The sequence below is a fragment of the Astyanax mexicanus genome, chromosome 12 (assembly GCF_023375975.1).
Source record: "Astyanax mexicanus isolate ESR-SI-001 chromosome 12, AstMex3_surface, whole genome shotgun sequence".
NCBI classification, from domain to species: Eukaryota; Metazoa; Chordata; class Actinopteri; order Characiformes; family Acestrorhamphidae; genus Astyanax; species Astyanax mexicanus.
The window spans coordinates 9,853,413-9,976,377 of record NC_064419.1 but is presented as its reverse complement, the minus strand read 5'-3'; the positions used below and the strand labels follow the sequence as shown (position 1 = coordinate 9,976,377).

Sequence of the window (122,965 nt, the reverse complement as noted above, 5' to 3'; positions counted from 1 at the left end):
CCCTTTCTGAGGCGCAGCCAAGAATGACTCAAAACAGAGCTATTTTTGTTTCTTCTTTAGTTAGGAAAAAAATGAAATTAATGTAGAAACAAGCCAGGTTTTGCATTTGGATACCCCTCCCCCGTCCCCTTTAACCTTAAAGCTAAAACTGAAATAAAACAGCAAGGAAATTCCCCGTCCCCCCGCCCCCCTCCCCCGGAACAGGATTGCAGTTGCAGTAACGCACAGTAACATGAAGTGCACAAATGGGTGACGTTTCCTTGATTCTATTAAAGCTGAAAAATCAAAGTTTTGTTTTTACATCCATATTTGTTCTAATTAGTTCTCTCTTTTGGGGGGATATGGATGCAAAACAAGTTGTAACATGAGAGGAGCGTCAGCATGGGGAGAGAGCGAGAGAGACAGAGTGAGAGACAGAGAGATAGAGAGAGGCTCATGGTGGTCAACTGATTCCCCATGAGAAGGGTGGCTAAGACCAGTGTTCCCACTGCAGGTACAAGTGGCCAAAATCCAATATTTTTTTTTTTTTCCATGATGTGTGAAAGATTTGCTGTGTGTTTGTTGCAGTGCGAACAGAATCTGATGTTTGGAATTCCAATGTGGTACTGAAACCAGAAATCACAAATGATATGTGAAGATCAGATTTCACGCAACTATTACTGTATTACTGTAATCTAAATGCAGATTTCTAGGCCTGGGATTAGAATCTTTTGTTAATAAAGGACAAACACGGGTAGTGTAAATAAACAAACACTAGCGCAAGGAGAAATCAAACAGGTATGAGATGATAAATACTTTTTCCAAAAAACCAAGGCAAAAACTTGAACAGGGCAACATTTCGAAAATCTGCTAGAAACCTTCTTCAAATGGACTGACTTTTACATTTAAAACAAGCAAAGAAATTCACCTTTTTATTGACTCTTTTCTGTAAAGTTGTTAAGTGTCAGTTGCTTATGCACCAAGTTTAAACTAGAGAGGGAGAAAGCGGTATGCTCTGATACACACTGATTTTAACATGAAATAATGTGTCTATTAATCTGTGTTGGCGCTGAATGAGTGAACTGGGCAAGGCATTGTTCTTGTTTTCATGCAGGTCAGTTAAAGAGCATGATCTGTTCACACGAATGTCAGATCCAGGCCAGATGACTAAAGACAAAACATTTTTTAATTAAAAATCAAATTTGGACCACTTTTACCTGCAGTCTGAACACAGACCAAGAGGCCAAGCGATACGATACAGCGCAGAGACATACCTTACGCCTTTAGCTCTTTTTTTGTTCTTTTTTTCCCTTTTTTTACACGCAGTGTTGTGATCAAGGCACAGGGATCTTCTACAAGTTTTTTCTTCAATAAAGTACAAAATAATACATTTTACAGTCTGTACAAGAATAATAGTCCAGCAGTAAAATAGAGGGGGGAGAGGGAGAGAAGGAAAGAGAGAGAAAGCAGGAGAGTGAGAGAAAGAGAGAGAGAGAAACAGCCAGAGAGAGAAGAGGGGCGAGGGACAGATAGAGAGAAAGAGAGTGAGACAGAAAAAGGAAGAGAGAAGGACTGGAGGAAAGGAAAAGGAGGGCTGGGAGGATGACAAGAGACCCAAAAGAAATATGGCAGAAGGGAGCAGTGTTCCATTGGCAAGAGTCTTCTTTCCCTCTTTTACTAGAATTATTTTTTTCCAGAGGCGAGAGTGCTGTCAATCAAATTATTTGCATTAAATTAGATGATCAAAGAAGGGAGTGGGAGGGGGGCACGGAGTGGAGAGCTGTGATCATTCTGACATTTTTTAAGTTCATCTTTCCAAAAGCACCTAAACAAGTCACGTGACAAGGTCATGTCTCAATTGTCCCTCGTTCACTGCAGTCTATCCTGCTCTCTCACAACTCGGTGAGAAACCATCAGTCTCTGTAAGAGAGGAGGTGAACAGATCAGCCAATCAGAGGCAACCAAAGCAGATCCAGCCATTCAGAAACAGCCAGGCACAGTCATGTGATACAGGACCAGGGTCATCACAAATCAGCCGTCAACAGTACTGCCGGGGGTTTAGCTGTGTGTATGTATATCTCTGTGTGTGTTTGTGTTGGTGTGTGTGTGTGTGTATGCAATTTGGCACACACCCTGATCAAAGGGCGAGCTAATACGAGAAGTAAAAATGAGAGAAATGTGAGCTATGTTTTTGCAGATGTATCATTTTATGATGTCAGGTTGAGCTATTGTGGCTATGTCTGTCTGTGCGTGTTGCATCTACTTGTGCACACGATCGTATGAATTAACTTAGTCTCAAGGTCCGTTCGCGTGCAGTCTTAAAACGGGGCTGCTGCGTCAAATGGATGCTGCATCATTTATTTTTTATTTATATTTTTGTTTGTTTTTGGTCCCCTGACAGCATGGTTCTCCTGGGCAACAGTGTACATGTGTGTGTGTGTGTGTGTGTGTGTTTATGTTTGTCTGTATAAGGGGCCCAGCATAAGAGCAGGTCAGCAGGTAATGAGTGAGTCACATCCTCTCCTTTCAGACCATCAGCTCTTAGGCAATCCATCACTCGCAACCTCCTTCAATCACAAGAGCTTCTAAAGTCTGTCGCTCAGGATCCTCCAATTACAAAAGCTCATACTGGCGGAGGTGCATCCTCTGGATGATGTCTCGACAGTCGTTGAAGACGCGGCGGATATTCTCTGTGTCTACTGCACAGGTGAAGTGTGGGTAACAGTAGTGCCGGCCGTCTCCGCTCGCTGTGCTGATCCTCTGTTACAACAAATCACATAAAACACAGCAGAGACATGAGGGGAAAAAGTCGGTTTCATTAAATTTAAATTTCAGGCTGCAAACTGCTACAACACAGCACAGATCACCAGCTCATTTAACCTCATCCCAGTGTTCACTTTAAAAAGAATGGCTAGGCTAAAAAAATAAATAAAAATAAAATCAAGTTAATATAACTTCTCTAATATGACCTCCAGATGCATTCGATCAGCCAAGACATGTCATATCTAGAGTTGTAAGGTATGAGATTTTCATGGTATGAGATAAATATCACTGCATCACGTAAGCACCCTAACGCATTAATAGAATTAAAATGTAATGAAACAATATCATACATAATTAAACCAAACAAACAAAAAAACACTAATATCGCACTGTACATGCACCCTGTTTGAAGTAAAGAAACTGCATTAAAATGTTTAGTATATAGTTATGTAAGTCTCATCATGGAAAAAGTACTTAAAAAGTGCTTAAAGCGCTCAATAAAAGACCTCTGTAGAATAGATTACATTATTATTAGGATTGTAGGTGTAATTTTTAGTGCTGTAGTTGGGTTGTGGTAAAGCTCTTTTGTTTGCTGCTAACTTACTAAATGATCCTTAATTTACATCTAGGAGCTCTTGTGAGCTGTGAGTAGAGTTGCAACCCATCCCATAAAATATGTAATTGTTCTTTATTTGGTTGTGTCCTGTTTTAAACCAATTTGTTTTGTATTTCAATAAATGCATAATCGATTTCCTATTACTAAAATACCTAGTTTAAAAATGTTTGCAGAGCTTTGTGTATTTTCTGCCAAAATGTTTGTTTCTATATAAAAAGAGATCAATTTATATTTTGACGCCACAGGAGGCCTGAGGTGGTCCTTGCCCAGAGGAGTTGTGGTGGGCGTCCCTTACTTTAATTTCTAAAAGATGGCAACCCTACCTGCGAGATACACGCCCAACTAGGCCTGGACAATAATTCGATATCGGTATTTATCGCGATAAGAAATGTTTCAGTAACGGTGATATCATTTTTGTGGTATATCGATATGTATTATTTACAGATCTGTCACGGACATGCGATTTACTGGCGTCAGCTCGCCGCACAGCTGAACACAATCAGCTTCCGTAGCTGGACTATCTCTGTGCGTGATGACGTAATCACATAGGCACGTAGCCAGATAGGCTAGGCTAGGCTAGGCTCGGGTCCGCTACGCATCTAAAATGCCTCGCGCTGGAGCCAAACGGAGCCGGCACGAGCGGATCCAAGGTTAAGGTAGGCTCGGTTTGCATCTGAAATGTTCCGCGCTGGAGTGGAACGGAAAGGAACCGAGCCTAGCCTAGCCTCGGGTCCGCCTACGTGTTCGCTCGGTCCGCCTACGGGTCCGCTCGGTCCGCCTCTGGTTCGCTCGGTCCGCCCACGGGTCCGCTCGGTCAGCGGCCAGTTGCGGGTCCTCTTTGTCAGCCGCGGGTCCTCTTGCCTCCCAGCGCGGGACATTTTTGATGCAAAATGAATGCCCCTGCCGCTTCCACAAGTGATTAATTGAAGGAGGGAGGTCTAATTCAGTGGTGAGGATTTGGTTCGACTCTCGAAGGTCTGCTAAACTTCAGTTTGCTGCAAATTGTGCCGGAGAGTGGAGCCGACCAGCAGCGGTAACGTTAAAACATCTAATCTGTTCCACCACCTCAATCAGTTCCACTACATACAATCTTTTCCTTATACTGGCTGAAGCACTTTTATAGCTTATGTTGTAAGTTATTTAAGTTATTTAAAGTTTATGAATCCTTTAGGTTTGTTTATTTGACGGGGATATCATGTTCCTTTTATGTTCATAAAGAGTTGTATTTTGGCTGAAGCACTTTTGTAGCTTATATTGTAACTAAGTTATTTATAGTTGATAAAGCCTATAGGTTTGTTTATTTGACGGGGAAATTTTGTTGCTTTTATGTGTATAAAGGCTTCTTGTGTTCTTTATCCTAGTTGGAACACTTTTGTTTTGATCTGTTTTTTTACAAAAGAAATTTGTTTACAAAAGACTAAGAAGCTCTGCTTCTATCCTAATTTTAAGTTATTTTTTATTGGTAATAGTTATATTGGCTTATGTTTGATAGGGATGTCATGTTTTTATTTTGCTATATGCAAATAAAATTGAGCATTGATTTATCTTGACTATTGTTTATTTCTTAAGTATTATAATGTTTTCGTGAAAGGAGGTTTCAAAGACTTAAATTAAGTAGACAGTAGTAGGTACTAGGGGTGTGCCATATCATATATCACGATATTATACTCTGAAATATCGTGCCACATCACTCATCCCTAATTATCACATCAGGGTACTAATTTTTTTGCTGTTTTAAGCAAAAGAAAAACTCACACATTTCTAATTTCCTATTAAATATTTACTAGAGACAGATTATATCTGTAAAGTGTCATTTATTTTACTTTAATACTGGATATATGGAGATATTTGGAGTGCATTATTATTATTAGTATCATGTAATTCTCAATTATTGACTTCTGTTATAAATCTGCTAAAATTATTGTTTTTTTTTTAATATCTTAAAGGTGTGCAATATCATATCGTATACAATAATAAAAAAGTTTTTTGTTTTTTTGTCATATCGCCAAGAGTATCGTTATCGCGATAATACCATGAAATATTGTGATATTATTTTAGGGCCATATCGCCCACCCCTAGTAGGTACGTATTTCCATTGCAGGGATTCTTAGCAGTTTTCTGAGGCCTTCTAAGTATTTATATCGATATCGGAATTATATCGTATCGACCGAAATTAAGGAATATATCGTGATATGAATTTTGGCCATATCGTCCAGCACTACGCCCAACATTTAAATACCAAACATGTCTTGGCTGATCAATCAAACACTTGTAGGTTAACATTCTCACGTATGCCTTGATTGCCTCTTTTTATGTATTGTTTAATACATAAAGCAGAAAAGAATTCTAAAATTCCAGTCATGTGAGCTGATATTTTTAAGCCATTTATTTTAGACATTAAGACAAATTAAAAAAAATGAGATTGTTTTCAGATACAAAACATAAAAAATATGAATAATATATTTTTGATTCAGTATACAAACACCGTACTAACAAAAGCACATTGAAGTAATTGAACAGTAAAACAGTACATAGACTTCTAAAGGGTTAATATCCGCTCACCAAGAATTCATCCCGGATAAAGTACTTTGCCCTTGTGACTCGTGGATCCTCTCCTGCCTCAGGGGATGCTGCAGAAAGAGGTAAGAGTTGTTATAAAGAACATTCGACAATTTGCGGCCTGGGAAGGAATACCACAGTTTATATATCTATATAAATGTTTTTATATATGATATTTTTTTTTATTAAGTCTGAGCTAATAAAAATTCTTTGCAAAATGTGTGAGTGTGATTGATTTATTTATTTTGGCTTAAAAAATATGAGTAATATGAATAATATTAGACTTCAATAATTACTTCCAACCTCTTGCTTGCATTTTTTTTTTATGAAAACCTATTTACTTAAGTCCTGCACTGTTACTAGCATACAGCTCTGCTTATACAGTATCTATGCAGGCTCAGCCACAGGGTGGAGCCATTTCTCCCCTTCTGCACTATTAATGCCCATCACCGTCAAGTCCTCAGACATTTCCATTTACTGAGAAATAGTAAATAAATGATGCTCCTGATGCTGGGATGTTTTTATTATTATTAGAATATTTTCAAAGAGTGCTAAGAGGGGCTCTCGCCTGTTATATGTTGTGTACTGCACTTGATTTATAGTAATTAAAAAAAAATAATAATTCTTTATTAAAAGGGAGGTTGAACTAAACAAACAGTCAAGAAAAGTCTTGTCCATTCAAATCAAATACAGATTTACACTTGGAAGTGAGAGTTTCCCTCTATTGGACATGCTTGTATACGCAAGTGTGGGCAAGCCCTTGTCTTCCCGATATTTATTAATTGTGACTTCTTTAAAAGAGCTCTCTTCAACAATTAATAGCAAACTAAAGATTTTCAGTTGAAATAAATAATTCAGGTTCTTACAAAATCCTTTGTAAAGATGATCAAATTATTTACAGATGAAATGGTGCTTATAATATTAGACATCTTTCCCAGACTCATTTACATTCTGAAGGGCTCATGAAAGCCCTTTGGATCCACTGATTTTGATCAACTCACTTCAACAATCTAGAACAAACCAAACTAAATGTATTAAGGCTCATTTTAGATATTTTGGGAAGCAATAAATGAACAATTCATGTGTACATATTACAATAGTGTGGGTATAGAATAGTATGATATTGTGCTAATGTGCCTCACCGTCATCTGGTGTGGTGTAGCGAGCAAACTCCGGAAAATATTCCTCAATTTTCGACTTTCCTGCCAAGACCTTCTCAGCTAAGAGGTCTTGCTTATTCAGGAAGAGAATTACAGAGATAGTTCGCAACCATCTGAGGAGAAAGAGTAGAGAGAAGAAACAAACACAGTAAGTTAACCTAAAGATCAATAACCAAAGAAAAATTATCTACAGCCACTGTGTGTAAAGCTTAACACATTTGCATTTTTACCTGTTGTTCCAGATGTTTTTGAAGAGATTAAGTGCTTCTTGTAAGCGGTTGGTTTGATTGTCTTCTCGAATGACCATGTTATAGCTACTGCTGGCCACCACAAAGATGATGGCAGTTACATCTGAAAGCATACACAAACAGAAAGCATATGAAAAATTGAAGGAGAAAGAACAAGAACTAGCTATAAAAGGTTATAATATTGTTTTTGGTTGTTTGGATTTTATAGTTCTTACTGAAGTCCAATTTATACTTCTGAGTCAAACCTACGCCATACCCTACGTACATACTACCACGTAGCCTGATGCTCTCCTCCCCATTAATCTAACTACGCATTGTGTGATGCGGACAGCAGCAGCAGTGATTGGTCCACTGGGCTGTTTATACTTGGATTTTTGTGTTTGTGGGAATGTGTAAACACGGACAGCTGCATAGGGCGCTCGCTAGAGCTACGCAAAATGTCATTATGAGGCTGATTTAAACCAGACATTTTTTTTTATAAGTAGTGTTTACACTAAGCTTTATTAAAACTTTTTCAGGCTGTTTAAATGAGCGAAATTTGCTCAAAATAATGTTAATTAACAACGCAACACAGAAGAAGCATAGACCTGATATTTAAGAAAAATGTTTATTATGAACAGCTACACGCAGAGCTGCAAGTCAAATGCGGATTAGTAAAGGAGTTCACGTTTGAGCCCCAGAGCTGCGTGATTATAACATTGTAACTTTTATTTAAAACACAGTTTGATTTGTTCCTTTGTTATATTATGATTATCACAGCATAGCTTTATATAAAAAAAATATAGCATTAAAAAGCCCGACCCGGCCCGGGGAATGTGGTGGGAAGTCTCGGCAGCAGAGAATCTAAGCTCTAGCGCTTGTACAGACAGATTTTGTGTGTGAATCAGTAGTGTGTGCAATGTATTATTTACCATTAAAACACTGGATCCACTTCCTCCGCTCATCTCTCTGGCCACCCACATCAAACATGCTAAGGGCAGAAACAGGCATTTTACACATGGTATTACACAGAGTTTTTTAATTTTTTTATTACACAGCATTTATAATTTAAACATTACTAATCAACTTACAAAGAGGATCTATTTTTAAAGTACTGAACGATAATAAAACATTGGGGGCATGTTGGCAATCCATAACAATTTGAAAAATGCAGCACAACCTGTTTAGGATCTATAGGTTGCCATTCCACAAGTTTCTAGCCTACACCTGTTGACAACCAAAAATGTGCTTTTTTTCCCCCCTTGCACAGACTTTATTCCTTTAGACACCTTCACTACAAACTACAACACTGCATTTAGGCCTCTGAGTAAAAGTAGCATCAGCACTGCTAACATGTAGCCACCACAAAAATCGGTCATAGCTATGTGATGCTTGTTTTTTGAAAAATAAAAATAAAAAGATTACAGTACACAAATGTAGAAAGAGCAAAAAAATATAGCTCAAGCTAATATTTCAATTAAATACAGTGACTAAACATATATGTTAACTTCATTTTACGGTCAGGACGGTATCACACAGTTACTCATTTTTATTATCCTCCCTTTCTTTAAACTATACCGCTAACAGCGCTAATGATGTACACTGCTACCGACATGAGATAAATTAGCCTGACTACAGCAGTCAACTGTGATAAATAACAGTAGCAATCAGATAACTTTGATTGCTGATAACCTGATAAAACTTTACATCCTTATAGTTAATGTTAAACCAATAGGCTACAGTAGGTGTTCTGGTGTTATCATTAATTTATCCAATTCCCACACAGAACTTCATTATAATCCTCCACCACATGATCTTAATGACATCTACTTTGTGTTCGTTTTTAATTTATTTATATTAAGTCACATGACTTCTTATCACTCCTCTACTAAAGACACTCACCAATCAACAGCCTCTCTTACAATTTCTCTTTATACATGCGATCTAATTCCATCATTACTACAGCTTGTGATCAGTATAGTCTCAGCAACGATGGATGAACATCTACACTCTGCTCTGCCTCTGTTAGAAGTCAGATATGATCACTTCACTACTTACTGGAAATTCACTTTGTCCACTTGGAATCGTGTTTCAAATATACCAGAGGTGAGAACTCTGCATCTGAGAAGGTCCTACAGAAAAGAAACATAAATAATTAGAAAACAAGCATCTGCTGGCTACACTAAAATATTACAGTTTCTGTATTAGCCACAGACGTAAAAAGCTTGAATATAAGCGATCAACCCACCTGGTCAGATGGTGTGTAATCACTCTGCTGAACCATGTCTATTTTGTCTAAAAAGCTAGAAAACAGAAAAATCAGATAGAAATTAGATATGCAAATCATTTTAATGTATAATGATAATAAATCATATATAAATAATAGTGTAAATAATAAAATCAACAGCAAAAAAAAAAACCAAAAAAAAAAAACCAGATAAATAGGTTCCTTTTAAACAGCAAAATAACAGTAAGGAAAAATTGTACATGCCTGTGCGATAATAACTGGTTGTTCAGTAAATTAACAGAAATTACATATTTAAGGCATTTCCTTTATTTATTTGAAACAAAAATATTAAAATCACCAGTGCAAATGTCAAACAGTGCACGTATGTTTAAACCATTTGTCCTAGCAGATTTGTAAGTAAAAAAAATAAATGTATAAATAAAATAGGGGTGTCAATGTTAAAACGTGCGCTGTTAATTTGTAATCAGTAGCGCATTACTATTTTTTTAATGCAAGTTAATTAAGGCACCAAGTTTGACTCCTACTTCTGCCATAATCTGCCCCGCCTCCGCCCAAAGTACTGATCTATTTTCTGTCTGAACGACTGAACGACGTGCTCATACGGTGTCCAGCAGTAACACTCCGGTTCAGACTTCCAGCTCCGACCCGGTTAGAGTTCTCTCTCTCTCTTACTCATACACGCACGCGCACCCACGCGCACACACCCCCACCCATGCGTGAGCGCATACACACACACACCAGCACCACACACCCGCACAGCACTGCTCCTCATCTCGGATATTTTTTAAACATTCAAATTAAATTCGCATTCAGAAATCCTCACAACCAATTTTACACTTTAATTTATCATGCATTCTTTATTCCAGCACCCTATGTTGATTTTATCTCCCCTCAAACATACAAGTATATTCTATTATTTTAATTGTCACCACTAATATACATATAATTGCATTTTACATTTCTTACATTCATTCTTTTATTTACATTTAAACATCCACTGTAATAATTTACGTCTGAAGAAAAACAAGTGCGATTAATCGCAGTTAATCACAGAATTTTGTTGTGATTAATCGGATTCAATTTTTTAATCGATTGACACCACTAGTAAAAAAAGAAAAAGAAAAATTTAATTATATTCATATTAGTGTTATCAATCACAAAATTATTAAATTATTATTTTTTCTAAATTATGGTATGTTCCTGTATGTTTGGGAGGGGGACAGTAATAATAGTGTAGTGAGGTTTAGTTCTGGCAGACTACAGCCTTTTCACTAATATTGTAATATTTCTGGTTAAATAGAGAGAAAGAGAGAGAGCAATCCTTCAGCACAGCAACCATGAGCTGCAGTTTGGAGGAAAATAAAGTGTGGATGAAAGTAGCGGATGGCGACAACATAGTGAAATGCGAGATCCAACAAGGAGGTCAAGCAGCATACATGTTGGCAGGTTAGAACCTAAAAAGCACCTCTAGTAACTTTAGCCCAAATAACACAAAAATAAAATACAAAAATAAAATCTAGCTACATGTACATATTTATATCCAAAGTCCCAAGTCCTAGGTGGACATTAAGATAATACCCATGTTGGTATGTGAAGTAACAAATGAAAACAACGACAATGTGTTCACAGACGAGGTACTCACTACTGTGCGCAGTCGATCAGCTGATACTCATTGGAGCGCTCATAACAGGCCTTCACTCCTTCGTCTTGCCACAGAGTCTTTGCATGCTCATAAAACTCCTGGGGGGGAGAGAGAAAGACAAAGAGAGAGAATAAATGAATAGAAAGAAAGTGAGAGAGATATTGTCCATTAAGAATCTCTTCTGTGATTAAAGCTTAGTCGATTCTGTTTGTGTGTCTGTGATTAAGGACAAATTCATGCTCAATATTTAGCTACAGCATGATGGACATCAGCCCCAAGTGCAAGAACAAAATCGCATCCATCTTGGGACACACACAGCCCCAAGTGCAAGAACACACACACACACACACACACACACACACACACACACACACACACACACACACACACACACACACACACACACAAACACACAAACACACAAACACACACACACACACACACAAAGTACTAAACTTTGTTAAATCAAGATAGCAAATCAAAATACACTTAGTCACGCACATATACACACAAAACAAATTCATATTATCTGGGCCAGGATAACGCCCTCTCTCCCTGATAAAGCAGGCCTGGGCCCCTGATCATGTGTCTAGGAGACAGAGGACTCCTTTATGGGCGGTCACATGCCATCTCTACACTAGCCCCATGCTGCACTGATTCCAGCTTGTTGTACCACTCTTTACACAGGGCACTGCCCGTCGGCACCTGCATCAATGACACACACAGTCTCCTTGTTTCTTTTTCTCCCACTGATCCAACAGAACTTTTATATAAAAGTTTATTTTCTGACTGCTACCAAAAAAAGACGACAGTTCTCCAACACACTGTGTGAAAAACAGATCAAGACTGTATCAGTCATTGTCACACAAACGGATTTTCATACACTAAATCGTGTAATTAAAAAAATAAAGCTTACAGATTTACAAATTAACTTTTTATTGATTCTAAAAGTCACTTACAATGTACTTACAAGTCTAAAATGAGGTTAATTATGAAGTTCAGGTCACACATATCACAACCAGGAGCTTGAGTGGAAGATCCACAATGCACTAATTTCTGCTTTGAATTGAACTCAATAAACCTGACTGCAATTCTAAAATAAATGCATATAGCATACATCTAAACAAAGCTGAAACTCTCAATACTGTATCACATCCAGCTGTGTGTTAATGTGTTATAATTTAAATAGTATAAAAACTACTTATATAGAGAAAATTAAAAATTTCCATTTCCTCACTGTAACACAAAGAACTTACATCTTTAAAATAGAACCTAACATGACAAAGACAACTGGAAAAACATTAACTTTTAAATGCAAGTCAATGTTATTTATTGCAATGTAAGTACTTTAGTCATTTTTTTATAAATTCTTAAAATACTAAAAAAAATTACAGTGAAAAAAGACTTTCACTTAAATATAAGGTTCATTACTTCTCCTGTAGATGTCAGTTTTGCATTACATGTCATTTATTTAAAAATGTCGTGGTTTGAAAAGAGTTAGTTTTAGTTAGTATTAACAAGCAGGTAAAAAAGTCTATAATCAACTTAAAACTTAAATGTTTTAAGATCGTAAAATCAAATTATATAATATCTATTATATGTAATTCAATAAACCTGATCTAAATATACTATTGTGCACATTGTTGCTCATTGATACATACTCAGAGCTAAGCCTAGTAAACACAGACATGTTAAGCAACATGCTAGTTCATTGTGTACATGTGCAATTCTGTTGGGGACTGCACACTAACAACTCTGTGACCCAGAGGACTACAGCAGCCTTGAGTATTGCAATGCCTATGAACCCCCCTGTGGCTGTTAATGAGCAGAGGCAAAGGGACCAACTTTTCATTATCCTTTTCACTTTAAATCCCTTAACAGCTCAATTCACACATATGGTTTATCCCAAAGGTGATGGGTAATAACAGCAGAGCTGCGCTGGGTATTGTAGGTCTAAACCGATCCTGTACGACAAGAGTATAGATCAGCAGCTATTAACCACTACTGCAGATTAAATGCACAACAAATATAAAATCAGTTGGGCTGCACTAACCAAGCTATGCATTAACAATGCTTAAATTACAGTAGTAATGAAGAGCAATGATGTCTCTTTTCAAGTAAGAACAAAACCTACATTACTATTTTTATTTTTAGAGATTTATTACAGATACATCAATGGTCTAGACCCACACTTCATACTAGCCAACGAACAACACAAGCACAGAGTCTAATTTCTAAATTGTACACCACCCTTTTTTCATACTTACAGATGTGAATTCAAAGTCCTTCTGATTGATAAAGTTGAGAATGTACTCAATTCGTCGTTGGTTTTCTGGACAGGCAAGTTGGACAGGCGGACTCAGATTACTCATGGCTGTCACTATGGTCTAAAAACAAAAAGAAGAAGAAGAAGAAAAAAAAGAATCATCATCAATAGTTAATGATCACCACTAAACCCATGAAATATTAAATGAACATTAAAGAAATTAAGTAAATTATAGTTAAAATCACACAGAAAAAAGGGACTCCAGCCTTCCAAAACTGCACATTTACAAAGTTACTTGCATTCTATTAAGCATTACTTTATAACATTATCACAAATGACACAGCCAATACAGCTCAACAATTTATACAATTTAAATTCTAGCAAAACATTGAATTCAATGACTGATTGGCTACTGCCCTTACATAAAATATTTGATTTATTCATGTACTAAATGACCATAGCCCTGTTGTCCTGTTGTTTACACATCAAAACACAAAATCCATGCTTCACAATTTACTGACCTCTATGGCCTCTTTTATATTGTTCTTGATGTCTTGAATCTTCTGTTTTTTCTCTCTGTAAAAAAGATTGACATGACTTAATCTTTGTTTAAAAAAAAAAACACACAAATCATGTAGACCAACACCAAAACTCAGGATCCTCCAAAATTCGACTGTCACCGTGAGGAAAGAGCTACATGCACATTTTTAACATGACCTTTATTAAAAGGTCACAGGGTTTGCACACATTTGTGCATGTGGGACAACGGAGGAGCTGAAAATAGAAAGTTTTCACAGGAATCTGACTGACAATTTAAGCAAAATCATGATGTGTCATTTATATTATATATTATGAAATTACAAGTTCACACCATATTTGACTCTGTTTCTGTCTTTTTCAGTGGTCAATGATAAAAGATTAAACAGAAGTCTCTTACTATAGAAGAAAAACATAAGTATTTCAAAAGACATTAAAACAGGTTTGTAGAAAACAAAAGGTAGGAAGGTATCCTAAATGATTATTCTTACTAGTCAGAAGAAGCATCAGATTTATGGAGCACTAAGCCACATTCACACACCCACAGTTTTTAATGTTTCCATGTGTTTTTTTGTGACCATTCTGTTTTGCTTGGGTGTATTATACAATCTACAAGCTTAGAACAGAACTATTTACCTAGCTAAAACAGTAGTGCCCATTCCATCATTAGAGAAATTACACATAAAACATACAAATCAGCTTATAATTAAAACGGCTGGTTGCGTGTGCATTTCATTAGCTTAGCTATCAAGCTAACAAGATTCCACAAGAACATTCCACCAGTAGAGTGGAAAATATCAAATATCAATCGCTTTTTATTAAAATGGCAAGCCATACAGCTATTATTTTGCTGTAGTTTGTGTTTACCACTGGATGCTTATTTACAAGTTAAGCAGAGCTAACTGTAAAACACACATCCCCAAAACACAACGGTATTTGGAATCAAATGCTGTAACCTAGCTGAAAGCTGTAATTTGATATGGATTTATGCTTAAGTTTAATACTGATGGAACGGGTGCTAATATGTTATATAGGTAGCTAAGCTACACTTAGCTAACTGATGGTGGAGAGCACCCTGCAAAACACACATTACCCTCCCCAAGAATGGGGTTGAAATTGCCTATAATTTGTTAGACAGGTGAATAAGGTATGCTAAGCTAATCATCTAGACAGGATTTTAGCATTAACTGTCTTAGGCTCTGATCCCTGGGTTTGGGGGAGATAATCAGCGGAATTCCCCTTGTAGTCTAATGTAGAAATTTAAGCATTTCTTTTGGTAACTGAACATTTGAGAAGGACAGGTGGTGGTTTAGACACAAATGCTTGCATGCATAAACAATGGTCTTGTAAGAGAGGGTACATGGTTAGTAGTTTGTTATCCGACCAGGCAAGGCAAGAAAAAGAAATCAATTTTGGAATGATTTTGCAAATACAACATCTACGCATTGTGTTTATTGAACTAAATAGATATTTTTGAACATAAAAAAGAATAAATAAATACATTAATTGTAAAATATCACATCCTTCAGGCACTGTTATTCTCCATAACATAATATACATACACAAAATAGCCAATATTTTGAAAAATATTTGATTTTTTTTTACGTCTGCAGCTGATCATAAGCGACTGCTCTTAAGTGAGATGCTGCTTCAGACAAAACCAGACTAGCCAAAAAGAAGGCAAACATATGCCATTTGCCACGGACTTCTACACTATAAGCTATACTTTCAGAGCTTTGGTTTAAAATGCATTAAATTTTTGGGCTTCCCTGAACATCTAAACGCAGCTAAGTGAGCAGCTTCCACATCAAGAGTTTGTGTGCACACAAACACACATAACTCTATGCTAACTGCTTTAGCTCTGTGCTAGCTATACGCACACAAAAAGCTTTATAGCTGGTATAAAGCAAATTACTATTGTTGATGTATACATATCCAGTTCTGTGCTAGCTCCCTTAGCTTTGTGCTACCTATACACAAATCCAGTTGTGTGCTAGTTCCTTTCGCTCTGTGCTAGCTATACACACACATCAACTACAAATGCTACACACACTGTGCTAGCAATACACACAATCAGCTCCCCACTACATGCTTTAGCTTTATGCTAACTTTTTTTTTTTAGCTCTGTGCCAAGTGCTTTAGCTCTTTGCTAGTCATACACACAACCAGCTGTGTAGTATACGCTGTAGCTCACAAACACACCTGTGTGATTGCTGCTGTAGCTCTGTGCTAGCTGCTTAGGATGACAATATATTAGGTGAATTTAGGTAATAACTCCACTAAAAAGTGTCGTGGCCAATGAATGTGTAAAATTTCATGACGCATCTTAACGTCGCATCAGGCTACTGTGTAGTAGACTTCAGCTCTTTTTTATTTTTTTAATAGCCCTTAAATAATTATGCCAAATTTAATGATGGTAAAGTTATATCCATAACTGTTATTGAGCTATTTAGAATAAATACATAGGTATGATTTATATATTTTTTATCTATATTGTACAATTGTAAAAACATCAAAAAATACATTTAAAAAAAATCATTAAAAAGTACAAAACAATATTCTGCTCCTGTGAGACGCTGTGGCGATATAAACCACTAAAACAAAAGCAGAGCTTTTTATTTTTTTACGCTGCTACATCAATACTCACTCAGCGTTGAAGCCGTTAACGTGCAGAATCCGCATCTGCTTTACAATAGTGCTCTTCCCAGACTCTCCTGCACCTAGAGAGAGAGAGAGAGAGAGAGAAAGAGAGAGAGAATGAGACTGATGCTTCTCAGAATAAAGCATCATTTTTAAGTACATCACCTTTCATGCACATTCTAATCAAATTCATACCAATGATTTGGATAATCTGAAAACAGTAAAACCTTTATAACAGCTTTGCATAAAGCCACAGTACCACTAAACATCTCCAGTTCTAAATAGGAATGACCACAGCTAGAAGCATAGCCTTGGAAAAAAACCCTCCATTTTGGTGCCATTAGCTAGCTAAAATTAGACAACTCACCACAAATAAAACAATGTAAACAATAATATCAGACAAATTTAGAAAGGCAACAGTGCCGTACACCCAGTCCCAGCATTATAAAGTGTAGGTAACTCTGGCATGGCTGGTGGCAGCGGCGAGCAGTGAGGTGTGGTGTGTGGATCTGCGCTTAGCTGAGGAGCAAACATAGAGCAAAGAGCAGGCTGTCGAACATGCTCACCATAAACAGTAAAACCACAAAGCTAATTATACAGGATGGTTCTATACTGAGTCGTAGAGTAAGTGCAGATATCTGGTGGGGCTGGCGGCAGTGCGGTGATAAGTTAGCAGTGGTGCTAACTTGCGCGAGATAGCCAGCTCGTTTATTGCTACCATAAACAGTAAAATCACAAAAGTAAATCATAATACAATCTCTGTGTATGCAGTCTCTCTTTTATGTGTTTATTTATAGCCAGGGAAGAAATGGTCATGCTTAGACACTGCTAAAATTAGCATTTCCTCCATTTTGGGTACTCGGAGCAGGGCCGCCCATTCAGAGGTCAGCGCAGCCAAAGTGGAAGAGTTACTGGTTGTGGACGTGCATTCGTGAATTCAGATGAAGTTTCACATGTGAAATTTAGCTTTCTGAAGGTTGCTGATGAACAATTGCTCACTTCAGAAAATCAAACTGACATGAAGGCAATTTCACACAAAATAAAAAAGGTAAATACGATTAAAAGCAATCCTTAAGTAGTCATATATCCTTAAATATCATTATATACTAGGGCTGTGTATCGGCCTGATAAGATACATATCACAATAGAAGGATAGCGATTCAATTTTTAAAATCTGTTCAAATGTATTGGTGTTTCAATACAAAGACACATTGATAATGTCTGAACAAAAAAATAACGTATACTTTTCATGTAATCAAAATAGCAAGATCTCATGACAGAGTAGGTAATTGCTATCTAGTGGGCGGGGTTCAAACAACACAAAATAAACCACTGTGGCATAAAATTTACATTAAAAATTGAAGCCTTTTTACAAAGACTTTGTCAGTAGTAAAGCAGTACTGGAACAGATGGTGTTACTGGATTCTCTACTGCAGCATTTAAACACAGAAACACAGTACATTCACACTTTCATCATAATATCTAGAAAAAGACACAAACACAGAGAACCTGTAACTAATAAAAGTACAAGTCTTTTCTTTAGAGAAATTAAAGATGAAGCTGGAGAGTAGTGAGTGCTGTTTCCTACACCTTAAAAAGAGTCTGGAGAAAACGGGTACAGGAAGACGTCTGGCTGACCCACATGGCAACAGTGCCTTTATCTCAGCAGCTGAACATTGGACTAAGCTTCAGTTAGAGCGGTAAAGAAAAGAATTAGAGGTCTCACAGGTGAAGTGCAGTAAAAAACATCATTAATAAGATAAAAAAGGAGCATGTCTGGGCCATACAGTACTGGTAGTACTGCTCAAACAGCTAAAACTTTTCATCGGTAGTGTACAATATTTAGAATTTGTAGTCAGCACAGTATCCCTATACATTATTATACACAAACCCTTAGCTATACATCCCTAAATTCTATTTTCACAAACACTAGGCATGCAATGTCAATGTAAACTGAAAGCACATTGCTTAATTGCAGAAGATACACTGAAGACAAAGCAATGCTATTTTTTAACCAAAAAAAAAAAAAAAAAAAAAAAAAAATTATATATATATATATATATATATATATATATATATATACACACACACACACACACACACACACACACACACACACACACACACACACACACACACACAAACACACACACACACATTAACATTTACATATTAATCATTTTGTTTGTTTTCAGTACAGGTACAAGCTCTTCAAACTTCATCCACATTTGTCATATTGCTTGGAACTAAATTACTTATCAATGTTTTACTATTTTATGGGTCAAAATTATAATGTCCTAACTTTTGGGTGTCGCTGTGGTCTATGATTAGCAGCTCTGCTAGGAGGCTAAATTGTCTGTTGTTTTGAGACAAGCATTTACGCTGTCAGTTTACAGGTTCTTAAGTCCATCACCCAAAGATGTAAATATTGCTTTTAAATGTGAAGTGGCAAATATGAGTACACTGTTCACATTAAGCAGCCATTTTCATACAACTACTCCTGCAACGCAGCACATTCACAGTTTTCCTTTCTGTTGATGTAGATAGTAATGTTGGCTAAGGAATTATTCACTCTAGAGTGTGAGCAATCAGCTGTTCCAGAGCATTGTGACTAAATACTAAGGAATACCTTGTTTTTGCTAAAAGACAAGATTCTTTACTTTGTTATTTGTTCTTATGCTTTGTATTTCATGGAGAGTTTCTGCTACATACCGATTAAATAAAAATATTTATTTACAAAATAATAAAAATCGTCCAAATTTAATGAAACGCCATAAACACACAAACACAATAATTGACAAAACATGATATGGGACATCACAATGCCCAACTCAGTCTTCATATCTTAACACACCCGATAAGAGCAAATGAGTAATATAAAAAAAAAAAAAAAAAAAAAACAACAACATGAACAAACATTAATTTTATGTTTTACAAGAACCTTTGCGATGTAATATCCAACAAGACTGTCAGACTGCATGCCTCACTGTGAAACAATTAGGAACCATTGTTTAACAGAGGCAAATAAATTGACAGTACTACATTAAATTTAAGCCAGGAATGCATCGATACCACCGTTTCCCCATCCGATACAGATACCAGAATTCCAACCATCTGCCGAAATGATACTATACAGATACTTATTTATGTATTTCTCGCACTATAATGTGCACTTAAAATACTTAAATTTTCCAAAAAATGCCAGGTTGTAAGGAGCAGTAAAGCCGCTCTGCTAAAGTACAGCGTTATAAATGAGTTTCAGTGAGGTTTCTCCAGCACCGAGGCTGGAGCAGTATTAGCATTAGCCACAGCCCTAGCTCTTTCACCGTTTAAAGGTCAGTGTTTTGGACTGTAGTCTGTGTGTTTACCGTGTAAAAACAAGCTACGTGGGACAAACCGCTAGCTGATAGCGCCCTGTCTTACCGGAACACTCTGGGTTCCTCAAGTGGAGTGCTGTCGGACAGCATTTATTAGTGCTAAGCGCTGCTGCTTTCCACGGCTAGCACTGCTGCTATTCGTGCTGTTGAAAATATTGAAAATCTAAGCTTACTGTAAATAAACTAAAGCGACTTACCAAAATACGCAGTTTTCAGGAGAGAAGTCTGTGCAGATTACTGTACGACACCCTTTTTCCTTACTATTGTCCCTTAAAATGCGCCTTATAATCCAGTGCACTTTACAGTCAGTAAAATACAGTACTTAAGTGCTTATCCTGATATAAACAGCGTTAATTTTTTATATATTTTTTTAAAAGATAAAGACAGTATTCTCTATTCCAAATACGATATAAGATTAATGGTTGAGTAACTGCACATTTGAAAAGTTAAAGAAAATTAAATATATACTAATTAATCGCATTATGCAGTAACATACAAGTAAGCATAATACCACCACAACACTTACATGCTACTTCATTCAAAAATCATGCGCATCAGTAACTGCTTCAGGGTATCAGTGTTCTCTATTGCCGATAACGATACTGTACTATACTGTACTAGTGCAACAACATCTAAAGCCATATCGCCACCACAGAAAGCCACTGAAGATCATATGACCTGAAATCTAAAAAGAGAAAGGCAGACTTTATTTAGATAAACAAATGCTAAGGTCTAGTTGCCTTAGCTAAAGCTACTACAGGCTCTACGAATGGTATGTCTGTGGAACGTTCCCTTTAGTTGTTATATAAGTGTATGGAAATACACATTGTTCAACAAGTATAGTTCACATTACATCGGAAATCGTAGACTAATCTGGCTGCTCTCCCAAAACACATTTTGTCATGAGAACCTGCAAAAACTAGCAATGCCATGCCATAAAATTTACTTTACGAGCCTTAAGCTATATACCATATTTGCACTACTGTTATACGTGTTGTATTTATACTGTCATTCCATTCACCATCAATATTTAACTATTGTCTTCCGTCTTACATATGTCTATTGTGTTCTTGTTGTATTGTACATATAGTGTCTCCCACTCTTTTATGTTATATATCTTATTTCTTTTTATTTATATTTATATATCTTATTTCACCCCACCACTACTGCACCTTGTTTCTGTCTCATGTATGTTATTCTCTGTATGTCCTGTACATATGCAGTATTGACAATAAAACTACTTGACTTGAGAGAACCTCTAGAGAGGAGAATACTCACTTGAGTCCAAAATGAAAGGATTCATAGGGAGCAACTGAGCAAAATCAGAGTTATAAATATACAAAAAATTCTGATTATTTTCACAAAGTATGTACTCATTTCCTTAACACAGAACAATATCAAATGTTGCAGTACCAAAGACACTTTTTACCATGCTCTGCCTGTAACTCCAGCATCAGCTTAGCCAAACAGCAATGCTAGCATCTGCCTAAAACCGGTTTGCTGTACAAAAATGAAAACATACAGAATTTTTGCAGCCTTTTTAGATAAATACTTTAATCAACTTTCTAATATTAAATGAAAATCCTGGACACATACTTAGATATAATTCACCCATTCACCCAATTCATACAGGACCCCCTTGCAGGTTTCTTCTAGCAGTTTGCAGTCATTTTCAGATATAACGGGGGAAACAGGAAGAGTGAAGCTCTCCATAAATCGGCTCCGCCCAGCAAGAAAAAAACATAGTTTGGACATGTGGTTCTCTTTCCATGTGATCCGATTGGCTGTAGGTAGAATTTCAGTCGTCGACTGATCTAAATATTAAACCTGCTAGATATTTGCCTGTGGCTGTGACACCCACATTCTCTAATAGCTGCTTGGCCACAAGTTTAGCTGACGCCTTTGATGGATATGTCTTTTCATGTCTTTTTTCTAAAATGTAAATCTCTAGTACTTGGTTTTCATCCTACAGATAAGGCACGGATATCTTATACTTATACTGCTATTAATAGAACTGTAAAATCTGTATAATTAGATATTCCTTCACGTCTTTGTCATTTAAAATGCCAAACAAAATAATATTTATAAATAACATTTTAATTATGATTAATTTACTTTTATTACTAAATGTTCTTGTGTTATTATTCTAAAAATAAATAAATCAATTTTAATAAAAATAAACATCACATAAGCCACTCTGGAAATACATTCCTGAATCCAGCTTCATATTTACATTATACAAATTCCGCATTACACTGAAACCAGTTCCAGACCTTACATTGTCAACCAGCTTATGAAACCCTAAGTTAACCCATCAGTCTACGGGAACCTGGAAAAAGGAATGCATACAGTCTATTCTAGCCCTGTACAGCTTGTATTCTACAATTTGAAAACAGACGGGGTACGGGGTAGTACATTTAGAAAAACTGATTGCAAGAGTGATGAGTGTTGCTGAACACTTTATTTCTAATAGTTCAGAGACAATGAACAAAAAAATTGGGGAAAAAAACAAAACAAAACCAAAACACTTTAAGGCTGGACCAAAACAAGATTGAAATTTAAAACAGCTGAAGTAGCTCAGCAGCAACAAGCAAGAACCACACTAAACCAAGGCTTGAAAAACTAACAGAACAAACTAAATTAATCAAATATGGAAATAAATTAACTGAACAAGAGAACAAAAGAAGCTCAAGTACTAATAGTTGAAACCAATAGTGGAAAAGCCAATCCAGAACACAGGAGGCATACAGCATACAGATGCTGAACATACTGGAGCAACAGGGAAAGAAAGCCCTTCCAGATAACGAAAAAAAAAAGTCTAGAGTGTCTAAAGGCTCTGAAGGAAATATCAGCATGGTAAGTTTCTTGGAGGAATTAACTAATTCCCATTTGGATACTCCCCAGTGAATTCCACAAAGAGAGGGCACACCAAAAGCTAACCCCAAGACCAACAGATGAATAAAAACCAAGTTGAGAAAAGACAATTATGGCCAAGTTCCTGAGCAGTTCCTGAGCAGATAAAGGTGGCTCTCATTTGGAAAAAAAAAAAAAAAAGAAATGGCTTCATAGGGCAGGGTCATAAATTCAATAGAGACCATGATTATACACCTGAAATCCTAATGGAGCACAGAAGCAAAGAAAGAATTGAGCAAAAAACATTCAGGCAGTTTCACAAACAGAGATTTTGCCTAGTCTTGGACTACACAGCATTTTGTACGGTGGTTTTCCATTGAAAGGAATGTGTATTCTAGAACAAGGCTTGGAATGAAAGCGCACAACTCAGTGAAGGAAGCAACAAGGAACATGGCTGCAAAAGACCTGTCAAACCACCAAAATGTTTAATGAAACAAACTGGATGCAATGAACGCAGCAGTAAACTGTAGAACAGAAACTGATATGTGGAGAAAACTGTAAGGACACAAGGATACAACAAAGGGCCTCAACCCTTCAAATTAACCCCTTTGAAATATGGTTAATGAAAAGGATCACCAGCCAAGATGGGCTTTAAAATTTGTTTTTGAGAATTATTACTACTAAAAGAGTAGCCTTAAAGACTTTTTGTTGTCTTTAAAGGGAATCTCTGTGATGGACAACTGTCAAAACAGAAATGGTTGGGACATGAAACATGGTAAAAAAAAAAATTCTGGAGATCACAAAAGTTGAGGGCTCTCTCCATTAAAGAGAAAAAGAGGCTTTCCTTTCAGAGCTCTGCAAATATCTGAGCTCCAAGGACTACTATGAATGGACCACAGTGGAAGTCAGCAAGCGCTTGATTGCAAGTGGTTGCTGCAGTTCCTTGTGGTTAAAATTAGACTGTTTTCTGTGGTCCCTTTGTTTAGTTTACTTCACAGTTAATGAATATAAAAAGAGAGCTAGCAGTTTTAAGTTCAGTTATGAAAGACTGTTTCGAAATAGTAGGAGATATAATGGAGGGAAGTAGGTCAGATCAAATTAAAATATCATCCATGTCTTCAATCCAGTAAAACATGCTACAATTCTCACAAATTTGAAAAGAATCGAGTTCATATAGCTTTTCTACATAGGGCATGTATTAAAAAATAAACAATAATAATAAAAAAAACCAAAGGTTTAGTTTTAAATATGACGCTCACATCGTACAGTCCAGGCCACAAACAATCACAAAGTAAGCAACAATCATTGTCCATTAAAAAGTTAAATATGACCACATCTAAGTAATTCTAATATATTGTAAGTCGCTTTGGACAAAAAGCGTCTGCCAAATGTAATGTAATGTATTGTAAACTAATATGAGAACACTTGCCTGCCGGGAGGGGGTTTAAAATAATAAACACAACACAAAAAAAATGAACAGTTTCAAATACCCAAAGACTTTTTTGCCATTAACATAAACTAAAATAAAAGCCTGCATTTCTATGACCATGTGACAGCGTGATAAAGTCCATTATTAATCTGAGCCCATTCTGCAACACATGTAGACAGGATGATGTCTTGTGGATTGGTAATTTAAATTTGATAGTAGGGATGTCCCCAATCCTACCAGATGATCGGAAATCGGGCCCGATCACAATTTTTAAAGGATCGGAATCGTGTGAAAAATCTGGATTGCTGATTTATCATGTGTATGAGTGGGTGTATCGTTCAGACAGTGCAAGTGTTAGTGAGCTGGTGTGTGTGTTGTATATACTGGATGTAGCGGCATTTATTTTCTCTATTAAAAGCTCTCTTAGCAACTTAGCAACTCATCACATTACATTTAAAAAGCATCAAAGCCAGGCCTAAACCACACTACACTATTATTAATGTCTCTTCGCATCAACACAGGTAACTACCAGCCTTTAAAATATGACATGAATCATAATTTTAATATTGTGGTGGTACAATACATTTTTATACGACTGGCACCATTAATATAAAAAGAATGAAAATGTGCCAATCTAACCTTTTATGTTATTTAAATTTAAATAGCCATTATTAAAAGCTTAAAATCTGGTAGGCCACTTGGTTTACATATGTGCGCACTGTTTATATAATGTTTTTTTTTTTTTTTTTTTTTTTACTTGAAAAAATATTTCTTTTTTCTGTATTGCCATCCCTTGCCTTAAGTGTGCAGAGCAGGGGGTGGCAGTATCAGGATATGAAGACAGAGGTTAGTGCAAAAACTCTTCAATTGGGTACAGCGTGTTGTAGTGCCTTGCTATATGACGATAAATATCGTGGGATGATAGAAAAGTGTCTATCGTGGTATTTACCTTCTATCGTCCCTATCGTTTCTACAGTAATTTCATCAATTATTAATGCAAATATATGAAGTAGGCCATGATGAAATGTATCAGCATGGTCACTTTGCAAAAACTATATTTATATAAGTGATAATAAAATAATCTTCGCAAAAAAAGCTTAATAATGTGGTTTTGTGACAAAAGGCTGCTTTACGTTATTTGAAGGACACGCACGGACATCGGTTTTCGACATGCTTTACGTTTACATTATTAAACTCACGAGAGCTGAACAATGGAGACGTATTGTTCTTTTGAAAAAAATAGCTACTGCATCTACCTCATCTGTTTTCATTTGATACATATATATTGCTGCACTAAAAGGTAGTAATTCTCATTTGTGAAAGTTTGGTTTAATGTAACTTTGAAATAAAGTTAAAAAAAAGGGATTGCATTTATATTATTTTGTCATATTTTTCGAAGAATAACTGAAAACATACTTAAATGTGATAAATCATGATTTATATCGTAATCCATATCGTGATATATGATTTTTCCCATATCGCCCAGCACTAGCGTGTTGTGCTCAAGTTTAAAACTTGAGCATGAGCCTGTACATCAGACGCAGCTCTGATTTCACTGCCAGTAGCTTAGTGTGTTGCGTTCTGACAGCAAAATCTTCCTGTGAACCCCATATCAATCAGAGTGTTTCTTAATGATCAACAGTTCACCACATCTCTGAACGGACAGAATTAAGAAACCAGCTCTGACTGAGCTTTACTCTGGAGGAGACAAACTGCCAGTCCTTTGACCCCCATACAGCACACAGACAGAATCATATTTCTACATTAACCTACTCTCTCTCACATGCTGCTGACAGTCTTCACTGATGATAGTCTCAATAAATGATCGATGAATTAACAATGATGTCAGGCTTAATTTAAAGGCAATCTAAAGCATTTTATTTATGAGAATGCACCTGGACTCTAAATACTCCAACGAGCTTTAAAATCATTGGCTTTTCAAAGAGAACAACATACATTTATATAAATTTAGCAGCTTTTTTGTACACCCTTTGGTGAAGGTGCTCTAGAGACAGTTAACTGTAAGATACAAATATACCTTTAACCCTCGGCTTGATTTTTTGCATTTATAGAATACAATATCCCCAAACCAATAAACCTACAGCTAAATGTTAGTAGTTTACGGTTACTGACCGAAGAAGGAGCAAGCTAGTTTGCTGGTAGGGATTTAAATCGATCTTCATTTGAATTAGCCGATATCGATTCACATAAACCCGATCTTTAGAATTAGCCCATTTTACCAAAATATGCATACAGTTTTAACAACTCGCAAGACTACCCTAGCGAGCACCGCCCTCGGGCCGGGGTAAGCTGGAGCACGAGAAATGGTCCGCAGTATTCGGCACTGCCAGGGGTTTCTGCACAAACGTAAGTAATTTTCTTCTGTATTTCCACTCACTCACTACTTAACACTCTTGTGTTTATCAAAGTATTACATTTAATACTGTTTTAAGTTGTTTTCCAGTGTTGTTTCACCTGTACTTTATTTAAAGTAAGACCTGACCGGCTGAATCCAGCATTAGCTTAGCGGGTTAGCCAAATCACCGGTTAAGCTTATCCCCCTTTAGCCAGGTTTACTAGCCTTACACGCGGCCGGCGCCCTAAACTACCCGCCGCCAGTGCGAAGCAGCATCAGGCGGCCGTAAAGTGTAACAGATTTAAAGGTTAGACGGAATAACTGTAAATTTAACCTGTACCTGTGTGATTTAATGTGTTAATAGTGGAATTATGATCGTGTTTATCTATAAAGCGCTGTTACTAATTCAGATTATTTTGTCCCCAGGGAACACAAGCTCTTATAACGGGAGAAGAGCTCCACTCAGTCTGGCTGTTTTTTCCTTTGAATTTTGAAGTTTACATTACTCATTTTGCTTGTTGTGTTTTTATTATCACTGTGCTTGTTATAGTATCACATTTGAACTAGTAGGTATGAGTAAATTTCAAACTTTTATTCGCAAATAAATATAAAGCATGTTATGTTTTTGTTTTATGTACAACGATGGCTTTCGAAGCCTCATTCACGTTCTGGAAGCACAATATGTTTTACCCAAACATAATATTTGAGTAAAGTGGCCATTCCAAACCTGTATAGAGATGTGAAGCATGGTGTCGCAATTAACTAAGCTACACTAAATGACATTGAAAAAAAAGATTGTTTGTGTTAGGTCAATAGCAACAGCTAATGCTCTTAGCTTACTCTGAGACTGAAGCTGTGGGTGTAAGATGTGGAACTGGAATCCAGGTCGGTAGAGTTTCTCATTCTAACATTATAATCGGTTTATGGTCTAGCACAAACTCTGCATGTGATTGTCAATATCAGACTTGATACAAATATTGGATTGGACTCTTATTTTTAAATTATGAGAAACAGGCAAAAGCCTAAGCTCAGAGAATCTGTTAACCCGTTCTGTGGTGTGCTCACTCTTGTGTCTTAAGGTGTCACCCAATCAACAAAAAGGCTGAGGTAAAGCATGTATTTTGTGAATAGGAATGTTTCTATTGCCACATAATTGTCATTATATCGTCACATCGCACAGCATCTACTAATAAGAGATTATTTTAGGGAATGACTAATCCGGCACAACCTTTTCTTGATCAAATTTACTAAACGCCTGATTATCAGTGTTATTGTATTACTTGTATCAGGACAGAAACAGTATAGTGCAATATAGACTTAGATTGTCATCTATTCTTTTGCTGCTAATTAAGGATGTCCAAGGCCTAAAAATGTTCAGCCATTCAGATGCATAACAATAAATAAATAAATACATAAAAACAATTGTGGTTTCAATAAGAATGTACTTAAATGTCACTTCAAAATAAAGGTGTTTAAAATAGTTGACAGATGCAATAGAACAACCACTTTTTGTTCCACACTAAAGCCTTTTAGTAATACAGGTGTGTGACAGTAAAATAACAATTTAAAAAAAACATCAAGTAAAGTGTAAAAAAAAAAAATCTCTTTATAGAACAATTTATAACTTTTCAATAACATATGATTTAAATAGAGTGATAACAGCCTGTCTACACTACTGAGTTCACTATTTGAATTTTTTCTCAACAAAATTGGAGTGAGAAAGAAATTAGTGTTTCATGTTGTCACAAAATATAATAATTGGACTAAAGGTGGGAGACCTGGAAAAAAGGTGTAATCTGGGGATGTGCTATCGTATCATACACAATATAAGAAAAGAAACCAAAAGAAATAACCCCATATTGAGAATATAGCGGCCCAATATTAAACATCAGTACTTAAAATAGACTTCAATTCAGTTCATTCAGCATATGCCAAAACTCTAACCAAAATATGTTACTGCGGGATTGATACTTAAGCACAGGGATTTTTTTCTGTATACAACTAGATAAAAAAAAATTCAAATGTATCTGCATCTATGCTGCTGCATAACATACTAATAAAACTAGGAGCACGACCTACAGCAATTTCTTAACTATTCAAGTTCTCCTACTTGCTTTACAATCATTTACTGCATTTCTGCACCCCTATTGATTAATGTTACATACAATTTAGAAATGCTTGCTGAAAGGCTAAGAACTGGTTTCTATTGCTGCTCTAATAGTACAAGTTACTAGCCATTTTGGCCAAGGCATCAGATTTCAGATTACACACATTTATGGCTTTTTGGGATTATTCATGTTGAGAACCAAAAACTTTGACAGCAGTTATTGCAACAATAAATCAGAACAAGTTCCAATGTTCCAATAATTATTGACGTGATTACTGTGTTCATATAATAATTAGGCCAAGCAATTGTCATGCTTCACAACCTTTATAAATGTATTTTAAAAAAGTGGATAACCCTCTATAGAACTTCCAAAAATATACATAAACTATTTGTTCAAGAAAAATATATAAAACATATAGAACATATTTCTAATAAATTGGTTCATGATGCATGTTTGGCATTTTTTTAATACAGTAAAATAACACATACTTGTAATTAAATTTTGTGAAACAAAACAAATAAATAGTCAAAGCACGCTAAATATGTGTCTATACTAATCAATCTTTAATTAATTAGAAACTAAAAGAATCCCTACGTAACATTTGGCAACAAATTTAGATTTTACATTATGTACACAATAAACTCTAAAACTTAAAATTCACCTTACAGTATGGCAAAATATCATTACGGCTGATTTATTTGGCATCTAAATACAGTCAACATAAATAAAACTAGAAATTGGTAAAACAACTTCAAATTATGCAGTAACGTGATCAGCTGTGATTTAAGGTTAGTACCACTTTACTAAAAGCACCATGTAAGCTTACAGAGCAGCCATAATAACTATCTAACTTCTAACCTATGGATTTACCCTCTGTTTGAGTGATCAGACAGATCATTCTAATCAAATGTATTTCGTAGGTTTATTCAACTCACATACTGAACTACTGTTTCATTTGAATAAGTGAAATTAAATGACTAGTCATTTTAGGTAAACAAGTAATTAAAAAATCTAAACCTTTATATATTAAACTGCATTAGGCTAAAAGCATTAGGCTTTTTTCAGAACAATTGAATGGGTTCAGGTAACTATCTGAAGTGTTAAAGGCCAGAGCACACTTAGGATACCAAACATTCAGCAACAAACTAACATTTGGTGTATCGTACTAGTGTGTTTGTTGTGCAAATCTAGAAAGTTATTTTCATTCACTGTAGTTTACAGATTTATTACGTTTTCTTTTGCAAATGTTCAAAAAAATCTGTAAAATATAAAGTAAAGATTTTGCCACGTGCCAATGTTTGTTTATTGTGGTCTAGCTTACTATTAACTGCTATATGACAGAATCGAAAACAAATAGGCTTCTTTTACCTGTCTTCGAGAAAAAAATACTATACAATGAAACTGAAACAAAGCTATACACTGTGGGAGAGCCATATATTATATCGTACGCAATAATAGCACCAACATTTTTGGATATCGAGATCGATATAAATTATACCCTGAAATATCGTGCCATATCACCCACCCCTAGTTATCACATCAGGGTATCATTTTGCTGTTTTTAGCAAAAGAAAAATTCGCACTGTTCTCATTTCCCATTATATGTCTACTAGAGACAGATTATATCTGTCCAGTATCATTTATTTTACTTTAATCCAGGATATATGGAGATATTTGGAGTGCGTTGTTATTAGTATCATTACATTCTGGATCCTTGACAATCAAAATCTTGCATTCTTTTTGTATTCTTTTTAATATCTCAGTTAGGAGTGTGTAGTATATTCTTGAAATACTTGAATTCAGTGTTTTGTCATATAGCCATTATTACAAAAATACCATGAAATATAGTGATAGTATTTTAGGGCCTATATCTCCTACCCCTATTACACACCCATCCTAGATGTATAAACTCTGTTCATTATTATTATTATTTTTATTATTATCATCATTCACTAAGAGATGTGTTAACCACTGAGCAGTAAAACCAGAGAGGTGAAGAGGAGCTGCAGTGTGAAAAATAAACAGATAAACAGGCTAACATTACTTGCTCCAAATTACAGACATATTTATGTTGAAACCTGTCAAAAAGTTAGCAGCAGCTACGGTAACAACAAATAAGAACAAATTCCAATGATTAAATAATTATTGATGAAATCACTGTTTTCATATAATGTGGCCTAGTCATCTTTATGCATACCAATCCTGATAAAGCAAAAATAAAGAGTTACTAAATAAAGGTTGTTTTTTTATGTGGATAACTACAAACAAAATCAACCAATAAAAAACAACGTCATATCGTATTGTTTGTAATATCGGCAACATTTTTGACAATAAAACAGCTGATATGCAATAACTATATACACAAACTGTACTGTTTTGTGGCATATTTTTGTTCTTTATTATTATTACTCTATTATTTTATACCAATTTACTGTTTTTACAATCGTGTATGTTAGAAATTCTTATCATTATACCAAAAACACTAATATTTATTTTGCTGCGTTAGTATATTCTTGAAATTATTTCTTTAAAAGTCAATATTTTGATTTTGTCATATCGCCCTTTCCTTATCGCAAAAATACTGTCATTTTAGGGCCATATTGCTCACTCTATTGTACTCTGTTAAATTATATGTATGTGTTAGTGAAACATTTTCATAAACATAAACTGGTCAATGCTTGCATTATTTGGAGGTGGTTTAGTACAGCAACAACTTAGACATGTAAGTACATTATGTCAAACCGTAAAAACTAGTCAAAGCAAGCCAAATTTTCACCCATACCAATCAAAACCAGAATTATAAATGTATACGAAATTAAAGGATTTCCTTACTTTAGGATTGGCAACAAAAATGTATTTTACATTATAGCTACACAACAAGTCAGGCAGGAAAGTTGACAAAGCTACACACCCATCCAAGATGAAACTCTCCCCTTAGTATTATTGTTAATATTGCTAATAAATAAGTGTTAACCACTGAGCAGTAGGAACAGAGATGTGAAGAGGAGCTGCAGTGTGAAAAAAAAAAAACACAGATAAACATGCTGAACATTACTATTTTAGTTAGATACGAATATTTGGGGCCACACACACACACACACATTTTTTTAACATGATATTACAGAAACAACCCAGAGGACAGTTTACAACTGCTCATTTTGACACGATCCGTTAGGCTCTGATGCAACTCTCTGCTTTTTGAGGGTTAATTCGCTTCACATCGGTCAGCAGCAAATGGCTATTTTCACGTTATGGCGCCGTGTGTTTGGCTCTGTTTTCGACATCAACACGACTTCCGCTCAAACGGAAATACACTACCGGTAGGCCTCCGCGTACAGCTAGCTTATACAAAACACCACAGATTCGGTAAACGGCCCAGAAATACAGTTTAATAGCGCGACCGGAGCTAGCAGGCCTCACACACTGAATAACTAGCTACAGTTTGAATAGCTGGGTTAACTAACTCACAGACAGGCAGGCCTGAAGGCTGCGGAGGGTTCCAGTTAGTTAGCTAAATGCCCTGAGCGAGATAACTAACTACAGTTCTACAGATCCAGAGCGATACTTCCACATTACCAGTTCAACAAGAACACAAGAAGAACACACCCACATGCCGATACATGTCGCACATGTCGCTGTGGGATCGAGTCCTACACAATTCAACAACCTCTCCAAATCAAACCAACATTACTGGGTTAACTTATTACTATTACTCTGCTGCACAACACCTACAGAGGTAACTAGGTAGGAAATAGGTAGATTCTCTACCTTCTGACGTTTCAACATCAGATTTGTAAACAACTAAGCTAGCCAGCTTGGCTAACCTGGTTCTGTACGATTAAATATATAGCAACCGCTAACTACAGTTTTTAGACACCAAATCTAGATAACAAAGTGTTTCATTTTCATCGCGCAGCCAGTCAGTGTTTGGCCTAAAACAGCAGCAAAAAAACCTAAAACAAGTATCTTAAGTTAGCTAACGTAGCGTTAACAGTCACTGGCCTTAGAAAACCAGCCGTTTCCCATTTTAGAAACTTACCTAAAAGTAGCAGCCTGTGCGTGGCTCTGTAGATCTGCTTGTCTTTCTGAAGTTGCTTCTCGATCTTCTTGTTCGCTTCTCTTTGCGCCTTCTCTTCATTACGCTGATCTTCGGTCTTACTGTTTCCCAAGCAGCCCATCTTCCCGCGAAAGAAAGGTTCAAGGGGGGGCGAGGAGATATCGGAAAATAAATAGATAAAATGAGCTATTCTAGATTCGTTTGATCCACGAAATGGTTGGAACTGTCGGCGACATGTAGGCTATACATTTTCCAAGTCGTCCCGGTGCAGCCTAGCTAACGTTAGTTAGTAACCTACTAGCTACCTCCGCTGTTATTTCAGCGATGACATTGATGTGTAGCTAATAAGTTCATTATACGCGTTTTCATAGCTCTGGGTGAAATGAGGGGGGTACCCTAGCGTTATATATATATTTTATGTACATAAATATATATATATATATTTGTTTTTAATAACAGCGATTCCTCTTAAAGCTCTGTCTGGGTTGGTCTTCGCTTCTTGCGAGCTAAAGTTTGTCCTAGACGAAGATGAAGGTTATTATCCATCCATACATTGATCACTTGAGGCCTCCACCCTCAACTTTCCAATAGCGAGCAGAAGCGAAGGATAATTTCATGTCACGAAGAGAAGGAGGAGGAGGAGGATTCGGCCTAGCTAGCTAGTTAGCTAACGTTAGTTAGCGTTAGCTACGTGCTGCTGGAGCATCCGAATGGAAGAACCGCCCGTTTTTATTTAGCTAGCTAGCTAGCTAGCTGGGTTAGCTAGCTATTATTACCGTCCGTCGCTGGGCGAAACGGAGACGGGCTGCTGTTCGATTCTGAGCAGTTCAACCCCGACAAGGCCGTGTTTTGCTCCTCGTTTCCTAGTCGCAGCCCCGTTCCACGCAGAGGCGGCCCAAGCTTAGCTTAGCTTAGCCTAGCCTAGCTATCTAGGGTTAGTTAGGTAGCTAGTAACGCTAACTAGACAAGCGAAAATGATTTAAACTACACGAACCGAGCGCGTATCCTTCTCTCGCTGTTCATTCCAGCCCCAAACGGCGAGGAATTCCACGAAAAGGTCACCTAATTTGCACTACGGCTCCGTGTACGTCGTTGGGCGTCGGGGAAATAATTCAGTTTTTCCTCCTCTCGTCGTTTCTGTGATGGCTGCTGCTCCGCTGCCGCCGCTGCCTCTGCTGCTCTATGCTGATTTTCCCCCAATCCAGAGGGCCTTCTCGGGCTTCTCCTCTTCAGATTCAGTACATGCACACGTCCTTTCGCGTCGGAAAAAGCCTCTTTGCCCGAGCCGATAATAAATAGCCCGAAAAAGGCGGCTGCTATTCTCTGACTGCGCTAAAACGGCAAAACGACGCCAATCTTGCGGCTTCCCCCCATATTCTCACCGCTTAACCGCCTCGTCCACTGACAGCCTCAGCTTTGTGTTCTTTCAGGGATTCGGAGTGGCCGTCGCGCTCGTGCACGTGCACGAAGACGGGCGAGCAGAAGAGGAGAACGGCGTTCGTCACATTCCTCCACTCCCGCCGCGGAGGTCCCTCGGCGAGCGGGCTGACTGATAGGCGAGCTCGGCGGAACGGCTGTGTATTTTCTACGCTATTCTCCCCGCTCTCTTTTTTCCTCCAGGAGAGCAGGGCAGTGAGGATAGCCAGCGCTGAAGAGGTGGGGTGGGGCAAACAGCTCTCGCTGAACCCTGGGAACGGACCGAATCACATGATTACTTCAGAACGTCAGCGTTCTGAAATTCTGCGGAGAAAGGCGCCCTCCTCGAGGCCAGGCAAGAAACACGGGGGGATGAGTGATGAACAGTGTGTGTGTATGAGAGAGAGAGAGAGTGTGTGTGTGGAGTAATCCCAGTAGACAGTGGTGTTTTTGTGGGGATTGTTAAATCCAACAGCCTTGCTTGACATAGAAAGATTCATTGAGTGGTGTGTGTGTGTGTGTGTGTGTGTGTGTGTGTATGTGTGCAATTTAATTTGCATTTTTGGCAAGGGTAAAGAAATAAATAGCAGGCATTAATTATATTAAAACAGTTTATTTATTTTTTCCTCTTATAATAATAATAATGATAATAATAATAATAATAATAATAATAAGAAGAAGAAGAAGAAGAAGAAGAAGAATACTTTATTATTATTATTATTATTATTATTATTATTATTATTATTATTATTATTATACACTGTTTGAATGTGATGAATAAAATAGGATCATGGAAATTGCTTATCTTTACATATAGAGGTTGCCAGATTTGAAGAACTCTCTTTTTGATTTTTATATTTTACACTTTCCTTGAAAATACAAAAAGAGAAATACAGAGAGTTTATTTTTGCATTGTGTTTAATATAGAAAAAATGTATGTAAGTAAAAGTTGTTATGTAAGAACTACAAATATAAATTGCAATTAAGAATATTCCAAAAGTTGGAGGTTTTTTTTTTGACAATATTGCCCAGCCCTAATACACTCTTATTAATTCTACACTAAGTTAAAGTAAGATATGCTAACATACTGTGACATACTTTTGAGGTATTTCTACAAGCAAAATCAAGCCCTGCAAGAGGGGTACCACTGGAAATTATTTAAGAGCAATTGATTGATAAAACAATTTAATTTAATTTATCTAAACGGTGCAAAAATAACCTCCTTATATATAAGTTAAGGAAAAGTACAAAATATGAAAATTAATACCACATAAAATAGTTCTTTACAGGTTTCTGGCAGAAGCATAAGCATATTGAAATTCTATCTTGCAGGTTAACTCAGCCTCAAGTTATTACTAACTTCCTTCATTACTGTTGCCTGTCCTACATGTCCAACTACATTGCACTTATAAATGTCAGTTTACCTAGATTTTATCTGCTGCTATGAATATAATTATTATTGTTACCATTAATCATTTTTATAATTTTCAATGTTCTTACCACAATTACTATTATCATATCAGTACAATTTAAATCAATAAGAAGTTGTGGGTCTTGGTCTGTCACCCTCAGCTTGCTCACTGAGAGTTTAATGTTTTAATTGTTTTGGCTCTTTGTCTTATATCTGAACATCTGGGGATGAGGTGAGATCATCCAAACAGTATATCCATACATATACAATAAATACAATAAAAATACAAATACATGCATCCAATTATTTTCTCTTGAGTAACAGACTTACAGGTAGATGTGCATGCTAGCACCAGTATCTGAAAACATCAAATATTTTAATGCCTTGTCTGCTGTACAGGTAAAACCACAGAGCAAGCTTTTATCTTTAGTGATTCAAAACACAGTAGTAAAAATCATAATTAACATAATCATAAAGCTGCTGCAAAGGATTCTTTTAGGGATACTATAAAACCCCCTGTATTTAGGGGCGTATTTGGGAAGCCCAGTAAAACCACATGTAAGAACACACTTAAAGCCCATGACCAACTGGAACACAGCTAGCCCAGGTTCAGAATGTGCTTTACTAGTATTACTCAGCGCCATCATGTGTGTCCATGTTTATTCCTAAACACAATACAATGAGCCTCATTCACACATCAAGTGTTCTTGTTAAACCTCTCTAACACAGTTTTATGACATTGACTAATGTTTTCTTTTTTGTTTTCAAATGATCAGATAGCAGAGCTGTGAACAAACCTAGGGTTTAAAAACACACTTTTGGACTTTCGTTACAAATAAATTAAAGAAGATACGTAGGAAGGTTTTGGTGACAGAGGCCCAGTGTTTCGTAATATAAATTTAAAATAAAAAATATTTATTTAAAAATTTGACATTCAATGGTCATTTCCACTGGATTTGAAAAACTGAATGTTCTGTACAGTAAAAGCCAAGTGACCAGTATTAACTAGCAACTGTGTCTTACAGCTGAGAGTAATGTTTGTGTGTAACGGCCTTGTGTTTTTATCTGATGGAGATCATAAATTAAAATTCTGTTGATTCTGTGATTCAAAGAGAGTTGGGCTGGACAATTGATCATTCAGTGCTTATGAAAACAGAACAATCAAGATTATTGTATTTTTCGTACTATAAAGCACACTTAAAATCCTTTACTTTTCCCAAAAATCATCAGTGTGACTTATGTATGAATTTTACTAGTCAGGTTGTAAGGAGCAGTAAAGCCACTCCACTGAAGTGCAGCATTAGTTTTAGATTAGTTCTCCAGCAGTATTAGCATTATGCGCTAAGGACTAGCTCTTCGCCGTTCAGAGGTGAGTATTAACGCCCTGTAGCCTGCTGCTAACCCTGGCTAGCACTGCTGGGGCAGCATTAGCATTACCCGCTAAACACATTAAGCGCTAGCTCTTTCACCGTTCAGAGGTGAGTATTATCTGCCTGTATTCTGCTTGTTTACTGTGCTAAAAACAATCTACGTGGGACGAACTGCTAGCTAATATCACTCTGGTTTACTGGAACTCTCAGGGTTCCTCAAGGTAGTGCCGCCTGACAGCATGGAAGCGTTTTACGCACCCAAAATAAGCAGTTTTCAGGAGAGGAATCTGTGTACATTTACATAAAGCACCTGTTTGACTTATTTTTAATAATTACAGTTTTATTTACTTAGCTTAGATTTACAGCTAAATTAGAAGGAAAACATGGCGACACCCCTGTGCGGTACTAGTGTCACTTAATGCGCTTCATAATCTGGCGCTTCGTATGTATGAAATTAGACCAGAAAATGGATGTTTATTGATAGTTCGCCTTATAATCCAGTGCACCTCATAGTGCGAAAAATACAGAAAACTATTCGTGTGCTGCACTTTATTTCACAATGACATTCTGGTTTCATCTTGTTCCAAATCCAGTGCACTCCCTGTTTTTTTAGTGGTGCATTTATGGCCTCCCAATTATGTATTACTGATTTGATTTGATTTTTATTAATTCTATTTAGTTTAAGAAACTCCATTATTAAATAGGAAAGTTCTTTTTAGAATTTTAATAAATGCATGACATTTTCAAGTCACCCTTAATATTCATAATCTAAACATTTACCAAAATCTTATTTTAGCATAATTAAGTAGCCTTACCAAAGAGCATAACAAGACTTTTAGTGCTACACAGTAAAACACTGACATGAATACACTGAAACATTTAATCAAATCCAGTGTAATATATTTCTACTAGTGTATGCCACTTATTGGCATAAACCTAATATTATTATGCATTGTGACTGTTCAAACTTCAAATCAAATCTCTATCATGATGTGAAAATGCCTTAAAACATCATCCTGCATTCTAAAACTTCAGTAGGTACACAATCATTTACGCAAATATGCCAAGCTAAGCAACTATTATATATAAGTGATGGCAGGGCAGTCTTATAAATTCTGTTACGTGCACAGAATAATTACTGTGCTCAGCCTTAATGAATGCAGACATTGTCCACAGAAGCAATTTTAAAGTAGGCCTAAAATCATGCAAAATGAAAGCCAGTTCTAGTGGCTAGTTTGGCATAAAGAAGGCATGCATTATTACAACTGAAGTATTATAAAAGTATGCCTTGTTGAATATCTGATGTTTATCAAAGTCTTTGCATAAATGAAAATGCAGACAGCTGCAGTGGATGCTACAAAACAAAGCTTTCCACTGTTTTTCATACAGTGTCCAGATAGAGCCCCTGTAGTTCTAGTTGCCTAGTTTAGACTGTGGAGCTCATGTGAAATCTGGTCGATGCCTGTTCTGTTCTGTTCTGTGAAAACTGTGGCTATAGTTCTGTGCTATAAAAATGTATGGAAGAAGAAAGGAAAGCAGGATGCATTTAAATCTGAATTTTATTTGTTGAGTGGTTAACTATTTAAAAAAAATTATGCCAGTAAAATATGTACTAACATGGGGACTGTAAAAAGACACTGTAAGACAATATGTTTAAAAAAGGTTATTTTCTGGAAGTAGGTGTGCTTTATAAATTATAGACAGGTGAGTTTAAATTAAAGGTCAAAAGATAAAATGTTTATATGCATGGTACATACACAGTGTTTTTCAAACCGTGATTAAGCCTTGTTCTGAACTATATAGCATTTTAAATTGATTTTTTTTATTGACTGTAAACATTATTCTACATCTGGGCTTTATCCCAGTATGGAAAACTCAGAGTACTAAAAGTGTTTTGCATAGACATTTACTCAACCACAATAAGTTATAACAGCAAAGACAGTAAAAGCACAGTTCTTGTACCAAGAGTTTAGTTTCCCTTTATGATGGTGATTATGTAAAACTACTTAAAATCACAGTACCAACCCCACTAAAAACACCTCTTAGAACATTTAAAGGACACAAAATATCACTTAATAAAACTACGAACAAACCCCAAGGCATCATGGGAGTGCGCTTTATTTTTGCAACAGCACTTTATTCAACAGTAATTCTTTTCAGAAAGGAAACAAGAAGTAAAAGACAACCTTCACTGCAGTAAAAAAAACCGCATTTAATAGTGATGTATCAGAATTACAACAGTTAGATTTTGTAAAATAAATAAAATAAAAATATGTAAAAACAAACGTTTTATTTTATGGTAGGTTTTGTTACAGTTGCCAGATAAAAGCTGTTTAAAACAGATACTTCCTAATTGCATTTATAGTTGATTGTTTACAGGACAAATGCAAAGGGAAAATACTGTAACTTTGTGTTTTATTTTAAAAAGCCTGTAAAATAAATAAATAAATAAAACAGCAGTTTTTACAGTGCAGTGCAGTGTAAAGTCTCTCAAAAGTGAAGCCACAACAGGACTAGCGCCTCTGCTGGCTGATTGTAGTATTACACGGAGCTCCACCCACACCCATATGGCAACATAGCCCATTTTCACAACATTTTTCTACATCAAAACTATCTTTTACACCAGTGTTTAATTCCAACGTATTTTATCCTGTGCTTCTATTGCCCTAATAAGTGAAGAGGTCCAGTTGGTGTACAGTGAATAGCCCTATTTGAGTAATGTTCTAATCCTTATATATAATCCAGATATAGCCAGAACTACTCAACTAAGTAAAGAAAAATACTTTAAGAAATAAAATTCCGTCAATCCGAAAAAAAAAACCTAATAAATAAAATAAAGTATCCTCAAGTGCAGTCAAAACACCATCAAAAATGGTTTAATGAAACTGGCCCTATTCAGAATCGCCCCAGGAAAGGAAGAGCAAGAGTTTCCTCTGTTACATATAGGATAAGTTCATCAGAGTTACCAGCCTCAGAAACCCCAACTTAACAGAACCTAGATAAGAGCACTTAAATGCTTCACAGAGTATTTAGGTTTGTTTAACACTTTTAAGTTACTACATGATTTCTTATGTGTTCCTTCATAGTCTGGATGGCTTCAATTTTCATTTGTAATGAAGAAAAAAAAAAACAATAAGAAGGTGTGTCCAAACTTTTGACTGGTACATGACAATACCAGTCATGACAATACAGATCTAGATAAAACAGCACAAATAGCCATAACATGACAGAAAACAAGTGGGAATTAGCACCAGGATCCTTCATTACTTAAATAAATAAATAAATAAAACAATTAATTAATTCAATTAAAAAGGTCCTTTGAGCTACCATTTAATGGTGCAGTAATGTTTTTAGACACTAGATGGAGCCACAACGCCAGGCTCCTTATAAATATATTAAGATGCAATGAACACAGAGGCTTGGCCTATCGGGGGTGCGTCAAGTTTTGTCTCAAGTTGTATATATTTTTATTTTGCAAAAGTACAAAAACCTACTTAGAACACTGAAAAAATAGCAAGTTACTTGTCCCGACTCTCTAACTATACACTTTACCATTCAAATTTGCATTGTTGTGTCACTCCAAATCCCATCTATACTTTATAAATATTATTTTTCATAATAAATCCATAATATTTAAGTTACAATCCAATTTGCTTATAAATATATTAAGATGCAATGAACACACAGGCTTAGCCTACACGGGGGTGCGTCAAGTTGTGTCTGAACTTATATATATATTTATTTTGGAAAAGTATAATTGCAAAAGTAAGCTATGTAATTGAGAAAAAAAACCTTCTTTGAACACTAAAAAAATAGCACATTACCTGTCCCCACTCTCTAACTATACACTTTACCATCAAATATAAAATATAAAATATTTATATATAAAATGTGCATTGTTGTGTGACTCCAAATCCCACCTATGTTTTAAAAATATTATTTTTCATAATAAATCCATAGCATTTAAGTTACAATACCAAACTGCTTATAAATATATTAAGATGCAATAAAAAGATGCTTTTTTGTGTAATATTTTAATCACATGTAAAACGTGCATGCTAGAACATAACTAGAATGAATTATTCAATATTTAAATATTGTTTATATAAATATATATTCAAAATTTGTTTATGTGTGAGTACATCAGAAATACATTTGTAGTGTTTACAGTATGAAACATGATACATTTATAAATATTATAAAGAGTATTTTGGCGCCCTCTAGTGGCTTAGCCCATACAGTACACTGCAGATAGAGGGTCTGTCGACTTTGTTTAAATAGGATAGGATTTCATTATAATTAATTGGTCTATTTAATGTATTTATAACATTTTCAGGAAAATAAATAAATACATTTTTATTTCTAAGAGTCTATATGGTCTATTTGATATATATGGAGGTCACATGGGTACCATACATGGTAATTAAAAGATTTAAACAATTAATTTGTGATAGTTTTACTATTTTCTGTGACACTCCTTAATAAGAACAACCTCTATCAAGGTCATCTCAAATATAAAAATACATTTTCGATAAAAAACGAATGTTATTACATTATATTATCATAAAAATAATACAAAATACAAAATATTCATTTCATGATAGTATTTAATCATTTAAATAGATGATTGCAGTAAAATCCAATGTTTTAATGTCAATGCAGCTTTTGCCACCCTCTGTCTGCAGTGTATTGTGTACTGTATGGATTGGGCCACTAGAGGGCACCAAATATTGTGTAAAAAAGCAAAGAGGTGACTTTCCAGATCCAAACATTAAATATCTGTTATTTTAAAATTTGCCCTGTTGTGTGAATGTGTGTGTGACTGTATACCCAGATATAGAGTAGCACAGAATGCTTATCTCTTTAGTGCCAGATGCAGTCCTCCAGGTGGACGGTTGTTTCCGGTTGAGAGTATGCTGTGTGCGATTGGCTGCCGCTTCTCACCAGTGTGTGTAGAATGTAAGTGTAAGTTCTTGAGTGCCCTGAGTGGTAGAAATTAGCTATATAAGTGTAATTGTACCCCAACTCAAGTTGTAAAGCAGTGGAACTGTGTTCTCTGGAGTCCCCCAGACATACCTCCAAGTTGTAGTAATGTTCTGAGCTGTTGACACTCTTAGCACTTTTAGCACACTCTTAACCAACAGAACTCTGGTTCTTGACCCGGTTCTGTTTGGGCTTAGAATAATCGTGGTGGTTTTCAGTGAACCAGCCCACATTTCCACCAGTTTTAGTGGAATCTAAAAACGTCACATCATGTGGCAGGTAATATTAAATATTAATAAATTAATATTAAAATTCAAGAATTTCCCCCCGGGGATCAATAAAGTATCTATCTATCTATCTATCTATCTATCTATCTATCTATCTATCTATCTATCTATCTATCTATCTATCTATCTATCTATCTATCTATTAATTCATTAAGGAATAAAACTTAACTTTCTTTAAATGAGACTTAAATATGCAGAGTTTTTATTTGCCAACATTAATTTTGTAAATATTTTAAATATTTCTTAATAGGAAATAAGTATAAATCAATTGTATTCACATGACCAAATAATTGGAAATATAATTATTGTGTAAAGCAGTTCATATATATATATAAAAAATCATATATTATTTGCAATTTAAGTTTAAAGCAGCAGCCTTTCAGATGTTTTATTTATTTAAAAAAATAATTTAAAAAATAATAGTGTTCCTGAGAAGGGTTAGAGGGCAAAATATTAAAATAAAATGTGCTTTTGATACCATCCCAGCAAATCCAAATATATTAATTTTAACCTTAAGACTCTGCATCCTCATATGGGGACACCACATTTCGGCTTCTCTGTACCATTTATTTGAACTTTTGACCCTTTGGCCTCAAATGGAGACAATTTTTAAACTATTTTGTGACTTACTATATAAAGCCAAAATTTATTAGTTTGACTAATTGGATGCATCTGATCCCAAATGGCAAGGGTCATGAGCTACTGTCCCCATATGAGGACATATTTTTTTGCAAAAATAACTTCCTGTACAAAGACAAAGTTACATTTTTACATTTGGGATTAGGTCACACTAGCTAGGAGAAATAAAAAATGCACACCAAGCGGAGCTATTAATGGTGCTGACAGCAGAGCATAGTGTTGTGGTCAAGACCAGGACATGGTGAAGTCTGAGTCAAGACCAAGACTTTTAGTAGTCGAGTCCAAGTCAAGACAGGGACTGTGAAAAATCGAGACCATGTCCAAGATCGAAACCATAGGTTTAAGATAAAAAAAAAAAAAAAAAAAAAAAAAAAATATATATATATATATATATATATATATATATATATATATATATATTCTATTCATTTTTATTCTAAAATGTACAAAACAATCACAATTTGCCCTCAAACAGCTAATCACTAGGGTTAGCTAGCTCGTTGCTAATGATAGTTCTCTTCCTGGTAGCATTAGTATTTTAGCTAGCTCGTTGCTAAAGTAAGCTAGCTCTTCATTAGCTTCAGTTCACTTCTCACTAACATTAGTGTGTAATTTATCTTGTTGCTAAGGTTAGCTTGCTCATCACTATCTTTAGTACTATCCCAGGTAACATTAGTATTTTAGCTAGTTCATCGCTAAGGTTAGCTTGATCTTCGCTAGCTTCAGTTCACTTCTCGCTAACATCAGTGTGTAATTAAGCTCATTGCTAAGGTTAGCTAGCTCATCACTAGCTTTAGTACTATCCCAGGTAACATTAGTATTTTAGCTGGCTTGTCACTAAGATTAGTTAGCTCGTTGCTATGGTTAGCTATCTCATCGCTAAGTTTGCTAGCTCGTAGATAACTTTAGTTCTCTCCCCAGAACATTAGTAATTTAGTTAGCTCGTTGCTACGGTTAGCTAGCCCTAGTTTGCTAGTTTGCACTTACTTCTCCTTGTGCTTCCTTTCTAGATGCCTGGAAAAATTTATCGAGGTCCCGGTCTCGTCCACTGTGTCTGAGTCCTCCTCACCTTGAGATCAAGAAAAGGCCAATTCCAAACAAGGTCAAGTCCAAGACGAGACAGAGACCGCCTGTTTTTGGGTTCGAGATCGGTCTCGAGTACTACAACAGTACCAGAGCTACTGCAAACATGGAAATATCAGAACAGCAAACCCGGTCAACTCATATAAACATCGTTAAACAAAAAATGAAACACAGAATTAGAAATGACAAGAGATGACAAGATAAAAGAGTGCAACAGAGTCTTTGTTAACATTTTCACATTTATTTACTCTGAAAGGGATTGCACCACAATGCATGTTTTGAAAGTACTTTTTAGTGTGCTCTATGTAATTACACTTTCTCACCAGAAACTTACTGTCATGTTAATTACTTTAAGTAAATCCACTTTACTTAAAAAAGTTTTCAGGCAACTGCTTTCCTCAAATTATTTAGGTCAATTTAATGTATCTAAGATTACAGTATGTTCACTATGGTGTGTTTTATTTTTATAACATTTACAATATTCTATTAAAAAAAAAAATTATCTCACTGCCTTAAAATCAAGACCTATTACTTCTTAACATTTTTCATTCTGATGGACAAGTGTTCACTGCTTTAATCCACATTTATCCCCTGTGAGTTTCTGTGCAGTCTCAGAGGTGAGGCAGTGTCTATTACCTTCAATGTGTTACGTTTTCATGAAAGCGCTCTGGGAACTATTACAGCTCCAGGCATCACTAGATAATGGTCCAGCCCCCATGAATATTAGATATGCTTCCTCCTTTGCCATAAAAAACGACAGCGTCATTAGAAATGTGTACAGAAAACCGATACATTCAGGTTCTGGACTATGTGCTTTATCTTTTATCCATGTCAAGCCTGTGTGTGTATGTGTGTGTATATGATTGTGTGTGTATGTCCTGTGGAAGATAATGCTCATGTAAGTATTTGCAGTAGCAGAGGGCTGTTCCCTACAGCTCCCCGGTCCTGAAATCAGTGAGTGTGTGCTCTCTGGTGCAGACATGGCCGGGGATATTGTAGTAGGGATGCTCTACAACTTACTACTCCCACTTATTCTACTAACTGGTGAGTAAAAAATCAAGATTCTATTATTTCTTCTTGCTGTTTTTTTTTAATGTATGAGAATTTAGAAGAAGATCAACTGAAGCTTCAGTTAAAGGTGGCAATGTTTTGGCTGATGGCCGTATTGTGAGCAGTAAAAAATATTGCAGAAAAGGTTTAGACCCTTGTTGACATTTACTATTACTATAAAACTATATTAAAGCCATAGTAATGTAAATTCACAATTATGAACATGTAAAGATTTTTGAACAGAATGATGTTTTAAACAATAATTTAATTGTATAGTTGTTCATACCTGACAGACTTATAGTTATATTCAGGAGTTATATTAATTTTGTACTTACAAGTCACTTTTTACACAATATATACCAGTAGTCTCATATCCTCTGTAAATGCTTCATAGTTTATTATGTGATGAATTGTGATGATTTGGTCAAAAACAAAATCTGAAATATTTCCAAACCACTTCCATATTAATAATGCATATGTACACAGTGTTACTTCTCATTTCATTCACTCACTTTCTACAGTACCTGTGTTGTAGCCGACTATACGGTATACAGTAATAGACGTCCTTAATTCAGTACAATGACATAAATTGAAAGTTCTTAAGTTCTCAAGCTGGATTTTGTGTTTCCACAGCAATAGCGTTTCGCTACAATGGGCTCTCTGTGGTGTATCTTATGTTTCTGCTTGCATTACCTCTGCTGCCCAGTCCGACTCTGACCACCATGAAGGGTGAGTGATAAAGCCAAATTTGCTTCAGTAGAGGAACAGTAAATAAGGGAAGACTGAACTACATCTAACATAGAGTGAACTCCATCAAACTATACTAGTTAATAATAGGTATAAAATAATCAGAAGTTATATTGAGTCAAATGTAAATTTACTGTACATTTATTTAAAGAAACCTACCATTTTTTTCTAAACAAGAGTTTGAGTTAATATTAACTGAAAGAATACAGAAAATAGTACACAGAAATCACAGTTTGGTTTGCACTGTGGTTTGGACCTCATGGTTTTGTTTAAGACTTAGGTCTAATCCCATTCTTCTTTTGTAACCCAACCACTTGTTTTTGAGTGTAACCATTCCCATTGGGACAGAGTTACAAGAGGACAAGGTGAAATCCTCTGCCTATTAACTGGGAAACCCTTCAAGTGCCCGATACAAATTTAGCTATAGCGGTGGACCAATAGTTCAGCAACCTAACTGCTGCTGTTAAACTAGCTAGTAAACTCAGAATGGGGGTAGATGGTGCAGCAATTAATTGTTATTCTCAACTCCTTAATTTCTCTTTGATGCGGAGCTGAAATTATTTTTATATTTTATTTTATTTAATATTTTTAAATTCTTTCTCTGCCATCTGTTGCACAATTTAAGGTGGAACTGGAAAGTTGGCAAGCTATCTAGCTACAGAGATGAAGTTTTAGCAATTTTTTAAGCTTGTTATAAAGGAAATGGCCACAAAAAAAAATAAACACTACATTTTAAACTATGGTAATATCGTGGTTATTCTTATTGTACTTTTTAACAATGGAAATACTTTTAAATACATGTGTGAGGCATTTCTATGTTTTTACTGTATGCTGACAGAAACAGATCGCTCCAAAACCTAAGGTATTGTTCACACTAGAATGCTTGGTTAGAATATTTCAAAATTCTGAATACATTATTTAAATGTAGTTTTGCTTAATCATAGCTTAAAAGAGGGCCCAGATTTTTTTGTATTTACGTTATGCTGAATTATTATTTCAATAATGATTTAAAAAAGTGCAGTTTAAAGTGATATTTTAAAATATTATTCTACTAAATTTCACATGAGGTGATGTATTAACAGCAATGTTCTGTATTTGATTAAAACAGCACTTTACTCTTAAACTTTCTCTGTAAAATTATATGAATTTATTACAGTGCAGCATTATTACCTGGACCAACAGTGTAACTGCAGTGGATCTGGATTTAAATAAAAAGAGCAAGTCATCAAAAAATTGCTGCTGAGTTGCTCCTGCAACTGTTATTTTTTTATGGGCAATTGCACATGATGCCAGTACTAAATGTACCACACAGAAGGTTATTTACCTCTTTGTTTATTTTTGAGGTCACAATGACAAAGATTGTAATTAAGCCTGTTCAGTTCTCTGTATCCGCTAGAGTAATCAGTAAGCAATGCTCTCCACTGATCAATACATGCCATTAAATTAAAGAAGTGGTCTCTGCTGCTGTGTACTTTGTAAAGAGGCAAGTCCATTGTGGACTCATCAATGTTGCATTACAGTGTAATTATAGAGGGGAATTAAGAGTTGTGGTGTCAGCGTCCCCAGTGTAGTGTAGTGCTCTATACATTATATCCACATGATAAGCTGTTTTCTACTCATGTTTTCTACTCACGATAAATCGTTTGTTAATCATTATTTTAACATTGCCTCTCATAGTACCGATATCACAAAAAGCTGAATTATGGAAATTCAGTAACCTTTTTTTTGCTGTGTGCTATAAGCATTTTGACCAATCACAGATCCAAATAAATGTTTCAGTAGGTATTGTTACAGCCTGTACAAGGCACGACATGATGCCTGTTGCTATCTTACACCTCAGCTCTTGTACAGCCCTGCTCATTACACACACAAATAAACGCGCTGTAGGGCACAATCCCAGCTTTTACATCATATAATATATCAATAACTGAATAAAGAATAAAATTACATTACTGTTTCCTTAAATGAGCTGCTGGCGTTCATTCACAGTGTGAACGGCAGGTCAGAGGTTTCCTCTGCTGAGATGTGCAAAAGCACTGTGCTGTTAAGATACAACCGTGCCAAAGTCAGAGCCCACCTGAAGGCTTAAAGGGAAAAACTGCTGGCACCCTGATTGGTTTATTTCACGTTATGCCCAAAACACACCTAGGATTAATTAAGAGAATTAGTACATGCATTTTGTTTTATCTGCGCATCGTGTTTTTTTTTTTTTGCCCTCACGATACCAAAAAGACACACCGACACGCCCTAAATCAAGCTGTGCAATTGACCGGTGCTCTAAAATAGGGCCCGTGGTATCTATGTGTTTATATGTTGTGCCTCCAAGATCTCCTTGAAAGTTTGTATTTATAGCTTTGGAGCTCGTAAGAATGATTAAATTCCTGTTTAAGGAGTTTTGGTTAAAAAACAACACAAACACCAGTTATTATGATTTTTTTTATACCAATGCTTCAAGATCAGAAATTCAGGACTAATCGGAAAATCTGAGTTTCCCCTCGTAAACATGAGTTTATGGTCACGTTTTTGTGCACTCTTCTCGTGAATACAATGTTCCAGAGAGAAGTTGAAGGCAGCATAATTCAATAATATATATATTTTTATTACGTCTCTGGTAAGTGCTGAGGCATCCCTGGTCTATTTCTGTCACTGTGAATAGTTAAGTAAGTAGAAAAAATGTACGTGATTTCTAAAAGCCATTCAACATTTTAATCTAGATTAGAGTTTTGTACAATTTAAGGTAACAAAAAAAGTAAGGAGAAACGTATATACAAGCTTGTTAGCTTATATACAATACTTTGAGTTCTGTTACATAAGTCTCAGGCCTTAATTTGCTTGTTAAAGCTATGTCTTGTTCACTCATATTCAATAAGAAAGGCCAGTCAATGAATTAGCGATTTACTGCTTAGCCCTTGACTCAACAAACAGCAGCCATGTCCTTTTTTAAACAGCTGTTTAAAACAAAGAAATAGGGAAAACTATAAGAAAATTAGAAGCTGGAAGAAGCAAAGCCTTTTCATGTAGTTGTTTCTTCAGTTTTTTATGTAATTAAGAAGTCAAGTCAACAGTCTGGGAGACCATGACAACTTTCTGAGAGAGCTGCTCATAGGACTGCTCCAGGGGGTCCTATTCTATTGCCTATTCTTTAAAGGGAGTAGACAGGTTGTGTGTATCTATTGTGTCAGCTACATAATGCATTCACTTTATGGGGTGTCAACATTCATTTGAAAATGCAGTGTTTATGATATGTTTTCTACACCATACCTACCGAATGTGGCCATAGTGTGAGAATGCTCAATATTCCTCTTACTGTGGAACATTTTCAAACACACACACACAAACACACGCACACACACGCACACACACAAACAACTGCTTTTACTGTGTTCATCTTCCCCATCCACTCTAAAGTTTTAGACTCGCTCCATCTCTCCCCCCCCCCCCCCCCTCACTCACTTAAACACATGCACTCTCACACACACACGCATTGTTGTAGGTGAAGAGTGATTAAACAGCATTATAATTGAGATGCATTGACCCAAGCTTCAGTGGAAAAATGACATGAAGCTTTTAGTGAAAATCCGGTTATCGGAAACACATTTGCTGTCTCAGCTAATGCTGTATATGAATAAAATTGGTTTTCTGCTAAACAAACAAAAACAGAACACTTTCCCCTGTAGAAACGGCGCTCCTCTGTTCATGAAGCAAATGTAATACTTAAGCTTTCCTTAAGCTATCATGTTACAGAGAATTTATTTATAAACAGTTGTGTACAAAGAGTGTACACTTCGTCAAATCAGACATTTTTTTATTGTTTAGATGAAATGAGAAAATGAACCTTGGCAGCAGTGGATGAACTGTGGAAGAACATGAACGACTTTTTACTTCACAGAAAAAAATCATATTAACATCAAAATAGTGGAATGTACAAATGCTGGAAACTCCTACACTTACCCTGCTGGTCATGGAATAATGATAAAAAGGTTAGCTAGCTTCTTTTTCTAGAAGCATGTCTTGCCAATGAAAACTATGTGTGGACAGTAACAAAGTGAATGTATTTTTTTATGTATTTTTCTGAAGTATTTGAGTTTTGTGACTTCTTACTCTAACTTCCCTACACTATACAAAATCTGAAAAACAGCAAAAAAGTAAATGATGTGGGGATGATGCTGCAGTTGATCAGGTCTAGGTTCAGCAACAGTATGTGCTGAAAGAATGAGGTCAGCTGACTACCTGAATATACTGAATATAGACCAGGTTATTCCATCAATTGACTTTTTCTTCCCTCATGGCACAGCAATATTCCAAGATGACAAAGCCAGGATTCATGGGACAGTGTCTTGTTACAAACAGCTAAGCAAATTAGCTAAATATGTTGCTTTGTAATAATAAAATATGCTTTAAAAGTTTACTTGAAGTGCAAGATAAGTCCGAATAAAAGAAAATATTTAAAATTAAATAAAAAAATGATGTTTTTTATTGTTTTTTTCTATACAAGTATAAGTATACAAGCTGACCTGAGGATTTTTTGCATGAAGCTACAATAGCAGATTAGCCTTAATGGCTAACGGCTAACTGGTGGTGCTAGCTAACTGTATTTTAAAGCTGAATTAATGGCTGATGTTTGAGAACAGATGGATGGCACTATGCTGGTCAGTGTTAGTAGGTCCTGATATTTGATATGATATGTGAAATATGGCTGTTGTACACTTGAGTTTTTAGATCTTACCCTCACAACACTGCAGCTTTTAGACCAATGCTAGCCAGGCTAACAGACTGCTGATGTTAATGGAGATGGCTAACAGCTAACAGGTGATGTTACTGTGCTGGCTAATTCTGCTATTTTGACATGATGAGTGTGTTATATCTTTATTTTACGTCAGTCTGCCGTTATTAATGTCAGAACACCGAGTATGAAGTCCACAATAGCTGTTTAGCCACAAAGTTTTTTTGGCTAATTGGTGGTACTGAACTGTATTTGCGAGCTGAATTAATGGCTGTTGTTTGATAACGGATGGATGCCACTGTGCGGATTAGTGTTGGTACGTCCTATTGTTTGCTATGGTATGTGGATTATGGTTATAGTTCACTCGAGTTTTAAACACCAGTTTTTAGCCCAAGGATAGCCAGGTTAACAGACTGCTGGTGTTACAGTTTTCTGGACTGTTTACACACATTGTCTGAAAGGCAGAATACGTTCCCATTCACCTTGTGTCGGTACTTTTTTCAGTTCCTCAATACAAATAGTAGTATTACAAAACACCTTTTTGTAATACAGTGGTAAATACTGAAAATATTGTAAATATTGTGTAGGATTACATATTCCAAATAATTAAAACATACTTTATTTTTAAAGTCCTACAGAACAGTCCATATGCAATACTGTACTACTCATTGATACTGCATTTATATGCAGTACTGCAGTTTTCTAGAGTACCGTAATTTCTTACCTAGTCCGGATTATGGTCTTTGGCCTTTCTCATCTCATACTGCTTGTCCTCCTCTTACTCTCAAGCTCTGCCTCTGTTTCCAATGTTGGCATCCATTGCTCCAAAACAAAAGAGCTCACCTGTTTCCTTTTCATGCTAAAGCTCTGATTGCTAATTGTAAACGTGTGTGACAGGTGTTTGCTAATGTTAGTGTGCATAGTAGGACAATTAACTTTAGAGTTTGAAAAACAGTGTGTTCCTTGAGAAAATGAGCTTTTCTTCGTGATTTGCATACAATTGAGTGGAGAGTTTTGAAAAAGTGTGTTTTAGAACTGCAATTTGACTGTACAGCAGGAATTGTGTTTGTAGTTTAACTGTAGTTTAAGGGGTTGGTGCATGAGTTACATTTTGTGGTCATTATGTCTCCAGTACCAGTATTTGTTTGTAAACTATCGAGAAAACCTGTAATGGAGTTGCTAACGGGTAACTGCTAATGTTACTGTGCTGGCTGGATCTGCTATTTAATGTGATAGGTGTATTATATGTCTATGTTACTTCAGTCTTCCTTTATTAATGTCAGAACAGCATGTAGTTACCAGCTTAATGCAGCCCTAATATCGAATATAAAATATCGAAAAAAATATATATATATCACCGTATTTGTATACAAGTATAAGTATATAAGCTGACCTCTTTTAGTATGAAGCCCACAACAGCAGATTAGCCACAATGACTAACAGCTATGTGGTGGTCCATCTATATTCACATTTATGTCCAGCCCTACCTTTATTTATTTTTTCTTTAATTCAGCTTCTCATTTGTGGCTTTGTAATCGATTTGTTGCCAGATTATTTGTCTCAATAGAGTAATTAGCAAACATAACACTCTTGACTTTTTAATCATTCAAAAAATTGGCATACAAATATATGAGCTATTAAAAGCCGATATTAAAAGCTTAGCATAATTGATTCAAATAAAAGTCAATACGAACATTCAGTATTTCGGGTAAACATTTTGCAATAAATTTAACTTTCATATGAGCTGAGCCCATATCCCTAAAGAGTGCACTTTCATTTTCACCAAAGTGCTGATTCAGAAATGGATAATACTTTCAGCAGCTCAGACCAGTCAGATATGACAGTAAAGCACTGACCACATCCTGATGCTGCAAGCAGAAAGCCTATATGTCTCACAGCATAACTGTCTTCCCTTTTTAGTCCTTAGGATCCTGAGCCATTAAGCTCTCTACACAGACACAGAGACAGAGAATCATAAACTAATTAAAATGTGATCTACTGTCCCACAGAGGGTTGCTCAAGACAGGTCATGCTTACCAAGCAAAGTCTTGCAGTACGATCGCACAAAATGTGCTGTTTTTGTTTTGTGTGTTTCTGTTCAAATTTTTCTTTTACATTGAATTATGTGTGCACTATTTCTGTTGCTTTTTATCATACTCTACCTAATACTTGTGTGTTTGTGTGTGTTCTCCAGGAAACACAGGCAAGTTCCTCCTGATTGTTTGCTCCACGGGTATAACATTCTTGGCCTTACAGTGTGGGATACAGATCACTTTCGCGTACGTCCCCAAAGAGAGTAAGATCATTATTATATTGTTGTTTTTAAAGTCACATCAGGTATCACTTCAGCAGATTGAGCAGATATTTGTTTAAAAATGGACCAGACATGCTATGTTTATCTCTAATCTCTAACAAATAAATAGTATTTTTATACACATTTCATTATAGATTAATATGATTACATATATTAGAAGAAGCATGCATAGAAAATATTGGATATTGGCATTGGCTTAGATTTCTCATATAATATCAGTGCATTTCATTTTTTTTACTAGAGATTCATAGAAAGCTGCAGAAAGTTTTAAACAGATTAAGACATAATAACCATTTGGTCAGCAGTTAAACAGAAGTCGGAAAACTGTTGATGACAGAAGGGCTAGAGGAGATGTTAAACAGCTCCACTGAGTCTACCTCTGTCTATTTTCCAAAACATTCTTTATTATGGCACAATGTTGCTGATGATCGAATTTTATACATAAGCACACAAATATCTGCATGGTAGGTTCTTTTTCCATAATGGACACATTGTGTTTTACTGACATATGCTTTCTTTCCAATTTAGCTTTACCCACTGGTAAATACTGTTGAATCCCAGTTTACCATGTGGGCTGTCTGTTACGTTTTTTAACATAAATAAAGCAACAGAAGTAGTCAATCATAGTTTTAATATTTTGCAAATTTTACAAATTTTCTTTGATGCATTAAGGCTTAAATGCTAGTGGACACGTACTGTAAGAAAAAGATGTTACGAATTTGAAGCATTTTTCCTTGGTCTGAGATGCTTTTGCTGTAGTGTCAGAAAGGATCACACACAGAACCTTTAATTAAAGATCATTGTTATGCCCTAAATTCTAAATTAATGTGATTTTAACACATTTTGGAATTTCCTTTCTGCTTTTCTTTTAGTGAGTGGACAATGGGAGAATTTTCTCTATCATCTTGGTATTGTAAGGTATGAAAGAGGAGTTTGCAGAAGTTGTCTTGTCTATATTTACGTCAAGCGCCTGTGTCATTTAAATAGCATCAGAATTTATAAATATATATACGCTAATGGGCGTGGTGGTTTGAAATTTTTTAGGTACATTTCTGGTTCATACTTATCTTAGCTTGCAGGTGCTCCGTGTGTGCTCAGTGCCTTAACCCCTGCTTGTCACACACACATGGATAAACTACAGCAAGCATATACCCAACATTTACATCAGTAGTAAACAGAATACAAAGTTAAATAACATCTGTGTTTGTAAATGAGCTACCTGCACACCTTCACAACATAAACACGCAGATCTGATTCCTCTGCTAAAAAACGCAGAAGCACTACAACATTAAAATACCAATTCACCAAAATCAGAGCACACCTAACTCTTAAAGGTAATGGCAAGTGATAAGTTAATTGGTTTATTTAATTTTACTCCTGAAACACACCCATGATTAATTTAGAGAAGCTGCGAGTACAAGTTATTTTATAAGTCTGTCCTGCCAACAAAAGAATATGGATTTAGATTACTTTAGATTGACTTGGTTATATACTAATCATATAATAAATATGGCTAATACTGGCTAAGTAAACAGAAAAATATATTTAGCTCATATTTGTATTTTGTATTCTTTCGTTACATTTCGTTATTTTTCATTTTACATTATTTATTTTAGGAGTTTTGTTGTTTATTGATAGAAAAATGTTCTTTTTTATAACATTTTTAGGTTTAGTGATGTGGATGCTGGGAATATATTTCGCCTCCTGCTGCCAGATTTTGGTCTGTTCGTGTTTGCGCTTTTCATCCGGCGTTTGTTTGCCAAGCTGTTGCGGCCACCTCCTATTAAAGAACAGGAGCAGACCCTTCAGCTCTCCGACACTGAGGTACAACACAAACCTAATCCTTACTCACTGACTCATTCATTCACTAACTAATTCACTCATTCACTCACCCACTAATTCACTCACTCACTTATTTATTTACTTATTCAGTCACTCATTCACATACTTATTCAATCAATCACTCATTCACTCACTTACTTACTCATTCACTTACTCACTCACTCACTTATTTATTTACTTATTCAGTCGCTCATTCACATACTTATTCAATCAATCACTCATTCACTCACTTACTTACTCATTCACTTACTCACTCACTGACTCACTGACTCACTTACTCACTCATTCATTCACTAACTCAGAGACTCATTCACTCACACACACACTCACTCACTTACTCATTCACTCACACACACACTCACTCACTAATTCACTCACTCATTCACTCACTTACTCACTCACTCATTCACACACTCATTCACTTACTCACTCAATCACTCACTTATTCACTCACTCACTCACTCACTCACATACTCATTCACTTACTTACTCACTCACTCACTAACGCACTCACTCATTCACTCACTCAATTCTTCACTTACTTACTCATTCACTCACTCACTCACTGAGTAATTTACTTACTCATTCACTTACTTATTCACTTACTTACTCACTCACTCATGCACTCACTCACTAACACACTCACTCACTCCCCCCTTATTCATTTAGTCACTGACTCACTCATTCACTGACTCACTCATTCACTTACTTACTCACTCACTTATCACTCACTCATTCATTCACTCACTCACTTATTACTCACTCATTCATTCACTCACTCACTTACTCACTCACTCACTTACTAAATCACTCATTGACTCATTCACTCACTTATTCACTGACTCACTCACTTACATAGTGAAGAATGGATCATTAAGTCATTTTCTCATTAATTGTTAAGGCAAATGCATTGGTGGCTCATCTTACACCGCAACCACCATTCAAAAAAAGCAACACAACTTTCAGAATTCTTTTGTGCTTTGCTTCAGCTAGAACATCATAACCTATGAGAGCACCAACCATAAACACATTTTATGTATTGTTTTATGGAAACATTCTATATATATTTAACATGCTTATCTTATCAAACAGCCTTTGTTTGTCAGTGTTTATACCTCTCACATCTTTATTTGTTTATTCAGGATGGTGAAACATCTGATTCAGAGTACGAGGACGAGAGTGAGGAATCCTTTTCTGATACTACTGAGGAGAGCAAAGCACCAGCAACAGGTCCTCCACAGTTTGTGCAGAAGCTAATTGTTTTTGCAGCTGGTTTAAGACTTCTCCTCTCTACTGTAATGAACACTGCTGGAAAAGTAGTGGTGACCATACTACTGGGGCTGGCAGGTAAACTGGCATCAATTCTGCATTTTAATTAGTTTTTATTAGTACAAATTCCAAGCATTTAACCATTTAACCAGATCCTTGCTCCTTGCTCTTTATAAACAAGCAACAGCCATATTATTTGCTGTCCCTTAGCACAATCTAATGCATGTGTATTTTCGCAGGAATAGCTCTACCCTCCTTGACCTCAGCATTGTATTTCGGGGCGTTCCTGAGCCTCGTGTGGTGCTGGGTGTTGGGTCACTCTATTGATCTACTACTTTTCAGCACCCTGTGTCTTATGATGACTATATTCAGTGGTGGACACATCATAGTCCTCTACCTCTATCAGCTGCCTCTGTTCCAGCAACTGGTTCCTCCTCAGGACATTTATGCCAGGTAACATAGTAGCTGCCTTTTTTGAGTTGTTGCAGGACTCTCTTACTGCTGTCGAGTATGTACTGATACTACTGTCATGTGATACTGTTCATTTTCATTTTGTACTAGCAGTATCCATAAAAATAGTTTAATCCATAGTTAATTTTTATTCCAATGAGCAAATTGCTTTTAGTAATTTTCTGCAGAAAAAAATAAGTTCAGTTTTAGAAGTTTAGAAAAAGGAAGTTTTTACCTGCCAAGTTATTCCAAACACATTTAGTGATGTTTTTCTGATAGGGATGATTTTGGTGGTATATCTGGTCGTGAATGGATTTTTGTTTTCTTTATTATTTAGTTAAATTTACACAGTGTGGAAACTCAATTTATTTCACTTTTTACCTTCAACATATCTATATGGCTGTATGTCCATTTTTGAGTTTACACATTTTAATGTTAAACTGACAGATGTCCTTCACAATAGAAATGCTCCAGAATGGCTTCCATTAAAAGTGAAAGTAAACACGAGGTAACCGCATGGCCTCCATCCACATGATTGGGCATGTCCTTGTAAAAACGCATGTGTCGAAAGCTGTGCACCTCAGTCCAGCACAGTTTTGCGCAGATATTTCCAGTTACAGCTGAATTCACGTTTTTAATCCCAGAAAAAACGCTTATGTTTACCTTTTAAAAAGCCATTTAAATGCCTGATTAAAGGGCAGATTACTGTTGTTTTGTTGTTTTCCTTGGGTTTTCAGTGCTTGGCACTGACTCAGCTCTTCATTGGTCCGGATGTGAGACAGCGTGCGGGTGTGGGCGGGGCTGGTGATGTCATAAGCCTTGCCTTGAACATTTGCAATATAACATTTTTCCAATATCATGCAGCCCTATTTGTAATAAATATTAAAATATTTTAAACATTGATAGTCTCTTATTTGTCCTACCCTATGTTTTGTCCAGTGTGCTTCATATTGTTTTAAGAATTTTAAAATACATGTCTTACTAAAAAAATTGTAGGTTTAGTGCTAATTAAAAGTGGCTCAGCTTTAGATATTAGCATAGAAAATGTATGTACTTTTTACAGCATCACTACTGTATAATGAACAGTTTCATACTGCTTATCACATTGTATACGCAACATGATATTTCTTTTTGATTCCATTTTTTTTCTTGTAGACGGTAACAGTTTTATCATTGTTCTCTTTTTTTCTGTCTGTTTCTTTTTCAGGCTCTTTGGTATGACTGCATTCATCCACACAAATGCCTCAGAGCCGCACAGCCTTGGCCTGCAGGCAGACGTGAGCTGGCCTATGATAGTCAACCCTCTGATGTTGCTGGTGCTCTACTACACACTGGTGGCTCTTCTTCAAAAATGGGCTCCTGCAGTAGAAGAGGTACTTATGTTATGCAAAACTGACACCCTAAAGAACACTTACAGGCAAAACACGAAGATGGAATAGACAAGAATATTTATGTATAAACCATAGACTCTCAGAGTTAAAAGCATGACACTATAAACATTGTTCAATTATAGATGAGCACATGGGATCAATTGCATTGCACTGACCACAAGATCATCATAAGATCATGTTGTGCTGATGCTAGTTAGCCCTTTTGACCTCAGACTGGAGAAGTGGTATGACCATGACGAACATGTCAGAATGAAGGTCTATGTTGTTGACCTAGAGCTTGAAATGTGGTACACAAGGCAGTTGTGTAAGAAATAATGGCAACAAGCTGTTTTAGAATGTTTAAGAAAGTTCATTTATGAGGAATATATTTTTTGACAGAATAATTGAAAAAATATAAAACACTTAGACATGAGGAGAAAGACAGTGCAAGTACTGTAACTGGAATATAAAAAGTAACAGAAAAAAAATAGGGCTGTCCCGAGTCATTTGATTTTGAGTATCTGCCAATACCGAGTCTCTATACGATACTTTGGCAATGCAGTAAAATAAGCAAAAAAAACAAACAAAAAAAAAACATCCGAATAGTCCCCTAAAGGTTTTTATAATTATTAGGATATTTTACTTGTTGAACAAATTAAAACAGCCATTTTTTAGAAAAAAAAAATAGAGTACTAAATAGCCGTATAAATGATTTCCATGTAAATATGCACCTTTTCTTTAATACACAAAGCAAAAAATGTCACACACCACAGTTCTGTGATTAATACTAATTAGGTCGTCACTGATAGTTACAGACAGTAATGTTGTGTAGTGTATTTAGTGTATTAGTGTGTAAGGCCTAGTGGACTAGATTTAGACTAGACTTTTTGCTGTATTATTCTATCTCAGGGAATTTATGATGATTTTTACTAAGTTTCAATAAAAACTTTAAGGAAGAAAATAAATGCTATTTAGGTAAATATATTGCATTTCCACCTTAAAAAGAGGAAATAGTGTATGATTGTGTGTCCGTCGCAGCATGGGAATTCCATTGTGAGCGCAGCATGGGCACTCTCCCTGTGTGAGTGCAGCAGAGTCTATATTGAACTCATGGAGTAAGGATTCAAGGATTCAAGGAGATTTTATTGTCATTCGCATCACATGTGGTACATGAGGTGGAACAATATTGTGCTGTTGTTAAAATAGAAAATATAGATAAAATAAGATAACAAAATTGAAGAACACAACAAAAATAGAATACAACAAAATAGATAAAGATAAATACACAAAAAAATAAATATGGAGAGTAGGCAGGTAGCAGCAACATGAAGTCCAGAGTGCAGTTTTGCTATAACAGTAACAATGTAATGTTACATTTTTGATGAATCAGTGATCTAGATCTTTTCCACCCAATTCCGATCCTTTGAAAAATATGTGATCAGCCCTGATTTTCGATCACATGATTGGATCAGAACATACCGTGTAAAAAACACTGGTAATCCTCATTCATGATTTCCTGAATATATTACAGCTGCAATAATTACCCCATAATATCAGGAAACTGATATTATGATCTATAAAACAGGTGGTGCATTTTATGAATGTTCAAACATTCAGTCTTAATTTAATTATTTGAAAGAAAAAAAAATATTTTTATGATGTTAAGAACTATTTACAATTTTTTTCTCACATCTCTTCTGTTAAAGCATGTGCTGAGATTACTCTCATTTGGAGCTGATGTACACATCAGGGGCTTCTTGCACAAGCTTGAAGGGTCCTTGCCAGCGCAAATGCATGCTGTCATTAAAGGAGAGTTTAATTTCAAAGTTTATGCATTATTCAGCTGTTAAGCTGTACGTCCCATCATTCAGAGTGGTTTGATATGAGGTGGTGCATTATAGAAAGACTTTCAAAACAGATTTCTCTATAATGGTGGTGATAAAACCCAGGGGCTGAGACGTCTAACACATAAATAGTGTTAAAATCATTGGGGAAATGATTTTTGTCTTACAGCACCCTGCATGTACTTCTTCATCATGAGTGGATTTTTTAAATATGTTTTATGCCAGAACCTCTTTACAACTACAACAAAGCAGTGCTTAAGGCAGTGAAATATGACCAATAACTGTAGAGAACATGGACAGTGCAATGTCTTGCAAAAAAAATTAGGAAGCCACCACAGGTCTAGCGCCTCTGCTGGCTGGTTGCAGTATAATGTGTAGCTTCTCCCATCCACATAATTTCAATATTTTCTCCTCTAAACTCTCTTTCCATCTCCAGTGTTTAATTCCATCAGTTTTTCCTGGCCTAAGATTGGCATATTTTTTAATTCCCCCAGAAATCAATGTTTCACCTTGAACTAAAGTGTTTAACAGAGCTTTCTTTTCATTACGTAGAGTAGTTGACTTGTTGGGTTTTACAAATGAACAGGCAAGTCTGGCTGCGTCTGGTCTCTACTGCACAGTCTGTGGCAGCGAATTTAACAGTTTGTTGAACAAAAGTTAAAGGAAGCACATCATCACTGTTTTCTAGTTTTGGAGTGTAATTTAGGGTAATAATGTTCTGATAATAACACTGACACAGTATGTTTTTCTTGAGTAGAATATTTTACACTGAAGAACAATGAATCTTAACAATTGAATTATACACAGTTTTTGAGCAGTTGATGAAATTTCCCATTTACAGTATCGGTTGCTTAGTTTTCTATATTTATATTTATATAAATATTGTAATTAATGGTGTCTGTGCCCTGAAACATCTAATGCATTTTTTGTTAAGTGTGTTGAATGTAATTGTACCTTACAGTTTTGACAGTGCTCCAATGACCAAAATGAACAAAACAATAAATCATTTTTCTTGCACTATAAGGGGCACCTAATATCCTTTAATTTTCTCAAAAATTGTCAGTGTGCCTTTTTATTCAATGCACCTTATGTATGAATTTTACTATTCAGGTTGTAAGAAGCAGTAAAGGCACTACGTTGAAGTGCAGCATTATACAGGATTTTTAGTTTAGTTTTTCAGTACCGGAGATGGAGTAGTATTAGCATTAGCTGATAACCGGAGTACTAGCTGTTTTGCCGTTCAGAGGTAAGTATATTGAACTATAGTCTGTGTGTTTACCATGTTAAAAGAAGCTACATAGGATGAAACGCTAGCTAATAGTACCTTGGCTTACTGTAAAAATCAGGGATCCTCAGTGTAGCGTTGTCAAGTGGCTAAGTGCTGCTAATCACGGCTAGTGCTGCTGCTAACTGCGGCAAGTGCTGCTGCTGCTAACCACCCCTTTATAATCCAGTATGCCTTATGTATGAAAATAGACCAGAAAATAGACATTCATTCATAGTACGCCTTATAATACAGTGCGTCCTGTAGTCCATTAAATACAGTACTCAAAAACACAGCAATGTATTTTCATTAACCTGCATTAAAAGTACTCTTCCTCATGTTTTGTGCAATTACACCTTCACACTAGAGGGGTCTCCAAATCTCCAACCGCCAAATTACAAACTGTAACTTTAAAGCAAAAGGGGAGCATGCCAAATACTATAATATTCTTTTTTTTCACTCAGATTGCTGTTTAATTATTTGCACTGTACAACACCTCATTACATCATAAAGGAAAGCATTTTCACTAGTGATGTGAGATCTCAACTATTCATTTGTTGCAAATTGAAAAATGTCTATTATATAATCTGGCCTTTTTAAAACAATGACTGCTGGTGTGCATAATTGTTTGCTATTGCAATGAGTTTAGTTTTTTTTAGTCAAACTATAATTAATTTAAAGTGTTTTATTTAATGTACAATTATTAATGCATACTTTATGAAAATTATTCTGGTCAATATTTTATTATGAATTTTGTTGTCAGATAAAATGCACTGTTTAAAAACTGAAGTGAGTGACTGTGATGTTCGAGGTCTTGTGATCTGAATGTTGTCCTAGGATGTCCTAGGAGATGCTAAGAGTCTTGCAGGAGAATCTAACATCCCACCCAGTTTCTCAAAGATTGTGGATGGTGATGTCTTCACACCTAGAAGGACAGAGGTGATATACAACCCACAAGCACACACACACAGAGGCACTGTATGGTTTGCCCACTTCAGCTGATTGATTAGAAGCAACAGGAAACTGCTCGTATCAATCTTCTATCATCTAAATGTTCAAACATACTATATTCATACATAATTACTTTTAGCAGAGAAACTTTGTACAACTTTGTCATTTTATACAACAAATAAAAAAAAATATTGTTAGCATGTTGAGACAGTTTTCTTTTTTTAGACACTTTTCACTGTTACTGTGAACATATAAGTAAGAGATGATTGGTTTCCAAAGTAAATGATAAGAACACATTTATTTAATAATGCTAGAAAAAGGCTCCATGCAAACATTTGGGTACTCTGCATTGTCTGCAAAATAAATATTTCTGATGCAAAATTTTGCAATGTGGTCAAAGGAACACATGAACAGTAACAGTAACTTAAGTGTTAAACAAACCAAATCTAGGGTTCTGGTTACTTGCGGCTGGTAACTTTGATGAACTTATCCTGTGCAACAGAGCTAACTCTTTCTCTTCCTTTCCTGGGTGGGTCCTTGGGATGGTCCTGATAAGTGCCAGTTTTATCATTGTAATGTTTTTAATGGTATTTTTTGTGACTGCCCTTGGGGATAGTTTTTGAAGTTCTTGAACTTCTTTATTTAGTGGAGTAGTTCTTGCCATAATATGAATTAGAACATTACTCAAATGTTGACTAAATGTTGCTATTCACTGTATAGTGTTCTCGTGCAGAGTGCTGCAACTCTGACTAAACACCAAGTTAAACCAGAGCCAATGAAGACAGAGTCGCAGTAAGCTTGACCATTTACTCACTCTTCCTCATTAACATTGAGGTGAAAACTGTAAACAAACAACACAAAACACATGTTCTGTCTTAATTATACATTACATTGTAGTTGGAAGCAACAATGTGTGTACAAAGCTGTCCTGTACTCTGACTAGCAGTAACCATGCGGTTAGCTTCTCACACAGCTCAATGCATTTTTAACTAAATTAACAAACATAATTCCTAACCATATCAACACGGGTAGCTGAACTATAACACAAGCATTTTGTTAGATGAACTTACGGCATTGCCTCATTGAAATGTGCCTAGGATGGAGGTGGATGAGCTTGACTAGCCTCCTGACAAGCAAAACAGCAGCTCCTGAAATCCCCCGGAAGTGACCCAAACAGGAAGTGACATCATACAATAAATAACTAGAAAAAATAACACAAATTTCTTCCAAAAAACACTATAAAAAGTAAAGTTAATGGTCTTATACACCTTCTTTGCTTTTTACAAAAAAAAATAAAATAAATAAAAATTGTATTTAATAAATATCTAAATGAAGTAAAAAGTTAACTTGATGCATTAAGCAACACACACTGTATACCAACTCTACCTCTTCACAACTTTAGAACTAATACTCTAACACATTAAGAAGCATGAAATTCAGGAAATTAACTCTCGACAATTTCAGTACAGCTGTTAACTGAAAGTGATTCTATGTGACTCTACCTCAAATAGCTAACTGAGAAAATCCAGCCAAGATGTGCCTACTATAGAAAATCTGAAATATAAAACATATTCTGGTTTGTTTAACACTTTTTTGTTAACTAAATAATTAGTATTAATTCACAATGAAAATAATTAACAAAAAACACTGAATTTATGGTGTATTCAATTTTTTAATTGTATATACACAGTAACAGAGATTTTGACTGGAGAAACTGCACACAAGTGTTTACACATTCACAAACAAAGTGTTTTCATGTCTTCCAGCCTATTGTTTTGATGATGAACAACACATGGCATGACCACAATTCATCTGGGTTAAACTCACTGCTCTCTGAAGATGGCTTCCCACACTGCCTTATCCTGCCACCGTATTCCCAAGAAGACTACAATTATGGTACCTTTTTTAAGTCTCTGATTGTTTTATTATTTAGTCTCTTATTATTTATTTTAAACCTGTTGAAACCCGATGGTAACAGAATGGACAGCAGCAGTGAAGTAAAGAGGGCAGTACGTGCTGTGTGTGCTTGTGCTCAGGTGTTCAGACACATACGCTCGTGGATGCAGAAGAACCGAGCTGTGATAGAGAAGATGATACTCTGGACGATGTGGAACCCTTGTCCTCCTCTGAGCCCAGTGCCTTTACTCTGCTTGGTCAGTCCATCATGAGACAGAGTTACGTTAGCGCCCTCATCATCATGATGGTAACACTCCCTGCATGGTTGTTTGTGTGATTGTGTGTGGGTGTGTCTATTGCAGGCTTTTGTTTTGTATAGAAGATGACGAGTGCCACAGAAATGCCTTAATTTCATTACATCAGCAGGTTAAGTCTTTTAGTAGTGTTCAAATAGAGAAAGAAAACAAAGACAAAGATAAACAATAAACGTCAATTTGTATTTATTATTTTATATTTGTTTAAATTGACTCAAATAAAAATGAATGTTGTAAACAAATGGCAATGACATTTTAATTTTTTTTCTGAAATTGCTGATTAGGAAATAGCATAAGATTGTTTACCATTGAAGGTGAAGCTAAATGAATGTTTCGTCAGTGCGTTGTAAGGAGCAGTAAAGTCACTCTGCTAAAGTACAGCGTTATAAAGAAGTGTCAGTGAAGTTTCTCCAGCTCCAAGGCTGGAGCAGTATTAGCATTAGCTGCTAACTGCTGCGCTAGCCCTTTCGCCATTTATAAACAAGTATATTTGACTGTAGTCTGTGTGTTTATCATGTTAAAACAAAGTACTTTGGACAAATTGCTAGCTAATAGTGCCTTGGCTTACCAGAACACTCAGGGATTCTCAGTGTAGCAGTGCAGTGTGGCTGCTAATCGCGTGTTGAAAATATTGACTATCTAAGCTTACTTTAAATAAATGGAAGCGCTTTACTCACCCAAATAAACAGTTTTTAGGAGGGAAATCTTTGTAGATTAACATTCAGTGCTCATTTGACTTTGCTGAATTAGAAGATAAACATGGCAACACCCTTGTTTCTTACTAGTGTCACTTAAAATGCGCTTTATAGTCCAGTGTGCCTTATGTATGAAAACCAGAAAATAGACTTTCATTTATATTATCCCTTATAATACAGTGTGCCTTATAGTATGTAAAATGTGGTATGTGTATTAATGTATGCATGTTAAAAGATAAGTTTTATGTTTGTCTTGTTATTGACATTATTTATTTTAAATTATGAAAATGAAGTTGGTTTTGATACATTTAAACATTTTAAATAGTGTATATTGAATTAATTTATTTATTTAATAATTCTTTCTGTTTGCAGGTATGGAGTATCACTTACAATTCATGGCTCACTTTTGTCATGTTGGTTTGGTCTTGTGTGATCTGGATGTCGAAGCGCCGGCGGCAGTACACCATGATCAGTGCTCCGTTTCTGGCTGTCTACTGTACCCTGCTGCTGGTGGCCGGGTTTATTAGTGTTCTGCGTCTACATCATGATGAGCTTTTTCCTACTCTTCCTGTGACGGTCCTTATTGACTTCGATCTCTTTGGCTATAAAACACCCTGTCTGCACCTCGGAGCAAAGGTAAGTAGCAGACCAAGTAATAGCTGATGAAAATTAACTGGAAGAAAACAAGAACTTTTTTCGTTTTGTGCCACTTAAAAAAGCAAAAAAGAATATTCATATTTCATTAGTATCTTTTGTATCCACAGCCAAGACCAATTGCTTCATGCTGAATATGTCTATGAAAGATAATAAACAAAAATAGGAACTTTCATATCTATACCTCTGATATATATAGTAATGTTCCAGTGAATAAGAAAGAAATTACCTACTAAATTAAGTAAGAAAGGATTACATTACTGCTTAAACAGAATCACTTCTCTAACCATGTTTGTTTCTAACTGAATGAGTGATTATGTGGTTGGAGAAATTGGAGAAAACAAAGACAAAAAAATTATTCTATATCAAGTGACACAGGTTAATAACAATGAGTTAATAATAATAATACAAATAATATCAGGATTTGGTAAACTATATTACACATTTTACACATGTTGAATTAAACAATGTTTGTTAATGAAGAACTTCCATCTAATGATTTGCAGTGGAACTACATTATATAGTATATTGTACGTACATTATATTGTATATTGTCTTACCTGTGTATTGTACTTTGCATCCCTTGTCCTAAATTGTTCTACTGATGATTAAAATTGGCTTTATGTTCTCTGTTTGTTTTATTTCCAGATGATTTATGCATTTAATTTCTGGATGTTGCTGAAACAACAGCTGATTGAAAAACAAGAAGAGCAACAGCAGAAAGAGCAGAGTCTTGAGAGTCTCGAGGAGGTCAAAACTAAAAGTATATCTAAAAATCTTGTTTGTAGTAAATTGTGGATGCATTATTAACACATTTCAATATATATCCAATGTTTTTGGATGCACCATTTAGCTACTTTAAGTTGCACCCAGGTGTCCAAAAACTTTTGTCTCTATATAGTGTATTTCTACAAGTCAATTATTCCTTTACACTAAGAGATTCTACAAAAGTTAAACATACACTGATTTTCTCAATATATATATATGTGTGTGTGTGTAGCAGATGCAAGCGAGTCGTCCAGGTTGGTGAATATATTAGGAGCGTTCATTAAAGGAACTCTTGTAAAGTACTGGATCTTCTGCTGCTGCTCAATGTTCTTCATCATCAGCTTCTCTGGGAAAGTAGTCGTCTACAAAATTCTTTACATCTGCCTTTTCCTCTTCTGCACTGTGCTCTACCAGGTGACATTAAATGTCTCTTTCTCCATACCCTCATTTTTAAAAGCCTACTAATTAAACTAATATTACACAACTTCTTAGAAAAGTCACTTTTTTGTCATTGTATTTTTTCAACATAACACTAATCAGCCCTTTCCTTTCCAGGTGAATTATGGAGTGTGGCGTCGTGTTCTAAAGTATTTCTGGGCCGTGGTGGTTGGTTATTCCATGCTGGTATTGATCCTGATTTACATGTACCAGTTTAAGACTGTATCAGGCCTGTTTCGTCAAATTATAGGGATGTCAGAAGAGGGGTGAGTATAGCAAACGAGATATCTCCATGAACCTCGTACCCAGCTAACAGAGAACATTATAAGAATGTTTAGCAATGTCTTTACAGTAAAAGGTTCCAGAAACTACAGTTCTGAGTGGTCCAGCGGATAAATGCGCCGTCACTCTGATTAGAATATCACTGATTCAAATCCTGGTCATGCAGCTAGCTATCAGCAGCCAGAGTCCGAGAGAGCACAATTGACCATGCTCTCTCTGGGTGGATAGATGGCGCTCTCTCTCCACATCACTTCCAAGGTTATATTGGTCAGCGCAAGACATCTGTTAGCTGATTTATCAGAGCTGAGTCACTGTGCTTTTCTTCTGAGCGTGCTGTGCTACATGCTGCTATGCTGCGCAGTAAGAAATTGTGCTAAATTGTGTAAAATGTGGGATTGAAAAAAGGTTTGAGGAACGTTCTGACAACGTGTGACAGAAGTGATGTTGCAGCAGCGTTATTATGTTCTAAGAACATCAAGAAAACTTGACAGATTGAACATTTTAAGATTATCAACTGTAACATTATCCAAAAGCACTACCAACACTATAGCAACACTATCCAAAAATGTTTAGCTCTTTTTATGGTGATGATAGGAAGTACAATTAAAAATATATTTATTAATTTCATCCCCTCGGCTCTAAGTGCTTAATGTTTTAACCATATCTGACTCACGTATATGTAGAATGTGTAAAACTAAAAGCGCCTCATGGAGGAAGCAAGTAAAGACTTCTAATGCCATTAAGCAGATATCCATGAGTGTACATGACTCAGCAGAGAACGTGGAAGAGCTAGCAAAAACCATTAGGCAATTAAGTAATACAACTATGCAAATTAAGAGTTTTGTGTCTATTAGAGTTAGAAAACTCTGTAAAGGGTTGGAGTGGTTCAGCACACCAAGACTATTAATCCATGGCCTAAGGATTTGTAAGATCAAATCTTAGGCCATGTAATACCTATGTGCAATACCTCTCCTTCTGTACTTTTTGGGTATTGGTATACTGTTTTTTACTATTATATCCATCCATCCATACATACATACATACATACATACATACATAACCATCAGCAGCCAGAGCCAGAAGAGCACAATTGGCCATACTCTCTCTGGTAGATGCTCATTGCTCCCAATTACTACTGACTATTCTAACACAGTAAATTTTAACAGTGCAGGACAGTATTGATAGATACGTGGATGTAAAGATAGCCTAGAAAGTAAAGTGTTGTTAAAGATAGATTACTTTAAAGTTGTAATTTGGTATCATTTTTGTGTTTCTGTCAGGCTGCGGGATCTGGGGCTAGAGCAGTTTGACATGGTGGAGTTATTTGCACAGATATTACTTCCTGCTGCCTTTCTTCTGGCCTGCATCCTACAGCTGCACTACTTCAACAGTGACTTTCTCACTCTGACAGACCTACAGAACGTACCTGTGCGTAATGCGTTAACCAGGTTTGTCAGTCACACCCCAGAAACTTCTGCCTCCCACTGTTACACTTACATGTGTTAGAGTCCATGTTTGTTGTGTTTCTTATTTACTTGGTTCTTTATGTTCCTGTGTTATCATATCTTTATTATTGTGTTCACAGTCATGCTCTCTGTAGCTCTGTAGTTCTTGCTTTTCAAGCTAGTGCTTTGTTGGTTTCATAGTCTTTATTTGTTGTATAGTTGCCTGTTTGTTTAAGCTTATTTCATGTCTTGATTCTGTTCTTCTTTTAATCTAGAGAGGAAGAACTGAGAGTCACACTGAATATGTTATCAGACACGTAAGTTTCTTCAGCAGTAATCCAGTTCATGCGTGTATATATACTGAGAGGATGCCAAGTGTGTGTGTGTGTGTGTGTGTATAAAATATAAAATAAGCCTGGATACCAACTTTCGATACCTAGTGCACATTGCTACACTAACAAAAAGACAACTTCATCACTTAAAAAAAAGCGAGCAAGCAAATAAGAGAAAGAGAGAGAACTCAACCGTCTAAAACCCCGGCAGCTCAGCAGTTAACCGTAAACCCTCTGCTTAAACTCTGCTTATTACATGCAAAATGTTAAATTGTCAGACACTGAAAAATAGTTAATTGTCTTTCTTTGAATCTGTGGATTAATGAACTTTTTTCTTGCTTATTGATTGAAAGACTTTTTAATCAAAACATCATACCATTATTTTATTATATTTCTAGAATCAAGACCAGATCTCCTAAATAATTCAATCTAGCATTTACCAAATAAGAATGTACACTTTTAACTTACTTTAGCCATCAGTACATCTCTATCCACCAAGGAGCCCATGTGCTCTCCAAAACCATGCAAAAGCATCATAGTCAACATGTGCCAGTTTAGCACTATTAATGAAGAAGTTTTAATTGATACAGTGAGTCACCTCAAATCATCCACCTGCAGTCTTGATACATTACCAACCAAGTTTTTAAAGAATGTTTTTTACTCAATATCAGCAGACATTCTTCAAATTGTAAATACCTCACTCATGTCAGGTGTTTTCCCAAATGCATTAAAAACTGCCGTTGTGAAGCCTCTCTTAAAAAAGAAAAATTTAGATACAAACTTATTGAACAATTACAGACCAATCTCTAATCTACCATTCATTGGAAAAATAATTGAAAAAATTGTCTTCAAGCAAGTTATGCACTTCCTGTCCATAAATAACTGTCTAGACCAATTTCAGTCAGGTTTCCGGCCCAATCATAGTACTGAGACTGCGCTAATTAAGGTTATCAATGACATTCGCTTAAACACAGACTCAGGAAAAATGTCTATTCTACTACTGCTTGATCTCAGTGCTGCTTTTGACACCATTGACCACAACATTCTCATAGATAGACTTGAGAACCGGGTTGGAATTTCTGGAACTGTCCTAAAATGGTTCAGTTCATACCTTCAAGGAAGGAAATACTTCGTGGAAATGGAAAATAATGTTTCTGAGACTGTGCCAGTGACCTGTGGTGTACCCCAGGGTTCAATTCTTGGGCCACTCTTATTTAATTTATATATGATTCCTCTGGGTGAAATCATGCGTGACTATGGGATATCTTACCACAGCTATGCAGATGACACTCAGATCTACATGGCCCTCTGCCCAAACAATTTCGGTCCCATTGACTCACTGTGTAAATGCCTTGAGCAGATAAATAAATGGATGGGACAGAACTTTCTGCAGTTAAATAAAGATAAAACAGAGATTATTTTATTTGGGAATAGTAATGAGAGGCACAGACTAGAAGAAACTTATCCACGCCTTTATTTCTAGTAGGATTGATTACTGTAATGGACTCCTAACTGGACTCCCAAAAAAGACCATCAAACAGCTTCAGCTGATTCAGAATTCAGCAGCCAGAGTTCTGACTAGGAGTAAAAGAAGGGAGCACATCATCCCCATCCTTAAATCCCTACACTGGATACCAGTATGTTACAGAATAGACTTTAAGGTACTGTTACTGGTCTATAAATGTGTTAATGGTGCAGGACCAGCATATTTATCTGATGTGCTCCAGCAGTATGAGCCGAGTAGAACTCTCAGATCATCAGGAACTGCTCAGTTAGAGCTGCCTAAAGTAAAAACTAAACACGGAGAGGCAGCGTTTAGTTACTACGCTGCTCTTAAATGGAACCAGTTAACAGAGAGCATTAGAAGAGCTCCAACACTAAACATGTTTAAATCCAGACTGAAAACCTACATGTTTGAACAGGCCTTTAGCTCAGCTTAAAACACTGCAGCTCCGCCCACTTTTATTCTGTAACGGCACTTTTATATTATGTTTTATTCATGCTTTATTCTTATTAATTCCTTGTTGTTCTTTTACATGTTTTTAATTTAATTATCTTTGTTTTAATCATGTTTTAATCAATCATGCTTTATTCTTATTTTAGTTTTTATTTCCATTTTTACTGTTAATCTTTTACATGTTTTTTTTATTTTTATTTTTTTATTTGATTTCTCTGTGTATTTTCTAATTTGTAAAGCACTTTGAATGACCGTTGTGTATGAAAGGTGCTATATAAATAAACTTGCCTTGCCTTGCCTTGCCTTTAATTTGGTTTTATTTACATATATACTTTAACCAGATGACAGGCAGACGTGATGTATATTCTTTTATTATTATTATTATTATTATTATTATTATTATTATTATTATTATACATTTTTTAAATTATATTGTATATCATTTTATCATTTTTAAGTGTCATTTTTTTTTAACTGATGGCTCAATGTTAAGGGTTGGGTGGAGGGAAGTAAGTTGTTTAAAGACTGGAAAGATTAAAGAAACCATTGTTAAATTAATGATGACCAACATATTAAAGAATAATAAAAGAATGTAGTTCAAAAAAATCAGAATAAAAAAGTATGCTTGTTTGGAATAGAAAAAAAAATAAAGTCAATAATGTGACTCGAAATTCTTAAACTCTGTTGCATTGCACTACACTACTATTGTAGTTACATTATGTAACTACACTATAACCTAATGCTTAATTCTAAGTAGATTTCTTATTAAAAAAAGTTTACAAAAATGGTATTGAGGCATTCATACTTCTAACTATAAAACTAAAAGTCTTTTATTCCTAAATGTGTAAATCTGAGCACAGTGTGCATGGTAATACATAGATATGGACTTTCTAACAACACATTGGGCTGGTTATGCAACTGTTATGCACATTTGATTAAAACTCATCTCAAATTTATTTATTACAGGATAAAAGGAAACATAGAGAAATTCAAAAAGCGGTAACTATACATATGCTTTAAGTTTTGCTTTATTGCATTATTCTTAACCAGTAATATTTGTAATACCATAAAATAACTTGTGTTAGTGCTCTGTTATAGGCTGGTAAAGGAGCAGCTGAGTGGAGAGGGAGAAGATCTGATGGATAACTCAGTACAAAACCCCTCATCAGCCAGTGAACAGGAACAAGAGACAGAAGCGGAGGGTAAGAATTTATGTGGATGATCTGGTAGAAACATGAAATCACAGTAGTTTCTACCTAGTGGTTCTCTTTAATGCAGAATTATTGATTATTGCAGAGTGGGAAAAGTGGAGGTTAGACTTGATGCGGATGAAGACATGTTTTATTATTTTGCATTAAGTGTTTCATGCATGTGTGTTTTAGAACCAGCAGTAAACCAGTGGTTTCTGGTGGTGGATCGGGTTTGTGAGTTAATGCTGCAGGTTCTGCTGTGGTGGAGCAGAGGTCAAGAACTTTGCTGGAGATTATTGGAGCTCCACAGCCTCAAACTTGTTGCTACGGGTATCATCTGGGTCAGCTTGAAGGAGGTCAGAAACACACACACACACACAAACAGAGCATGCTTAGAGAAACCTAGGGTGACCAAACGTCCGTATTTCCCGGGACATACATTGGAACGGGAAATACGGACGTTTGGTCACCCTAGGTTTCTAGGGTGAAACGGAAATACACTGATGGTCACAGACCTCCTTTAGTGTTTAGAAACATTTTGAAACACTAAGCAATACAGTCACACAAGCTTGTGGTAAACTTTGTAATGATTGTAATGATTAAAAAAAACGTTCTTGAGTAGAGATAATTATTATAACTTTAAAACTATTCTAAAATGTAAAATGATTACTATTACAGTCTAAAGGGTTTGGATGCGCATCATCAAAAGGAAAATGTATACTTTGTGTTCTGTAGGTTTCTCTAATGAACCTTCTGTTTCTGGTGTTGTGGACATTTGCTGTGCCGTACTCAAGTTTGCGACCAGTGGCGTCCACTGTGTCCTCCGTATGGGCGTGTGTGATGGTTGTGTGTAAAATGATGTATCAACTGAAATTCATCAAACCTCCCGAGTACTCCCTTAACTGCACCTCTGTGAGTATGTTGCGTTTTGTGTTGGTTCTTTCAGAGTTGATGTGATTAATCCAAGTATACACTGTAAAAAAAGAATGTTTCCCAGTTTTTAACACGATTAAAACATTTTGCTGTTAGAAGAACAATTTTGGGTTCCTCCAAGGTTTCTTCTTTTTAATGTTAGGGAGTTTTTCCTTGCCACTGTGTCACCACAATAATTGGCATCTCTGTGGTGCTGCTCATAAGAGGCGAGGACCTGTTTTTTATATAAATAAAATTGAATTTAATTGAATTTGTTTTTTTTTTTTTTAAACAAAAGGGAATGTGCTGCAGCTGAAACTTAAATATTGTTTAAAATGTTTTGTTTACCCAACTGATTTATTGTTTTATTTTAACTGCTGTGAAATCTGTTCCTTTAGCATTTTAAGAACAGACTTTAATTGTTAAGTTACATTTTAAACAATCAACAATATCAATAATTCAAGTGTATCAATTTTCAGTGTATAGTCTGTGTGTTCATAAGATGTGGTAAAACATGTCACATGTTTTATTAAAAGGGTTTGCTGATCTCTAAAGGAAACTGGTACAGTTGGAACATGGCTGAGCTTCTGCAGAAGTCAGTTTTATATGTGGAACCGGTTGACCCATCTTTGTGGGTAGGGGGTCTGAGAAAGTGTGAAGATGCAATCCTCCCCTGCCTACGGGTACTTTTTCATTCATTTGTATTAATTTATAGTTTATATCAAATAAACTGACTGCTAGTGTAATGCTGGTTGAATATAAATACAACTGTAGCAACTCCCTGTGTCTGGAAATAATAATACATAATTGCTTTGTTTAAATTTAGTGGATATGTCTTGTATCTTTTATTTAACAAAGACATATCTTTAGCCCAAGTGTATAGTGTATTTTCTAGATTAAAGTAAATACTGTAATATAACCTTTTCATAAAGAATAAGTTAAAGAACTGATGCCTTCATTTCCCTTTAAATGTGTTTATAGAAACATCTCTTCATATTGGGCCTCCTTGTGTTTGACGTCACTGTCCATCGTCACCAGCTCTTCCATTGTCTCCATAATGATATAAAGCCCCCTCCAAAAGGTGTTATTTTCCAGAATGTGACCTGGCAGCAGCTGGACCATGGAGTGCTGCCATGCCTGAAATACTTCTGCAATTATTTCTTTTACAAATTCGGCCTGGAGGTTCGACAAATATTTATACTGCCTTAAAACAATTTCAGTGTGTAAAAAAAAAATCACATTTTAATAAGAACCCCATCTGAACTTTGTGTTTCCTTGGGTCAGATGTCTTTTGTGGTGGCGGTGAATGTCATTGGCCAGAGGATGGACTTTTACGCCCTCCTGCACTCCTTTGCTTTGATCGTGGTTTTGTCACGTCGTCGCAGGAAGGCCATTGGGGAGGTGTGGCCAAAATATTGCTGCTTTACAGCAAGTTTAATGGTTTTCCAGTACATTCTCTGTATCGGCCTGCCTCCTGCGCTCTGTGTTGGTAAGTCACAAACTATTCAATAGTCCAGCCATGTTTAAAAATGTTAAAAAAGGCTTTTAGGATTTCTAAATTTATTCACTTGAGTGTAGTATCTGTTTTTTGCAGTGTTAATACTCACCCCTTTACAAAACAGGCTGTCTAGAAGAATTTAAGGTCTTTAGCTAGGGTCCCTAGCCTAATGACTCTAATGACTATGAGCCCTATTTGAGCGATCGGTACCACTTTTAAGACTACCTTTATAAAGTGTTTATAAATAGTTTACAATTAGTTTATTAATAGTTACTAATTAGGTTGTAAATGCCTTAAAAAATCATTAATAATCAGTTATAACACATATGTAGAAAGGGCAACAATGAGCTGTTGTTTGCCAAATAGTGAACCCACAGCCATCTATATTGTTGCCCTTTTTACGTATGTGTTATAACTGATTATTATTGATTTTTAAGGCATTTACAACCTAATTAGTAACCATTAATGAACTAGTTGTAAAGCCAGTTATAAACCCTTTATAAAGGTAGTCTTATTTTAAAGTGGTACCGAGCAATCTATAGGTGAGCTGTCAACTGTGCACTGTGCAGCTTGATTTAGGGCATGTCATTTTGTCTTTGTTATCGTAACAACGGGAAAAGTACACTTTGCATGGCTCAAAAACTAGTAGACTAGTAGCTCTCCAGCCCAGAAGGTTGTTGAACGCAATTGCAGAACAATTGATCTCAAAGTGGGTAAATGGAAAGAGAAGGGGGAAGGAAAAGGAAAAAAATAAATAAATAAACACACCGCTTCTCACATGGGATCGAACCCATGTCTTCAGGGTTGGGGTCCAATTGGGGTCCAATACACTACTGCTGCCCCGGCTAGTGAATTGGGACACGGCTGGGGAAAAAAACACCCTTATTAGGAGATAGGGAGCCCAAGAACAGGCGGAAAAACCAGAACAGATGTAAAATGAAGTCACACTGAGCGCGACAGAGAGACAAGGGAAGAATGAACAAAAGCTCCACAGAGAAGCATTTTTTTTATTTAATTTTTTTATTATTGTTTATTATAGTTCTAACAAACTAAAAGGCCAGATGTTTTGGCTGTTGCCGACCCCTGCCTTAGGCCTTCCTTTGAAGACTTCACTTCATGATCTCTAAAGCAGAGAGATCCCCCCAGTGGCTGGAGTGTGTGTTGTGGAAGTGTAGTATCTAGCTTAGTGCACCTCACTTATTCCTAACATTTTAGCAATCAATTAATGTGCTACTCACAGAACACTGAAATTACAGAGCAATGATTTAAAACTTATTTCACAGATTGCAACCTTGGAAATGTCTCAGTGTCCGTGCAGTTATTAAAAAAAAAACACTAAAACTGAATTCTGTTGGAGAAGATTGCATTTCTGTGCTTTCTAGTAGATCAATAAACATGTTGCATGCGCTGCTCTGCAGATTATCCCTGGAGGAAATCTACTGCTGCTTTCTCCTCTAATCTGATAAAGTGGCTATATCTGCCAGACTTTGCCATGCAGCCGAACCCCACCTTCATCCTCTGTGAGTCTGGCTGATGTCCTGCATTTTCACATATGTTACATTATTTCAGAAATCAATCTTACGCATTCTACTGTCTTATTTCTGCAGTCTCATTTTTTTTTGTTCTTTACATTTATTTTGTAGATGATTTCATGCTATTGCTGGCAGCCTCTCTGCAGTGGCAGGTGTTTGAAGATGAAAATAAAGCCTCTGTGAGACTCTTGGCAGGAGAAAATGTGGAGATTAGTAGAAGCCTAGACCCTCGGTCCCTTAATCAGTACACTTCAGTTGGCAACTTCCTACACTGCAGGTAGGTACATATACACTGCTCACATACAGTGCATGCATCATGTACTGTATTTTTTGCACCAAAAGGAGCCCTTAAAACCCTTTAATTTTCCCAAAAATCATCAGTGAGCTTTATAATCCATCAGTAAAGATACTGTGCTAAAGTACAGCATTATACAGGAGTTTCAATTTAGTTCTCCAGCAGTATTAGCATTAGCCACTAACCACACTAAGCGCTAGCTCATTTGTCATTCAGAGGTGAGTATTATCGGACTGTAGCCTGCTGCTAACCCCGGCTAGCACTGCTGGAGCAGTATTAGCATTAGCATTTAGAGGTATTAGAGTATTATTGGCCTGTAGTTTTACCGTGTTAAAACAAGCTACCTGTAATAAACCGCTGGCTGATATCGCCGTGGCTTACCAGAACACTCCTCAGTGTTCCTCAGTGTAGCGCTGTAGGGCGGCATTAGCTGCTAACCGTGGCTAGTGCTAGCAGTTTTCTGCTAATGATAATATTAAGCATTAAGCCTTGGAGGAAATCTGGAAATCTATGCTTACTGTCAATAAACGGAAGCGCTGTACTTACCCAAATAAATTGTTTTCAGGAGAAAAATCTGTGTAGATTAACATCCAGGGCTCATCTGACTTTTTTTTAAGAATTACAGTCTTGTTTACATATCTCAGCTTTACAGGTCACCTGCTGAATTAGAAGGAAGACATAGCAGCAGCCCCATTCCTTACTAGTGTCGCAAAAGGAGCCTTATAATCTGGTGAACCATATATATGAAAATAGTCTAGAAAATAGATGTTTATTGATACTGTGCCTTATAATTCAGTGTGTCTTATAGTGCAAAAAATACAGTACATGTGTAGTTTGACTGTATGATACAAGAACATTACCATATTATGACTTATTAATCTGGTTAGAAATATCTGATATCATGTTAATCTTTATGATTTTTATGAACATCTTGTCATAAATGTACACTTTGTAATTTTTCTATTTGTGTGTATGTGTTTTTTAGATCGTATCTTGACATGGCAAAGGTTTTTGTATTCAGCTACTTTTTCTGGATGGTGTTGTGTCTTGTTTTTATCACTGGAACCACACGTATTAACATCTTCTGCCTGGGCTACTTGGTGGGCTGCTTCTACTTCATGCTATTTGGAGACACTGTGCTGCTACAACCTGTACGATATATACTTAGACTATGGGATTATCTTATTGCCTACACCTCTGTGGTCATTTGCCTGAAGAACTTGCTTTCTGTAAGTACTCTACTGTTTAAAATTTTACATCAATGTTTATTGTATGTAGTCAGTGTTTCCAAGATAAATCAGTCTGCGTTGCTAAAATAGGTTTGGACGTCTGACTGTTGACAGGGTTCAAATTAGTCAGTGATGCACCTGTGTTTTCTGTTGGCAAAATAGAAATAGGGTAGAAATCCACCACGCCCATCAGCATAAATATATTTAATATATTTGTAAGCGTTTTTGCTATTTTAATGACACAGGCGTGAGGGGTTAAAATAGTCTGTTGAATAAGATAGCAATGAGCATTGCATGTAAATAAATTTTTCCGGTGTCCCAATAAATTTGTCAATATAATATATATTTGGTTATATGTAATTTAGTAACCTATATTTTGGCCAGGTACTTTTAGATGATATCAACAGGTTTCTGGTGGATTTCAGTTTGGATTTTTAAGTCTAAGAAAATGCTTTGGTTTTTTAGGCACAGATCCAATCTTTTCTATTCTACCCAAACCTTTTCTGATTTGGGGTTGTAGATACACTGTTTATTGAGGCATATAAATGCCTTACAGCGTTATAAACAACTAAATATAAAGAATGGTCCACTAAGATTTAAGAATAATGAAGTTTGTGTCTGCGTTTGTGTAGCTGGGCTCCTGTGCTTATCTGGACAGTTTACTGAAGAATAGCTGTTGGCTCATTCAAGCTTTCAGCATGTTCTGCACTATCAAAGGCTACGATGTGCGTAAGTGAAAACAGTCCTGCATTATCCTACAGTATCAGTTGCAGTGTAATAAAGTGGATTGTTTGTTTTCATTTTTATTCAGATTACATGCATTTGTTTAAACCATTGAACAAAATCTATATCTGTTTCATGTTAAATAAAGGGATTATTTTATATTTTGTAATGCTGCCCTTTAGGAATTTATGTATTTTGACCATTATATCATACATTTTGAAACAAAACCTTTTTACTTCAAAACATGCTTATTTTACAAAAGAAAAAAAGAAAAAATATAATCTTAAGTTTCAGTGTACTGCATTGACTGCCATATAATTTAAAGGGGCGCTCACACAGGTTGTCGTTGCATTCAGTCCATTATCAGTTGTTGCATGGGGGCCCCAGGCCAGCTCTGGGCTCTAGGAAATTGATTAGTTTGCTTGCTTTTTTGCATGGGGCCTGGTCAGGTGTCACATTTCTTGATATTGATTCATGATATTACTAATTATGGCTCTCAACATAAGAATTTACCATTAATGTTATTAAAAGGAAAGGGTATTTCAATTTATTAATTTATTAATCTCTCTATGTGTAGATGCATCCATGTACAACTGTTTGTGAGTTGATGTGGTTATGATGTGTTGGTGTGTGCAGCTGAACCTGATGATAAGTGTGAGTTGCCAGTGGGGGAGGCTGGGATTGTGTGGGATGCGATTTGTTTTACAGTGCTGTTGGCTCAAAGGAGGATATTCCTCAGCTACTACTTCCTGTATGTTGTAGCTGATCTTAGAGCTTCAAAAATCCTTGCTTCCAGGTGAGAAATAGCTAAGAGCTCCACTTAATTGCTCTGAATATAGTTTTCTAAAGAAGTTTGGGCAGTTTTAAAAAAAGCAAACACAGCCTCTTTAGCTAACAATTACAATATCCCTTTCTGCAAATGTTATTACACAATTACTTTTGTATGTGCATGTTTGTAAAATATTTGTCTAAAAGACAGTAAACTATGTATGAATTCTACCAGTCAGGTATTAAGGAGCAGTAAAGCCACTATGCTGAAGTGCAGCGTTATAAGGGTGAGTTTTAAGTGAAGTTTCTCCAGCATTAAGCTGGATGCTGCAGCGTTAGCATTAGCCTCTAACCACAGCACTAGCTTTTTCACTGTTCAGAGGCAAAGATGTTGGACTGTAGTCTGTGTGTTTACCGTGTTAAAACAAGCTATGTGGGACAAACTGTTAGTTGATAGCACCCTGGGATACTGGAACACTCAGGGTTCCTTAGACTAGCGCTATCGGTTAGCGGCTAATGCTAATGCTGCTACACCCAGCCTTAGTGCTGGAGAAACTTCACTGAAAACTCACCCTTAGACAAAATATTGGAAATCTAAGCTTAATGTAAATTAACAGAAGCGCTTTACTTACCCAAATAAACAGTTTTCTGGAGAGAAAACTGTATAGATTGTGCTCGTTTGATGAAAATTCTAAGTAAAACATGGTGACACTCTTGCTCACTTTGATGTTGGCATCCTTATTAGTGTCACTAAATGCGCCTTATAATCCAGTGTGCCTTATAGTCTGAAAAAATACTTTTATGTTTTTGCTAGAGGTGGATAGTTTGTCTGCACATTCACACAGGATTGATTGTAGCAAATAAAAATAAATGAAAATACTCTGTTCTAATTGATCTATAAGTGTGTTCGTCTGTTGAAGGGGTGCAGAGCTGTTTGAAGCCAAAGTTAAGAAACGTGTGGCAGCCAGACTAGAGATGGAGAAGAAGTCTGTGGAACTTCTGAAGAAAGAGTATGTGTCTGCTTATGTGCATAAAAGAGAGTTTTCTGGGATTTGTTTTTTAGTTTTTTTTTATAAATGTATTTAAGGTTTACATTGTAATACATGTTAAATATTTGTACTCTAGCATGGAGAAAATAAAGTCAAAACAAAGAAGCCAACCAGCACAGGAGCCTCAGCACCAAAGTGACACAGAACCGAAAGGTAAACTCATGCGTTCCCACAGCAGGGATGCATTATGGGTAAAACTGAGTAATTCACCTTCTGGCCCTGTGTTGCCAATATATATATATACAGTATTCTGTACAATAATTGTTTAATTGTTTTCCAGAGGACAATCCCCAAGAAAATTGGATGAAGCCGTGGGTCTCTCGCCCCTCAGGTAATTTTTTTTTCCAGATTACTTATTTATTTACATTACATTAAATGTAAATATTGTTGCATTAGAAGTCATATGACGAATTGTCTATTTACAAAGTATCTATTTACAATGTAATATGCACCAATTTGTTTTTTACTGCTTATTAATAATTTTCTGTATTGGTTTACATAAACATGATAAAATAACTGTGTGTTTTGTCTATCTGTCTGTCTGAAATGTAGTCTGGGACTCCTGTGGTTATCGTCTTTTTGAAAGTGACAGTGAGGAAGAGGATTGTGTCCCGCCAGAGGATAAGAAAGAGGATGAGCCTGTGCCAAAGAAAAAATCAGCCCTTCAGGTAAGTAATAAAAAGCTAAAAAAGTAAACCATCATCAAACAAAAAGGTGTGAAAAGTATTCATATTCATTACTCAGGCAGAAGTGTAGATGCTAGGGTTAAAAATACTTCTCTAGAGGTAGAAATGTCACCCAAGCTTTTCTCTTCAGTAAAATTGTAAAAGTACTGGTTTCAAAACTACTTAAAGTATAAAAGTAAAAATAAGGGAAGGGGGCAAAAATACCATTAAGGACAAAAGCTTAGGCAGTGCCAGATCAAGTCAAGTAAAGAGGCTTTTATTGTCATTACATCTGAGTACAGGTACACAGTGCAACAAAATTACATTCCTCCAAAACCATGTTGCAACATGGAACAACAATATAATTAACAACATAAAGTGCAAAAATCAAACGATAAACTATAACACTACAATAAAAACAGCAGACAATTCAGTTTAAAAGACAGGAAAGTCCAGTACCGATACGGTACAATGAAATCTTATAGTGAAGATAACGTGTAGAGATATGTAACATAATGTAACATATAGAACATACATGATCACATCAGTTGAGAGTTTATAGTTTTTTCTTTTTTGGAATGAAGCAGCATATTGCACCACCTCTCCTTCCCAAAACACATTTTTCTAAAAGTCATAATGAATGTAATATTATATTAAAATGCTATTGTTGATAAAGTTGGGATGCATTAGGCTGTTCCCTGTTTCAGCTGCATGTATGCTCATTGAAAATGAATGTATTTTAGTAGAATGTAAATATATTAAAGAAGCTTAGTTAGATGCTTGTCTGGAGTTCTCTGCACAGATCATCTTCATACTAGGCCACATATGCTGCTATGTTCTTGCTGGAGTGTGTGTGGGGGGGGGGGGGGCGTGACATGTGAGTGTCTGAGTGGTATATGTTTATGCTTCTCATCCAACCACAATCAGATTCACTCTATCTGGATGGAGAGATTTATCTGGATAGCGTTTTATTGAACGATGAGAAGCTGGAATGAAAAAAAGCTGAAATTAAATAGGAGTAACGAGGCTATTTCTACAAAGTAGAAAGTTCAGATAATTATGTGAATAAGTAAGAGTAGAAGCTAAAAAAATAAGAATTCCAGTAATAAAGTATAGATTACCAAAAGTACTACTTTAGTTTAACAATGTATTTGTACTTCAGTACTTCACACACTGGTTGATTTTTTCTTCTTTTGCCTTCACTCCACAGTTGGTGTATGAAGCTTGGGTCGCAGGATCCAAGGCAGCTCTTAAAGGACATGAAAGAGAGGAAGCTCAGCTGAAGAAAGCTGAGAAGAAGAGAGCCAGGAGAGAATTACGCAAGGAGCAAGGTTCTGTCCCTTTAAAATTTAATAAATTCTAAGTATTCTTTTTTTTGCTTTATGGTTTTATATACACATGGTGTATATATACCGTATACCGCTCTGGAAAAAAATAAGAGGCCGCTTCAGTTTCTGAATCAGTTTCTTGGATTTTGCTATTCATAGGTATATGTTTGAGTAAAATGAACATTGTTGTTTTATTCTAGAAACTCCAGACAACATTTCTCCCAAATTCCAAATAAAAATATTGTAATTTAGAGCATTTATTTGTAGAAAATGAGAAATGGCTGAAATATCAAAAAAGATGCGGAGCCTTCAGGCCTTAAATAATGCAAAGAAAACAAGTTCATATTCATAAAGTTTCAAGAGTTCGAAAAATCAATATTTGGTGGAATAACCCTGGTTTTCATGCATCTTGTCATGTTCTCCTCTATCATTGATGTCATTGATTTAGCAATATTTAGTATTTAGCAGTATGTAAGATTGAGGTATCTTTTAGATTGCAGCTTATACAAACTAGCGAAGCACTTTTGTAACTTGCTGTGTATAATAGATTGCTTCTGCTGAATGCCTTAAATGTAAATGTAATAGAACATAATTTTGCACTATTGAACTATAATTTACAACAATTTACCTCTGTCACAATATGAAATGTAGTCTACTGATAAAAATACACTCTGTTAAATATTACTTTATATAAGCAAGGTGATCAGTTCTTTCTAATACAAATACACAGACATTTCTGCATCAGAGTAAATATGATTAGTAAGGAGGACATGTCAATCAGTAACAGATTGATCTTTTTGCCACAAAGTACAACAGCAGATAATGTTGTGACAGGTATTGAATAATATGCATGAATATTTAATGGTAAAATTGACCCTCTGATGTTTTTATCTGTACAGGTATAGAAAGAGTTGAGTCCAGTGAGGATGAGTTGGAGGAGCCCATCTCTGAACCAGAAGAGCAGGAGAAAGGTATCATTAGCATACATATTTTTGCATAAACCTCACCCATAATTTTGTTAAAAATATTTAATTAAAGATTTTACATTTTAAATGATGCTCTTGTGGAACTAACTACTGACTAGAACAAAACATATAAGCTTGGAAATTTTGTTAATAAATATTCAACATTTCTTTTGTCATAGAGCACATCTCTCAGCGGATCATCGATTTCCTGAAGTTCAGCTGGATCTTCCTTCTCTCCCTCATCGATGACATGACAGCAGGCCTAAATTCATTCTGTAAAGATAATCTGGACATCTCCAGGGTGCTGTGCTTGGAAAGGGCACTACTGGGCCTACAGCAGAACAAGGTACATGATTAAACAACAGTCTGTAGGTTTGGGGAATTGGGGGATTTAGAGATCTCTCTGGTGAGAATGTGTGATTGCGCAGAGCATGTGGAAGAGCACTTTTAATGCAGGGTAATGGAAATACATGTAAATATATTGTTTGAGTGTATTGTTTTGTTCATTTATTAAATACAAATGTCAAAATGTAGAGCAATTACGTCCAAAAAACATTCCAGACCACTCTGTTTAAAGATTTATTTCTAATATGTATATACCCCATCACTGGTGATGCCCCAACACAAGAACGCACATGTGAAATCAGCCACCGCCTCTTTTTTTGAACTGCCGAGTAGCATCACAGCGTGTTCGGAGGAAAACGCAGCAACTTGGTTCTAAAACATGAGCTCACAGACCCCTTGTGATGAGGGGAAAGAGCACCATCTACATAGCTAGAGAGAGCAAGGCCTATTGTGCTCTCTCTGGGCTCCGGCAGCTGATGGCAAGCTGCATGACCAGGATTCGAACCAGCGATTTTCCAAATGTAGTGGCACCGTTTAGCCCGTTAGAACCATTTGTTTATAGAGTGAATAATATTAGACAATGCAGGGATGGTCTTGCCAGGACACTGATACTATACCATATCAAAATATTTTTCACCTCACAACTCAGGAATACTAACTGCTTTTATAATTATAAAATAATTCTTAGGGACTGCTGCTTCAACCCAGATGAATCACTAACATTAACTATCAGTTTATCTGTTAACAATAATGAACAATAAATAGTAAATTTGAGTCATTTTTAAGCCTCATTTTCTCCTTTCCTCTCTTTTCCATCTTTAGGGCCGGGAGGTGACCCACGACAGCATTCTTCAGTACTATCAGAACCGACTCTCCAGACAGAACACACAGACGTTGCTGGATGAGGAGGAGCTGGTTGCAGCGGCTCCGTCACCTCCACCGTTGCCTACCACTGCTCATGGCTATAACAAGTTTAAGAACTCAAAGCTCTCCTGGAGCAGCAGCATCTCCAGGTACGCGCTACCTAAAAACCTAGAATACCCAATAACAAAAATTAGCATTTTAATATTTAGCATTTTGCATTGTTAAGACACATCATGATTCATAAGATGCATCATGATTATCATTGTTGTACTAGACTGTGACTGTGCTGGACTCTAGGAAACAGTCTGATTTTTCTGCGTTTGAGTCTTGCTGACATTCTCAATCCTTTCAGCTGCTTCACTGAAGAGACAATACTGATGTCACGTCAGCCTACTCAGGACGACATTGATGAACCCTGTTCAGTTTCCCCCAAAACGGATCAACACTTCTCTCAGGCCTCTGCTCACCAGCTACGCCGAAAACTTCTCAAATGTGCTAATGTAGATATGACTTCCTTCGACCAAGAGAGTCCTCTGGCAGAGTAAGACCTGCTGATGTGCTTTAAAACTTTCTTTTTTTTTTATTTAACAAAAGCTGCTTTTTTTCCAGTCTCATTTAAGCTCAGTGCTAAATACAGATATAGGTACGAAGTCTGCATTCTGTGTTCATTTAATAAACATAATTGCTGGATCCATGAATTTTTAAATGTTCTCTGAAAGTTTATGGATATAAATGGGACACAAAAAAAAAATTGAAAGAATATTTAGAATAAATTTTGTTTTTAAAACTTATAAATGGGAATATTAATAAAACCCTTTCTACTAGTAGAAATTTTAGCATTTTTAGGTGAAACAAAAAAAAATGTAAAAATGTTTTTACACCAGAATGTTGTGGTAAATCATGGATCCCCTTAATTTTCTCTGTCTCATCTGAGAATTTTCTGTACAAGTAACTCAATGCCCTGTTTTAGTTATCTATAGGTGAGCCATCAGTCACGTATGCTGCAGCTTCATTTAAGGTGTGTCAGTGTGTCCTTGTGGGGCTTGAAGTACGTAAAGGCATGTACTAAATCTCTTAATTAGTCATGGGTGTGTCTTGGGCGTAATGTGAAATAAACCAATCATGTCACTCGCCATTCTCTTTAAGAGCCAGGTGCACTCTGACTTTAGTATTCTGACAGATTAGTATTGTAATGGTGTAGCTCTTCTGCGCCTCGTAGCAGAGGAAATTTACTGGGAGTTCACATTGTGAAGGTGTGCAAGCAGCTTGTTTAAAGTGACAGCAATGTAATTTTATTTTGTATTCTGTTTATTGCTGATATAAAAATTGGGTTTGTGCACTGCTGCGTGTCCTTGTTTTTGTGTGTAACAAGAAGGGTGAACATGAAACGATTACGTGCGTTGCTAAGATAGCAATGAACATCTGACTGTTCAAATCAGTCAGTGGTGCACCTGTGTTTGAGAACACCAAGCCCACATTTTTTTTTTTCTTATTTGTCCTTTTTTTGTCTGAAGTCATGAAGAACCTACTCCTGAAAGAGACGAGGATGAAGAAGCAGAAGATGAACCCTGTAGTGAAGGTGAAAAAAAGGATGAAGATGACGAAGAAAGAGATGAATGCGAAGTCGAGGAGAAAGAAGAAGATCAGTTTGAAACTAAACGAGTTTTGTCTGCATCGTTATCGCTGGATTCTCTGGCCTTGGAGGTTAAGACTGAAAACATTCCAGAACCTCAGCCACTCAGTCAGGAGACCAGAGCCCTCACTGCCAGTGAACTGCTGCTTAACAAGTGAGTTATACCTTTATTCTAAATACAGTCTAAACACAGTTAACAGTTGATTTTACAGATACATTCCAATGTGTTACTAATAATTTAACATCACTTCAACACCCTAACAGTATGTTTCAGATCCCTGAGATTGAAGAATCTGACAAGTTCTATCACTCCCTGCCGCGGCACCTGCAGCTCTTCTTTGCTCTCTACAACACCATGGTGTCCCAGTCAGAGATGCTCTGCTACTTTGTCATCATCCTCAACCACATAGTGTCTGCCTCCCTGCTCACACTCTTCCTCCCCATCCTCATCTTCCTCTGGGCCATGATGTCTGTGCCTCGGCCCACCAAAAGATTCTGGATGACGGCCATCATCTACACAGAGGTCAGCTCTGCCACAGCTTTGGTGTAAATTTATGTAAATTTCTTAATAGTTTATTGTTTTGAAAGCCTAAAGTTTCTTTCCAATCCTCTCTCTCTCTCTTTTCCAGATCACTGTTGTAGTGAAGTACTTTTTCCAGTTTGGTTTCTTCCCGTGGACTTCCTCTGCATATCGGGGGATTAATGCAGAGCGTCCATTCGCCCTGCCCAACATAGTGGGAGTGGAGAAGAAAGATGGCTACGTCCTTTTTGACCTTATTCAGCTGCTCGCTCTTTTCTTCCATCGCTCCATTCTTAAGGTTCTGGTGCCATTTGACTTCTACACATTATACACATGCAGTTTTACTGCATGATTAAAGTTAAAAATGTAGTATAAAATGTATTTTATTACACGTTAAAAGTTGCAGGAGAGAGCATTTATATTTGTATTTGGAAGAAGAAAATAACTTATTTTACTTTATTTTAGTAATTTAGTTCAAAATGTGAAACTCATATATTAAAAATATGTATTATACACCAGCAGATGACATGGCTCTCCAAACCATCACTGACCATAAATTAATTTTGCATTTCATTTGTGAATCAAGGGACCAGAGTCTGGAGGAAGAGTGGAGAGACACACATTCCAAGCTGCTTAAGGTCTAGTGTGAAGTTTCCACCAATCAGTGACGGTTTGGAGAGACATGTCATCTGCTGATGTTGATCCACTGTGTTTTAATTTGTGTTTTAAGTCTAAAGTCAGCGCAGTGTTTTCCTGGAAAATCTTACAGCACTTCATGCTTCCCTCTGCAGACAACTTTTATGGAGATGCGGATTTCATTTTCCAGCAGTATTTGGCACACTGCCCACACTGCCCAAAATAATTAATTAGCTGTTTACCATAATCTTCAACATAATCATCAAAAAAAGTGTTTCACATTTTGAACTGAATTACTGAAATAAAGTAACTTTTCAATGATATTCTAATTTTTTGAGATGCATCAGTACATTTACATTGTGTTTGTATGTGGGGTTGCAGTGTCATGGCCTTTGGGACAACAAGGAAGTAGAGATGCCTGACTTCTTCAAAAAGCTAAAGAGGAAGACAGAAAAGAACAAGCAGAGTGGAGGAGCAAGAGGAGAGCAGGGGGAAAGAAGACGACGCCTTCGCTTTCTTCCACTCCAGACCTCCACCACCTCACTCTTTTGCCGTAAGAGAGGAGACGAGAGCTCTGAGAGCCATGGTGTGTATGAGTGTATTATCTCTTTTTTGCCTGCTTGCAGTTTAAAAGTGTAGTTTCTCCATTAGCACAATTTCCCTGATTTCCCTTGGCACTTTTGAAGCACCACAGTTGACTGACATGGCGAAAATTAATCCTCCTACTCTTGCTGCGTTACCAGCAAGCTGATAGGTTCTATGTTAAAGGGCAGAATTGTATTCATAAACAGATTCTGTACAAAGCATTAGGAAAACCCCCAGTCATATTTAACCAGCATAACTGCTTAAAATTTCACCGTATGCAAATTCTCTGTCACAAAAGTGTCCCAAAAGATCTTTAATCTCATCCCATGTGCTGTTATTATTATCCCTGGGGTAGTGGGACGGTGTTATTCTGCTGACCAGTATAAAGAGGCTTTAGAGCAACACATGCTCCCATCCTGGCAACATATTTCAGAAAATGCCTTGCATGTTTCAGCAAGACAGTGCTAAACCACAGCCTGAGTGGAGCCTGAGTGTATAACTGGCCTGCCTGCCTGCCTGCAGTCCAGACCTTTCCTCAACAGAAATATTTAATGAAATGAAAAATCGAGCAAAGAAGACCAGGACTGATGAGCAGCTAGAATCTTCAATAATGGCAATAATCTTCAATAATCAGGCAAAAATGGAACAAATGGAATGCCACACAATGGTAAACCCTGTCCCATTTTTTTTTGGAAAGGTGATGCTGCCATCTAAAGCTCTAAATGAGTTTTTCATGAAATGGTAGAATGTCTCACTTTCAACATCTAAATTATCTTTGATGTTCTATGTTTCTATGTTGAATAAAATATGAGTGTCTGAGATTTGCAAATGATTGAATTCATTTATAATTTACATTTATTTACAATTCAGACACTGTCCCAATTTTTTTTTAATAAAATATTTGCCCGTTTTTTAAAGATCTTGAGCAGGTAAGGCGGCGTCACTCAAAGAAGAAGAAGCGACAACACAAACCCCCTTTATCCAGGAAAGAGCAGATCAGACAGCGGGTCAGAGAGAGGCTGCTGGAAGCTAAGGCTGCGATTATAGAAGTGTAAGTAAAGTACTGCATTCTGCTTTAAGATGTAATGAAAGATACAATCGCTCACTCTGAGTTGTATATGCATGCTGCATGAGAAACTGTTCTTTTAGTCCTGTTGCCTGCATTAGCCAATAGAAGAAAATATACAGAAAAACAAATTAATCATGTGTGACATCAACCTGTAAATTATAGGATTCATAAATAAACAAAACAGCAGTCCAAACCACAAAAAATAGTTAAAAAATATGTTGACAATTACTAGCCAGTTACTTTTCTTTATATTGTCTTAAAAATGTAAAAACCTTTTTAAAATCACATAATTTCTCCATAGATTTTGAACTACTTACTATGTTTTTTCCTTCTAGCGCTCTACACATTTACCTACCCATCAGACAATTCTTCTATGACATCATCCATCCCGAATACAGCCCTGTGTGTGATGTGTACGCTCTGATGTTCTTGATAGATGTTGTAAACTTCATTGTTATTATTTTCGGATACTGGGCTTTTGGGGTAAGGCTGTCTATCTGAATATATTGAACATATTGTAAATATTGTCTACAGTATTTACTTTTCTGTTTTTTTATGTCAATTTACCAGATATTGTATATCATTTATTATGTCTCTGTATACAGAAGCACAGTGCTGCAGCTGATATCACTGAATCTTTATCAGAGGATCAAGTCCCCGAGGCTTTCCTGGTCATGCTCCTCATCCAGTTTGGCACCATGATAGTGGACCGTGCACTCTACCTCCGTAAAACCCTGCTAGGAAAGTGTGTGTTTCAGGTGGTTCTGGTGTTTGGAATACACTTCTGGATGTTCTTTATACTGCCGGGCGTCACTGAAAGGTCAGTGGGAACACTTAAAGACGTAAACTTAAGCCGTATGGAAGATATAAGATTGTGTTGTTTGCAATGTTTAGGAAACAGACGAGAGGCTCATGGAAACTAAAATAAAGAGCAATGTTTAATCTTGAAAGGATAGAATATAGACATGTTGCATGAACCAGGATGAGCCTTAGCCAAAACATGGAAATCTACAAGAGCAACAATGATAAGCAAGCCAGGATATCAACCATAACCAGCTCAAAGAGCCAAAACAATTCAATGAGGGCAAATACAAATAGAAAGAAAAACACTGCAAAATAAGATTCATGGTTCATGAGAGGTCAAACACAGGAAAAGTCACTTGGTATAGCAGTGCTGAGCAAATGGAGCAAATACTTACAACAGTGGAATAAAACAAGCAAGTTTATACATGCAAGGCTTTATTGACAACAGCTGAGAATATTTAGAAATCAGCTCACAGAGTAAACAAAGTAAATGTAAATTGCACTGGTGTTCTTTATGCTACTGTCTATAAAGTACAACAAATGAACACTGAGGCTTTAAACATCCATATTTATATATTTTTTTCATTTATTTAATTTTTTTCCCATTTTCTCCCAATTTAGCAAGACCAATTGTCCCACTCATTCAGCTGCTACTAAACTGTATATCCCCCATTAGTGGTGATGCCACAACACAATGAGGGTGAAGACTACTAGCTCATGCCTCCTCCGACACATGTGAACTCAGGCATCGCCTCTTTTCAAACTGCTGAAAATGTAGCATTGCATTTTGATACATCAGCTCACAGACAAGTGATGAGGGAAATGCTCTCTCAGGGCTCTCTCATCAGCAGCTGATGGCAAGCTGCATGACCAGGATTCAAACCAGCAATCTTCCGATTATAGTTTCAACACTTTAGACCGGCTGACCACTTGTTGCCCCTTAAACATCCACATTAAATAGATTTTTAGCCTGTTTGATAATAAGGTGTTATGATGTAATAGGTTGGCTGTTATGGGTGTTGTGGTGCAGGTGGTATGATTTTGCATAATTAGTGAAATACATAAATATTAACATTTCTGTAACAGCTTGTGTATTTCTCTCTTGCAGGAGATTTAACAGAAACCAGGTTGCACAGCTATGGTACTTGGTAAAGTGTATCTACTTTGGACTGTCAGCGTACCAGATCAAATGCGGCTACCCCAACCGAGTCCTCGGCAACTTCCTCACAAAGAACTACAACTATCTCAACCTCTTTCTCTTTCAGGGGTAAGTATTTTTTTCTTTATACGCTCTGTGCCATTTTTACAAGACAGTAAATATCATATATAATCATCTTACAATATGTGCAAGCCGTATTGCAAGGCTCGTTGCTATCTTACACCCCGTAAACAGTCTGTTTGCATGCCTTGCACCTGCACCGTTTAAATAACAACAGATAGACGAATATATAACCAATGGGTGTGGTGGAAAACATCTGGCGTATAGCTATCTTGGCTACGGAAAACACAGGTGTGGCACTGAGTGAAAAAATTATTAATTAAAAGAATTAGTACATGCCTTTTTTGTGCGTTTCAGGCCACGCAATGTGTACTTTTCTTGTCATTACGATAGCGAAGACACATTGATACACCTTAAATCAAGCTGCACGTTTTTTTGACAACTTGAATATACACTGCCTGGTCAAAAGAAAAAGTTGCCACCTGGATTTAACTAAGTAAAAGATGTGGGGTTGATGCTGCAGTTGGTCTGCAGGTCTAGGTTCAGCAACAGTATGTGCTGAAAGAATGAGGTCAGCTGACTACCTGAATATACTGAATATATTACAAGATGACAATGCCAGGATTCATGGGGCTGGAATTGTGAAAGAGTGATTCAGGGAGCATGAGCTCATCATTTTAACACATAGATTATACCCGTCTTTACCAGATTCCGGTTGGTCCCATTTCTGACTGAGCTGCGGGCAGTGATGGACTGGGTATGGACGGATACCACTCTCAGCCTGTCCAGCTGGATCTGTTTAGAAGACATCTATGCAAACATCTTTATTCTCAAGTGCTGGAGGGAGTCTGAGAAGGTAAAGTGTAAATCAGCTTAACCGAGTAGTTTCTAATCATTTATATATTGACCTGTCATGTGATGAGATGATCAGATGGAAGACTTGTACGTAGATGATAATTATCATGTTTATGACCACAGCAGATGTTTCTGTCTTTCTGTTTCCCTGTATGTAGAAATATCCTCACACTCCGGGACAGAAAAAGAAGAAAGTGGTGAAGTACGGCATGGGTGGCTTTATCATTTTCGCTCTCATCTGCATTGTGTGGTTTCCTCTGCTCTTCATGTCACTGGTCAAGTCAGTTGCTGGCGTAACCAATCAGCCTCTAGATGTTTCCATTCAGCTTAGCATAGCGGGATACGAGGTTAGTAACTGGATGTTCTTTTAGTTCTAAACCAACATTTCTGTTGGTTTAGAGGAGTATTTCTAAATCCCTTTCTTATTTTATCTTCTTTCCTTTCTGTGTGTATGTGCTTGTGTGTGTGTGTTTGTGTGTGTGTTTCCATATTTTCCAGCCATTGTTCACCATGAGTGCACAAGAACAGAATCTAGTGCCTTATTCTGAATCTTCGTACCAAAAGATGACTAATGTTTATGCCACCCACCCGGTAAGCCCTCACCCAATGATGTTAAAACTGATATAACCATATTAAATAAAACCATGTATAAAACTAAGTATACTACCTGCAGTCATCTTAAGATCTTAAGAAAGCTGCATATCTTCACCCCAAATCAGAATAGATTTGGACAACATTCAGTTAAAAGTTATGTCCAGTGTTTCTCACATTTACTGTGTTTTTATTTGATTGCAGACAGGATTAACCCAAGATATTTCATGATTTATACTAATTTATACCAAAGTATTTCTGATTTGATGTTGTAAAATACTAAACCATTGAGCTAAGCTTCATTACTATAGTATTCCAAATAGTATATGAGCACAAAACCTTGTATCTACATTTTTACTGTTTTTACTTTTTGATTATACCGTCAAAATATGTGCTGTCATGTGATTTAAAATATGTATTTAATTACCTAATTATATAATTACTTGCTCTAAAATTAATTTATCTACAATAATCACATTTCATTTCATTCATCATCAAAGTATGGTAAACTGTACCATTCAGTTAAATTATTTGATCAATTTCTTTTATAGATGCACCTTAATTTGCCTAAATAAAACTACTTATAGGATGGTTGCACATGCCAGAGTTTTTTTTAGGATATTGTACACTACTCATATATGTCTTAAAAAGTTACTACACTCTAATACATTTTTACAGTAATAGATAGAATATGTGGCTGCCCTGCTTAAAATCTTTACAATAAGAGGCAAATATAATAAAGATAATTTAGATATTTGTCCATTTTTGATCAAATGTTTACTTAGTGAAATCCAAATTAAATGAATTCACATTGACTTCTATTGAATAAGTATTTTTTCTCTTGAAAAGTTGCTGTTTTATCTCTGTTCTTTTTTTTTAGTCTGCAATGCAGTTCATTGTAAACTACATGGCTGAGGACATAGTGATAGCGAAGGTTAAAAGTGATGCCAGTCTGCTGTGGAGCATCAGTCCAGCAAGCCGAGAAGCTATGATCCAGGAACTCAGCAATTCTTCACACATTTACATCACACTGCGCTGGACCTTACTGAGGTACACACACACACACACACACACACACACACACACACACACACACAGACAGACAGTGGAGTCGTAACTGAATATGAATGCTTTATGTGAAATGAAATAATGCATTCTAAATGGATATAAATGCGTAGCACTATATAAATAATAGTCCCTCTGGAGGGTTTGAGAAATGTGCATTTAAGTGTCCTGTAGGATTTCAGTTTAATATTTTCTTCCTAATGGCTTCTAGTCTGATAGAAAATTTGTGTGTAGTTGAATAAAGTCATAAATACAGTATAAACACCAGATTAAGAGTTTCAGTTTCAGTATTATGTTACAATTTTAAACAATAGACAGTGTACCAATAGGCAGTTTAAGTATGGACCTCACACATTGAAGCTATGCAGCACTAAACTAAAACAGATTTAGCAGGTCTTTTGGGGTTTGTCTCTACCAGTTTAAGGCATCTATAGACTAAGATTGTTGCCCCATTCTTCTTTGCAAAACAGCTCAAGCTCAGCCAGGTTGGATTGAGAGCATCTGTCTGTGAACAGCAATTTTCATGTCTTGCCACAGAAGCTTAGTGGATTTAGGTTGTGACTTTGGCTGGGTAAATCTAAATCTAGCTCTGGTTGTATATTTATGGTCATTGTCATGCTGGAAGGTGAACCTCCTTCCTAGTCTCAAGTAATTTCCAGCCTTTAACAGGTTTTATTCCAGGATTGCCCTGTATTTAGCTTTATCCATCTTCCCATCAACTCTGTCCAGCTTCCCTATCTCTGCTGAAGAAAAGCATCCCCACAGCATGATGCTGCCACCACGTTTTTACTTTGGGGACGGTGTGTTCATGGTGATGAACATTGTTACTTTTCCTTCACACATAGCGCTTTGATCTCATCTGACCACAGCACCTTCCTCTGCATGTTTGCTGTGTTCCTACATGACTTGTGGAACTGCAAATGGCACGTCTTATGTCTTTCCTACAATAATGATTTTCTTCTTGCCACTCTTCATAAAGGCCGGTTTTGTGGATTGCATGACTTATAGTTGTCCTTTGGATAGATTCGCTAAAGCTAAAATATACGTAGCTTTTTAGGTTGATTATTTAAAACATCACAAAAGGGAGGGGTAGTCCGACTTTGTTCAGCAAATAGCCTTTCACCACTCCCAAAACACACTTAAACATATTAATGGCCCAGTGGGGCTCTAGTCGTTAAACTCTAGTGTCGTTGAGCCTGTTTTGCCTTAGCCTTCTTCTCACCATCTGCCTGATCAGTCCAACGCAGGCCAGCTGGCACAGACCGGGGCTGCACGTCATGGCGTGGGGAAGAGCCACGTTTTTGACCAAGAGATCTGCTTGTTTTATTGCAGTAATCTCATGATTTGTCTAGAACTGTGAACAGTTGTTAGATACATTTTTGTGATTTTTGTAATGTGATTGCCATTCTGAACAGAAATGCATCCCTGGTAATGAATGCAGAGACAGCTGGAGAACACACAGTGAAGTATGAGGACCAAGATCTTAAAGACAGTCTGGTACAGATGCTCCAAGGGACACGCAGCAAGGCAGTGTAAGCATCTACACAAACAGACAGACACACATATCCACTTGCTTTTGTGTTTCTGTCTATATTTATTGCTTACTTATGTGTACTAGCAGTTTAATATAAGATGCTATAAATTATACATGTATAATTGTTTGATCTGAGTACATGATAAATTGAAGAATGGACAGAGATACATCATTTTTTAAAGTAACTTGTACAATATGTTTTTTTTTTCTGGCAGGGTCATTGAAAATCTGCTGCCCAAATTTATCAGAGGATCTTCTGGACCAGAGGCTAAAATGGCACATCGACTTATTGTCGGCAAGTCATTCATGTTATTGTGAATAGAGCCATAGGGCCCTATTTTAGCAATCTTACTTTAGCAATCTTACATGCAAAAGGCATAAACTAATTCTTTTCTGGGTGTACCATGGGTGAGTTTTGGGCATATTGTGAAATAAATCAGCCATGTGTCACTTGCCATTACCTTTAAGCGCCAGGTGCACTTTGACTTTGGTGGATTGCTATTTTAACAACGCAGCACTACTGTGCTTCTCAGCAGAAGAAACTGAGCTGCTCATTCACGTTGTGAAGATGTGTGAGCAGCTTATTTAAGGGAACAACAATGTTATTTTATTTAGTGAACAGACCAAGATAGCAATTAACGTCTAATGGGTGGCATAATCGGTTTTGCTAAATTGGGGAGAAAAGCATGCAAAAATGGTACAAAAAAAGAACATTGCTAATGTGGATCGAGCTTGGACAGAATGTACATGGGCTTAAGTAGAGTGGGGTTGGATATTTTGGGCCCGATCTTAGCAGTATTATAGCTACAGCTTTTGAAAAAATTAAGAGACCGCTTAAGTTTCTGAATCAGTTTGTCTGATTTTGCTATTTATATGTATATTTTTCAGTAAAATTAAATTTTACAAAAAAAATCTAACTAAAATACTGTCGTTTAGAGCATTTATTTGCAGAAAATGAGAAATGGCTGAAATAATAAAAATGATGCAGAGCTTCCAGACCTTAAATAATTTTAATGCAGTGGGCTCAAGGCATAAAATTAGACTGTTGGCGGGGTTTAAGATAGCAATGAGCCTCGCAACACACCTTTCACAATGTGTAACATAGAACCATAATGTGACAACAGTGTAGAATTTAGTTTAAACTCTTGGTTTATACTGCTCTCTTCAATGAACTGATTCACAGAGCACTCCAGTCGCCAAGATGACGCACACCTAGCCTTCTTCCGTCCGCTGTCCATCAAACTGCGACAAGCCAATGGGAGTGAAGATGGCCAAGGACGTCAGTGGTGGGTGGTGAGGGAGTGTACTGCTGGCTTTCCTCAGATGAGATGCAATAACATTGAGATCATAGTCTTCAATGATAAAGTCAGTCCGTCCAGCCTGGGCTTTCTTGCGGGACATGGGTGAGGAAGCTTTTTGGTTGTTTATCACACTTTTTACACACTTGTCACATTTTCACACATTTTATGCAGTCATTCGCATTTATTCGAGTTTACAGGTTTATCTGCAGTCCATCACTTTCCTTCTACACAGTCCATTAGTGCACTAAAATGCCAAAAATCATGAAATAGCAGTATATAAATTGATCATGGTTGAACAGTGGCCAGCATGCTCATGGCAAGTTGGCAAGAATTATCATAGGTCAAATGAGGCCTGATAGTGTCTGTCATAAAAGGCATTACCACTAGCAGTGGACAGCGCACTGGGTGATAATGATCTTGGCCAGAAGTGGACACCTTAAACTCAGTGTTTTTTTTTTATTATTATTATTTTAAAATGTTTTGCATTGTAGATTAATATTAAAGTCATCCAAACTCTATGAGGAAAAACATATATAAATATTTAGTAAACAAAACAGTTTTAAACAAACCAGAATGTTTTATATTTTACATTCTTATAAGTAGAGACCTCTTGCTTAAACAAAATTCTTTACACATCTTGGCTGGATTTTCTCAGTCAGCTTTATGAGGTATAGTCACCTGGAATTCAGGCTTTCAGTTAACAGCTGTGCTGAACTCTTCAAAAGTTAATTACTTGAATTTCTCGCCTCTTAATGTGTTTGAAGAAGTAGATTTGGTATGCATTAAATAGCTCATTTTGAGTAATGTTCTAATATTATCTGTATATTATTGCAAGAACTATTCAACTAATAAAAAAATACTTTAAAAAGAGAGGATTAGTCAACTGTGAAAGTTTCCTCAAATGCAGTCACAAAGACCATCAAAAACGTTATGATGGAACTGGCTCTCATCAGGGCATCCCAAAAAAATGAAGACCAAGAGTTAGCTCTTTTGCACAGGATAAGTTAATTAGAGTTAATGTTTTTATTACATTTACTTTGTGAGTAAATCATCAAATGTAGGAATTGAGTATTAGCAGAACAGTAAAGAAAAAAATTAATTTGCCCCTAAGTTGTCATTTTAGTCCTTTTGCAGATTCAGTGTAAATGTTAAATGTTTCCAGCTGATAATTCTATCTGTTTCTAATTTTGTCGTGTTTTTGCGCAGCATCGTTGGGCTGTATATGTCGGTGGTGCTGGTGGTCGGTAAGTTTGTGCGAGAGTTCTTTAACGGAATATCTCGCTCCATCATGTTTGAGGAGCTACCCAATGTGGACCGGGTGCTGAAACTCTGCACTGACATCTTTGTTGTCCGGGAGACGGGTGAGATGGAGCTGGAGGAGCAACTGTTTGAGAAACTTATCTTCTTATACCGCTCTCCGGAAACCATGATCAAAATGACAAGAGAAAAGAAAAACGACTGATCTTTTTTATTTGGAACTTTATGACAATTTAAGACTGTTTCCTTCTGACTACCTCCTAATGGAATCGGAGCTTTCCTGAACATTTTTGACATTTACTTACAGAAGCTGTCCAAAAATTCAACTACACCTCACATCTACAGGTGGAGTACTGTAGTAAAACTGCGGGTATGATTTTATAACTAGTTATTAGATGACCAAAATGCTGAGTGTTATCAAACTTGGCCTTTAAATTGCATGAATATCTTTACACTGTAATGTAATGGTGGAACACTAGCTATACAGCGCACGAGTCTTTATTTAATTTGTTTCTAATCTTACTATTTAATTATGAATTTAGGAGAACAAAAGGTGGCACATACGCTTTATGGAATGTGTTTATATATGGACATTTCTCACAACAAGTCCTCACACTTCACAAAACTTCACTTGGAAGCATGAGTTTACACATAGATGTTGGAAAGTGTGCATGCATGTTGCCTACTGGCTTAAAAGAGAAATTATGATTATGTTCCACACACTTGATTCAATATGGAGAACTAATAAGACATTTCCTCTTTTCTTTACATGATTTTGCCTCAGTGAACCATTTTAAAATGATTTTTAAAAATTTCTGTATAACTTAAATAATAAATTATTCTCAGTTCTTACACAAAATTTAAGTACCTGGGATTATGTTTTCTTCTTTTATCAATTTTAGTAGTCAGTATGTTTAAGGATGCTGTAACGTTCTTGTGCCGTGTCCTCCTCTTCTGTCTTCTTCTAAGGAAAGCACATGGCTCTCTTTGTTGTTTTCCTTGTCTCCGCCCCATCTTCAGTGCTCCCACATGTCATTTGTTGCTCCGCCCCCTCGTTACCTGTCCCTAGGTGTTTCCTGTTTTATATCCCCTTCCATCTCTATATAGCCCCTTTGTTTCAGTGTTCCCTCTGTCGGTTCTTGTGCGTCCTAACGTCGGTCAGGTTGCTCGTTCTATGTCTCCGTATATTTTTTGTTTTTGTTAATTAGTCCTGTTTGTTTATTCATCCTGATTTTGTGTTTATTTCTTTGGTTTATTACTGTTTCATTAAATATATACATGCATTTGCGTTCGCCTCTGCATCTCTCTTGCTGCAACCCTGACAGATGTATTTATTGTAGGCCTTATCAATTATGTTGAAGTGTGGTTGATATTACAAGCTGAAGTACTGATAATAATATATATTTTTTTTGTTCATATTGTTATGCAGTAAAGCATTTAATGGGTAATGATGCATGATGGTGGTGTATGAGGTGTTAGTATGTGTTGTGCTGGTGGTACAGTGAGTGGATCAGATACAGCAGTGCTGCTGGAGTTTTTAAACACTGTGTTATTTACTTGCTGTCCTCCACTCGATTAAAAACATCTACGGACCTACAGCTGATCCACTCTGTACATAAAGTAGAAAAGTCAGAGACTGAAGTTCTGAATCCGTTGCTGCATAGTTTTTATGTTGGTGGTCATCTAATCCTCCACAGGATGCCACTCACAAGATGCTGTTGGCTGGGTCTTTCTGGACGGTGGGTTATTCTGTGTCCAGCAGTTACACTGAGGTTTTTTTTTTTTAAATTAGCAACACAAATACTTTTGATTTCTGGATTAGACCTTGGTACTGTTCGTCTTAACCAGCAGTGCAAAGCGATACCTGCCCATTTTGCTTTCCAGGATTATCAAGGCATTTTTTTTATATTTTAAATACTTTTATAAGGATATTTATATGGAGATATATGCTTACTTCAGAATTACTTAAGAAATATTTACGTTCTTTAGGTTTCCCTCCTCAGGAACATTCACTTTGACACTGTAAATTGGAGTTAATTTGCTTAACTACTTAACAGGTACAGTAAGTGTCAGAACACAGCAGAGCTAACAAACACCACTATCCACACAAAATTGCGCACTTTGCACAAGGAGAAGCTGTACGGGTACCTCAGGCATGTTTGTGGCGTGCTTGCAGAAATGGCTTCTTTCGCATCACTCTCACATACAGCTTCTCCTTGTGCAAAGTGCGCTGTATTGTTGACCGATGCACAGTGACACCATCTGCAGCAAGATGATGCTGCAGCTCTTTGGGGGTGGTCTGTGGATTGTCCTTGACTGTTCTCACCATTCTTCTTCTCTGCCTTTCTGATATTTTTCTTGGCCTGCCACTTCTGGGCTTAACAAGAACTGCCCCTCTGCTCTTCCATTTCCTTACTATGTTCCTCACAGTGGAAACTGACAGGTTAAATCTCTGAGACAACTTTTTGTATCCTTCCCCTGAACAACTATGTTGAACAATCTTTGTTTTTAGATCATTTGATAGTTGTTTTGATGAGCCCATGATGTCACTCTTCAGAGGAGATTCAAATAGGAGAACAACTTGCAATTGGCCACCTTAAATACCTTTTCTCTTGATTGGATACACCTGGCTATGAAGTTCAGTTAGGTTATCAAACCAATTTTGTGCTTCAGTAAGTCAGTAAAAAGTAGTTAGGAGTATTCAAATCAATAAAATGATAAGGGTGCCCATACTTTTGCACCAGTCAAATTTTGGTTTAATGCATATTGCACATTTTCTGTTAGTACAATAAACCTCATTTCAATCCTGAAATATTACTGTGTCCATCAGTTATTAGATATATCAAACTGAAATGGCTGTTGCAAACACCCAAATATTTAGAACTAAAAATGATTAAGATTATTAGGGGTGCCCAAACTTTTTCATATTACTGTATTTCCTCAAACTGGGAAAAAACTTTATAATGAGGGGTTCTGCATGCAAATGTTTCTGATAAAATATATTTTACCATTATTCTCATTATTTGTTTATTCAACACTATATTAATGTTGATGGTATATAATATATATTATATTGTAAATAGTGTCTACCCAACTCACCCGTTGGTACAGTACTCTTAATGTATAATTTTATGTAAGTATATTTGTTGTGTACCTTTAAACACATTTAACAGCTACACATGAGCAGGTCTGGAAATATGTTACTATAGTAATGAAGAGATTATGTTTTTATATCAGTGAATGTTCATTATTAGGAATCTTATAAGTCACTGTAATGAGTAAACAAGGCAGCAATAGCAAAAGTGCAGATTGATTTATTCACATTGTGATCTTTATTGCACTTTAGCCAGTTCTATTAAAACATAGGTTTCATTATCAGAAGCTTAAAAAAATCTAAACAATTAAGGAATAAAAATACAGCAACAGCAGAGCTTTAACTTTATATCTTCACTGATCAGTGCAACAGTAAACGTCCCTGTTTAGTGCAAAAGTAAAACATAAAGCATCTATGAAGAAATTGTGATGAAATATCATTTTTCATTATGACAAAAAAGGAGTTAACACTTTATTTTGAGTGGTGCTTATTAATAAAATGAACAATAATCAGACTCTCTGTAACAACATTCAGTTATTTTTCATTTTGATTGTATAAATTTATATCTGGATCCATTTGGCCTGAGAAATCTTTGATTAGGTATCTGGTCTAAAACACACCATCTCACCATCCTCAGCACACACTCTTACTGGAACTGGATCTCAACTGTGCTGTGCTGAGATTAAGAGGGGGGACTAAAGATTAGGATTATGTCTTGGTTTTAAGACAATTTTAAGACTAGGTTTTGGATTGAGGCTAAATTTAGGACGAGGGTAAAAGTGAGGTTAGGATTAGGTTTTGGATTGGGGTTAAGGTTAGGATTATGTTTTATTTTGACTTTAAGGTTAGGATTAGGTTTTGCTTTGACCTTAAAATTAGGATTTGGTTTTGGATTGAGGTTAAAATATGACCAATATTTGGGTTGAGGGTAAGGTTAGGATTAAGTTTGGATTAAGGTTAAAATTAGGATTAGGGCCAAAAATTAGGTTAGGATTAAGTTTGGATTAAGGTTAAAATTAGGATTAGGGCCAAAAATTAGGTTGTGATTAAGTTTGTATTAAGGTTAAAATTAGGATTAGGGCCAAAAATAGGGTTAGGATTAGGTTTTAAATTGAGATTAAGGTGAAATTAGGGCCTGGATGAGGTTAGAATTAGGTTTTTCGATTGAGGTTAAGGTCAGAATTAGGTTTTGGGTTGAGTTTTAGATTAGGATAAGGTTTTGGGTTAATGTGATACTGATACTCTGCTAGGAGAGTAAATACTGACAAATATCCACTCAAAATAAAGTGTTACTGGAATACTTGATGGTACTGGGTATGAGATAATAGTTCATAACTCAGATCATTGGGTGTTGTCATCGGGGCCACTAATATCTGCAGCAACTGCAACAAAACCCTGTAAAGAGAGTAAAGAATTGTTATGCAGCTTCACAACACGTCCGGTATAAGAGTTTAATGTGTTCTAAGATTTTTTTTTTTTTCAACCATTAAAAAAACTAAAATTTATTGCCTTCCAGTGAATACTGTCTTCAATATACATACTGATTCAGTTCAACATGTCTTTGGCCATCTAACAATATAAAATAATTTTTTTAATTTTACCAGGCACGTTTACAGCCACCACACCACGGGGTAAGATCTAATGCAGTGAACAGTATAATTAAACATTATCAGTTTATAATTCATATATGCTCCAGAAATATATAGCAATAGGGGGCTATTTTTATTTTCTATATTTAATATAATCATTGACATAGTAGTGGGTTCATTTGTAAGTCATTATCTTGTAATGATGTCAATAATTTGTTTACTGTGGTTATAATTTATATATGATTTATAATATGCAATAAAACACAGGACAGAATGCGAGTATTGCAGCTGGTTTTACCGTAAGCTCAACAACTTCCCTCCTGTATGATCTCACATTGACACACATTAGCCTGTGTCTGTCCTGTGTTTTTCCCCTTTTTTGGTTTTCTGTGCTCCTGCCATCTGTTTTCCTGTCTTGTGTTCCCAGGCATTGTTTTGTTATTATCCTGTCTCCACCCTAGCCCTGCCCTAGCCCTGCCCTAGTCATTAGTGTTATCACCTTGTGTCTCATTTGTTACTTCCGCCCCCTCATTACCTCCACAGGTGTCCCTAGTGTGTGCCTGAGTATAAATCCCCCATGTGCTCCTTTGTTCTCTGTCGTGCTTTTTATTTGACCCTGTCCCGTGTGTTTGCTATTTTAGGTCTACCGTTCTGGTTTGTTGTCTTTATAGTGTTTTATTCTTTGCTTCTCAAGCAAGGAAGTTTATCTTTTGTTTTATAGTTTTTAACTGTTAGTGTTTATTTTCTTTGTCTCAGTTTTTAGTTTGTTTTTTGTTATGTCGAAAAATAAATTTGACTTGCATTTGCATCCGGCCCCCTCCTCCGTGTTACACACATGAGTCTCTACATACCTTAGAGGCTCAGCGGACCCGGATTAATGGAACACAGTATTTAACCAGTGCTGCTGTTTGTGGCACAAGATCTCTTCACACTCTTAATTGTTAGACAATATGGCAAATTCAATACCAAGTCTACATCATTGTGCCATTGTTCCATATGTTTATAGTATTTATGTAGTATATATGTAAACATATTTTTACCTCACTGTCAGAAAAGCATATGAAACTAGAAGCATGTTTCAGTCTGTGAGTCAAATTACCAATATATACGAATGACTTATTTTCAACCTTTTTGTTTTGTTGGTGAGTTTGTGCTGATTAAAAGCATGTGTAGCACTTTGGGAACTAATTATTTTAGGTAGGTGTAAGTTTTAAAAATGTCAAGGCATGTCAGACTATCTCAGAAGTGTCTGAAGGGCTTCAGAGTGGTTGAAACTTTGGACAAAGTTGCTAAAAAAGTATTATTTTATAGCAAATCATAAATATGTTATTTTACTCACATCTTCGATGGCCATCACTGCGTTCTTGAGGCCGAAGCCCTTCACAAAGGGCAGCTGAATGCCTTCACTTAGCTGGGCTGAAATAAAAGAGCAAAAGAGCAATCAGATTACAAATTTAATATCATATATAAATATAATTCAAGACATTCACTCGCATTTAAAAGATTGAGCTGTATGTAGAACTTCTCCTTACCATTCACCTTCGGAAGAACGAACGCTTTCATCCCTAACGTCAGTGCTCGCTCAATCGGAGTGATCTAAAAAAAATAAATAAATAACAACTATTATTATGATAACACAAGTTTAGTTGCATTATCAACTTGCTATTAAAATGGTATATTTGTTCATAGTGTTTCTAAATTCTTACTGAGAATTGTCCAATCTCAGTTGCTCCAAGAGTCACAGTAAGACTTCAGCCATTCAAAAAATAAAGAGTAGAGGTTGTCATTTCTTAATAGTTTCAGTAAAACATTTTACAAAAGAAAAAAAAAATGATTAAACATATACACAAGCCTTGTCTACCTACTTTTTCATTTCCAGAGCTCCCTTCACCAGCACCTTTTCGATGTAAGCTTTGGCACTGAAAGAGCTTTCCTTAAAGAGATCAGAGTAGATTACAGTTACAATGAGTGGAATAGAGCTAATATTTGAGATACAGAATTAATGAATTCTAAATTATATCCAATAAGAGCCCAGACCAATGTTTAAATATTGATACCAAGTTCAAACTTAAATTATATAAATTCAGTGAGCAGTTCATTCATGTTTGTTTCTTATTGTGATAAAAAGCACATGACTAGAATAAAATCATGATGTAACATAAATGATGTAACAAAAAATTCATAACTATTATTAACATTTTGTTCTAGAAATCAGGTCAGAACTAGTTCTATAGAATGTAAAACATTCATTTATATTTAAATTTATTTTAATGGTTAAATGGTTCTGATCTTCTACAGCTCTGCAGAAGCAAATAATACACTTTTAAGGAGCTACTTTTATTTTTTTATGTATATATATAATTTTATTTTAATTTTTTCCCCCTTTTCTCCCCAATTTACACGGCCAATTACCCAACTAGAACTCCCCCTGTCACTAGTGATGCCCCAACACACCAGGAGGGTGAAGACTAGCACATGAAATGTGAAGTCAGCCACCGCTTCTTTTCGAGCTGCTGATGCAGCATTGCCGAGCAGCATCACAGCACGCTCGGAGGAAAGCACAGCGACTCGGCTCCGGTACATCAGCTCACAGACGCCCAGTGTTGCCAACTCCACAGTAAGGAAAGTAGCTATTGGCTGTTGTAAAAGTCGCTAGAAGTCGCTAAATGACGTCATTACCTAATTTGCATAATACATTTTTTTAAGCTGTAAAGGATTAAGGATGTGGGAGAGAAAAAAGTGCGTAAAAAACACCTTAAATATGTTAGAAATGTTACAAATGAACAACTTCTGTTGCTTTTTAAATAGGACGTCACTTTTGTTTACAATAACTTAATTTTTACGTGATTTACATAAATTAGTTTTTTGCCATGTTCTTAAATGTTATTATAAGAGCAGCCGGAACTGTTATTCTACGTTTTTTTTTAGTTTTTTTTTTTCAGTTTTTTTAGTTTGTTTGTTTTATTTATTTATTTATTTATTTTTTACATTTTCTTAAGTTTTCTTTATATTTAAACCTATAATAGACAAATTGTTCAATGGTTCAATAGATATTTAGCTTTGTTTTATTTATTAATTTTTTTAGCTTTGTATTTAGATTTGTTTTATTTTATTTTATTTTTTTACATTTTCTTAAGTTTTCTTTATTTTTAAACCTATCATAGACAAATTGTTCAATGGTTCAAAAGATATTTAGCTTTTTATAAAGAGGCAGACACTGTGGAGGAGGTGAGTGACAGGCTATGTGGTGAATGAGGTGAGTGAATGATTGAGACTGTGTGAATTAAATTAAGGGATTTCTGTTCGTGTTACACTGAAGACACTTTAATATTTATACTTCTGCTCTGTAAATACAGAGCGGGGTCAGTCAGCGGTGGCTGTGGGCACGCGCGATTCATTTACAATGTGTTCGTGGAGCGGTGTGTGTGGGTACTCTGAGTGTGAGAGAGTGTGGGTCTGCACTGTGAGTGGTGTGGGGCGGGGCTGACGGCAGCGCCCGCTGCAGCGTGGAAGACAGTAACTGAAGAGCACGTGTTCATCTCAGAGTCGCCAAAAGTCTCCAATAACACCACAAAAACTCGCTAGATTTGTCGCTAGTCGCTTTTTTACAAAAAAAGTCGCTAGAGGGTCTGAAAAGTCGCTTAATATAGCGACAAAGTAGCTAAGTTGGCAACACTGCAGACGCCCTGTGCTGTGCTGTGGACATCACCCTCCCCTGGGGAGAGAGCGCCATCTACCCACCCGGAGGGAGCAGGGCCAATTTTGCTCTCTCTGAGCAGCGGCAGCTTGATGGCCAAGCTGCATGAGCGGGGGTTCGAACCTGCAACCTCCTGCTCATATTGCCGCCCCTAAAAGGAGCTACTTTTGAGTTGATGTGTGTACCGTATTTTTCACATTATAAGGTGTATTATGCATCACTAGTAAGAAACAGGGGTGTCGCCATGTTTCTCTTCTAATTCAGCAGGTCTCGCTGCTAAGCTAATTAAACTAAACTGTAATTCTTAAAAAAAAAAAAAAAAAAACATTTTCAGTCAAATGAGCACTGGATGTTAACCTTCACAGATATCTTTCCTGAAAACTGTTTATTTGGGTCAGTAAAGCGATTTTGTTTATTTACAGTAAGCTTAGATTTCCAGATTTTCACTAAGGCTGGCTGCAGCAGCATTAGCCTTATCAGCTAACAGCTAGCACTAGCTGTGTTTAGAGGCTAATGTCACCCGACAGCACTACACTGAGGAACCCTGAGTGTTTTGGTAAGCCAGGGTGATGTAGCTAGCATTTCGCCTAATGTAACTAATGTGACTAATGCTAATACTGCTCCACCAGTGTTAGCCAGGGTTAGCAGCAGGCTACTGGTCGAAAATACTTGCCTCTGAACAGCAAAAGAGCTAAAGCTTAGCGCGGTTACCAGCTAATGCTAATACTGCTTCAGTGTCGGTGCTGGAGGCACTAAACTGAAACTCCTGTATAACGCTGTCTTTCTGCAGAGTGGCTAAATTCATAAGTAAAATAAGGCACACTGATGATTTTTGGCAAAAATTATGGATTTTACGCATGCCTTATAGTGCGAATAATTCAGTAATTCGATGTTCACATGCTTTTCTGGACAAGCTGAAAGATACAGAACTGCTATTAAAAGTAAGAAAGTGTACAGGGCATGGGGCTGACACTGTGTTATATTAGAGGAGTGTACCTTTTTTTGACATATTGCAACCAAATAAAAATAAAGAATGAGTAGTCGAGGAGCGAATTCTGTGTATGTGTATGCAGAGGAACATACTATATCAGAAATATTTATTCTCCCCAAAATGAAAGCAAGGTGAAAAACTCACTATGTCGAGTCTGAAGAGAGGTACTGTGCCGGAGTCAGGCTTTACGGCAAAGGCTTTGACTGAGGCCAACAACCGGACACTTGTCACTGTTTTACTAAAAGAAATCAGCGGAGTCTCACTGGTATACAGCTGCAGCTCCATGGGCATGTCTGGATACTGCTTTGGAAGCTGCAGAAGAAATAACAAAATAAAAAAATACGATTTTTTTTTATATACAGTTAATCATGCTGGTTAAAAGATAAATTAGCTTTTTAATTCCATGTTAAATAAGACACTCTGAATATACACACAAACCTGGGGAATCAGTGATCCAAAGGCGCTTGTGTTCAGGTGGAAGGGAGAGGCCTTGGGGATCTGCAAAATATATTTTAGAAGCATAATAATTTTAATATAGTGTCAGTACTGATGTTTTCTGTCTGCCTGCTATGAAAACTCTGATACACACACTAGAGACTTCAACTCCCAGCAGGCACTAACACCAGACCTTCCGGACGCTGCTGATCACTCTGCGCTGCGGCGTTCAAACTCGCCAAGCTTCTGATTGCCCACACCTGGTCCTGTTTGTATATTTACCCATTGTTTTCCTTTGTTTATTGCTCTTTTGGTTTCTGACTCGTTTTTGTATTTTTGGCTACTCATTTTCCTTGCCCTTAGTTTACCATTGTCGATCCTTATTTTGTAATTAGACTTCTCTTTTTGCCTAGTCCTTTTTCTTGTTTGAATATCCCGTGTATGACACTTTTTGCATGCTCTCACTCTGGTATGTTGTTATCTATTGCTGTGTGTTTGGTTTTCACGTGTGTCTGGCCGGCGTGACTTACAGTCATTATTATGGTCAATGTTATTATTATGAGTCAATATTATGGTTTTATATGTGTTGTTTTTATTAAACTTTACCTACATTACATATTTATATTTGTATATTCCAGAAATCCTAAATCTTGTACTATGTTATTGCGGTGTAAAAAGGGCCATTTAAATAAAAATTATAATAATTATTATTATTGTTTGGGGGGAGTGTACAAGAGCTCCAATCATTCAAAGTCTATGAGTAGATGTTAAATAAGGGTGATTTAAAGGTTGTTTTTCCCCTCCCATCATTAAAAAACAACCATCATTCATCAACATTAAAAGATGTAATACAACCAAAACAAACAAAACAATTTTTTAAATGTCTGGAACGAAATCTGGCTGTCACAAGTCCTCAAATAGCAGACGTATGTTAAGACAATGCTCAATATTCCATTGTTAATGCATAGAAACAGTGTTGCTATCCAGGGTCAGACCTGATTTGTTCATGCACTTTTATTCTATGTTGATTCAACATTTATTTCATCTTTGTTCCTTTATTCATTATAAGTGTACATTATGAGTGTCCAATCATTTAAAATCTTTAAATTAACATTGATTCAATGATTCAGATGATTCAACACTAACCGATACCTATGAGGCAATGTTGAATAAAGGTTGTTCAAAGGTTGTTTTTCTTCCATTAAGGTTTATTTAATGTTTTTTTGCTCTCCAAACCCCTAATAACCCTTAAAGCAGCTTTCTATATGATTATACTCTACATTAAATATCTTTAAAAAAAAAATTAAAACTATATGCTCACCATGTCTTCAGTGATGCGTATTTGCAGAGCTCCAGCAGTGTGATAGGCATAAGCTGCCGAGTTCACGCAGAACTCAGATGCACCCAGTGACATCATGAAGTTCTCTTGCCATGTCAGGTCAAAATAGTCAGGAGAAAACGGCGGCTCTGACGGGGAGCTGATGCTGTAAAACTCACCCTGTTAAAACAAAGAAACAAGACAAAGTATATACAGGTACATCTAAAAAAAAAATAGAATATCATTGAAAAGTTACTTTATTTCAGTAATTCAGTTAAAAAATGTGAAAACTATTATATAGATGTATTACACACAAAGTGATCTATTTTAAGCATTTTTTTATTTTATTATTAATGATTATGGCTTACAGTGGACCAACACCAGCAGATGACATGTCTCTCCAAACCATCACTGTGGAAATTGTGGAAACTTCACACTAGACCTCAAGCAGTTTGGACTGTGTGTCTCTTTCTCCAGACTCTGCTCCCTTGATTTCCAAATGAAACGTAAAATTTATGCAAAAACTGATGATCAGTGATGGTTTGGATGTCATGTCATCTGCTGGTGTTGATCCACTGTGTTTTATATCAAGTCTAAAGTCAGTGCAGTTTGTCTGTAACAGGAGATTTTACAGCACTTCCCTCTGATGACAACTTTTATCAAGATGCAGATTTCATTTTCCAGCAGCATTTGGCACACTGCCCACACTGCCAAAAGAACCAGTTGGTTTTATATAATATTCTTATTGTCTGAGACACTGATTTTTCCATAATCATCAACAATAAAAGAAATAAACTATTAAAATAGATCACTTTTTGTGTATTACATCTATATATAATGAGTTTCATATTTTTTTAGATGCACCTGTATGTATAAATGTGTACTATATGTGTATTTTTTTTTTTAAATAAATAAATAATACTGTAGGGAGTGGAATCATATATATAGTTTTATAATATTTTATTCTATAGCAAATGAACTCTGATTTTTTACTGTTTTAATTTTTTGTAGTAATTGTAGACATGACTAGAAATATTGCCAATAGAATAAGACTCGCATGGGCATGGACTGGAGGGGTATAAACCCCCTATTAATGTTTACTGGCTGGAAAATCATACCGTGACATTCAATCCAAGCCCACTGTCTTCCACCAGCGGTGAGTCTGTCAGAGAAATGTTCATGAATACATATGGATCCACCTTCAGGGCAGCTGTAAATAAAAGACAACAGCATTATTTATAAATAACCAGGCATAAACCACACACATAGCATTAACATTTAATATCTGACTGCATATCAGTTGCTCTCCAATGTATTGTTAGTATTAATATTCTTATTATATGAATTGATTTTTTATAGTTCTAACTGAAAAAAAATATTTTTTTTTTCATATTTTACAAAGGAAAATGTTCTACACAAATGTTACTACATTACAACATCAGTCCAACACATCTAAACCTCCTAATTAGGAGGTCAAGCATATATTGGGTGCGCATCCCACTTGTGTACTAGTTACTAATACTTACTAGTGTTTGAGTATGTAGTGTGTAGTATTGATAAAAGTGTGAATGTTGAGTTTACTGGTACTTAAATATCCAAATCCAAATATGTTCTCAGAGCAGGTCTTTTTTAGTATGGTTAAACTGGACACTATTATCCCACAATGCTCTCAATGCTCTGCTGCTGTTTTATTATTATGTTATATTTTAATTGCAATACCCGGCACTGCTGCTAGGTGTCTCTCCAGAACATCAATTCCTTTCTTGAACGCTGGACAAATCTGGAAGAGGGAGAACATATATATGGGCATTTTATGTGTTTTTATTGACGCTATTTCATACAGAACACGTATAAAGTATATATAAAATCTAATGAAAAGAAAAAATTATTTCACCTGTTTAAACATTAATTAATTGTAAACTCAATGTTCAAAAAGGTTGAAAACAAAGATCAAATTATATTAACCACATAGAGATAAAGCAGACAACTATTGTGCTGATAAAGCTGCCAGTGATTTATTGTATTAGCCTGTATTTAATCATTATTATTTTTTGTTGTTGTTCTTTATGTTGTTCTTTATATGCTGAGACAAAACAATAGTTGTGCCCAAGGAACAATCTCATTGTTGATTTTTAATCCATTGCAGGGCACAAAATAGCACACAGGATTTAAAATAGCTAAAATTAAAAGCTAAATTAAAGCTATATTAAAGAGAATTTGTGTGCAGTGAATCTGATTAAAAGCTGTGTCCTGGGAGACCATTTACTGGTTAAAATATGACAGGGGGTTTTCTTAATACTTCAAAGTCTAATAATGATAAAGTTCTGCCTTTTAACATAGAGCCAATCAGATTGTTTGAAATACCCCTAAAGTGCTAAAGGAAAACGACCCTGAAGGAAATAATTGTGGTTAATATATTGCCATGTTAGTCAACAGTGTACCATCAAAAGTGGCAAGAGTAAGTAGGGAAACCACTTTCACCTGCTGGTAATTAGCAGTACTGTGCTTTTAAGATGAGTATATGTAGATATATTTAAATGTGCCAAACAGGGCAAAAATAAAAATATAACTGTTGACATTATGGCAGTAGAAAAATACACAAATAAATACAACTGTAAGGTTACATATATTAGGATGGGTGATTTTTTAGTTCTTTAGCTCTGGCACAGTCCTGGCCTGGGATGATTGGGAAAATAGGTAGTCTGGAGCCTTGTTTATTATGAATTGTAAGCAGAAGAATACAATTTTGACAACATTTTTATTTATTTGCATTAAAAATGGATAGATTATGTGTTGATTGTTTAATTTAATGTATAATTTTATATTCTCTCCATGTTTTCTCATTTTCTCAGGAAACAACAAATTTGACTAAATATATCTACCTGTACACGGATCTCGTTTGCGATTTGCCCACTGAAAATATCTACAAATGGTTGGAAGATAAAACTGTGGGTGGAAAGGAAAACAAGACAAAGTTACTTAGCACAACACAGTTGAACTGCAAAGCAAAATAAAATAACAAACTTGCACATGATTAAGCAAAAATTAGCCATCTTAAATATAAGGTGCACCCAGGATTTCATTTAGCTTTCTCTACACACAGTAAAGTCACAATTTGATTTGAATTTAAAGTCAAAACTGATTCTTTTTAATGTTGAGTTAGTGTGTAGTCTTTCTCCACAGGCTATCTATATGATTAACTGCCTGGCCTCTGTGTTGTAGGCATTAAGAGCATCATTTTTTGAGCCACAGACTCTGTGTTAGCTGTGGGCTATACTGTTCAATTTATCTCCATCCAAATTATCCAATGTATAAGTTTAACCCTTGTGTGGTGTTCGGGTCTGTGGGACCCGTTTTCATTTTTTATCAAATGATACTAAAAAAATATTTTTTCTAACTCAAACTCATTGGCATTGGCGCATTTTTTGTGAAAAACATATATCAAAACACATTTTCGATAAACACACACTGTACACCCCCCCCTACACATTTATATTACATACAGTATGTTTGGCCAAGGGCTAATAAACATTGCTTCATTTGTAAATTTGAAACTAAACAAATTTTCTACTCATATCTTGAGTTTAATTCATTTTCTTTTACATTTTATTAAAAAACTAAAAAAAAAAAGAGTAGCACTTTTTGAAAGAAATGTAACATAAGAAAGGTAAAGGGCAAATATTAACCATGTAAGCTGTTTATATTGCTTGCAATTTAAATGAAGCAAGCATGTGTAAAGCATTTTAATGTAAAATTGCTTAATTTTGCTGAATTAAATACAAGTAACAAAGTAAACGAGTAACAAAAATATGAACACCACACAAGGGTTAATTCACTTGGGTTTTCAGTAAACATTATCTAAAAGTTTTAAGGCAACTAATGTCCTCAAATTAAAGGAAAAATTCAAATTCACTGTATCCAGGCTTACAGTCAGGTGGAGCATGTAATTCATTTTATAAATCTAATTTATTTCACACCACCTTCTGAAACAGATTATAAATCACAAGTCTTGGCTTGTTGTTTTCTGTATTAAACCTGAGTGTGGTTAAATAGGGTTCTTGTGAACTTACCTGGCACCTCCATGGAAATTTACTTGCACACTTCCCACATCAGCAGAACACATGATGGTGGAAATAGAGAGCCGTTCTTCATCACTCCCCAACTGCAACACTGTGTTGAGGTTGACTGTATACACAGCGATTTCAAACCACCCGCTGTCATGTCTGCATAAGAGATGTAGAATAGACTTTTAATTACAGTATCTGTGTTGTTCACATCATTGACCCATTTATACATCGTTTAGGAAGCAACAAATTTCTCTTTATGAGGTAGAGTCACCTACAATGGCTTTCAGTTAACAGCTGTGCTGAACTCGTCAAGAGTTAATTACTTTAATGTCTTGTTTCTTAATGTGTTTGAGAGCATCAGTTGTAAAGTAGTGAAGAGGTAGAGTTACAGGTATACAGTGAATAGTGAATATTTGAGTAATGTTCTAATCCATATTATGGAGAGAACTACTCAATTAAATAAAGAAAATATACTTTAAAAAATGAAGATCAGTCAAGCCATACTATTTTTTGAACTTTGAAAGTATCCCAAAGTGCAGTCACTGCAAAGACCAATAAAACGTTATGATGGAACTGGCTCTCATCAGAACCACCCCAGGAAAGGAAGATCAAGGGTTCCCTCTTGAGTTTCCGCATAGGATAATATCATCAGAGTTACCAGCCTCAGAACAACAAGTTAACAGCATCTCAGATTAGAGCACCTAAATGCTTCAGAGAGTTTTTTTTTATATTAGAAATGTTAAGCTGCACCATAATGTTCATTCATAGTCTGGATAACTTAAGTATTCATTTACAATGTAGGAAAAACAATAAAAAATTTATAAACTTTCAGTGAGAAGGTGTGTCCAAACTTTTGACTGGTACTGTATGTCATACAGTCTCAAAATATTACTATAGTACGTGGTATTACAGGGGCAGGGCGTAATGTAAACTGTTTAAAAAACACAGTTTCTTCTTTCTTAATTTACATGGCATGAGTCTCATTCAAAAATCAGTGTGGGCCAATGACTGTAGAGAGCCCTCTTTTAGCTATTAGCTTTTATCTATAGGCGAGCTGTTTACTGTGCATGGCGCAGATTGATTTAGGGCGTCAGTGTGTCTTTGCTATCGTAACAGCAAGAAAAGTACACCTTGTCTGGCTTGAAATGTCCAGAAGGCATGTGGTAATTTCCTAATAATGATTGTGTTTCGTACGTAACATGAAATTAATTAGTCAAACCAATCAAGACATGTTGTGTCATGTGATGGGTAACCCTGGAGATGGAAAGACCTTCCCCTCCCACCAAATGGAACATTTGTAGTTTATATGCAGTAAAATGAAGATACTGAAGTACAGTATCCCAGCTTTATCTAATTTAAACTTTCTGCTCTTTCAGAGTATAATAAATACTACACACTAAACTACCCTCTACAGCTCTTATCTATAAAATGGGCATTTAATATGGGCTGATTTTGCAACTTGTGTGGACTGGGGAATAAATAGTACATTTTCAGGCTATACTGATGTTACACAGCACAGCAAACTCTTGATTTGGTTCAATCCGTGGGTCAACTGATAGTATACTGTGTCTAAACTCATAAATGGTGGGTGACATGAATACATAATTACATAAATAATGTTAAATAAATTACAGAGACAATGTGGTGGTGCTTGGTGCTTGGTGAAACTGCACACAAATATAGCACAATGGAATGTGATAGAATACAATGTGTGTGAATCCCTTTGCTTACATGACTCCAAATTTTGTGTTCCAGTGTCCACTGATGGCAATGGAGAGTCCACTCACTTGCAGAGATACTCCAGTTCCTTCTGAAAAAGCAACTGATGGCTCCGGCAAATCACAGCGCTGAATGGACATGCTGAGGATTTATCATAATGACACTTTTATCCAACTGTGATTTAATGTAATATAATTGCTGTGTTTTTATATGTATATGAAAAACTGAGTGAGAAGAATGTTAAAATGAGTTTCCAGTCAAAAAAGAACAAAAAAATACATTGTTTATGATCTTAGATCAGGGGTGTCCAAACTTTTTTGGTTGGGGGCCAGAAGGAGAAATATATTTGAAGTTACAGGCCACACTCTGTAATAAAACAAATAATGAAATATAACACTTTAAATAATACTTTTTTCCTGATTATTTCTTTTACACATCATTTTACTTGACTTACTATCTTTATCTTTGACAGTGTTGTGTAAACTAAGATTTTTTAAATTGATGTTTAGTTTCATGATATCTCTTAGTATTAAACTCCTTTCTGCGCTAGAAATGCGCACTCTCTCTGCTTTTAGACTCTTTTGCCCCGTTTTTCTGCGCTAGAAATGCGCACCCTCTCCGCTTTTAGACTCTTTTGCCCCGTTTTTCTGCGCTAGAAATGCGCACCCTCTCCGCTTTTAGACTCTTTTGCCCCGTTTTTCTGCGCTAGAAATGCGCACTCTCTCCGCTTTTAGACTCTTTTCCCCCTGTTTTTCTGCGCTAGAAATGCGCACCCTCTCCGCTTTTAGACTCTTTTGCCCCGTTTTTCTGCGCTAGAAATGCGCACTCTCTCCTTTTTTAGACTCTTTTGCTCCGTTTTTCTGCGCTAGAAATGCGCAATCTCTGCGCTTTTAGACTCCTTGGCTCGTTTCTGACACCTAGCGTTCAAACTTTGAATCTCACATTATAAAAACCTGCTTAACAGCGGGCCAACTTTCATTCTATTTCTAAAATACCTCGCAGGCCGCTCCAAAAAAGAAACGGGCCGCAGTTTGGACACCCCTGTCTTAGATGTACTACAGAGTTTCCAAATAAACCCATTAAATGGCTAATTTCATTAACATTGCATGCAGGACTGTCTCATTGCAGATTGTGCAGGTAAATAAACTGTTATCTGGGTCTTCATCAGAAAACCTTCTTACTCAAGAACTAACAGGTGAATTTACACCGCCCCGAGTACTTACTCATGCAGAACATAATGCACTGTGCCAATTCCAATATTCACCCCTCCTCTGACTTCTGGGAGCTCAATACTGCTGAGCTCATTCTGCAGCCAGTCAGTCGACCAGTGAGCAACTGCACACACACACAGGACGAAAACAGCCTCACAACCACACAGATCCCAATACATTCCCAATACAGCAGAATAGTTTATTGTTTAAGTGAAATAATTTCACAGAACTTTCAATAGATATGTTTAAAAAGGTACAAAGTGCATTATTCACAATTGGACACAAGAGGGAGATAAAAGAATTCTGTCTCACATCCTTATGTGATCTAAGATGGAGAAAGGTGTGTCACATCATTTGGAGCAGTAGCCCAGCACCACCCAAACTATATGCTCTTCCAGAATATGATAAATACATCCTCAGGTATTGGTTCTGTAATAAGTCAAATCATTTCTAATACAGCTGAAAAAAAAGAGACCACTTCAGTTTCTGAACCAGTCTCTCAGATTTTTCTATTTATAGGTATATGTGTGATTAACATGAACATTATTGTTTGATTCTATAAACTACGGACAACATTTCTCCAAAAATTCCAAATAAAAAAATCTATCCTTGTGGAATAACCCTGGTTTTTAATCACAGTTTTCATGCATCTTGGCATTATGTCCTCCACCAGTCTTACACGCTGCTTTTGGATAACTTTATGCCTCTCCTGGTGCAAAGATCCTAGCAGTTTAGCTTGGTTTGATTTCTTCTTAATAATATAAGTGTTTTTATATGTTTGCCTCTTTAACTTCAACAAAATGCAATTTTTGCATACAAACAAATATATGTTACTTTGTTATGTTACACACTGGCTATTTTAATTCAGAGACTGGACTCAATCAGGCAACAAAACATTAAATGTCAGCAAAGGAAGTGCTGCTGTCTGAGAACGAATGATAAGGGCAGAAAAGGTAAATTCCCCCAAGCTCAGTCCCACAGTCTTCACAATCACATGTCTATTTAAGTCAGTCTGTACTGTGCTTGAGGCTGAAGGTCTAGCAGTTTCACTACCTTAATATTTTTTTTTACTTCTCAGACTTCTCAGCAGCCACAGAGCAGTGGGTGCCATGATTTTTTATGTTTGTATATTTAGTTTATCCTTTCAGACCTGAGTTACTGTATATTCCAGTGATGGGAAAATATCAAAAAGTGCTGTTTGCATATGTAATGCACACAAAAGAAGAATCTATTACTCTCATATAAAGATAAGCTAAATGCAGTCAACTGAATTATTTATTTATTTATTGTCCATTGTATTGGAAGCCAACAATTTTATTTTATATTTGATATTGACCTTTTTATGTCACAAACAGTAAAATAAACTCTAAGTTGCCTTAAATTTAGCAAAAGTATGCTTTTATTACTTTGCCTCATTGGCTTCTGAGTGCTGCCCTGCTCTAATGCCTGAGCTGCCTGAGGCGCTAAGCTACTGTTTCATTGGCTTGTAAACTTATTAACTGGCTGGTTCATGCCCTATTCTGATAGACAACAGTTACTTTTAATTAGAGTTGTGTGCAACACAACATTAAAAAAAAGGAAGTATGCAATGTCTATTGTAAAGGATGCAGGGTCTGAAAGGGTTAAAAAATCTAGTTGCAAAATTGCAAATCAACAGTCACAACAATCCAACAATGATCAAGGCCTTAATTTAAAAAATATTTATATGTTTATATATGTTACATGATAAAATGAAACCGCTGACTGTAATAAATGTCATAAATATACAATTTTTAATTGAATGCCAGTTTGTGGAGTCACACTTAACAAGATGTTATTTTAAAAATATAAAAATCTTTAAAAAACTTATACAGTAACTAATATATTTTTAATTGACATATTATAACATTACCAATGCGCTAGTGTGCGCTAGTTAGCAGATTTATTATTTTTAAAGTTTAATAAAATAAATATATAGTATATACAACAAATACTTCATAACAAATACAAACAAATACACAGTATGTCTAAATGTTTGTTGAAATCCCTTCTAAATACATTAAGCTACTTTTGCAAATGAGCAAACGCACACACACACACCCCCAAACCTTTCCCTTTAAAGAAATATTTCCAAAAGAATAGGTCTCCCTGTAGCAGGTAAACAATAACCAATTTTCACCATCATGCCAACCATGCCACACCAAAGCACTGAGCTGTAAAGCTGTGGAAGTATGTTCGCTCGAATTGTTGAGCTCCTTTCAGTACTTGAGGAGTAAGTTAAGGAGTTGGGGATGAGGTGGTGGGAAGGTGATCATCCAAAATCCTGACATTAGTAATCAATATCAGTGAATGCAATAAAATCCTCAGCAGAATTTTAAATCTAACGTCTGAAAAAAGCCTTACTCAGACAGAATAAACATAAGGCTCCAACAAAAGCAAACCATCCACTTCCGTTTACATATTTTATACCATCAGTATTTTTTGCATTTTATTTGGAAATCAAGGGACCAGAGTCTGGAGGAAGAGTGGAGAGACACAAAGAGTTTGGATAGCCATGTCTTCCCGGAAAATCTTACAGCACTTCATAAAAGTGCTCTCACTCTGCTGACAACTTTTATGGAGATGTGGATTTCATTTTCAAGCAGGATTTGGCACACTGCCAAAATTATCTTATATGACATTATCATTTTCTGAGATACTGACTTTTGAGTTTTCATTGGCTGTAAGCCATAATCATCAACAATAAAATAAATAAACACTTAAAATAGATCAATCTGTGTTTAATACATCTATATTATATAAGAGTATCACATTTTGAACTGAATTCCTGAAATAAAGTAACTTTTCAATGATATTGAATTTTTTTAAATGCACCTGTGCTGTACAGTATCACCATATAAAAAATAATGAATTAAACCAAAACGAAACACAATCTGTTTTTTCAGTGTGTGTAAAATATAAGAGTGTAAAAGGTCTTACCTTTCTCCAGTCCCTTTTGTGACAGAACTGCTTGCAGTGCAGAATATTCCGCATGTGTGTTCATTATATTCATCAGCACAAGTCCAATCAGCCACATCTTCACCATGACAACACGCTTACAGATCGTACAGAGCTATAATAGAGAGTAATGTAATGTAGTTGTATTGTCTAAAACTGAGATTATATCATATATAGAATCTTTTTGTCTATTTTAATCGTTATCTAAGACATATAATCATTGTAACCTAATGGAATAATAATTAATAAAAGTTGCAATTCGTCGCTGTCCTATGAAAAACACTTATCTCCATTTTTTAGTTTACTACACAATTTGAACAGACAAACAGTCCCTTACACTGTGCCAAAATTTCTTGATGAACGGACTAATAGAAACTCTTCAAAATTACCCGAAATAAACTCTTTTTGCATTGACTTCCATTAAAAGTTTACAAGTTTTTTTCTCTCTCCTGTAAAGTTGCTGTTTTGAAGATAAGTGTTTTTCATTGGACAGCAACGAATTGCTTTTAAAAAGAAGAAAAGACAAAAGTCCATACCGACTGAGTAAATCTGATGTGTGGGTCTCTGTGGTTGTCTCTCTATGTGTTCAGCAAGTTCTGCTCACTACTCGCTTTTATTTCCACTTCCTCAATAATTGAAGATCTGAAACATAAACTCAGTTCGCTGTAAGTGGGCTAAATATGAAAAGAGGAAGTACCTTTGTACCGTTGTGCTTTTGTTTAACACATTAAACTAATTGCTTTTTGTTCCGTTGCAACTTACTATAGTAGAGCTACACTATGACAAAACATTACAGTCAAAAAATATATGATAGCAGTATCTAAACTGATCAGAAGAAATCAGAAGATGTGAAGAAAGTGCAGGCTTTTAAAATACCTTGATCCATAGTGTCACGTCTGTACCATAACAACTTAACAACATGTGAGCTGAATAACGTTTTTAAAAACGAATTCTGTGGGGATATAAAAATTTGACAATATAAGCAGAGGTTACACTAGCTGTTACATTTAAATAATGGAGGTAGAATTACAGTATATTGGAAAAAAAACGTGATTGAAAGTTGTCTGTTTTGCCATTGAAACCTATGGCGATTGGTGGGGTTACACAGCTTTCTGAAACCGAACAGCAGGGGGCACCTGACCTGTGGTGGCTTCACTTTTGAGAGACGATGCTCTGTCCAGCTATACACAGTCTATGGTGGAAACCCTTTCTAAATGTAAGCTACTTGTGCAAATGTGCAAATACACACCCACACACACACCTTTCCCTTTAAAGAAATATTTCCAATAGAACAGGACTCCCTGTAGCAGATAAACAATAACCAATTGGCACCACCTTGCCAACCGTGCCACACTACAGCATAGAAGTAAACCCAAGTGCCACATAAAGCGGACAAGAAATGACAATGGGTGGTAATGACTGTGCTGGGTGGAATCTGGCTAGAATTGTGCAGCTAATTACATAAAAGCAGATCATATTTCTGGTCTGTGAGGATCCATTACAGTGTTAAACAAACCAGAACATGTTTTATACTTTAGAGCAGTAAAGCCACTCCTCTGAAGTGTAGCATTATACAGGAGTTTCAGTTTAGTTTTCCAGCACCAAGGCTCGAGACCGGAGCAGTATTAGCTTTAGCCGCTAACCGCGCTAAGCCACAGCTCTTTTAAAATTCAGAGGTGAGTATTATCTGCCTGTATCCTGCTGCTAACACTGGCTAGCACTGCTGAAGCAGTATTAGCATTATTTGCTAACCTCACTAAGCCCTAGCTCTTTCACCGTTCAGAGGTGAGTATATACAACTGTAGCATGCGTGTTTAGTGCTACAGTCGTATAGTTAATATCACCCTGGCTTACCAGAACACTCAGGGTTCCTCAGTGTAGTGCTGTGGCTAATGCTAATGCTGCTGCACTCAGCCTTAGTGAAAATCTGCAAATCTAAATGTACTGTAAATAAACAAAAGTACTTTACTCACCCAAATAAAGGGGAGAGAAATCTGTGTAGATTAACATCCAGTGCTGGTTTGACTTTAAAGGAAAATGTTTTTTTTTATTACAGTTTTGTTTACTTAACTTATCTTAGCATTAAAGCTCAATTAGAAGGAAAATATGGCAACACACCTGTTCCTCTTTACTAGTGTCGCATAATGTGCCTTATAATCCAGTAAAATCCAGTAAAATAAAATTCAGCACCACATTTATCTTTAAAGAGAGATCTGCACAATCTTAGTATTTTAATCTCAGTGTCTTCGTAAGGGAGAGTCACCTGGAATATTTTTCTCAGCGTCTTGAAGGAAGGAGTTCCTGGAGGTGCTGAACAATAGCAGCTGCTTTTATTCCTTCATGCTGTAAAGCTCCAGCTCATCCCAAATCACTATCTTAGTTCATCAGGTTTAGATCAGGGAATTGTAAAGGGCAAACTGTTTTTTTATGTTTACCACATTTTGCCACATGTGTTCTTTAATTGTTGTTTTAAAATCTAAATGTATGCACAATGCTTTACCTGTGTTGTGTGTTACAGCAATAACAACAATACAATCCATTCACTAGACTAGTAGATCAAGAAAACTTTGTATTTTTTCAGTGCTAGACTGAATCAGTACAGAGAAACAAAAGTGAAAGTTTCTTCGATTCTGTGTGCTACTGCTGAAGGTTACGGACTTCCTCTTTGTGATAAAATGCAGCACTATTATACAAAAGTAAAATTGTTGTATATTGTAAATATTGCATTATTCTGTATGACAAGCAGTCATACGTCCTCCAGAATTACAGAGTGACAGTACTTTTATAATACGTAACAATACTGTCACTGCTAAACTATGATAGCAACCAGTCTCCTATATGGCACTGAAGGTTAGGAATTTAATTATTTCTTAAATAAATTAAAAAAAAAGATTAAATTATCATCGTCCAGATCAATGATAAAAGACCAACGAATCAATTTTGAAAAATTTCTCTTATGCCTAAAAAAAGGTCATTTTAGTTTTAGAGGATATGGGAAATATATGGGAAACTGACTGCACGTGTATGCAGACACTATTACACCATTGGCTTTATTGCCTTGATCACAAGGAACTAGATAGTTAACCATTTTCAACACTGGTGTAAAATTATGAAAACAAGCATTTTTTTCCCCATGTCTCATTTGCTGGATGGATGGAGTGGTTTTGAACATCCCTTTTTAAAGAGGAAACTGATCACATCAGCCTAAATATATTTTAAATGTAAGCCAACTTTCACTTCCTCATAACTTACAGTTTGTTTTTATGTTGATTTTCTTTTCAGGAGGGCTCCAGAGACAGCGGTCAGTGCCACCTGTGTCAGCATATAATCCTAAACCATGACGCAGGTGCTTCAAAGTTGGCAAGGTGTGTGTTTAAATGTTAAATTAAATGTTTCTAATTTTATTCCCATAATACACCTTTGCTGATTGATGTCCATAGCATCAAGCTATTTTGACTTATTATCCCTGATCCCTTTTTCCAAAACTCCTTTGCCTTGTCTAAATGTTCTATAGAACATGTCAACCGTTTTTTACTAGGTAATGTTTCCTTTCTCATGACTCTTCTATGAAGATTATTTTTTATGAAACAACATTGCACAGTAAAACCCATCTACTTGACTACAATATCATGCAGGTTCTTGTCATTCAGTAGGGTTAAGCTTCACCTTTCTCGCAATCATATGAGGAATTTTATTAATATTTTAGATCTCAAATTAAGCTGCAGCTACACTGAACAGCCATTTCTTAATAACAGTTTACACTGTAGAAATCTCAAGCTGAAAACACCTTCCAGACACTGTGAGATGTGCTCAGACTGTAACCCCTTTTAAAAATAGGCTGAAAATATATAGATTTAGCTGTGTTTTCCGAATTGTTTAACCTTAAGCACTTTAAGTACTTTACTCATTTAGTTATTTTATTTTATTCTTTTTAGCAAACAGCAATGTTCTTTTTGGAGAGCAATGGCTTTCTTTTGTGACTTTTGTGATCTTGCTGACTATTACATTTTTCCTTGCTCTTGGAGTGATCTTTGTTGGTCAACCAATCCTGGGAAGGGAACAATGGTCTAAAATGTCCTCCATTTGTACACTTTAATTTGTCTGACTGTTCATTTGTGGAGTCCAATCTTTTTATATACAGTTTTGTATCTTTTTCTCCAGCCTAATGAAAACTTTTTTCCTGAGGTTGTCAGTCCTGACGCTGTCAGTCTGCCCATTCAGGACAATTGTTCTACTAAAAACTCCATTTCCCAGCATTCTCAGCCCATGGACAACAATGACTCGGCTGAACAGGTGACACTGCAGTTCAGCCTCGCCCCTCTTCTGATTGTTAATTTACCACACCTGTTTTCACCTGTATAAATAGCCCTCCCTTGCTTCTCACTGAGTATTATCTAGTTTTTTAGCTCTGTTACAACACGCTTTCCTTGCTTTGCCTTCTAGTTTTGTTGTGGATCTTTAATTACCGATCTTGCTTTCCGCTTTGACTACTCTCTTGCCTTATCCCCTTTTACCCCTGCTTGTCTTATCATGTAACGACTCTGGTTTTGACTCTACATTCTGGTATGTTGTTATTTATTGCTGCCCTTTTGTTTACTTGCTGTACTGTGTACACCAATCCCTTTGTGATCCGTTTTCAATAAACCTGTGTTTTCTAATCAGCACTTTTCTTACCTTGTCCTGGCTCTGCTGACACAGGTCCTCATAGATCCCTGTTCTTTAAATATTGCAGGCTCCGCCCACTTACAGCCAGTTGTCATCTCATTGATTTAAACTTCTCCTACAAATTAACTGCTAATCCTAGAATTTCACATACTTTTCCCAC

The 122,965-nt window shown here is 36.1% G+C and overlaps 3 protein-coding genes and 1 long non-coding RNA gene across 4 annotated transcripts; 1 reads left to right on the top strand and 3 right to left on the bottom strand.

Moving 5' to 3' along the window:
* Nucleotides 1–535: 535 nt before the first annotated feature.
* Nucleotides 536–34,592, bottom strand: LOC125806038 (guanine nucleotide-binding protein G(s) subunit alpha). Its single transcript, XM_049485508.1, has 12 exons — nucleotides 32,800–34,592; nucleotides 16,645–16,717; nucleotides 13,982–14,036; nucleotides 13,462–13,581; nucleotides 11,195–11,292; nucleotides 9,553–9,607; nucleotides 9,363–9,436; nucleotides 8,237–8,295; nucleotides 7,308–7,428; nucleotides 7,060–7,190; nucleotides 5,921–5,988; nucleotides 536–2,739 (listed from the first exon to the last, which is right to left on the bottom strand). Exons 1-12 carry the CDS (start codon nucleotides 32,936–32,938, stop codon nucleotides 2,593–2,595), a joined length of 1,140 nt encoding a protein of 379 aa, XP_049341465.1. The 5' UTR covers nucleotides 32,939–34,592; the 3' UTR covers nucleotides 536–2,592.
* A 7,078-nt stretch (nucleotides 34,593–41,670) lies between these two features.
* si:dkey-11f4.7 (piezo-type mechanosensitive ion channel component 2) lies at nucleotides 41,671–98,330 on the top strand. Its single transcript, XM_049485507.1, has 54 exons — nucleotides 41,671–41,973; nucleotides 43,934–45,785; nucleotides 52,721–52,822; nucleotides 53,713–53,758; nucleotides 54,508–54,664; nucleotides 55,825–56,029; nucleotides 56,191–56,404; nucleotides 57,609–57,774; nucleotides 61,717–61,818; nucleotides 63,597–63,726; nucleotides 63,867–64,033; nucleotides 65,108–65,371; nucleotides 66,038–66,152; nucleotides 66,390–66,571; nucleotides 66,713–66,861; nucleotides 68,158–68,325; nucleotides 68,598–68,639; nucleotides 71,578–71,610; nucleotides 71,710–71,813; nucleotides 71,994–72,157; nucleotides 72,537–72,713; nucleotides 73,250–73,396; nucleotides 73,695–73,895; nucleotides 73,998–74,202; nucleotides 75,630–75,731; nucleotides 75,855–76,020; nucleotides 77,024–77,267; nucleotides 77,900–77,996; nucleotides 78,627–78,786; nucleotides 79,679–79,768; nucleotides 79,884–79,960; nucleotides 80,088–80,138; nucleotides 80,360–80,475; nucleotides 81,683–81,803; nucleotides 82,700–82,771; nucleotides 82,945–83,111; nucleotides 83,933–84,123; nucleotides 84,327–84,515; nucleotides 85,489–85,761; nucleotides 85,872–86,130; nucleotides 86,237–86,425; nucleotides 87,145–87,349; nucleotides 88,267–88,399; nucleotides 88,753–88,900; nucleotides 89,023–89,237; nucleotides 90,330–90,488; nucleotides 91,149–91,296; nucleotides 91,454–91,642; nucleotides 91,794–91,886; nucleotides 92,767–92,936; nucleotides 94,367–94,483; nucleotides 94,701–94,780; nucleotides 95,669–95,888; nucleotides 96,993–98,330. The coding sequence occupies exons 2-54, from the start codon at nucleotides 45,731–45,733 to the stop codon at nucleotides 97,246–97,248; spliced, it is 7,992 nt and encodes a 2,663-aa protein (XP_049341464.1). The 5' UTR covers nucleotides 41,671–41,973; nucleotides 43,934–45,730; the 3' UTR covers nucleotides 97,249–98,330.
* LOC125806037 (uncharacterized) lies at nucleotides 62,624–63,108 on the bottom strand. The gene is made up of 2 exons (XR_007441359.1): nucleotides 62,901–63,108; nucleotides 62,624–62,671 (listed from the first exon to the last, which is right to left on the bottom strand). It is a non-coding gene; the product is annotated as an uncharacterized LOC125806037 (long non-coding RNA).
* Nucleotides 98,331–100,341: 2,011 nt separating the features above from the next.
* Nucleotides 100,342–118,795, bottom strand: bpifcl (BPI fold containing family C, like). Its single transcript, XM_049486011.1, has 16 exons — nucleotides 118,677–118,795; nucleotides 118,123–118,255; nucleotides 115,177–115,288; nucleotides 113,966–114,094; nucleotides 112,238–112,390; nucleotides 111,050–111,113; nucleotides 109,887–109,947; nucleotides 109,286–109,377; nucleotides 108,171–108,347; nucleotides 106,853–106,912; nucleotides 106,559–106,726; nucleotides 103,592–103,659; nucleotides 103,433–103,475; nucleotides 103,259–103,322; nucleotides 103,066–103,142; nucleotides 100,342–101,532 (listed from the first exon to the last, which is right to left on the bottom strand). Exons 2-16 carry the CDS (start codon nucleotides 118,226–118,228, stop codon nucleotides 101,479–101,481), a joined length of 1,428 nt encoding a protein of 475 aa, XP_049341968.1. The 5' UTR covers nucleotides 118,229–118,255; nucleotides 118,677–118,795; the 3' UTR covers nucleotides 100,342–101,478.
* Between the last annotated feature and the right edge of the window lie 4,170 nt (nucleotides 118,796–122,965).

What these genes read in the sequence shown, in the direction of transcription:
- si:dkey-11f4.7 (XM_049485507.1), top strand. Translation starts at nt 45,731, where the DNA reads ATGTTTCTGCTTGCATTACCTCTGCTGCCCAGTCCGACTCTGACCACC. An exon ending in GACTCTGACCACCATGAAGG is followed by an intron (nt 45,786 to 52,720) that starts GTGAGTGATAAA and finishes TGTGTTCTCCAG; the next exon opens with GAAACACAGGCAAGTTCCTC. An exon ending in CGCGTACGTCCCCAAAGAGA is followed by an intron (nt 52,823 to 53,712) that starts GTAAGATCATTA and finishes CTTTTCTTTTAG; the next exon opens with TGAGTGGACAATGGGAGAAT.
- LOC125806038 (XM_049485508.1), bottom strand. Translation starts at nt 32,938, where the DNA reads ATGGGCTGCTTGGGAAACAGTAAGACCGAAGATCAGCGTAATGAAGAG. An exon ending in GTTAACGGCTTCAACGCTGA is followed by an intron (nt 14,037 to 16,644) that starts GTGAGTATTGAT and finishes TCTTTTTTACAG; the next exon opens with AGAGAAAAAACAGAAGATTC. An exon ending in GTGGACAAAGTGAATTTCCA is followed by an intron (nt 8,296 to 9,362) that starts GTAAGTAGTGAA and finishes TTCTGCCCTTAG; the next exon opens with CATGTTTGATGTGGGTGGCC.
- bpifcl (XM_049486011.1), bottom strand. Translation starts at nt 118,228, where the DNA reads ATGGTGAAGATGTGGCTGATTGGACTTGTGCTGATGAATATAATGAAC. An exon ending in AATTTCCATGGAGGTGCCAG is followed by an intron (nt 111,114 to 112,237) that starts GTAAGTTCACAA and finishes TTCCACCCACAG; the next exon opens with TTTTATCTTCCAACCATTTG. An exon ending in GGCTTGGATTGAATGTCACG is followed by an intron (nt 108,348 to 109,285) that starts GTATGATTTTCC and finishes TTGTTTTAACAG; the next exon opens with GGTGAGTTTTACAGCATCAG.